We start from the raw sequence: 121,896 nt of genomic DNA, 5'->3' as shown, positions 1-121,896 counted from the left end.
AACTTCTCTGGCAACAGCTCTGGTGGGCAATCCCGCAGTCTGCATGCCAATTGCCCGCTCCCTAAAGACTTGAGACATCTGTGGCATTGTGTTGTGTGACAAAACTACACATTTTAGATTGGCTTTTTAACTGTCCCCAGCACAAGGAGCACCTGTGTAATGATCATCCTGTTTAATCAGCTTCTTGATTTGCTACACATGTCAGGTAGATGGATTATCTTGGCAAAGGAGAAATGCTTGCTAATACGGATGTAAAGAAACTTGTGCACAACATTTTTGAGAAATTAGCTAATGGAACATTTCTGGGATCTTTTACTTCAGCTGATAAAACATGGGATCAAAACTTTCCATGTTGCATTTATATTTTTGTTCAGCGTAAATATTTGCCTTTGATATAAACAATCCTTATGACCATTCCTTGATCTTAGTCAGATAAACACATAATACTTGATTGCACATGGTATAACTATTATCGCTGGCATATTGCTTTATCATCTTTATGGAGTCAGATAATTAATTTAATGGGCTAATTGCTTAATCCTATTACGAGTCGCATGTGAGGAGTATATAATATACAAACATATTAAATAATTAGCCAAATTACCTTGTTTGCCTAAAACGATTGTGTAGTTTCATGACAGGAAATGGATTATTATTACATCAAATAGATGAACCAACATTCAAGACATTTTACTGAAAGATTTAGAAATTAAACTTGCATAGTTTATAATGTATCTAATTCAGATCAAAGGCATTCAAAAGCCACAGACTCCTGTTTATACTACATGAGCAATAAAATGCGACAAAGACTGGGGTTTGGTACCATTCTTTTTTATTGTTCAATTATATTTTTTCATCCTGCTGTTTATTTGCAACGTTTTTCTATTGTATGATGCATGTGAATGTGTTTCAATAAAGGAGCAAACATTAGCAAACACAAAGACCATTTACCGTAAACATGGCATTAATCTCACCCTTCAGTTTTACCCTCCATGGTCAGGGTGAGATCGACAAAGGGCCCTACCTCCTTTATGAGACATCCAAACATACTGGTACATATTTAGGCAGGGCTCTTTTTGCCTGCATGCCATGGACCTGACCTAATTTCAATGAGCCCAACCCCTCCAACACAAGTAGTCCTAGTGCTGGTGTCATTTTTCCCCAATGGAAGACTTCTCAGAGGCAGTATGGAGTGATTGGATTTTTTATTCCTTAGTGGAGTAGTAGTATACCGATGAAATGCAAAAATCACCAATTTACACAAAGAAAATTCAGGGGGAACCCCGCCTTCAGATCGGGCCTCCTTCAGCACAGCAGCCAATCAGAGACAACCTCATAGACCTCATGACTCCTAAATAGTCTAATTTGAACGTATCTAAAAACTCACCTCCAGTGTTGGTGGACTGTGGTGAGTTATGATGAGTTGAACTGTTATGAGTAAAGTGATAAGACAATAGGATATAGGGCAGTGTGTGTAGATATTCCCAGCAGCGGATCCAGAGTCTACAATGAATCAGGGCAGTGTATAACAGATTCCCAGTAGTGCAACTTATCACACAGGATTGCTGAGGTTCATACAATGACACATTGTATGATTTGGATGGTTGAGAATGCAGTCTGTGCTTTTAGTAGAGCACTCTAAAATATAAATAGCTATAATAAGTGGAGGTCCCAATGAAATATGAAGGAATTCCTGGATGATGTCTGAAGGTATAACTGGGCGTGGAACTCAGGTTTTGATGGCAGCAGTAAGTATCATGACGTCTGACATCAGGGTTTGACCTTTGACCTCTCTCGTTAGCCCTAGCTGTCCCCTCACTCAGGATCCCTCAAGCGTGACCATCGCAACTCTCACATTCAAATATTTTTCTGGGTCTTTTGTTCAAATGCTCGTTAGTGTAGCAAACTATTCACACAAAAAAAGCAATAAGACTTCTTTTCAGAGTTTCATACTGTACAATGTTTCTTGGCGTAAAAAAAAATCTATGAATCCTTGACTGCTGTACAGTATCGGAACTCTACATATCTGTCTGTCTCACAGAAACCTCTGTACCAGCGTGACTGCTCTGTGAGTGCAGGAGAACAGCAGCTGCACTAACAGCTCAAGTGGATAACAATAATACTAAACTGTACCATGTGACCAGCCTACCTTTGGACAGGTAGCTAAACCCCCTACCCCAGTGATACCCCTGGCCCATCCCCTTCCCATTCCCAATGAGAGCATCATATCAAATCAGAGAGCAGGATTTGTGATACACGCCTCTTCCCCTATGAAAGCACTGTCTGTAGAAGAGACCCTCAAACCTCCCCGTGACAAACCCCTTCCTTTACCCCGCCATGACTCCCCTCCTCCAACCCAAAAGGAAAATTATAGTAATGATAGGAGGGGGGGAAAGAGTCTTAGGCCTAGAGTCAATCAGATCAAGCGTTAACCGGCGATAGCCGACACCCCCATAGCTGATGTTTTGGCAGTGTCGGAGGTGTAACTGTGTTGGAGCTGTCAAGTCTGTGAGCAGCTGCTCTTGATCATTGTCATGAAGCCACACCCGAGTTCAGAATGAGAAAGTGTAGGATGTAGAGAAAATATGACGCTCAAATTGAAAATCTTCAAACGAAATTATGAGGATTTCTATCAGCCTAATCTCACATTCCTGTGTTCGAACTTGTAAACAAGGCGGCATGGGATTTCTCTTCACGGCAATGTCTGCTTTAGGTATAATGCCAGGAGCCGCGTGTCGATTTGACAGCTCTCGCGCAGTTCCACCTCCGACACCGCCAAGACGACCGCTACGCGTATGCCGACAAAAGTCCATCTGACTGAATAGAGCCCAAAATCAATTACAATACAATTGTTATTCATGATTATAACAACACAAAGAAAGCGAATGAAAGTGCTGTTGCATTCATAAAATCAAGATGTGTGAACTACCATGGTTTAAAGCTTATTTTAAAGCTTGACTTTGAAACATTGACATTGTCATGATAAGGAGGATGAGCTTCCTGGTGCCACACTCGCATCAGGCTTTTGCATAAAATGTCAATTCAACGTCCTGATTTTAAAATATGTTTATTTTGTATTTTTTTTATATTTTGTTGTGTTCTCATTTATCGTCGTTGTTGTTGTCGTTGAACAAGGCGTAAGAAATCAACGGGGCAATGTGCAGGCTATGAGCCACCGTCCTGCTCTGTGGAGTCCTGGCCCGCCACTTTTTCTCCTCCGTTCAGGAGAGCGGGAGCCTCAGTCCCTGAGTCTTTCCGTGAGCGGCCCTTCTCCTCGATGTCATGCAGCGATGGCTCTTTATACATGCAAACTGCAGAAGGGGCGGTGGGAGTGGGGCAAGTGAGAGAAAAAGAGAGAGATGGAGAGGGAGGTAGAGAGCGAAGAGGAGTGAGAGAGAGAAGGGATATTTATACAGTATAGTAAAGAGATATAGGTGAGAGCGGGAGGGGAGAGGGAGAGCGAGAGCGAGAGGAGGGGAGATAAAGAAAAGAGAGAGACAAAAAACAGAGGAGATTAATTGAGAGATTCAGCATTAGTTTATAGTAATTTTAGTTAAATTAGTTTAAAAACAACATTCGAACCTACATTTGTTCCCCAGTGGGGTTGGGGTCAATTTGAATTGAAGTCAGTCAACTCAAGAAATAAACTGAAATTCTAATTCGATAATTGAAAAAAATGGCATACATTTTCTATGACTTCTCAATCAACTGAAAAGGAGAAGCTATTTATTTCAAAAGTTTCAACATTTTTGATTTTCAATTCAGAACACTTCCTGAATTGTGTGACTTTTAAATAAACCTTGACTTGACTAATGGCAGGTGTTGCATTTGAATCCAGCCCTGAGTGTGGCTGGCTGGCAGTCAGACTGTGTTTCGGTCTCACCTTCGATGGGTCTGGGCACAAAGTGTGAAGAGGGCTTGGTCTTCTTCACCCGGTTGCCCTTCATGACCACACCATCCTTGTTGAGGCCCATGTACCAGGCCCTGCCAGATTCGTGCTGCCGGTACAGTGTTGATGAGTAGATGACGTAGTAGTTCTCAAACACAGACTCCTTGAATTTCGCCTCTACTGTGAACAAGTCCTGAGAAACAAAGAGTGGAAGACTTGAGATCAGGTATTACAGTGCTCAAAGAGCTAGCCCACCAATTTAAAATACGCTGAACATCAATGGAATTTTTGGTTGAAAATGCAAAAAGTTGTCAATGTAACACAAATTTTAACTGCATTTCAACCACCAATCAATGACAAGATTTCAAGGTTTTATATATTTCAAGTAGAATAAACGTTTGTTGACAACTCAAATAATTATCCACCAAAAATGGACATTCATTTTAAGTTATGTCAGGTTTTTTGCCTGAAGGGGTGTTACCAGTGGAGGCTGTTGATGGAAGAAATTAGGACGATTTCTACCTACATCCCTGTCCACTGGGTATTACAGGTTGGATATGTATAAAGCCCAGTAAATTGGTGGAGTTTGAGCAGAATAATCCAAGTCGACCTCAAAAAGATCCTCCGTCTCACTACACCTACAGAGAGTAACATTAGGTCTAGATTTTTCCTTTTCGCCAGGCTTTGGAATTGGATGACCGTGCCATTGTGTCATAGTATCCTCGAGCTGTGAACAGGTGGACATTGTGGAGAATACGATTAATCACAGCACAAAACACATCAAGTACTGTGTACACACACCTGACACATACTGTAGACATGGAGGAAAAGACAGCCATTGCCCTGTTCCCAGAAATTCAATTTGACAACATTATCTCTACCATCACCCCTCCATTATTTCAGCCAATGGTAATGTTTCCTTGAGCTCTGAGGGATGCTTTTGTGAGGAAGACAGCATGGAGGACAGTGGGAGAAGAAAGGGGGGAGAGCAGTGGGAAATTGAGGGATAGAAAATAAAAAATAGAAAATATAGTAGGCTACGCGTGATGAAATAGACAGTGAACTTCAGTCAAAGGTCATGGCTTTTAATATCACCATCTGACCTCCCAACCCAAATCACTCTATTCAGATATAAGATCACATAATTTGAATAAAAACGTACATTGTCTACAGTGGCGGTCGGTGCCGTTTAAGATGAGGGAGGATTTATTTTTTTATGAGAATGGCCTTATTTCTATTACAGCATATTGGAGGTTTCTACAACCTAGCCTACAAATTAAAGTTTACAACGTACAGTGCATTCGGAAAGTATTCAGACCCTTTGACTTTTTCCACATTTTGTTACATTACAGCCTTATTCTAAAATGAATTAAATTGTTTTTCTCTCAATCTATCTTCTCTGCAGATCCTCTCGAGCACTGTCAGGTTGGATGGAACACCTCATAATGATTAAGCAAAAACAGGTTTAAAAAAAATAATATATATATACACTATATATATCACATTTACATAAGCACTCAGACCCTTTACTCAGTACTTTGTTGAAGCACCTTTGGCAGCGATTACAGCCTTGAGACTTCTTGGGTATGGCGCTACAAGCTTGGCACACCTGTATTTGGGGAATTTCTCACAATCTTCTCTGCAGATCCTCTCAAGCTCTGTCGGGTTGGATGGGACACGTCGCTGCACAGCTATTTTCAGGTCTCTCCAGAGATGTTCAATCGGGTTCAAGTCTGGGTTCAAGTCAAGGACATCCAGAGACTTGTCCCGAAGCCACTCCTGCGTTGTCTTGGCTGTGTGCTTAGGGACGTTGTCCTGTTGGAAGGTGAACAGTTGCCCCAGTCTGAGATCCTGAGTGCTGTGGAGCCGGTTGTCAGCAATATCTCTGTACTTTGCTCTGTTCATCTTTCCCTTGATCCTGACTAGTCTTCCAGTCCCTGCCGCTGAAAAATATCCCCACAGCATGATGCTGCCACCACCATGCTTCCCCGTAGGAATGATGCCAGGTTTCCTCCAGACGTGATGCTTGGCATTCAGGCCAAAGAGTTCAATCTTGGTTTCATCAGACCAGAGAATCTTGTTTCTCATGGTATGAGAGTCCTTTAGGGACCTTTTGGCAAACTCCAAGCGGGCTGTCATGTGCCTTTTACTGAGGAGTGGCTTCCGTCTGGCCACTCTACCATAAAGGCCTGATTGGTGGAGTAAGGTGGAAAATTACAAACTCTATTAAATACATACGCTGTATATATTAAGCCTTAAACTTGTACATTTCCACTGTCTGCTTTTGTCATGTAAGAAGAAGCTAGTGTTCTTCCAGTCTTGTCTTTGTGTAACTTAGTCATGCGGTCAAAGACGAGGGGCCGTCTGAGAGTGACCGCAAATGTTTTGGTCCATCCTGTTCTTTTTGTATCTTTCAAGGGCACAGCTGTGTGAAGATATGAAGAGAACAGTGGTTAGCTTGAGGAGTAAGAAAACTGGCGTTATCACTTGTTTGTACGCTATGTTCCCACCAGGCTCTCACACATCTGCTAAACTGCCACGTAGACAAAGGTTATACAAGATGAATACACCCCTGATCAACGCAAACACAGTTCATTTTCATAGCAGCCACGTCCAAAAAGCATGAACATTTGCTCGTTGTATAATTCCTTCTGGAATCTACGCGCTCTCCTCCTCTCACCTTTTCAGTGCACAATACAACAGCTGTCTGTGACCCAGTGAAAAAACCTTTCCAAGCCATACCTAACCACTACACACAGCCTACATCATTGTCATCATATTAGCTAACGTCATAGTCATCTACAACTAAGGTGTTCATAAACACGCTACAATCATGCAGTACAGTCATAGTCATCATCAGTCATCATGCAGTACAGTCATAGTCATCTACAACTAAGGTGTTCATAAACACGCTACAATCATGCAGTACAGTGTGTAGCAAGCAGTATAGCAGTTACCCCGGCGAGCCCCGATGGCAATAAATGAATAAAAACAAAAGCTTACCTTGACTTGGAAGTTCCAGTGTTGGATAGCCATAGTCAACTAGCTAACATAGCATCCCTCTCTGTTTGAGCCGGGTGTTTGAGTAGGCTAAACTAGCTAGATGCATTCTCTAGCTAGGTAAGTGAAAGTGAAAAAAAATACAACTAAAAATAGCTAGCCTTCTCTCTCTCTTGCTTGTCCTTCATTTTTTGAAGAAATTAAGTTGTTCAACTATTGTATTTTTCTCTCTTTGAGTCAACTACTCACCACATTTTATGCACTGCAGTGCTAGCTAGCTTTAGCTTATGCGATCAGTACTAGATTCATTCTATGATCCTTTGATTGGGTCGACAACATGTCAGTTCATACTGCAAGAGCTCTGATAGGTTGGAGGGAGTCCTCTGGAAGTTACACAGGATGTCATACTTACTACGGAAGGGGGTGAGAACCATGAACCTCCTAGGTTTTGTAAGGAAGTCAATTTACACAGAGGAGGACGGAAACTAGCTGTCCTCCGGCTACACCATGGTGCTACCCCAGAGAGTGCTGTTGAGGCTACTGTAGACCTTCATTGCAAAACAGTGTGTTTTAATCAATTATTTGGTGATGTGAATATATTGAGTATAGTTTTATCCAAAAGGATAACTTTTTTTATTGTGTCAATCAATCTGGGAAATGTCAAGAACTTTGAACGTTTCTTCAAGTGCAGTCGCAAAAACCATCAAGCACGATGATGAACCTGGCTCTCATGAGGACCGCCACAGGAAACAAAGACCCAGAGTTACCTCTGCTGCAGAGGATAAGTTCATTAGAGTTAACTGCACCTCAGATTGCAGTCCAAATAAATGCTTCACAGAGTTCAAGTAACAGACACATCTCAACATCAACTGTTCAAAGGAGACTGCGTGAATCAGGCCTTCATGGTCGAATTGCTGCAAAGAAACCACTATTTAAGGACACCAATAATAAGAAGAGACTTGCTTGGGCCAAGAAACATTAGCAATGGACATTAGACCGGTGGAAATCTGTCCTTTGGTCGGATGAGCCCAAATTTTAGATTTTTGGTGCAAACAGCTGTGTATTTGTGAGACGCAGAGTAGGTGAATGGATAATCTCCGCATGTGTGGTTCCCACTGTAAAGCATGGAGGAGCAGGTGTGATGGTGTGGGGGTGCTTTGCTGGTGACAATGTCAGTGATTTATTTAGAATTCAAGGCACACTTAACCAGCATGGCTACCACCGCACTCTGCAGTGATACGCAATCCCATCTGGTTTGCGCTTAGTGGGACTATCATTTGTTTTTCAACAGGACAATGACCCAAAACACACCTCCAGGCTGTCTAAGGGCTATTTGACCAAGAAGGAACGTGATGGAGTGCTGAATCAGATGACCTGGCCTCCACAATCACCCAACCGCAACCCAATTGAGATGGTTTGGGATGAGTTGTACCGCAGAGTGAAGGAAAAGCAGCCAACAAGTCCTCAGCATATGTCGAAACTGTCAGGTTTTGGCCAAGACTGTTCGGGTTTTGGTCACTAGATGTCCCCATTGCACCTTTTTTTGACAGAAACTCTTTCAAGACTGTTGGAAAAGCATTCCTCATGAAGCTGGTTGAGAGAATGCCAAGAGTGTGCAAAGCTGTCATCAAGGCAATGGGTGGCTACTTTGAAGAATCTAAAATATATTTTGATTTAACACTTTTTTGGTTACTACATGATTCCGTATGTGTTATTTCATAGTTTTGATGTCTTCACTATTATTCTACAATGTAAAAAAATACAAAAAAAAATACAATGTAGAAAAATAAAGAAAAACCCTTGAATGAGTAGCTGTGTGCAAACTTTTGACTGGTACTGTATATCCAATCCAAACATTTCTCTATCTCCTACAATGAAAGCAGTTCTTCCGCTTTAAGGTTTAATAACCCAGATTTCCCGCCTTAGGCTGCTTCCAATGGATGATAACATTTACTTAAAAACTGCGTAATGCATTATTATAATACATTTATAAGACTTCTGCTAATCATGTATGCCCCCCTTATAATGCCTGAGTAAATAACAGTTATTTTGAGTTGAAGCATTATACCTGCAGGTCGTGTTACTAAGCTCACTTTATACCTGAGAAGAACACTGACTAAGCAATAAGGCTTAGTTCCAGGCAGCGCAGAGCAAGCGGATGACAGCTATTGAAGCAGGAAGATAAAAGGCCAATATGCTGTAATAACCCAGTACACCTCAAAACTGGAGACCACTCACTTTATTGTGCTGTGATACCCATATCCTATCAAGATTATCCAGGACATATCTTCCTTCCATATATCTTCTTTATACCCATCATGGTCTCCATCAATCGATTTCTGAAATGGAGGAGGGAATCGCAGCCGGAGCCTCCTTATTACACTCCCATCACCACCAAGCATCACCAACTACAGCAACAAATGTCTTACCCTCCTGATAACACCACTGTCACACTTATGACATTACATAACGCACACGTAGCGGTAGGAGACTGTAGTTACAAAGGTTATTTATTTCCTCGGCCACAGATCTTGATCAAGTGAAATGACAAAAAAGGGAACACATGTCAGTTTAACAAGCACGACAGCAATCAACGCAATCACACCCCACGATAACACTTTTTCCTTTTGGTACCTGGGTCGTTCAACTGAAAGAGTGCCTTTTGCGTCCCTCTGACATTTTAAGTTTACGTTGTGCACCAATATTACAAGCATTTGTCATGTATCTTCATGCACCCTCTCTTGACCCCCAACTGTACCAAAGTTCTCAACATCATGGCAAAGCCTTAGTTCATTTTGTTGCTTTGACAAGAACTGAACTCTCGTTTTAAACTATTCATTTTTAAATATTTTTTTCAAAATAAACATTGAACATCCAATAGTCAAATCACAGTGTAAAAGCAGGTGGGCTGGTTCTACTCGTTTTGGCTTTTATCTGGTGTTTTTCATGGTGGAAAACTGAGCAGGTCGAGCATAACACGTAAAAACTGCTTCCCATAGATAAACACAGGTGTGCATTGATTGTCATGAATCTTGCCCTGGAGTCAGCTCTGCAGAGTGGTCCCTAGCTGCCACATCCATAAAGTCATAAAATCTGATTTTAAATCTAACCCTCACTCTAATGCCTAACCCTAAACTAAGACCAAAAAAAGCACATTTCTGTTTTCATATATTTTTACAATGTAGACAATGTTGACATTGCAGCTAGCCCATCTAGCGGAAATCACAAAGTTCTGCCTCCAGGGTAAGATTTATGACAATAAATGTCAACCTGCTCAATAGACAGGCTAGAAATGTTTAAACAATTTCCTTTTTTGTTGTTCTTGCTTGCATTCAAATGACACTCCTTGTTACAAACAACCACCTTCCAAAAAAGTTGAATTTAAATGTTTTTTATTGTTGGACATAAAAGACTGTAAAAACACCAGCAAATCAGCTCCAAGTGATTACAATTTTGGAAATGTGTTCCAGAGTATTCCCACTCATAATAAAGATGGAGTATATGTGAGCATATACAAATGTAAACAAGGTTTGAAATGATTATGTTTTAGTGTATTACATCTGCTTGGGCTTTTTGCGGCCAATCTTTTGTGGCCAAATTTATTTGTAATTATGCTTCGAACCCCTGACCATCCGATCAAGAAAAAATCGTCCACGGCTGAATCTGGCGTAGTGCACTACTGGGTGTAGGCCCATTTGTGAGGTGGGGAGATGAGGGGGGCTGTGGAAAGTTTTGACTGACATTTTAATCGATTGTTTGTGCTATTACTGCTATAAAAGAAATCCAAGATAGTCAAGTAAGTGTTGACATTGATTAATTTGAAAAATGTACTGTAGTATGTATTAAATTCACATCGTGGGCAATGCATAAAAACACGTTTGACTTTGATCTGAGAAAACACTGACGATGCAGTAGACCCATGACAGTGGTTTGTTTGTAAAACAATGGTTGCTTTTTGACACTGAAAGAAACCCCCCTTCTCTGCATATAGAAAATCAAGCATTGCATTTTTTTTAACTAAGGTTTTCGCCCTCGTCTCGCCTCACCGGGAGAGCACTGGAGTGGGCCAGCGCCGTGTGTGGAGGGGAAGATGCGGCGTTAGACCATTTTGAGGAGTTCACCCGCCGTTTCTGGGCAGTCTTCGACCACCCACCCGAGGGCAGAGCGGCGGGTGAGCGTCTCTATCATCTGAGGCAGGAAACTGTCACTTTTCCTGAATTTTCCCCTCATTCCCAGCATAAGGCGCTAGTAGATTCAGGCGTGGCTGGGAATTTAATTGATAAAGTGTTAGCTCATAGTTTAGGGATCCCTATTGTTCCCGTGGATGTGCCTTTCCCCATTCACGCCTTAGATAGTCGACCATTAGGGTCAGGGCTTATCAGGGAGGCCAACGCTCCTTTGAGTATGGTGACGCGGGGGGGTCACACAGAAAAGATGAGTATTTTCCTTATTGACTCTCCTGCGTATCCAGTGGTGCTAGGCCTACCCTGGTTAGCTTATCATAACCCCACTGTTTCTTGGCCACAGAGGGCTCTTACGGGGTGGTCGCAGGAGTGCTCAGGTAGGCGTGTAGGGGTTTCCGTTGGTGCCACTACGGTGGAAAGTCCAGACCAGGTCTCCACCGTGCGCATTCCCCCAGAATATGCCGATTTGGCTCTCTCTTTTTCTGTAAAAAGAAGGCGACTCAATTACCACCCCATCGACGGGGGGATTGTGCGATAGATCTCCTGGTAGACGCTATACTTCCCAGGAGTCACGTGTATCCCCTTTTGCAAGCGGAGACGGTGGCTATGGAGACATATGTCTCCGAATCCCTGCGTCAGGGGTACATTCGGTCCTCCACTCAACCGTCTCCTTGAGTTTCATTTATGTGAAGAAGAAGGATGGAGGTCTGCGCCCGTGCATTGATTATCGAGGTCTAAATCAAATCACGGTGAGGTACAGTTACCCGCTACCTCTTATCGCCACGGCGATTGGGTCAATGCACGGGGCGTGCTTCTTCACTAAACTGGATCTCAGGAGTGCGTACAACCTGGTGCGTATCCGAGAGGGAGACGAGTGGAAGACGGCATTTAGTACCACCTCAGAGCATGATGAGTACCTCATCATGCCGTACGGGTTGATGAATGCTCCATCAGTCTTCCAATCCTTTGTAGACAAGATTTTCAGGGACCTGCACGGGCAGGGTGTAGTGGTGTATATCGATGACATTCTGATATACTCCGTTACACGCGCCGAGCATGTGTCCCTGGTGCGCAAAGTGCTTGGTCGCCTGTTGAAGCATGACCTGTACATCAAGGCTGAGAAATGCTTGTTCTTTCAACAGTCCGTCTCCTTCCTAGGGCATCGCATTTCCACGTCAGAAGTGGAGATGGAGAGTGACCGCATTGCAGCCGTGCGTAATTGGCTGACTCCCACCACGGTGAAGGAGGTGCAGCGATTCTTAGAGTTTGCCAACTACTACCGGAGGTTTATCCGGGGTTTTGGTCAGGTAGCTGCTCCCATTACCTCACTGCTGAAGGGGGGCCCGGTGCGCTTGCAGTGGTCAGCTGAGGCAGACGGGGCTTTTAGGCACCTGAAGGCTCTGTTTACCTCGGCTCCTGTGTTGGCGCATCCGGATCCCTCTTTGGTGTTCATATTGGAGGTGGATATTGAGGGGGTCCCGGCGTACTCCGTTCGATTCATCCTGGATTCGAGACGTCGGGCCTTCAGTACCTCGTGGACTGGGAGGGGTACGGTCCGGAGGAGAGATGGGTTCAGTGGAGGACGTGTTAGATCCTTCCCTGCTACGAGAGTTCCACCGTCTCCATCCAGATCGCCCTGCTCCTCGTCCCCGGCTGGAGCCGCACGTCAGGCGGGGTACTGTCACGACTTCTGCCGAAGTCGATGCCTCTCCTTGTTCGGCGGTGCTCGGCGGTCGACATCACCGGTCTTCTAGTCATCATTGATCTATGTTTCATTTTCCATTGGTTTTGTCTGGTCTTCTTACACACCTGGTTCCCATTCATTATATGTTGTGTATTTAACCCTCTGTTTACCCTCATGTCCGTGTCAGAGATTGTTTATTGTTATGTTCATGTTTAATGGATTGGTATGCAACGGGTTCTTGTACCCACATTTATTTTATTATGGACTTTGGTTTTGGAGTTTGTGTTTAAGTTATTAAAATACTCCATTTATACCAAGTTTGATTCTCCTGCGCTTGACTTCCCTGCCACCTACATAAACGACGTGACACCTTGAGTGATATGTGAAGAAGTGTATTGTTGTGTTGTTTGTGTTGTTTGTTCTGTTCTGTTTGATACAAATCTCACCAGATTAGGTCTGCTGGACTGTTGGAATTTCTCCCGATGGGTTACAGGTCTAACTTCCTGATCCTTTGGCTCTGCGGTGAAGTTGACAGTGTGATGGGGAGCATAAGCCAATTTGAAAAAATAGTTTCAATAGAATGTGTTATTCTCTTTGACATGTGTTCAGACATTGGTATTACGAATCATTGGTAAAGGTAATAATTTATCATATAGTCAATGCTTGTCTGGATTTCCTGAATCAAAAATGAACTGAACTAAACTGTTGTTCTGATCTGTCCTCTCTTGAGGTTATCATGAAAGGTGACGTCAGTCGGTGTTTTAATGCATGGAAGAGATAATTGGACCGAACAGTGTGCGTACCTCAAAACCCCCTGTAACTGGCTGAATTAAAGTGACAAAGGCGTTCAATACGGCACTGTCCGCACCACTTCTACCGAGAGACCTGAGTCCGAGTCAACAACCAGTGTACAGTATCCAATCTAAGCTTTCAACTGTTTTATCTCTCATGTCTTCTCTCTCAGGAGTGTGACAGGAATCCATGTGGAGTGAGCATGGGGAGAGATCTTTTCCAAACTTCTCTTATGTTGCTGGTATACTGGTTGGCAAAAGGACAAGACATAATGGATGGTAAAGGTGGTGGCGGCCCAGGTGAGACATTGAAATTGGGACATTATCATGGCCATCCACTTTGAACTATGAAGTTATCTGAAGAAGAACCAATGAAGAATACGCGAGAAGATTGAGTGCCTGAAGTGAGGGGAGAGGAGGGGGGGGGGGTTGGTCAACGTTGCCCAAAATTGTTTTAGCCCAAAATGATTTTTTTTTAGAAGTCTATCAGGTTGATTGTAGAGATCTACACACTGCTAAAATTATAGTCATTTAGATTAAGAATGCATTAAGATACTGATCTGTATTATAATCGTGATAAGAAAGTTAATAGAATTATAGGATAACTATACTGTATGTTAATATAAATGTACATTCTGCCAATGTCGATGTGTGTTAAATTGAGGGTTTTGAGTGATTGGTCCTATCACTGAGCAATATCGTTGTCAATTTTCATTGGATAATTAAATTGGGTTTTGATTATGATTTGCAAACTGAATGATTTTGTCACGGTTCATGAATCCACTGCCTCACTCTCTCTTTCGCTCTCTCTCTCTCTCTCTCTCTCCCGTGTTTGTGTGGGCGTGGTTCCCAATCTTGGCCTGATTGTCTGCGCCAGCTGGAATTAATTATCTTCCCCTTTATATGTTCTGTAACCTGTGTTTCTTGTTGTCAGATCGTTGTTTCTTCCCTGAGGTTGTGTCGTGTGTCAGTGCTCATTCTCTCGCCGCCCTTGTGTGGATTATCTGCTGTGCTCCTTCCTACCCAGCCGGACACACTCCCTTGGATTTCTCAGCACGCTATCATCAGAGGATGCGCCCTAGGCCCTGGGTTGGATTCCGTCTGAGTATATTCTGTCTGTCCTGTTGATGCTGTAATCTGTTTCATTAAACCATCGTTGCTTGCATCTTGCATCCGCCTCTGTATTGTGACAGATTTTTAAAACTGAAGGATTGATTTGAGTTTAGAATGTTAATAACTTTATGAGTGAAGCAATTCATGTACTATGGATTGATTGTTTTGATTGCTGGACCTGTTGTGAACTAAAAGATGTTGACACTATTCTCAGCATGCCCTGGTGAATGGAGAAGGGAACTCTGATCCGGAGAGTGAAACTGATCCTAATCTATTTGATCTATAGGTGTTGCCTTATAAATAGTGGAATCATGATGCGTGTCTTGGGTCATGTTCATTAGGCACCAATGGAATACATTTTAATTAAACCAGGAGTCACTACCTAGATTTGTTCAACAACATATGCTTATTTTAGATTCTGGGATGGAAATAGTTATTTCTACCATGGTGATCTATTTGGGTGTGCTAGATAACTAAAGATTATTTTATTCAACTCCATTGTTGCTTGCACTGCATTATTTATTAAATATTTTATTTTCACTGTCTATGAAGATATGGCCTTGAATCATATGCATCTTTTGTTTTCTTCATGGGTTTGTGCAGGTGACTGTGTATCATGACCTCCCCAGACAAATTGGTAGAATGCTTAGAATATGTGTTGGAGGTTTAAATGGGAGACAGTGCTAAGTTTCTTGGGAGGAGGCTGAGCCAGTGCTATAGCAGCCGGTCATGTGGAGGTATCCATGCAATGAGTTATTGCTTTTATGCTTCTTGGTTGATGAAGAATGTACGCATTTTCTACATGTGAATTAATGTTTTTAAATCTTGTAATGTTCTTTTAAGTTGAGAGCACTCTCAAAGTGGGGGAATGTAAGAACAGAAATTACAAGACTGTTATAATATTGTTATTGCATCAAATTGTTGTTTTATGTAATAGAATATAGGGTTTTTATAACTCTATTGTGTCTGTGTGAACTGAAAGTGGGCCTCTGGGAGATTAAACACTGACAATGGATTTACGATGGATTGGTGATAAAGACCGCATTCCATAGCGTGATTAGTGTCTGTGTGCCTGACTGGAAGGTACCATGGAGAGATGCCTCGGGGCCAGACCCTGGTTTCTACACAATGCGAAGTCTTTACAGCAGATGCTGTTCGCTGTGAATTATTAGTATCTTTCATACAAATCTTAAACTTGCATCTGTGCATCCCAAATAGCACCCTATTCTCTATGTAATGCACAATTTTGAGCCCTATGGTCCCTGGTCAAAAGTACTGCACTATGTAGGGAATAGGGTGCCATTTGGAACACAGTCAAACAGTGTTCAAATGCAGACCTACAGCGAATCTACACTGATTTGGTCCACAGTACTAAATCAGTAATATCCAGTACAACAAAAGTACCTGTTAATAAAGTTTTTCTAAACTGTAGAACGAGTTTTAATATATCTAGAATATAATCAATCACACACACAAACAAAAAAACACACACACTCAGTCTGTCAGGTGTAGTAGAAGAGGCAGGACTTACTGAGGTGTAGAGGAAGCCCTCTCCATTCATGGCTGCGTAGAGGCCGGCCTTCACCCCCTGGATGGCCACCACCCGCAGCCCCACCGGGATGAGGTTAAACAGAGCTGAAGGGGGAGGGAGAGAGAGACATGGAGAGAGAGAGAGTGAGAGGGAGAGAGGAAAAGAGGAAGACGGGCGGAGATATAATGGGAGAGAGAAAGATAGACAGGGATCGGGAGGAAAAAACACTCACTTGAATGGAAGGTATAATAAAGGTCACAGTGTATTCCTAACCATCTACCCATTTAAATACCCGAGTGCTCATACGGTACAGCAACATCACAGCACTGTGTGACTTTTGAATTTCGGGAAGGGTGTTGACTGAATGGAAACCAGGTTCAGTGTTATCTGGGGGTCATTGTAGTGAATAAGGTAGGACATGGAAGAAAAGTGATCTAAGGTGGATCTTTGGATGAATAAGGGAAAAGATAATAAGCAAATCAGATAAGAGCCCCAGGTGTAGGAGGGAATGTGCCATTCAATTTCACTCAGTGAAAATCGACAGGCTCCTTGGTTGGCCCACAACCAAGGGTAGGTAACAACACATCTTCCACGCTGATCCTCAACACAGGGGCCCCTCAGGGGTGCGTGCTCAGCCCCCTCCTGTACTCCCTGTTCACTCATGACTGCACGGCCAGGCACGAATCCAACACCAATATTACATTTGCCAATGACACAACAGTGGTAGGCCTGATCACCGACAACAACGAGACAGCCTATAGGCAGGAGGTCAGAGACCTGGCTGTGTGGTGCCTCCCCCTCAATGTGATCAAGACAAAGGAGATTATTGTGGACCACAGGAAAAAGAGGACCGAGCACGCCCACATTCTCATCGACGGGGCTGCAGTGGAGCAGGTTGAGTGCTTCTAGTTCCTTGGTGTCCACATCACCAACAAACTAACATGGTCCAAGCACACCATGACAGTCGAGAGCGTGCACGACAAAACCTATTCCCCCTCTGGAGACTGAAAAGATTTGGCATGGGTCCTCAGATCCTCAAAAGGTTCAACAGCTGCACCATCGGGAGCATCCTGACTGGTTGCATCACTGCCTGATATGGTAACTGCTCGGCCTCCGACCGCAAGGCACTACAGAGTGTAGTGCGAACGGCCCAGTAAATCACTGGGGCCAAGCTTCCTGCCAACCAGGACCTCTATACCAGGCGGTGTCAGAGGAAGGCCCTAAAAATTGTCAAAGACTCCAGCCACCCAAGTTATAGACTGTTCTCTCCACTACCACATGGCAAGCGGTACCGTAGCGCCAAGTCTAGATCCAAGAGGCTTCTAAACAGCTTCTAACCCCAAGCCATAAGACTCCTGAACATCTAGTCAAATGGCTACCCAGACTATTTGCATTGCCCCCCTCCCCACCAATGCCACTCTCTGTTGTCATCTACGCATAGTCACTTTAATTAACTCTACCTACATGTACATACTACCTCAACTAACCGGTGCCCCAACACATTGACTCTGTATCGGCACCACCCTGTATATATTGTTATTTTTTACTGCTGCTTTAATAACGTGTTACTTTTATCTCTTACTCTTATCCGTATTATTTGAAACTGCACTGTTGGCTAGGGGCACGTAAGTAAGCATTTCACTGTAAGGTCTACTCCTGTTGTATTTGGCGCATGTGACTAAGACAATTTGATTTGATTTGAAATTCTCTTTGGAGGCAGAAAAAAAGTAATGCACAACAGAGGCCAGGAGAGAAGCGAAGCAAGAGCCCAAAAATGGTGTGTGTGTGTGTGTGCGTGCGTGCGTGTATGTCTGAGCACGATGGGGGTGGATCGTGGATCAAAACAAATGCATGAGGGAGTGGAATAAGTGTGAGAGTATGCGTGTGGGATAAAGAGACTGAGAAAACATGTCAGAAATGGCTGTGTAAGTATTTGTGTACTCTGTTCAGAGGCGTCATGCCCATAGGCCAGTGGAAGAGTTTTAGCTGCCAGTGATGGGCACGACTCGCAGGAGGTATGTTTGTAAAGGAATTTGATCAAGCTATGTAGCTTATTGATTCCTTCTTGATGAACAAATAAATGAGAACGTTTTATTGTTTCTCTGTAATACTAGCCACCTAGCGATGTTATGAAGATGGCTTTAGCTTGCCAGCTAGATCTCATAACTAGCTACCAAGCCATTTCAGGCTATCAATCAAGTTAAAGTAGCTTGTCTAACTACATTTAACTGCCAAAATAAAGGAAACACCAATATAAAGTGTCTTAATAGTAGGGCCACCACAAACCAGAACACCTTCAATGCACCTTGGCAAGGATTCTACAAGTGTTTGAAGACACCATTCTTCCACGAGAAATTCAATCATTTGGTGTTTTGTTGATGGTGGTTGAGATGTGTCTGTTACTTGAACTCTGAAGCATTTATTTGGGCTGCAATTTCTGAGGTTGGTAACTCTAGTGAACTTATCCTCTGCAGCAGAGGTAACTCTGGGTATTCCTTTCCTGTGGCGGTCCTCATGAAAGCCAGTTTCATCATAGGGCATGATGGTTTTTGCGACTACGCCTGAAGAAACTTTAAAAGTTCTTGAAATGTTCCGGATTGACTGACTTTCATGTCTTAATGTAATGATGGACTGTCGTGTCGCTTTGCTTATGTGAGCTGTTCTTGCCATAACATGGACTTGGTCTTTTACCAAATAGGTGTCAGGACCCGGTGCGAGAAACAGTCACTAAATCGTCAGAACCCAGAAGATGAGGCAGACACAGCAGTACTAGAGATGGTGGTTTAATAAAAAATAGATATCTTCCAAAATACAAAGAAAATCCACAAAGTGGTAAAAACAGCAAGGGAAAAACAAACCTCAAAAGACACAAAACCAGAAACCAGAGAACCTCTGGAAAATCCAACAAGAGAAAAATATATGTTCACAACAAGGCTTAGGCTGGGGCTGGGTGCTAACATACAAACACTGAGCAAGGAACTGAGGAACACACAGGGATTAAATACTAACAAGGGAACGACATACAGGTGCAAACAATAATTAGAGCAAGGGAAAAACAAAAGGTACAAAAAAGGTGCAATGGGGACATCTAGTGACAAAAAAACAGAACAGTCCTGGCCAAAACCTGACAGAATCCCCCTCCTAGGAACGGCTCCTGACGTTCCTACCAGCCTTCTCAGGGTGGAGGGCCCTGAACTGACGAATGAGGTCAGGGTCCAGTATGTCCTTGGCAGGAACCCAGGAGCGCTCCTCGGGACCGTAGCCTTCCCAGTCCACCAGATACTGCCAGGACCGCTGCACCCGGCGGGAGTCCAGTATCCGGTGGACGGTATAAGCCGACTGGCCTCCGATGACACGGGGCGGAGGGGGAGGTCTGCCTGCCGGAATAAGGGGAGAAAAAACAACAGGTTTTAATAAAGAAATGTGAAATGTGGGATTGATTTTAAGGGATCTGGGTAAGTGCAGGCGAAAAGTAACGGGATTGACTCTCCTGGCAATCTTAAAGAGTCCGATGAATCTCTGGGACAGCTTGCGAGACTCCACCCGTAGCGGTAAGTTTTTTGTTGAGAGCCATACTCTCTGGCCGGGGTACAGGGTAGGACCGGGACGGCGACGTCTGTTGGCTTGTCGTTGGTACTGCTGTGAGGAACGCAGAAGATTAAGACGGGCCTTCTTCCACGTAAGCCGACAGCGTCTGATGAACCTCGAGGCTGAAGGCACTCTGACTTCTGCCTCCTGGTCCGGGAACAATAGAGGAGCATAGCCAAACTGACACTCGTGCGGGGATATACCAGTGGAGGAGGAGCACAAGGTGTTGTGCGCGTACTCAGCCCAAACAATGAAGGATGACCATGTGGATGGGTTGTTGGAAACCATACATCTGAGGGTGGTTTCCAGCTCCTGATTCATCCTCTCAGTTTGGCCGTTGGACTCCGGATGGTACCCTGAAGATAAACTGGCCGTGGCCCCTATGAGTTGGCAGAAGGCCTTCCAAAACCTTGAGGCGAACTGGGGACCTCTGTCGGAAACCATATCTTGCGGGATGCCAAAGACTCGGAACACATGGTTAATCACCAACTCAGCTGTTTCCTTGGCAGAAGGTAATTTGGTCAAGGGAACAAACCTGGCCGCCTTAGAAAACCTGTCGATGATGACTAGGATCGTAGTATTACCATGGGACGGAGGAAGGCCAGTAATAAAGTCCAGCGAGATATGGGACCAGGGTCGGTGGGGAATAGATAAAGGGTGAAGGAGTCCTTGAGGGCGGAGGTGAGAAGATTTGCCCTGGCAGCACACGGAACAGGCCTTGACGAAAGTGGCAACGTCTTCTTTTATGGTGGGCCACCAGAACTTACGCTGGATGAACTCCAAGGTGCGACCTACGCCCGGGTGACAGGTGAGGCGAGAGGAGTGCCCCCACAGAAGGACTTGGGACCTTGCTGCCTTGGGAACAAACAACCGATTAGCAGGACCTCCTCCAGGGCCCGGTTCGATGGCTTGAGCTTGTTTCACGGTATCCTCCACTTGCCACGAGATCGGAGCCACGATCTTAGCGGCAGGAAGAACAGTCATGTCAGTATCTTCTCGAATGGCAGGAGAGTAGACTCGTGACAAGGCATCCGGTTTGAGATTCTTCGACCCGGGTCTATAGGTGAGAATAAACTGGAATCGGCTGAAGAAAAGAGACCATCGAGCTTGTCTGGAGTTCAACCGCTTCGCCTGCTGGATATACTCCAGATTTTTGTGGTCCGTAAGCACTTGAAACGGTTGAGAAGCCCCCTCGAGCCAGTGTCTCCATTCCTTCAATGCCATCTTAACCGCTAGGAGTTCACGATCCCCCACATCGTAATTCCTCTCGGCCGGGGTAAGCCGGTGAGAGAAGAAGGCGCAAGGATGAAGCTTCTTGTCTTCACCCCTCTGAGAGAGGACAGCTCCAACACCAACCTCTGATGCGTCTACCTCCACCACAAAAGGTTCATCCGCCGTCGGTAGTGTCAGGATGGGAGCAGAGAGAATGCGCTGCTTGAGTCCTTGGAAGGCCGTCTCAGCTTCTCTTCCCCACAGAAACCTTGTGTTGCCACCCTTGGTTAAAGCTGAGAGAGGGGCTGCCACCGAGCTGAAGTTCTTGATGAACTTGCGGTAGAAGTTAGTGAAGCCCAGGAAACGCTGAACTTCCTTAACGGACTTGGGGGTGGGCCAATCTGCTACCGCCCCTACCTTCTTGGGGTCCATCTGGACTCGACCGGGTTCCACTACAAATCCCAGGAACTGTACTCGAGAGGAATGGAATTCACACTTTTCCGGCTTAACGTACAAATGGCTGTCTAGGAGGCGTTTGAGCACTTGTCTGACATGCTTAGTGTGTTCTTGAAGGGAGCTCGAAAAGATGAGGATGTCATCCAAGTAAACAAACACGAAAATGTTAAGCATATCCCTAAGCACATCGTTTATGAGCGCTTGGAACACAGCCGGGGCGTTGGTCAGGCCGAAGGGCATCACCAAGTATTCGTAGTGACCAGTAGGCGTGTTGAAAGCGGTCTTCCACTCGTCACCGGGTTTGATCCGCACAAGATGGTATGCGTTCCGTAGGTCAAGCTTAGTGAAGACCACTGCTTCCTGGAGCAGCTCAAAGGCTGTGGCCATAAGGGGTAGCGGGTAGCGGTTACGGACGGTTATGGCATTAAGTCCCCGGTAGTCGATGCAAGGACGTAATCCACCGTCTTTTTTGTCCACAAAGAAAAACCCTGCTCCCGCCGGCGAGGTGGATGGACGCATGAGGCCTGCTGCCAGAGCGTCCTTGATGTAGGTATCCATAGCAGCTCGTTCGGGAGGAGATAGGGAAAAGATCCGACCCCTGGGGGGGCAGGTGCCCGGAAACAGGTCGATGGGGCAATCGTAAGGTCTATGGGGTGGTAGTTTGGTGGCCCTCTGTTTGCTAAATACCGGTTTGAGGTCATGGTAACACTCGGGAACTCGGGACAGGTCGATGGATTCTAGAGACTCGGGAGGGGAACTCGGGGAACTTGGGAAGATACAAGTGGCTTGGCACGTAGGACCCCACTGCTTGATAGTGCCCACAGACCAGTCGATGTGAGGGTTATGGCTGTGAAGCCAGGGGTATCCAAGGACGAGAGGGAACTCGGAACACGAGGTCAGATGAAAGTTCATCACTTCCTGGTGTTGGGAAACTGAAAGACGCAAGGGGGTAGTGACACGAGTGACAAGTCCAGATCCCAAAGGGCTTCCATCCAACGTAGTAACCCTTATGGGGTCACTTAGAGGTTCAGAGGGAACGCCATTCTCCTTCGCCCAGACACCATCCATGAAGTTACCTGCGGCTCCAGAGTCTACCAAGGCTTGAAGGGGAAGCTCGTGGTTGTCCCAGGAAAGGGTAACTGGAATGAGCAGGCGGGAGTTGGATGGATGAGAGGAGGTTATGTTTCCCGTTACCGTCCTCCCAGGCCTGCACGGGAGAGTGCGTTTTCCCTGGAGCCCGGGACACGTGGAGAGGAAATGGCCCGGTTTGCCGCAATATAGACAGCATCGCTCCCTCATCCGGCGGTCTCTCTCAGCCTGGGAGATGCGTCCAACCTGCATGGGTTCCGGTGGAGTCAGCGGGGATAAAGGTGGAGACTCGGAGCTGGGACCGATAGGAGCTAGGGTGAGAGATCTACGGTTGAGCTCTCTCTCTCTCAGACGCTGGTCTATGCGTGAAGCCAACTTGATCAGGGACTCGAGGTTGTCCGGTGGTTCCCGAGTGACCAGTTCATCTTGGATGGTGTCGGAAAGACCCTTCAAAAAGCACACTGTGAGCGCCTCGTCATTCCAGCCACTCGCTGCTGCCACCGTGCGGAACTGGATGGCATAGTCCGTCACGCTGCGCCGACCTTGGCGGAGAGTCAGGAGCTGTTTGGCTGAGTCAGGACCGCTGGTAGGACCTTGAAACACTCGCTTGAATTCTTCAGCAAAGGTAGAGTAGCTGGCACAGCAGGGACTTTGGGCATCCCACACAGCAGTAGCCCAGGCTAGGGCTTTTTCCGACAGCAGGGTGATGATATATGCTATCTTGGACCGGTCGGTGGGAAATGACGAGGGTTGCAGCTCGAAGGAGAGAGAACATTGGGTGAAAAACCCCTTACAACCACTCGGATCACCTGAGAACCGTTGGGGAGGCGGCAGACGAGGTTCAGCCAGGGGGTTAACTGCCACGGGCACTTGAATCTGATGAACTGGAGCAGAAGCGGTTGCAGGAGAAAGTTGATCAGAAATCTGCTTTATGGAAGTCATCATCTCCGACAGAAGTTGAGAATGTCCAGCCATTAAGGCCTCTTGCTGAACCAGAGCAGCTTCGTGACGTTGGACAGTCCCCTCGTGGTGGGACAGCATGGGAAAAAAGTCCTGGGTACTGGCTGCCTCTGGGTTCATTTTAATGGCTCAGTGTTTCTGTCAGGACCCGGTGCGAGAAACAGTCACTAAATCGTCAGAACCCAGAAGATGAGGCAGACACAGCAGTACTAGAGATGGTGGTTTAATAAAAAATAGATATCTTCCAAAATACAAAGAAAATCCACAAAGTGGTAAAAACAGCAAGGGAAAAACAAACCTCAAAAGACTAATCCAAAATACAAAAGAACAAAACCAGAGAACCTCTGGAAAATCCAACAAGAGAAAAATATATGTTCACAACAAGGCTTAGGCTGGGGCTGGGCGCTAACATACAAACACTGAGCAAGGAACTGAGGAACACACAGGGATTAAATACTAACAAGGGAACGACATACAGGTGCAAACAATAATTAGAGCAAGGGAAAAACAAAAGGTACAAAAAAGGTGCAATGGGGACATCTAGTGACAAAAAACCAGAACAGTCCTGGCCAAAACCTGACAATAGGGCTATCTTCTGTATACCACCCCTACCTTGTCACAGCACAACTGATTGGCTCAAACGCATTAAGAAGGAAACACATTCCACAAATTAACAAGGCACACCTGTTAATTGAAATGCATTCCAGGTGACTACCTTGTGAAGCTGGTTGAGAGAATGGCAAGAGTGTGCAAAGCTGTCATCAAGGCAAAGGGTGGCCATTTTGAAGAATCTCAAATATAAAATATATTTTGATTTGTTAAACACTTTTTTAGTTACTACAGTCGTGGCCAAAAGTTTTGAGAATGACACAAATATTAATATTCACAAAGTCTGCTGCCTCAGTTTGTATGATGGCAATTTGCATACACTCCAGAATGTTATGAAGAGTGATCACAAAACCCAACAGAAAACAGGCTACCTAAATATGGTTCCCAATCAGAGACAATGACAAACACCTGCCTCTGATTGAGAACCATATCAGGCCAAACACAGAAATAGAAAATCATAGAAAAACGAACATAGACAACCCACCCAACTCACGCCCTGACCATACTAAAACAAAAGACAAAACAAAGGAACTAAGGTCAGAACATGACACTTTTGGCCACGACTGTACATGATTCCATATGTGTTATTTCATAGTTTGATGTCTTCACTATTAGTCTACAATGTAGAAAAAAGTAAAAATAAAGAAAAACCCTGGAATGAGTAGGTGTGTCCAAACTTTTGACTGGTACTGTACTGTATTTAATACATTTCAGGTCTTGAAGATGCACTTTGTTATATTTTCCATATTCTTTCACTAAGTGTATTTTCTGTCGGTGTAATTAAGCATGATACTGAAGAAAAATCTGATATCACTTCATCATTAATTTTTTGACCCAGTAAATTGTTGAGTGCATTTTTGAAAAAAAAAAATATATACTGTACAGTGGGGAGAACAAGTATTTGATACACTGCCTATTTGCAGGTTTTCCTACTTACAAAGCATGTAGAGGTCTGTAATTTTTATCATAGGTACACTTCAACTGTGAGAGACGGAATCTAAAACAAAAATCCAGAAAATCACATTGTATGATTTTTAAGTAATTAATTTGCATTTTATTGCATGACATAAGTATTTGATACATCAGAAAAGCAGAACTTAATATTTGGTACAGAAGCCTTTAGTTGCAATTACAGAGATCATACGTTTCCTGTAGTTCTTGACCAGGTTTGCACATACTGCAGCAGGGATTTTGTATTACCTTGTAAATTAAATGAAAGTGGCTGGTGGGAGTCTACTTGGGGTATGTGGGTTCACCAAGAGCCTGAAGTGGGATGAATGGAAGCTCCACACATACTTCAGAGAAGTGTCTGATGCCCTCCCAGTCACCCCGTCCCAATCCCTCAGAGTTGGTACTTGATACATTTTTCCTCCCGTGACTGTCTGATCGGAATATATTGCTTGCGTTTTTTTCTCAGCCTAGCAGACAGGTCCTGGACGAATCGAATGGATTGGCAGTGGATTTTGATTTCCTCCCCCCCCCCCCCCGTGCCTTTAGAATGTTGACGTTGGTCTGATAGTTCCACAGCTTGAAGATTACCATGTAAGAGTATTTGGTGTTCTTCTGTTTCACACCGATCCAATGGCATCGTCCAGATCCTCTGGTGATATGTCCACGCCAAGCTCCTCTGATATAATTTTGACCACATAGCTAGAAAGATCTTCTTTTTCCTCATTTTCCTTTAAGGACAATATTCTTGTGTTGAACGCTGAGCTGTAGTCAATGAATAGCATTCTCACACAGGTGTACAGAGATTGCATCATCTGTGGATCTGTTGGGGCGGTATGTAAAGCTTGTGGAGTCATACCCAAGAAGACTCGAGCCTGTAATTTCAATAAAGTACTGAGTAAAGGGTCTGAATACTTATGTAAATATGATACTTCAGGTTTTTATTTTTAATACATTTTCAATAATGACTAAAAACCAGTTTTTGCTTTGTCATTATGGGGTATTGTGTAGAGATTGATCATGAAAAAAACGATTTAATCTATTTTAGAATTAGGCTGTAACGTAATAAAATGTGGGAAAATGAAGGTGTCTGAATACTTTCTGAATGAACTGTAAATGCTTCAAAAGACACAAAAAGTTATGTTAGCTGATTATCTTATAGAACAAGATGTATAAGAGAAGAAAAAAAAACATTTCCCCATAGGCTTTGGCCAACGAGCCATGGCAGAGTTTGCCTCTGTTAGTGCCTACAAAAAGAGGCCATTACTATTGCTCTCTATAGACGGGTTGGTTGTTTTAGCAACAAAACTGATGTGTGCGCAACTATGGGGCAAAACAGACATGGTTGTCTTAGATTGTTGACAACATGTAAACTATATTTAGTCTCCAAATGTTTATTGAAAACTTTTAATACATTTCAACAAAGAGCACTTCTTGTCTTTCAAATACATTGTTACAGTTGTTGGTTAGCTAGCTAGCAATGAAATGTAGCCATATTAGCATTGACAAGAAATCAAGTTAAAAAAAAAAAAACAAGACGTGGTATCAAAAACAAGATAAAACTTGCTGAAACAAGCCACCTACGATTCCTCATATGGCAGCTTCTTGTCATTGTTACAGTTATCTGACCGTTCAGAATCACAACAAAGCACCCGATCGATGCACATGCATACATTTTTGTGACGTCGTCAGCCAACCCATCTATACTATGGTATTTTTATTTATTTAACCTCTTTGGGGAAACACGTGCCCTTTATGACATAATGTTAACATTTTTGGACCAAGTTACACTTCTCAAAAGGCACAAAATTGATGTTGGTGGTATAGTTGCTGGCCGTGCTGCTGCTCCAGTTTCAACTGTTCTGCCTGCGGCTATGGAACCCTGACCTGTTCACCGGACGTGCTACCTGTCCCAGACCTGCTGTTTTCAACTCTCTAGAGACAGCAGGAACGGTAGAGATTCTCTGAATGATCGGCTATGAAAAGCCAACTGACATTTACTCCTGAGGTGCTGACCTGTTGCACCCTCGACAACCACTGTGATTATTAATATTTGACCCTGCTGGTCATCTATGAACATTTGAACAGCTTGGCCATGTTCTGTTATAATCTCCACCCGGCACAGCCAGAAGAGGACTGGCCACCCCTCATAGCCTGGTTCCTCTCTAGGTTTCTTCCTAGGTTCTGGCCTTTCTAGGGAGTTTTTCCTAGCCACCGTTCTTCTACACCTGCATTGCTTGCTGTTTGGAGTTTTAGGCTGGGTTTCTGTGCAGCACTTTGTGACATCAGCTGATGTAAGAAGGGCTTTATAAATGAATTGGATTTGATTTGTATTCAGAGACTGCGGAGATGAGACAGTGTTGCTGGGATTGCTATCGGGGTCGTGTTCAGAGACAATGTTTTGCAATGAGAGAGGACTACCCAAACTAATTTGGGTTTTTATAACATTTTCCGTCTTACTGATCACATCCCAGGGGACATATACAGTGGGGAGAACAAGTATTTGATACACTGCCGATTTTGCAGGTTTTCCTACTTACAAAGCATGTAGAGGTCTGTAATATTTATCATAGGTACACTTCAACTGTGAGACATGGAATCTAAAACAAAAATCCAGAAAATCACATTGTATGATTTTTAAGTAATTAATTTGCATTTTATTGCATGACATAAGTATTTGATACATCAGAAAAGCAGAACTTAATATTTGGTACAGAAACCTTTGTTTGCAATTACAGAGATCATACGTTTCCTGGAGTTCTTGACCAGGTTTGCACACACTGCAGCAGGGATTTTGTCCCACTCCTCCATACAGACCTTCTCCAGATCCTTCAGGTTTCGGGGCTGTCGCTGGGCAATACGGACTTTCAGCTCCCTCCAAAGATTTTCTATTGGGTTCAGGTCTGGAGACTGGCTAGGCCACTCCAGGACCTTGAGATGCTTCTTACGGAGCCACTCCTTAGTTTCCCTGGCTGTGTGTTTCGGGTCGTTGTCATGCTGGAAGACCCAGCCACGACCCATCTTCAATGCTCTTACTGAGGGAAGGAGGTCGTTGGCCAAGATCTCGCGATACATGGCCCCATCCATCCTCCCCTCAATACGGTGCAGTCGTCCTGTCCCCTTTGCAGAAAAGCATCCCCAAAGAATTATGTTTCCACCTCCACGCTTCACGGTTGGGATGGTGTTCTTGGGGTTGTACTCATCCTTCTTCTTCCTCCAAACACGTCGAGTGGAGTTTAGACCAAAAAGCTCAATTTTTGTCTCATCAGACCACATGACCTTCTCCCATTCTTCCTCTGGATCATCCAGATGGTCATTGGCAAACTTCAGACGGGCCTGGACATGCCCTGGCTTGAGCAGGGGGACCTTGCGTGCGCTGCAGTATTTTAATCCATGACGGCATAGTGTGTTACTAATGGTTTTCTTTGAGACTGTGGTCCCAGCTCTCTTCAGATCATTGACCAGGTCCTGCCGTGTAGTTCTGGGCTGATCCCTCACCTTCCTCATGATCATTGATGCCCCACGAGGTGAGATCTTGCATGGAGCCCCAGACCGAGGATGATTGACCGTCATCTTGAACTTCTTTCATTTTCTAATAATTGCGCCAACAGTTGTTGCCTTCTCACCAAGCTGCTTGCCTATTGTCCTGTAGCCCATCCCAGCCTTGTGCAGGTCTACAATTTTATCCCTGATGTCCTTACACAGCTCTCTGGTCTTGGCCATTGTGGAGAGGTTGGAGTCTGTTTGATTGAGTGTGTGGACAGGTGTCTTTTATACAGGTAACGAGTTCAAACAGGTGCAGTTAATACAGGTAATGAGTGGAGAACAGGAGGGCTTCTTAAAGAAAAACTAACAGGTCTGTGAGAGCCGGAATTCTTACTGGTTGGAAGGTGATCAAATACTTATGTCTTGCAATAAAATGCAAATTAATTACTTAAAAATCATACAATGTGATTTTCTGGATTTTTGTTTTAGATTCCGTCTCTCACAGTTGAAGTGTACCTATGATAAAAATTACAGACCTCTACATGCTTTGTAAGTAGGAAAACCTGCAAAATCGGCAGTGTATCAAATACTTGTTCTCCCCACTGTATGTCATTTAGCAATTATTTTAGCCAAGGCTATTTACAGTAGTGCATGCACTTTACTGCAATTTACAGTACTGCACTGTCTTACTATCCCAGTCTGTGCCCAAACAATTTGAGCAACTACTTTTAAAAATCCACCTTTCCAGAAACAAGTCTCTCACCGTTGCCGCTTGCTATAGACCACCTTCTGCCCCCAGCTGTGCCCTGGACACCATATGTGAATTGATTGCCCCCCATCTATCTTCAGAGCTCGTGCTGTTAGGTGACCTAAACTGGGACATGCTTAACACCCCGGCCATCCTACAATCTAAGCTTTATGCCCTTAATCTCACACAAATTATCAATGAACCTACCAGGTACAACCCCAAATCCAAATAGATTTGGATAGAAAACACTCCAAAGTTTCGAAAACTGTTCAAATAATGTCTGTGAGTATAACAGAACTGAAATGGCAGGCGAAAACATGAGGAAAATCCATCCAGGAAGTGCCATTATTTTGAAATGGCTGTTTTTCAATGAAAGCCTATCCACCATTTAAAGGGATAGGACCCAGATTCCGTTCCCTATGGCTTCCACTAGTTGTGAACAGTCTTTAGACATTGTTTCAGGCTTTTATTCAAAGAAATGAGGGAGAATGACCACATTGAGTGAGTGGAACCCGGGATGTCCCCAGAGCTGTTTCCCGCGCACGACCGAGAGCACGCCTTTCTTGTTTTTCTTTTATATTGACGACGCTATTGCCCGGTTGAAATATTATCGACTATTTAGGCTAAAAACACCCTGAGGATTCATTATAAACATTGTTTGACATGTTTCTACGAACTTTACGGATACTATTTGGAATTTTCGTCTGCCTGTTGTGACCGCATTTGAGCCATTGGATTACTGAACAAAACGCGCCAACAAAATTGAGGTTTTTGGATATAAAGAGGGACTTTATCGAACATAACGAACATTTATCGTGTAACTGGGAGTCTTGTGAGTGCAACCATAATAAAATCATCAAAGGTAAGTGATAAATGTTATTGCTATTTTTGACTTTCGTGACTAATCTACTTGGCTGGTAACTGTATGTAATGTTTTGTGTGCTGAGCGCTGTCCTCAGATAATCGCATGGTTTGCTTTCGCCGTAAAGCCTTTTTGAAATCTGACACGGCGGCTGGATTAACAACAAGTTAAGCTTTATTTTGATGTATTACACTGGTGATTTCATGAAAGTTAAATATTTATAGTAATTTAATTTGAATTTGGCGCTCTGCAATTTTACCGGATGTTGGCCAGGTGGGACGCTATCGTCCCACACCCCCTAGAGAGGTTAAATAAGCATGCCCCCATTAAAAAAAAATTGAAACAGGAACAGATATAGCCCTTGGTACACTCCAGACCTGACTGCCCTTGACCAGCACAAAAACATCCTGTGGTGTACTGCATTAGCATCGAATATCCCCCGCGATATGCAACTTTTCAGGGAAGTTAGGAACTAATATACACAGGCAGTTAGGAAAGGAAAGACTAGCTTTTTCAAACAGAAATGTGCATCCTGTAGCACAAACTCCAAAAAGTTCTGGGACACTAAAGTCTATGGAGAATAAGAGCACCTCCTCCCAGCTGCCAACTGCACTGAGGCTAGGAAACACTGTCACCACCGATAAATCCACGATAATTGAGAATATCAATAAGCATTTTTCTACGGCTGGCCATGCTTTCCACCTGGCTACCCCTACCCCGGTCAACAGCCCTGCAACCCCCACAGCAACTTGCCGAAGCCTCCCCTATTTCTCCTTCACCCAAAACCAGACAGCTGATGTTCTGAAAAAGCTGTAAAATCTGCACCCCTACAAATCAGCCGAGCTAGACAATCAGGACCCTCTCTTTCTAAAATTATCCGCTGAAATTGTTGCAACCCCTATTACTAGCCTGTTCAACCTCCCTTTTGTATCATCTGAGATCTCCAAAGATTGGAAAGCTGCCGCGGTCATCCCCCTCTTCAAAGGGGATACACTCTAGACCCAAACTGCTACAGACCTATATCTATCCTACCCTGCTTTTCTAAGGTCTTCGAAAGCCAAGTTAACAAACAGATCACCGACCATTTTGAATCCCACCGTACCTTGTCCGCTATGCAATCTGGGTTCTGAGCTGGTCATGGGTGCACCTCAGCCACGCTCAAGGTCCTAAACGATATGATAACCGCCATCGATAAGAGACAATACTGTGCAGCTCTATTCATCGACCTGGCCAGGGCTTTCGACTGTCAATCACCACATTCTTATCGGCAGACTCAACAGCCTTGGTTTCTCTAATGACTGCCTCGCCTGGTTCACCAACTACTTCTCAGACAGAGTTCAGTGTGTAAAATCGGAGGGCCTGTTGTCCGGACCTCTGCAAGTCTCTATGGGGGTGCCAGAGGGTTCAATTCTCAGTGAAAAAAACAGCTCATATCATGACCCCCCTGTCATGTATCATACTAAAATTCTCGGGCCGACTCTCTTCTCTGTATACATCAATGATGTCGCTCTTGCTGCTGGTGATTCTCTGATCCCCCTCTACGCAGACGACACCATTCTGTATACTGTGGTACTTCTTTGGACACTGTGTTAACTAACCTCCAGACGAGCTTCATTGCCATACAACTCTCCTTCCGTGGCCTCCAACTGCTCTTAAATGCAAGTAAAACTAAATGCATGCTCTTCAACCGATCGCTGCCCACACCTGCCCGCCCATCCAGCATCACTACTCTGGACGGTTCTGACTTAAAATATGTAGACAACTATAAATACCTAGATGTCTGGTTAGACTGTAAACTCTCCTTCCAGACTCACATTAAGCATCTCCAATCCAAAATTAAATCTAGAATCTGCTTCCTATTTCGCAACAAATCATCCTTCACTCATGCTGCCAAACATACCCTCGTAAAACTGACTATCCTACCGATCCTTGACTTCGGCGATGTCATTTACAAAATCGCCTCCAACACTCTATTCAGCAAATTGGATGCAGTCTATCACAGTGCCATCAATTTTGTCACCAAATCCCCATATACTACCCACCACTGCGACGTGTATGCTCTCGTTGGCTGGCCCTCGCTTAATATTCGTCGCCAAACCCACTGGCTCCACTGGCTCCAGGTCATCTATAAGTCTTTGCTAGGTAAAGCCCCGCCTTATCTCAGCTCACTGGTCACCAAAGCAGCACCCACTCGTAGCACGCGCTCCAGCAGGTATATTTCACTGGTCACCCCCAAAGCCAATTCATACTTTGGCCGCCTTTCCTTCCAGTTCTCTGCAGCCAATGACTGGAACGAACTGCCAAAATCACTGAAGCTGGAGACATATCTCCCTCACTAACTTCAAGCACCAGCTGTCAGAGCAGCTCACAGATCACTGCACCCGTACATAGCCCATCCAACTACCTCATCCCCATACTGTTATTTATTTTGCTCCTTTGCACACCAGTATCTCTACTTGCACATTCATCTTCTGCACATCTACCACTCCAGTGTTTAATTGCTATATTGTAATTATTTTATTTCTTTTATTTTATTTTATTATATTATTTCACCACTATGGCCTATTTATTGCCTTACCCCCCTTATCCTACCTCATTTGCACACACTATATATAGACTTTTTCTATTGTATTATTGACTATATGTTTGTTTATTCCATGTGTAAATCTGTGTGGTTGTTTGTGTCGCACTGCTTTGCTTTATCTTGGCCAGGTCGCAGTTGTAAATGAGAACTTGATCTCAACTAGCCTACCTGGTTAAAAAAAAGGTGAAATAAAATAAATAAAAATGCATACATTTTTGTATGGGTGACCCCAGCAGAAATCGAACACAGTATCCTGACATTGCAAGTACTATGCTCTACCAACTTAGCCACACAGGACAGTGATCCCTGCATTAACTGTTCTCCTTGCATCACCCTCAGCTCCTACCTCATTTATCCTAATATGCTCATAACTTGAAGGTGCAATCTGGGATTTGGAAAAATGTAAAAGGCAATGTTCTCGCTATCGTGGTGACTGCAGTCACGGGAAATGCTGTACATGTCAGTTCAATTGGAAATTACCTTTAAAAATATAAATTGTCAGCTGTCCACAGCGCTGCGCTATGGATCGAGTACATGCCCTAACAATGTTTTTAGGCTATACAGTGTTTGTTTACAATTACATTGTTTACAAAAAATGGATTTAAGAAAGCTTATATTTAAGGTGACAGTTGAACTACGCTCATGAAGCATTTATCAATTATATTTTTTAAGAATCAATGGCTATGTATCAAATAATTTATTATAGGTCCAAAAATGTATGTACCAATCCCATATTGTCCCTTTAACATCATATCCTTAAAACCCTCCTAAGACCTGGCAGCATTTCTCACCACTGCTTCCTGGATTCTGAGCCAAAGCCCAGAAAAAAAAGCACTTTAATTTCGGCAGCCCATAAACCTCATGTTAACGCCAACCTTATGGAGCTCCACAATGCCAATCCTCACAAAGCAGAGCTGGGACGATCGTTCATGGATCACGTAACAACGCTAAGCCTATCGGATGCGCTGATGTGGGCTAGGCAGATAAAAGTTGTTGTTTTTTAACGGAGAGGGATAGGTGATATAATCCGCGAGGACACAAATCCAACGGGGTAAGGAGGGGATGCAAAAATACTCCAGCATCGTGAGTGGGTGCAACTGAGCTCCTGTGTGAAGAAGGAGCCCTCCGGCTACACAGCTCACCAGGCATTAATCCTCTCTCTCTACACGAAAACACATATTGTACTGTACACCCACCATACATTCACTCTGAAAAAGCACAACTGGGCAGGCGGCTGCCTGTCATTTTGAGCCGGGAAACAAGAGTTTTTGGACCAGCTCCAACCTCTCCTTTCCTCTCTTCTCTTCTATCCTCCTCCTCTTATCAGCCCTTTTTACATCCTCTATTCTCGTTCCCCCCCATCTTTTCCTCTCTTCCCCTCCTCTTATCAGCTTTCCTCTCTTCTCTTTCCTCCTCCCCTTTCTTCCTCTCTCCATCTCATAGAGCTCATTGAGTTTACATCACATCCTTCTGACTTCTCTATTCCATCTATCTCTTCAAAATGAGTAGGAGATGTGAAAGAAATAAGCCCAACATCTTGCCAGCTGTTTCTTCTTCTATTCTCCTTCCCCTAAAGCTCTGGAGACTCATATGCTGTGATCTTTTCCTTCTGATACAATGAGAGGCCTTCTTCTTGTTCTCCCCCCCTGGTATAGCAGAGGAGAAAGGGGAGGAAGTTTGACTTTTCTTCGCCGAATAGTTTTTTGTTCAGCAGAGTTGCGAGTTGAGTTACTGTGGGAACTGTGGCTGCCGCCGCCCACTCTTCTCTACCGTTACACGACTGCCAGGTACAGTAGGTAATCTCGCCCCTGCAATACAGTGTGTGCTGCAGCACTAACACACACACTCTGACATAGATAGGGTAAAAAGTTGTTGTGTGTGAGTCAACCAAGCACACAGGTTAACTACTTACTTAATACTCTTCATATCTATTGAGACAGGTTGGATGTGTGGTCCTCTGTGGCTCAGTTGGTAGAGCCCGGCGCTTGCAATGCCAGGATTGTGGATTCGATAGCTTGGACCACACACCATACAAAAATGTATGCACGTACTGTATGACTGTAAATCGCTTTGGATAAAAGTAACTTACAGGGCCAACCCTTTGCTCTGGACATCAACTTTATCTGTCACTTTAGTGTGTGTGTGTGTGTGTGTGTGTGTGTGTGTGTGTGTGTGTGTGTGTGTGTGTGTGTGTGTGTGTGTGTGTGTGTGTGTGTGTGTGTGTGTGCGCGCACAACGTACACAAGTCACGGTGTACATGCACGTAACTTGTGTACCTCCAGGCTGATACTACATGTAAGTCAGGGAGGGGACAGATCACCTTCCTGCCAGACGGATGGAGGGGAATGCTCCTGGCCCAACAGTTAATAGATTGTTTGAGAAAACAGAGTGGAGAGCGATGACAATTATAGTTGGGGTGAAGCGGCCCGCCTAGCTGAGAAATACAGCGACAGAGTGCGGGCCATCCATCACTCCTCTCTACTCAACTCCACTCTTTTCAGTGTGTCTGCACAGATGTAGCTGGTCACACACACGGAGTTGTTTGTGTTTGTGAAGGTGACACAAACGTAACCCTGTTCGACAGGTGTGTGAAGGTAATGCAGATGGGTGTGCGTGGAGTGGTGAGGCTTGCACAGGTGATCTCTGTGGAATTCTAGATTGTGGTTTGTTAATATCCATGTACACTATCATGATGAAATGGCATTTGTTATCGTAACGGCTAGGCATTTCTTCGTACTCACGTGATCTCACCAGGACAAAGTGTATTGTACTTTAAGATTGTATGATAGGAGATGTGCATGTTGGGAATTGTAATGTGTGTCATATAAACTCACTGTAGTCGCTGTTCTCGTCCTTGGTCCCATTTATGGTGCCGTCCGGCTTCATCTGCAGGTAGAAGCCCTGCTCGCTGAACAGTCGCGTCACAATGCCCTTCAGCTGCGGCTCTGCAACACAACACAACGGGGATAAGGGTTAGCTAGCTGCTTGGGTCATGTTCATTAAGCACCAAACATTATAAAATGGACTGAAATAGGGAGGAACTACCTGAATGTGTCCAATAAGAATACAGTAATCCCTCGTTTATCGCGGGGGTTACGTTCCGAAAATGACCCGCGATAAGTGAAATCCGCGAAATAGAAAACTTTTTTTTTTTTTTACAATTAGCAACTATTACATGTATACAAATACAGTGACTCACGTGTAGGCCGTTTCACTGCTCTTCAGACTGGGCCGCTGCATCCTGACTGCGCTCTGCAGTGTTCTCTTCTTCTGAAGCCCGCGGTGCAGGTGTGTTTGTTCGGGAGAAGAACATAGTGATAGGCAGCTGTTGTCGCTCTTTTTTCTTCTTTGCAAAAAGATCCTTGTACACCGACATGCCACCATCGATTACGTTGGAGAACTGTAATGAACGGCTCATCAAAGGGTCCCATTCCTCAGCTACTCGCTTAAGTTCAGTGGCCATTCGCACCATGGTTGCTAAGCGACCAAGCGTTAGTCCTTCCTTCCTTCCTGGCCAACTTAATGTAAATTTGCCAAGCTGTTTTATGTACGTACACATAACTGCACGAGACGACAAAATGATAGCACAATTCGTAGCATGTTTTGATACAAGAAGCGGGAGTGAGTTTTTAGCGAATCAGAATGCAGAGCACAATGCACAAAAAAAAAAAAAAAAATGCATTATGAAAATCCGCGAAATAGCGAATCCGCGATAAGTGAACCGCGAAGTGGCGAGGGATCACTGTAGTCATTTTTGGTTTTCCATTGCAATGAACAAGGCCCAGGTCACTCAGACACCAAAACACTTGAATGCCATGCCCTCATACTCTTAATACCATTTTCAATGATTAGGGACAGACTAGCAAAAACTAGACTACAACTAAGGCCCAGAGCTCTTCCTGGTCTGGTTGCATGATCAGGAAAAACTCTTGGTCTTATAGTGTAAGCCTGAGTTAGTACCCATTATTGCAGTACCATGTGATAGGCTACATAATGAATGAAATGCCATGTGATACATGTGATGACACAGAAGCAAACAATGCCTCCCATCATGACAGAGAGGCAGACAGATTCTCTTGCGCCATCTCCTCAGACCATCACTCAATGGTAAAGAGAATAAAAGGAGGTAAAGAGAATAAAAGGAAGAGGTTAATCACGACAGTACTTTAGGGCCATTCAGAGCATGCAGATACCAACATGACACTAATCAGTGGAAAACCATCTCCCAGTCTTATAGATAAAAAAAAGGTTCAGTTGGTGGATCAAAACCGAACAGAAAAACAAAACGGTCTAAGAAACCACCTCCAAATCATGAACAGGGCACACAATGTGGGACAGATAAACTTGGCACTACAGCCGCTTGACGCCCAAATCATGCAGGAAGAGACAGAAGAAGACTAAAATACAGCACTATTTAGAGCAAGTCGGTGTGCCAGTTAAACGCTGATGATGAGGCAGACCCAGTGGATGATAGAGACACTGAAAAGGTGGAGGGATACGGATAAAGGATCTCTCATCTATCGGTGATAGATATGATACTCTTAAACCGCTGACTAACTTGCTTGTAGCCGAACTGTGAGAATTGGCCCATTGGTGGATCAATAAAGCATTCTTCACCAACAATAGTTCACCTTAACATGGACTGATAGCTCTGGTCTAGGTCGTTAGTGTGCCTTCCTTCACTTCATGTACTGGAGGAACCCGCACAACAACAATTTATTTGATTTTTTTGTCTTTTCGCACATGATGAGCTTAGAATAATAACAAGTTCACATTTGCAGTTTCACATGTAAGAAAACTTCACAATTGTAAGTTCACACGTGTGGGTGAAATAGTGTTATACTCCTCACATGTGAAAAGGTGGTGCCAACATGTGGAATGTGAAATTGCATATTCTGTAAAAAGGTTACTTTGCCTAGCTGATCGTACAAAATAATAATTTCTTACTTGTAAGCTCATCCACTCCATTATTATTGTAGTCCTCCACAGAGTTGCATTGATATACATGTATACTTAACACTACCACAAGGGAGAGGTATTCGGAGTGTTATTGCTGCAGACACCGCCTCTTTTTTTCGTACATTGGTCCGTGACTGTTGGATGAAGCCCAGTGAAAAGAACAGAGAAGCTAGCTCCCCGTGTCTCCTTATTTTTATCCTGTTTTTTTGTTTCTACCCATGGTTATGTTTAAAAAATCTAGAGATAACATGTTTAACTAAACAGTGTTGAGTTCTGGTAATTTTCATGTATAATTTAATTGTTTTGACCAAGTGAGATTTTCACATTTACATGAGTGTAGCCAAGCTATGTAGCTAGCTAGCTAGTTATGTTTGTATGCAAGTCAATGAGAACAAGATGGCGTTTCTGAAATATATTTTATTTCCATTATAAATGTTTCGGCTCTTAAATAGTTCAATTTATTTATTTATTTTTACAAATGAGACCTCATATTGAGTGTATTTAAATGTGTACATATGAACCACGGTAATTAGATGTATTTTAGAGGGTTACTTTCTATGAAATGTGTATCTAATCATTGCATGTTAATTGCTAACTGCTAGCTAGCTTAGTGAAAGGTGATCGCTATCCTTCCATTTCATCCTAGCTAGCATTTGTTATTGTTAGCTGTCCATTGGTTTTTGTTACATTTACTACACAGGCCTAAACTACATTTTTATGTATTTGAAAATGTGTGAATGTGTTTGCTTTTGGAATGAATGTAAACAGATACTTTTCTACAAAGAGATTTATTTTGAATTAGGTCTGTCTGAGTTAATCAGTTAACTTGAGTTAGCTTTTTGTAATTTTAGTGCACAATTATTTTTTTTATCGCGATTAATCTCATTGTCTGAAAGCGTCCAAAATACAATGAAAACATCCAAAATGCATTATCTATACAGCTAAAAACAACAATGCAATGTCAAAACAAGTTGACATCGAGGTTTCCATTTTTCTAATTAATACTTTGTATATAATCAACAAGTCAATATTATTGTAATGCTTTTTATATTAAAAAAAATCTTAGATTATAGTTTAATTTGATCTAATTCTTAATTTGCGATTAATCGTGACTAATCACAGCATACCCTGTGATTATCAACAACAAAAAAATTACTTTCAGTTTGCTTGAACGTTTGCTAAAATGCAGAACGATTTGTACTGAAAGACACCATTTCCCAAAACGTCCTTGTACTGTATGTTCTTGAACAGACTTTGAGATAATACGTTTGCTCCGCTCAGTGGGGGTGCGGGGTGTGGCTTGAAGCAATGGGTTAAGTATTTAAAGGGAAGCAGTGCATTTTTATACCACAACCCAACCCCTCCCCGTTTTTCCATGGTCGTTCAGTACAGTTTCCGTTAAATTGAACGTTCTATTACGTTTTTATGTACTGAACGCAGCGCTGCTCTGAGGTCACTGACCTGGTTTCCTGCGGACTGGTCTTTTCTTGCCGCTGCAAAACCGAACTTTGCTGAAGACAGTAAATATATGCCTCTCGCACAAGGAGCGGGGATCTTTGCTGGGACCGGTGCGCCGTTTGGAAGTGGCGACCTTTTCGCTGTTTCCCTCTCTTGCTTGACGTTTCTGTCGTATCAGGGAGCTGGCGAGCGCCGCCGCCATCTCCCCGGTAGATTAACCTGAGCGTAGACCACTTGAATCGTATCCAAATCTTCTATGAGGGAGATGTTGTCAATATATTGCTGAGGGTGCTGGTTATGGCTGGTCCAATGCACGAGGTTGCATAAGTGCCCCATTATGACAAATATGTAGGTAAGGTGAATAAAATGACAACTTGCTGAATGCTGAAATCAAACATATTTGTGATACAAATAATGTTAACGTCGATATTCATATAAAATATTGCACTGGCAGTCTTTACAAATAGGTAGGCTACTATATCTCTAAATACATTAATTCATAAATGTATATTGTGCAGATTTCTCCAAGGTATTGCTCTTTATCTCCAGTCCAGATTATTCCCAGGTATCCAGATAAAATGTCCCGTAAATAGTTTCATTATCCATCGTTTTCATTCCTCTTAAATTTCCAGTGCTCGACATTCCACAACTATCTGAGTTCAGTGGCAGCAGCGTACTGGATGTGCGCGGACACACTGCTCACTCACTAGCCCAGCAGCCCGCGGACGGCATTGTCTTTTGCTCAACTACCGCTCGACACGCGAGCCCCAGGCAAAAAATAATAATCCAAATTCGAAACCCCCAATGTTCTCTGGAAGACGGAGAGTCACAACAAATTGGAGGACCGTCGAAAATCTGTCGCCTTCATAATCACAGGTACTGAGCATCCTAAACTGACATAATTCAAACCCATTGGGCACACACTGGTTGAATCAATGTTATTTCCACGTAAATTCTTTAAAATTAATATGAACCAATGTGAATTGACGTCTGTGCCCTGTTGGAATGATCTAAACACAAATCTCACGGTAGCCTGTAATGAAAAGTACTATCAGAGCAACCGGTGGAGCCTGCTCTTCGTCGCCCGGTTTGCAAGCAGCCTTTCTTTTTCTAACTATGCAATCCTACGTGGTTGTGGTTCGGACAAGCAATTCTCGGAGGCTGAGAGAAAGAGAGCGAGAGGGAGAATAACTATTTTTGCGAGTGTGTGTGAGGGAGGGAGGGAGGGAGAGAGAGCAGGGGGGCGGTTAAGCGAGTTAGCGAGAGGGGTCCGGCATTGTAAACGAAAGCGATGGTGGGCTGCTTGGCAGGAGGTGCGCTAGCAGCTTACATGTGTTCGGTAACATAATTGTTACCAAAGTCGATGAGAAAGGCAGGTCTCCATCACGCAAAGCGATCCATACTTCCTGGGCGTGCAAACCGATCTCGTGCATCATTCATACTTCCTGCGCGCAATATAGCCTGGGGATGAGGTAAAGCAAACCTAGCCCCAGTGGTGTAAATTAAGTAAAAAATACTTGTACTACTTATGTCGTTTTTTGGTATATGTACTTTACTATTAATTTTTTGACAACTTTTACTTCACTACATCCCTAAAGAAAAGAATGTACTTCTTATTCCATACATTTCCCTGACTCCCAAAAGTACTCGTTACATTTTGAATGCTTAGCAGCACAGGAAAATGGTCCAATTCACACACTTATTAAGAAAACGGCCCTTGTCATCCCTACTGCCTCTGATCTGGCGGACTCACTAAACACATGCTTTATTTGTAAATGATGTCAGAGTGTTAGTGTGCCCCTGGCTATCCATAAATAAATAAATAAAACAAGAATTGTGCCGTCTGGTTGGCTTAATGTAAGGAATAAGAAATTATTCATACTTTTACTTGTAGGGCTACATTTTATACTTAAGTATATTTTAGCGATTACATTTACTTTTGATACTAAATAAATGTAAAACCAAATACTTTTACTCAAGTAGTATTTTACTGGGTGACTCACTTTTACTTGAGTCTTTCTCTATTAAGGTATCCTTACTTTTTACACCACTGTCTAGCACCTAGGCTAGGAGCCTGTATCTGTACCTGTAGCCTACCTACCACACACACGAACCAGCTGGATACCGGCTGTCCTGAGGCACTGCTTCTTTCTACCTTATACTGTAAACCTAATTGATAAAGAGAGTGTATAGCATATATCCAAGTGGAATTCAGAGGCAAAATATTTGTCTGTCAGCTAGGGTTGCACATTTTGGGGAATATTCAGAGGTGTAAACTTTTCATGGGAATTAACGGGAATATATGCAATTTAATAGTAATACCATTGAAATGTAGATCTTTTTGGCATTGGATATATTTACCATATCATATGGAGACAGAAACATAAACCCTTTACCTTATAAGTAGACAATTGCAAATGATAATCCTTCCAATAGAAATAAAGCAATTTAGTTTGAATTGAACTTGAATTAAATGAGTTGACTCTTCACATGGGATGATTTCACTGAACAACAAACGGGAAAATTGAATGATCCCAAGTGATCCATCGTATCTCCCAAAAACGTTTTCAACATACATCTGTAAAATTATAGTCTAGAACCTAAAGCTTTGTTTGTCTTCCTCTCAAGCTTCCATGTCATCTCCCTGGACCTCCTCAATGTCCACCTCTTGAACATCAGACTGAGGCCTCATCTTAACTGTCACTTTCCAACCTTGTTGAGGACAGCTCGTTGTCAGGCTCAAAAAGCATAAAATTTGCCTGGATGGCCACCAATTTTTCAACCCTTGTATTTGTCAGCCTGTTGTGTGTGTGTGTTCCCAAACAAGGACCAGTTGCGTTCTGAGGTGGCTGATGTTGGTGGGATTTGGAGGATGATGGAGGCAACGGGGAAAGAGCCGCAGATCCACAAAGTCTCTTCCACCAGGTGGCTGATGAGATATGCTGGCACGACTGCCATATTGCTTCTCCATCCCAAAGCCCTTGCTTGGAAGTGTACTTCGCCAGACTGCCAAGAACCTTGCCCTCATCCAGGCCAAGGTGGTGAGACACGGTAGTGATGACACCATAGGCCTTGTTGATCTCTGCACCAGACAGGATGCTCTTGCCAGCATACTTGGGGTCCAACATGTACGCTGTGGCGTGTATGGACTTCAGGCAGAAGTCTTCACGCTTTTTGATGTATTTCAGAACTGCAGTTTCCTCTGCTTGGAGCAACAGTAAAGTGGGCAGGGCAGTACGTATTTCTTCTTACATCTGCAAGCAGAGTCTGAACATCAGACAGGATGGCATTGTCTCCCTCAATCTGTGCAATGGCTACTCCTGTTTCAGGCTGCTTACCACTCTCCCAAAATACATCATCCAGGAGGATCCTCTTGGCAGACCATATCGGCAGACTGTGATATGGCCATTTCTTGGAGAGACTCCTTCCCCCCCAGGAGACTGTCAAACATGACAACACCAACCCAATGGGTGTTGCTGGGCAGCTTCAATGTGGTGCTCTTATTCTTCTCACTTTGCTTGGTGAAGTAGATTGCTGATATAACTTGACGACCCTTCACACACCTAACCATTTCCTTGGCACTCTTGTAGAGTGTGTCTATTGTTTTCAGTGCCATGAGGTCCTTGAGCAGCAGATTCAATGCATGACCAGCACAGCCAATGGGTGTGATGTGAGGGTAGAACTCCTCCACTTTAGACCAAGCAGCCTTCATGTTCGCAGCATGGTCTGTCACCAGTGCAAATACTTCTGTGGTCCAAGGTCATTGATGACTGCCTTCAGCTCATATGCAATGTAGAGACCGGTGTGTCTGTTGTCCCTTGTGTCTGTGCTTTTGTAGAATACTGGTTGAGGGGTATGTCATTATCACACACTATTTTGTTCAGTTCTTTGCACCCCATCACTGAGGTATTGTTTGTTTTGTGCCACACGTCTTTCAGAACTCTGTTTTTCCCGTGATTTACTGCTCCCGTGTATGATAGTTTTTGCCTGCCTCACTAACGACGCCTTTTGCCTATTCCCTGCCTGTACATTAGCTTATCGGATTTCCTGTTATCTACCTATTGCCTGATCTCCCGGACTACGATACTAGCCTTTTCCCTGCCTGTACTGTTGCCTTTTTGGACCCCCTGTGTATGACCTTCTGCCTGCCCCTGGACCCAGCTACCTGCCGCCTCCTGTGGTCCTTTGCAATAAACACCTGCTGCGCCCTGCACTTGAAACCAGCTCTCTTGTCTCCCCTCGTGTTCATTACAGTAGTAGTGTGGGCTCAATAGCATCTCATTAGTGTGCAAGATCTTGAGAATCAGCTGTACATGTGATGGAAGAATGTACTGTGCATGCAGAGGGTTGCAATTCCATTGAATTGGGGATAGTTTAACCAAAATATGCTACAAGACCTAGAATTGCCTTGTGTATTCCACAAAAAAAGGTTCACTGTTTTATAAGCTAACTTTTTTGATGAATTTAAGTAAAATTCCCCGAATTCTCAGGCTTAACTTCCCCTTGAAAATTTAGCGGAACGTTTCCAACCCTTTGCAACCCTACTGTCAGCTACCAATACTCTATAAACTTGGAATCCAATGGTGTATTGTATCAGATTCTACAACAGGTGGGTCTAATCCTGAATGCTGATTGGTTATAACTGCATTCCAGCCGTTGTCTAGTCCACAAGTAAGCACCGGCTAAATCTATTACGTTAAAATGCCTATTTACTATGTTCCATCTGACTGCCAATCCACTGTCTCATCAGCCCAGCCAGACATTTTATAAACTTGATCTCTAACTATAAAAATAATCTAGACATTATCTCACATTTCTTTTAAATTTACATTTCGTTTTCAACAGCGGAGATATGTATAAACCTTGCTGTCTATCTCCGACATTTGCAACATTGTTTCAATAATCGAATTTGATCTCCAGCTGTCACATATTAATGAACGTGTCGGGACAACAGACAGGGGGGCAGCGTTTCTCATCCAGTCTAAATCATAGATCAGCTGGCATCATTTTTATGGATATGTATACAAAGAAAAGTCAATTGAAAAAAGATCAAACGAAACTAAGTGCAGCTAGTTTGCAGTCTTTCCAGCTTCCGTTTGAAGTGATTATGTTAGCTGTGTTATTGGCTAGCTCCTCTGAACAACAGTGTCCTGACGAGTGAGCACATTTTCTATGCCAAGCGAAATCGCTCCTCATTAGCTCATTGTTATGGATGTATCCAAATAAATGTCACTAGAAAACAGCTTATGCAAATGCAGCTACTTTGCTGTTATTCTGGCTGCACTTTTTGGCTTGACTGTAAGTTAGCCGTAGTTGGTTAGCTAGCTGAGGCGCGGGAACCCGACGAGGCCGCTTGAGGCGTGCGAAGGCATGAGGCATGGGGAGCCTGACGAGCCAGCTGAGGCATCCCCAGTTGCTTCGGCAGCGACACTTGGACCCGACATAACCAGTAAAAAAAATGTAATAAATCCCTGTTGCTTCCCTTTGGTGAGGCGTTATTCTGTAACGTGTATGCTAGGAGTCGGGAAGCAAATACAGGGAGTGAATTTAATAAATAACGGAACATGAAACAAAACAATAAACACAAGTAGAGTACAGATAAAACACAGGAACAAAGAACCAAAGGGAGTGGCAGATATAGGGGAGGTAATCAGAAAAGTGATGGAGTCCAAGTGAGTCTCATGATGCGCAGGTGCGCGTAATGATGGTGGCAGGTGTGCGTAATGATGAGTAAACTGGCAACAACGAGCGCCAGAGAGGAGGAGCGGGAGTAGACGTGACAGCTGCCTATCTAAATGCAGCATAAATAGCCTATTTCTAACTGAAAGGTAAAGACACAGCTACGAACTATTTACTAGCAATAGTGTAGTATCAGAAGATTTTAGTTCTGGGTTACTAAGATTATATATACTTTATTAACCTTTAATTGTGAATGAACTGCAACTAAAATAGTCACTGATTCCCTGTATTTCTTGAACTGCATTGTTGGTTAAGGGCTTGTAAGTAAGCATTTCACGGTAAGGTCTATCTATACCTGTTGTATTATTTTTTTTCAATTATACTTTTTTTTTTACTAGGCAAGTCAGTTATTAAGAACAAATTCTTATTTTCAATGACGGCCTAGTGGGTTGATCAGGGTTCGGGGACAATTTCAATTAAAGTCAATCAATTAAGGAAGTAAACTGGAATTCCAATCCAATAATTGACTGCCTTGAAATTTAATTGACCCCAACCCTGGTATGGATTACTGTGATGTGATCACGCTGAAGTTGACAACGTAATGGGAAACGAGGGATGTGATTACAACTATTACCCCATGTTAATATCAGAAGCTCATGGCTGATGCTGATAATGAAATAAATCAAATCAACCATAATTGCAGAGCTATGAGGCTATTGTCATGACGTTTCCCTCTTTGGATACACCCATTCATTGGCCAATAAGGAGGTTCATCCGCCTGTTTCAAGCCACTAGTGAATCCTAACACAATATATACAGTAACTATTCCCTCCTTTGATGGACTAATACATGAGTTTTAAGGGATAATGTGACATTTTGTAAATTAGCCAACTTTTCCTACTCGTGAACTCATGGATACCATGTTTATGTCTCTGCCTGCAGTTTGAAGGAAGTTGAAGGTAGTATCTGGAGCCATTGCTAACTAGTGTTAGCGCAACGACTGGAAGTCTACAGGAACAGCTAACATTCTATGTTTCTGCATGCTAGCTGTTCCTGTAGACTTTGTCACTGTGCTAACGCTAGTTAGCAATGGCTCCTTTAAACTGCCTTTTAGCATACATAAATTAGAACTTCATATCCACTGCTGATTCAGCAGTTCGGAGAACACAGTGTGTGTGTGTGTGTGTTGCATGTAATCCCTTCACAATCACCACTTTCCCTATCAACTGGGAAAAGACAACACGGGGCTGCAGCTGGGTGTCAATGGGCAGGCGGGTCAATCCACTTGCTGCCTGCCGTGGGTGTGACCTGTTTCCTGTCCTCTAGGAGAGTTGGCATTAGGAAGTGTTCCAACTGTTCCAATCATACCCGCTTGTGTGCTCCAGGTGTGAAGTTTGAACAGAGCTGATCCTGTATGGCAAAGGACAGAGTTTGGATGTGTAACCCTACAATGAGTTGGGTTTATATCAGTGGTATTAGTGATGTTTTTAATTGCCCCTCAGGGAGTTTCTCATTTCCATTCTGTGATCAATAAAATTGTATTGAAGTTAAAGTTTCTATTCATTAATTATAAAATGAAAAAAAACTGAATGAATTATTTATAAATGAATGATATGTTTATTCATTTGAGTCGTAAACAATAAGCAAGTAAACAATAAGCAACTAAATTACATAATGTCTGACACAGGTAGGAATTATGTCCTTTTCTCAAGGGTTTTTACATGAAATGTTCTACTGTAAATTATCCACTGTCTCCTCTATTCCTGACCCTGATTTGGCTCGGCATCCTCCGTATTTATGCCTCTGCCAGATTAACTCTGAATTGTTTAAAAGGGGTGAGATTTAGATTTAACCCTTGGTTTTCTTCAGAGCTATCTGAGCTCATCAAGATGAGAAACCAGGCCTGGGCCAAAGCAAGGAAAACTGACTGTAATGGATTGGCAATCTTTCAGACAATTGAGAAACATATGTACTATCTCAATTAAGCTAGCTAAATCAAGCTACTTTTTAAGCGCCATCTCTGACTCTTCCAAATTTTGGAAAACAGTTAATGCACTGAAGCATATAAATTCCTCTTCTTCCATGCCAAAGCAAGTTCTGACTCTGGCATCATTACTGAGAAGAATGGGATTAGTATACTTCTAACCAGCATTTTATCTTGGCAGTTTTTTCTTATTTGAGAGAACCAGTGATGTATTTGACCCTGGTCAGTCAATTGACTGCTATTCCCTCTCCCAGCCTCTAGCTGACTCGGCGGTTAAGCCATCTTCTAGGGATCTTTGTTTTAATTTCAACATGTCATCAAGCATATATGCCACTGGGGCTTATATGCTTGATCCATTTTTGATTCAGCTCTCTGCCCCCCTAATGATTGTGGAATCATTAACCTACATTTTTAACCTGACGATTAGGTTTGGAAGGCGGCTCAGGTACTCCCCATTCACAAAGGTGGTGACCCTTGTGACCTAAATAACTTTCACCCTATTTCAAAAACTTTGTTGCCTGGCTAAAATATTAGAATCTCATCTAAGATCTTTCTTTATATATGAAATATATAAAAACATGTATACCGAACAAAAATAAACGCAACATGCAATTTTTTTTACTGAGTTACAGTTCATATAAGGAAATCAGTCAATTGAAATAAATTCATTAGACCCTAATCTATGGATTTCACATGATTGGGCAGGTGTTCAGCCATAGGTAGGCCTGAGAGGATATAGGCCCACCCACTTGGGAGCCAGGCCCACCCACTGGGAGCCAGACCCAGCCAAACAGAATGTTTTTCCCCACAAAAGGGCTTTATTACAGACAGAAATACTCCTCCGTTTCCTCAGCTGTCCGGGTGGCTGGTCTCAGACAATCCTGCAGGTGAAAAAGCCAGATGTGGAGTTCCTGGGCTGGCGTGGTTACACGTGGTCTGCGAATGTGAGGCCATTTGTATGTTCTGCCAAATTCTCTAAAACAACGTTGGTAAAGAAATTAACATTAAATTATCTGGCAACAGCTCTGGTGGACATTTCTGCAGTCAGCATGCCAATTGCACGCTCCCTCAAAACTTGAGACATCTGTGGCATTGTGTTGTGTGACAAAACTGCACATTTTAGAGTGTCTTTTCTATTGTCCCCAGCAACTGTGTAATGATTGTGACGTTTAATCAGCTTCTTGATAAGCCACACCTGTCATGTGGATGGATTATCTTGGAAAAGGAGAAATGCTCACCAACAGGGACGTAAACAAATTTGTGCACAAGATTTGAGAGAAATAAGTGTTTTGTGCATATGGAACATTTCTGTGATCTTTCTCATGAAGCATTAACATATTATTTTTTTCAGTGTAAATGTTGTTCTCTAGAGCACATAAACATAGCACTGATGATTTAAGTATATGTACTTTGGATGGTGCCCTGCTTCCAAATATCTGGGCAACTGGATAGAAAAAGCTGTCTTTAAAAAATATTGATTAGTTTGTTTAGAAGCTGAGAATAAAAATGGGCTTCAATAAAAAAAAATAGGCCTTGCCTCTCGCTAAATAGTAGAAAGCAGATTATTCAGTCGGCGTTCCTACCGGTCCTAGACTATGGCAAAATAGTCTACAGTACACTCAGTAAAGTATTCAGACCCCTTCCCTTTTCCACATTTTGTTACGTTACAGCCTTATTCTAAAATGGATTAAATAAAAAAATGTTCCTCATGAATCTACACACAATACCCCATAATGACGAAGCGAAAACAGGTTTAGAACATTTTGCAAATGTATTACAAATAAAAAAAACATACCTTATTTACATAAGTATTCAAACTCTTTGCTATGAGACTCAAAATTGAGTTCAGGTGCATCCTGTTTCCATTGATCATCCTTGAGATGTTTCTACAACTTGATTGGAGTCCACCTGTGGTAAGTTCAATTGATTGGACATGATTTGGAAAGGCACACACCTGTCTATATAAGGTCCCACAGTTCACAGTGCATGTCAGAGCAAAACCCAAGCCATGAGGTCGAAGGAATTGACCGTAGAGCTCCGAGACAGGATTGTGTCGAGGCACAGATCTGGGGAAGGATACCAAACAATCTTTGCAGCATTGAAGGTCCAAGAACACAGTAACCTCCATCATTCTGAAATTGAAGAAGTTTGGAACCACCAAGACTCTTCCTAGAGCTGGCTGTCTGGCCAAACTGAGCAATCAGAGAAGGGCCTTGGTCAGAGAGGTGACCAAGAACCCGATGGTCACTCTGACAGAGTTCCTCTGTGGGAGAACCTTCCAGAAGGACAACCTTCTCTGCAGCACACCACCAATCAGGTCTTTATGGTAGAGTGACCAGACGGAAGCCACTCCTCTAAAGCACCTAAAGGACTCTCAGACCATGAGAAACAAGATTCTCTGGTCTGATGAAACCAAGATTGAACTCTTTGGCTTGAATGTCAAGTGTCACATCTGGAGGAAACCTGGCACCATCCCTACAGTGAAGCATGGTGGTGGCAGCATTATGCTGTTGGAATGTTTTTCAGCAGCAGGAACTGGGAGACTAGTCAGGATCGAGGGAAAAATGAACTGAGAAAAGTACAGAGATCCTTGATGAAAACCTGCTCCAGAGCACTCAGGACCTCAGAATGGGGCAAAGGTTCACCTTCCAACAGGACAACAACCCTAAGCACACAGCAAAGACAACACAGGAGTGGCTTTGTTTACATCCCCATAGTCTCTGAATGTCCTTGAGTGGCCCAGCCAGAGCCAGGACTTGAATCCGATCGAACATCTCTGGAGAGACCTGAAAATAGCTGTGCAGCGACGCTCCCCAGCCAACCTGACAGAGCATGAGAGCATCTGCAGAGAAGAGTGGGAGAAACTCCACGAAAACAGGTGTGCCAAGCTTGTAGCGTCATACCCAAGAAGACTCGAGGCTGTAATCGCTGCCAAAAGGTGCTTCAACAAAGTACTGAGTAAATGGTCTGAATAATTATGTAAATGTGATTTAAGTTTATTTTTAATAAATGTTAAAACATTTCTAAAAAACTGTTTTTGCTTTGTCATTATGGGTTATTGTGTAGATTGAGGCGGGGAAAAAACTATTTCATCCATTTTAGAATAAGGCTATAACGTAACAAAATGTGGAAAAAGTCAAGCGGTCTGAATACTTTCTGAATGCACTGTATATGAAAGCAGCTGCCACTTGATTAAATCAGTTAGATGCAGTTCATCATAGCGCACTGCGCATTATTACAGGCGTCAGGTTGCATGCATCCAACTCGTTTGTGCCAGTGTGAGTAAATAGGACAATTTTCCTACAACTTCCTCTGTGTGCATCTGGCTGAGTCAACCTACAGCACACAGAGGCAGGGGGAGATTATGATGATGATGATGATGGCCTTATCTACCGTGGGATGAGGAGCGAGGCAATCAGTGCATTGTGTTACTAAGTACACAAAATCCCTCATGCGCACCGGCCTGCAAGCTATCAGTATTAAACATTCAAGTCGACGTGAATGTAAGCCAGTGTCAAGTTTTTCCTGTTCTTAGAGAACACTCTGGCCCAGAGTCAACACCTCCCAGTCCCCTTAAATCTATTATAGTGGAGTTCTCTTTGCTTGAAAAACATCTGCACAGCAAATAATATTTGAAATGATCTCAAATACTTTATCTGGGCTTGATTGAGCATTCCTGACACAATAGAACCAAGAAGTGCACATTCTGTCCATCTGGCACTCCAGGCAGGCTAAAGCAAACGCTAAAAGTATTTGAAATAGTATTTTAACCCAGGTCTGTTGAACAGGTGTGCATATTAAGTAGGGATGCAACAGTACACAGTATTTTATCGAACCATTCGGTACGCCCCCAATGGTTCAATACACACACGTGAACCGCGGAATTCCGGTATGCCTGTCATTTTCCTATAATTTCCAAAACGTGCTTATTACGATGCAGACTACGCGCGCGTTGTACATTCAGATCCACAGAACCAGACATGTAGCTTGTGGCCGTTAGGGGCTCCTGAGGGTTGACAAACTTTACTCCACACCAATGTCTCAAAATGTAGTGACCCCCTCCCCCTTAAACAACTAATGGACGATTTGCAATGACGTCTCAGTAGAAAACCTCCCTAAAAAGGGGCCCCATGAAGAGGGGAAACTAAAAACAAATATTCTCAGCCCCAACTGACAATGGCGAGTGCTAGCGAGCCCTAGAGAAGCACATTTGAATTGGCACCGATGTCTTTCAATTCCGCTGTGGGGGAACATTTTGGATTCAGCCTTAAAAAACAATGACATGGGTAAGAAGAACATAAACAAAGTACAGTCTGCAAGCATTGCTTTGCCACTGTCGGCTACTCGAGTGGAAACACTTCTAACATGATGTGTCATTTACGTCGCCATCACCCAGCCGTATCCATTGCAGGTGGAGCTGGCGCAAGGAGAGTCCACTCGTTAGCGAAAACACAACAATCTCTCGCTGCTGCCTTCCAACAACAATTTGTGACAAATTCAGTAAAACAAAGAAATAACGAAAGCAGTGTCAGTATTCATAGTCAAAGATTTGCAGTCCTATTTGGTGGTTACTGACTGAGGATTTCGTCACCTGATATTTTTTTTTAACCGTGTTACAATATCCCCTCCCGCACATATTTCAGCAGCAAAGTCATTCCCAAACTCTATGAAACATCACAGATAGAAATTGAAAACAAATTGACACAGACACCCTATCTAGCCCTCTACACTGATAGTTGGACTTCCAAAGCTACCTCACTGTAACGGTTCACTATGTACTGGATTGGGAGATGAAGAGCTACAGGTTGTCAAGGCCAAGGAGCACTTTTAATTTTAATGTTTTTCTCCCCTTGATTTCATACAGTAGAGACAAAAACCAGGCCATGCTGCCATTTTTCTGAATGGAAAGTTAAAGCAATTAAAAAATAAGAGTATATTGTTTAAACATCACCCTTTAAACAATGAACAATTTTTATATATATAAAGATACCGAAACTGTACTGTTACCGTGGCCCACGAACCGTGGGCCCACCGTACCATTGCATCCCTAATATTAGGTGTATGTGGATAAATAGCCTTAGCAAATAGTTGTGTAGACACTCAGACACACAAATGCACATAACAAGGCTACTATACTATGAATCCTTGCAGAATAGAAACAAAATACTGTGTATGTTGATGGGTGAGTTATTCATGAGACATTGCCATCTAGTGTGTGTTCATGAGAACTGTACTCCACCACAATGATCAGCAGCACTGTTTGATCATATCTGAAGGATGAATTACTTTGTCACCTTAAACCCACAGTATTTTATCCTGTAGCTTACAAATATACATCTCTGAAAGATAGCCTTGCTCTTTCAGCCGGGCACCCAAGCATATGCCACATGTTTCTGAGCTCCATTACACAACTAATGACTAATTTAGAGATTTGGCTTCTGTTTTTCAAGAGCGCACTGCACTCTCCCATCAGTATCCTAAATGTAAGTAAATCACTATATACTCTTACTGCTTTCTTTATGCTTAAATAATGACCATCTCTAATTTTACAATTCAGTCAAGAACAAAATGTTATTGTATCGGAAATTCCCAAACCCCCCCGAAAACCACACATACAAGAGACTGGAAGCAGCACAGGGTCAGCTGCTGAGCAGCACCCCTAGATCCGGTTAGGTGCCTTGCTCAAGGGCACAATGGCAGTAGCTGGTACATGAGATTCGCACCAGATTGCTCTCTGTCCGCCCTGGGATGTGAACCAGCAACCCTTTGGTTACTGGCCCCCTCTCTAACCGAGAGACTGCCACCACTGTTTTATGATTGAGAAATGTTACATAATGCATACCGCGTCACGCTCTTCTACCATGTCTGGGCTAGTCTCTCGTTTCAAGCCGTGTCTATAAGTCAGATAATGAGCTATATCTAGGCTCATCATCACGTCATGTGTTGAGGGTGAAGTTGCCCTTAACCACAAATCTAGGACCGGGTGATGGGCAACTTCTACCTACTTAATCTAGCCAGGTGGTGGTGCTCAATGTCAACCATTATGATGTCGTGACAAGGGATTTCAGTAGATTCAGAGGCTTGATTGCAACCAACAGGCAGAACTTAACGTGATCCTGCAGGTTACCGCTGGATTTCTTAAAATGCTACTAATGGGAGATTACATGCACCTGTGGGCTAAACTAAGCTTGATGGCATAAAACAGCAGGTGTATTCATTACAGAAACTGTTTAAGATCCAAACGGAAGCAAACAGAAGAAAACTGAACCTACTTGAATTTGTCCAATAGAAACAATTGTTTTCAGTTGAGTAACCGGTTTGTTGCAAAACATTTTGCAACAGAATTAACGGAATGATTACACCCCAGTTGATTGTTGTTACCGCATCAGGTGATTATGACACCTGGTCTAGGATCTATACTCCCGCCACAATGAAATATCGACCTATAGAAACATTAGAAACCAAGGATACTGAATGTAAAAAAATATATATGTTTTTGAGTATAATACCGCATTCATGTGCTAGTTGGAACTAGGAAACTCAAATGTCTGACTTGATAACTGGTTGTAGTTATAAATGTGCTGCGTTCAACCAGTTTGCAAGTCGGAAATGTCAGTTTCCTAGTTCCAACTAGAACATGAACGCGGCATAAGTGTATAGAAGTAGTAAGCCTATATTTCCTTCAAATTCTTCACCTTAAAATGGCAAAATATACAATATATGTCATTCAAGATAACTTTAGACTACATTTTCATTTGATAAAACAATATAGATTATATAACTCAATCACGATTTATTTGATTGAATTACACATTTCAAATATTTGCATTTTTTGTATTTATTAGGGATCCCCATTAGCAGCTACTCTTCCTGGGGACCAAACACATTAAGGCACTTACATTACATATAAAACAAAAGATAAAACAGTACATCACTACATATCTACAATACAACATGTATACAAAATATAATACCACCATACAAAAATATTACAATGTACATGTGTGTAGAGTGCGTGTGCTAGCGCAGGTGTGCGTGCGTATGTTCCATAAGCTGTGTTTTTTTAAATGTGATTCTACTACTTGCATCAGTTACCTGATGTGGAATAGAGTTCCACGTAGAATAGAGTAGAGCTCTATGTAGTACTGTGCGCCTCCCATAGTCTGTCCGGGACTTGGGGATTGTGAAGAGCCCTCTGGTGGCATGTCTTGTGGGGTATGCATGGGTGTTCGAGCTGTGTGCTAGTAGTTTAAACAGACAGCTCGGTACATTCAGCTTGTCAACACTAATGATGAAGTCAAGCTCTCTTCCACTTTGAGCCATGAGAGATTGACATGCATATCATTGTTAGCTCCCTGTGTACTTTTAAAGGCCAGCCGTGCTGCCATGTTCTGAGCCAATTGTAATTTTCCCAAGTCCCTCTTTATGGCACCTGACCACACTACTGAACAGTAGTCCAGGTGTGACAACTAGGGCCTGTAGGACTTGCCTTGTTGATAGTGTTGTTAAGGCAGATGAGGGCTTTATTATGAATAGACTTCTCCCCATCTTAGCTACTGTTGTATCAATATGTTTTAACCATGACAGTTTAAAAAAGTCGACTGATGAGGAATTGTATGGTTGTATGGTTGAGAAAAAAATCAAATGGCAAACTCACTGCAAATTGAGAAATCATGTGACTAAACTGAATGAAAATAAGAAACTACACTATGAAACAAAGATAAATGACAAAGAATGATAGTAAAGCTTTGGAGCACCTTAAATGCAATTTTGGGCAAAAAGTCAAATTCCGCTTCATCATTCATTGAATCAGATAGCTCATTCATCACAAAACCCACTGATATTGGCACCTACTGGGGCAGCAGGTAGCCTGGCGGGTAGGAGCATTGGGCCAGTAACCGAACATTTGCTTGATCGAATCCCTGAGCTGACAAGGTAAAAATCTGTAGTACTGCCCCTGAGCAAGGCAGTTACCCCACTGTTACCTGGATGTGGATGTCAAATAAGGGAGCCCCATCACACCACTCTGATTCAGAGGGGTTGGGTTAAATGCGGAAGACACATTTCAGTTGAATGCATTCAGTTATACAACTAGGTATCCCCCTTTCCCTACTTAAAATATTTTTTCATTGGCACGATTAGCAAACGTAGGCATGACATGCCAACAACAAACTCTGACACTAAACATCCAAGTATATCGAACCAAATTATGAAAGACAAGCATTGTAATTTTGAATTCCGTAAAGTGAGTGTGGAAGAGGTGAAAAAAAGTATTGTTGTCTATGAACAATGACAATCCACCGGGGTCTGACAACTTGGATGGAAAATTACTGGAGGATAATAGCGTACGATATTGACACTCCTTTTTGCCATATCTTCAATCTAAGCCTACTACAAAGTGTGTGCCGTCAGGCCTGGAGGGAAGCAGTCATTCTGCTACCCAAGAATAGTAAAGCCCCCTTTACTGACTCAAATAGCCAACCAATCAGCATGTTACCAACCCTTAAAAAAACTTTGAGTAAATAGTGTGACCAGATACAATGCTATATTATAGTAAACAAATCGACAGACTTTCAGCACGCTGTAGTGTTTTCAGTGCCGGGTTCTTTGTAAGGCGGGTTTTACACATACAGCCACACAACACCAGTCCAAGTAAAGGGTTAAACCTGTTTATTATTATCAGACTTTGGCAGCGTTCTTGTTATACAAACCCAAAACAAACAAAGTAAACACTTCACCTCCAGAGGAAGGTCCTCCAAGCTTTGTCTTTGGGGGTTCATTCCATGTTGAAATTATATTTTCTTCTTTAAAACCTCCTCCACCGTACACTATCTCTTCAATAACCTCCTACTCCTTTACCTGCCGGGGTCTAAAAAGACAAAGTAACCAACCCAGGGTGCAGTTAAATAGAAAAACTGATTGGTTTCACCTGTCTGCAGTTTGGCTCTGATTACAACTGGAGACAGGTGTGGCTGTTCTGCTGCAGTCTAGAAGTTTCCCCTGACCTGTCCGTGATCCTGCCACTGGGGAATAATTTGCATTGCTGTCCATGGTCCTGGCAGCCAAAAAACATAGAAACCTTGCAGGCACATAACGTCCATCCACATCACAACCCCTGAAACTGCTACGTGTCACATCTGCTCCTGCCACACCCCCTAGTGGTCATCCGGTGTCTGCTTGACCTGCAGCCATTCCCCCAGTACACTCTCTCTCTGTCCCCCCTCCCTTTCTGTTTGTGTGTGATTGTGTGGTTGGAGACAGGTGTTTTGGAGTCAGAGCAGATCCCTATCAGCTGCAACTCATTCCATTATCAAGACCTCTACAAATACTCACTTCTGCCACTTCCACTTTGCCAGATCGTAATCTCTGCCCAGTCAGTTTATCCTTCTAGCCATTATTATTAATCTAGATCCTGTTACCCTGCTGTACATGTTTCCCTGCTTGATGCTGTTTATCCTCTCACTGCAGTTTTGCAGCCCTGACTCTGGCTCCTGTTCCACATCTCACCACCCTGCTACCCTGTTCTGGACTCACCACACCACTACTCCCTTGGATTCCCCATCAGACCTGTTTACCCTGTCCTAACCCAGCACACTCCAACCTCAGCCACCACATCTGGTTTCCTATAACTCATCCAAGCTTTCCCAGATCTGCACTCCATATCTCCCTGTGGTACAATAAATATCTTGGTTCATTCATCTGTTTCCTCGTCTAAGTCAGCTCTTGGGTTCCCCTGTGCCGCTCCGCATAACAGTACGATCTGGCCAAGATATGAACCCAGAAGACTTGGATACTCTCCACCAAATGCTCATTAGTCAAGGCGCCCTGCTCAATCAACATGACCAAGCTCTTAAGAACAAACATTAATTTCACATTTCCACAAACTGTTTCCTTTCAAATGGTATCAAGAATATTCAGGTCCTGAGCTACAGGCAGTTCGATTTGGGTGTCATTTTTGGCGAAATTTGAAAAAAAAAGGTGTGGATCCTTAAGAGGTTTTAAGAACAAATTCATATTTACAATGATGGCCTACCAGAATGCAAAAGGCCTCCTGCGGGGACGGCCTTTTGGACAGAACATACATCACGACAAGAGAGACACCACTACATAAAGACAACAGCATTGCAGCAACACATGAAAAATCAGCATGGTAGTAACACAACATGACAACATGGAAGCAGCGCAAAACATGGTACAAACATTACTGGGCACAGACCACAGCAAAGGGCAAGAAGGTAGAGACAACAATACATCACGTGACGCAGCCACAACTGTCAGTAAGTGTCCATGATTGAGTCTTTGAATGAAGATGGAGATAAAACGGTCCAATTTGAGTGTTTTTTTGCAGCTCGTTCCAATTTACCAATGCTTTACCAATGTGACTAACAATGTGACTGGCAGAATGGGTGTTGTATGTTGTGAGAGCGAAATTACAAGATTGTTATAATACTGTTATTGCATCAAAATGGTTGTTTTATGGATAAGAATAGGGTTCTTACAACACTCATCTGTGTGTGTTCTTCTGAGTTGGGGCTTAATGCGGACAGTGGATTTACGATGCCTTTGGTGATAACCTAAAGACCGCATTCCATAGCATGAGTTAGTGTTTGTGTACTGGGAGGTACCAGGATGGAGATGGCTGGGGTATGGATAATGATGAGGGGAACCTTATTTTGGGAGCCAGACCCTGGTTTCCACATAATGAGAACAGTCTTAATTATTAATTTATTTAATACGAATTCTAACCTTGTGACCCAGTCTTTTGCTATAAAATATCTTTGTATCCTTTGTGTCGGGACTCAACGAATCATCTAAGGGTGGTTCGTCGACCAGCCATCGTTATTGCTGAGCACTCACATCATTCACTTGTGTGTATGGTGTGACATGCTTTCCTTATATGTTTTGAATAAAGTAATATCCTGATTTTTGATTGACCTTGTCTCTCATCATTATTGATTAATTATTGATCATTAAGAATTTCTAACGTTCTATATGGATTCTGTGAATATATGAAAATAATGAATTTTATGTGTGTAATCGATTACTAGAGATTTGATGAAATGATAATTGGACTAATATTCAAATACTAACTTGCACACCCAGACTTATACGTCAGGCGTGGGGAAATAGTTTGAGTTGGTCCCCTTTATTGATAATTTGATGAAGATGAGGTTTAAGCATTATTAAACTGTTTACAAAGTCAAGGCAATTGTTTTAGAAACTGATTGGAGTGTGTCCAGTTTTGGTTAACTTACCATAACGATGTAACTATAAAACGCTTATGGGACTTTCTCCGTCCGTCCGTCCATTGTTTTTTCATACAGTTACAGCAAATTAAGATGGAATCCCGACGTAACTTATAACGTCGTACAAAGCCTAACTTAGGGTTTCCATCAAACTAATTATAATTGCAAAGTTAATGTGATGTAGTAAAGTAATTTAAATATGTTGCATGAGAAAAGATTATCTGCTTTTATTACAAGGCGCAAGATCTGGTTTTACATCAATGGATGTCGATTTACAATTTTTTGACTGGTATGATTGTGAATAAATCCCTGTGGAGAAATACTTGGAGGAACTTTAAGGCTACTTTCTGCGAATTGTGTCGTTATGTGCCAGATGTTAAGACTACAAACCATTGTAATTGGGTTATTTGCGGGATTTCTTTGTCACTTCAATAGCATTGGGTCTATTGGTATGTTTATTGGTATGTTTATCCTAGACAAATACTGCAGCCAGTATTTGTTTAAGATATAAACTGAATGTTTTAGCTGCTTGCTTAGTTCGAATTAAAAGGCTAATGTATTCAACATGAATGGCTGGCGATTGAGGTAATACGCTTTTCTGTTGCCTAAATGGTCTACTGGAATAAACTACTGAGAATGGAGTCGTATTTAAATAACTAAATCAAATATTCATAATATGGATATGAACTGAATATATGCTTGTGAACAACAGCAAGTGTTTGTTTTATTACCCGTTGTCTACTCAGAAAGGACTTACCTATATGTAATGTATTCTACTAATAGCAGATAGGCAATTGCGATAGAGCTGTGACCATGATCATAATTGATAACATGGGTATTAATTATTGCATGATAAAACAAGGCTACAATCGAAGTTGTGGGTAGTAAGAGGCTGTAGTAATGTGTCTTTTCCTTAAATTGGCTGATTTATTTTATACATTTGGCACATTACAGGTTCATCTTAAAACCTCTTGACGCTAGGGGTCAGATTATTATTATTATAAAAAATAAATAAAAAATAATAACATTACCAAGGTAAACTGACTATTTCTCAGGTCCAGATCGTAGAATATGCATATAATTTACAGATTAGGATAGAAAACACTCCAAAGTTTCCAAAACTGTCCAAATATTGTCTGTGAGTTTAACAAAAATGATTCTGCAGGCAATTTTTTTTTTTTTTTTTTTTAAATAACATTACCAAGGTAAACAGACTATTTCTCAGGTCCAGATCGTAGAATATGCATATAATTTACAGATTAGGATAGAAAACACTCCAAAGTTTCCAAAACTGTCAAAATATTGTCTGTGAGTATAACAAAACTGATTCTGCAGGCAAAAACCTGAGAAAATCTAACCCGGAAGTGATTTTTTTATTTTTTTTTATCTGTGTTTCCTGGCCCGTCTTTCTTCCATTTAAAGGGGTATCAACCAGATTCCTTTTCCAATGGCTTCCTCAGGCTGTGACCAGGCTTTAGACATGGTTTCAGGCTTTTATTTTGAAAAATAAGCGAGATTTTTCAAAAGTAGTCAGGTGTCCTCTGAATAGTTTCTGCGCGCGAGTGGGTAGCTCTCCATTTTCTTTTCTCTCTGTTATTGAATAGGTTACGGTCCGGTTGAAATATTATCGATTATGTTTGTTAAAAACAACCTGAGGTTTGATTATAAAAAACATTTGACATGTTTCTACGACCATTACGGATACTTTTTGGAATTTTCGTCGAACGGAACGAGGCTTTCTGAACATAACGCGCAACCCAAATGGCGTTTTTTTGTTATAAAAGTCATATTTATCGAACAAAAAGAACATTTGTTGTGTAACTGGGAGTCTCGTGAGTGCAAACATCCGAAGACTATCAAAGGTAAGCGATTAATTTTATTGCTTTTCTGACTTTCGTGACCAAGCTAACCAAGCTAATATAAGGCTAACTGTTCTAGCATTGATTGATACACTCACAAAAGCTTAGATTGCTTTCGTTGCAAAGCATATTATCAAAATCTGACACGATAGGTGGATTAACAACAAGCTAAGCTGTGTTTTTGTATATTTCACTTGTGATTGCATGATTATAAATATTTTTTGTAATATTTTTGAATCTGATACGTTTGGGAATTTTCTTCTGCCTTTCAGCACCGGAACGAGGCTGTAGTTTTCTGAACATAACGCGCAACCCAAATGGCGTTTTTTTTTATAAAAGTAATATTATCGAACAAAAATAACATTTATTGTGTAACTGGGAGTCTCGTGAGTGCAAACATCCGAAGATTATCAAAGGTAAGCGATTCATTTTATTGCTTTTCTGACTTTCGTAACCATGCTAATTTGGGGCTAGCTGTTCTAGCATTGATTGATACACTCACAAAAGCTTGGATTTCTTTCTCTGTAAAGCATATTTTCAAAATCTGACACGATAGGTGGATTAACAACAAGCTAAACTGTGTTTTGGTATATTTCACTTGTGATTGCATGATTATAAATATTTTTAGTAATATTTTGCGCCCTGCAATTCAGCGGTTGTTTAGGAAAATGATCCCGTAAAAGGGATCCGTAGCGCAAAGAAGTTAAAGTAGTGTGAAGCAGAGGTTGGTATTAAAAATATAGAGTTATATTGTTTGGGTAGACTGAAATGAAAACAATGCCTTCTAATAATCTGAATGGAAATATGTTATTAGTGGTTTTTGGATGACTCTACTAATGCGATGTTTTAATCAACTGGTGAAAGCGAGTCGTGCTCGCTGGGCTATATCGGCTGTAAGGGACGCAGTGGGACATTTTCAGGTCTGAAATAGTTGAATCCGAAACGTTCTTTGACAGTTTCTGATTACTGTTGCTCGGTTTTATAGTTTAGGTAATACCAATGAATTTGAGCAGGTAGTTAATGTTTTCTAAATTGATCATCTGTTTCCATTACGCGGAACAGTGTCCAGTAATTAAAGTAGATTGAAATAAGTATTGAATATTAAGCTGATAAGACAGCACCAACTTTTTGAAGGTTCTAGATTTGTTAAACAAACAGGTTTATATTTTTACTAAAATAATGCAACAGGTTGCAATGATTAGATTACCGGAAAGGGGTTACGGGTTTGTTTATTTTAGAAGGTGTCGATTCCACTTAATGGAACACTGTATTATCTGATGTGTCTTGAGTAGGATTCTTTGTTCCAGGACTGATGGAAGTCCACTACAGTGTATATGTTAACGGAGACCACGTCTCAAAACAACTTTTTAATATATGGCTGGTTCAAATATAACTGATTCCTTACGCTGAGAAATTGACTACATTTGTGACAGAAAAAAGTATTACATTTAGAGGGGTAACAGGAACAACAAAGTCGAAACAGCTATTACCTATGTCGTTGGACATTGGTCTAGTAATGACACCAGGATAATTTTACATGGTTATGGAAAAGAGAGACCAGTCATATAATATGGGAGTGATATGTTAGACTCGGTGGTGAGATTACATGTTGCCGTGTCTAAGGGTAGTGAATGCTAAAGAAATTGACACTTTCTTTTCCAGGGATGGGGTAATCATTTTCTCTCTCTGAAATGTTTCCTGAGGCTATGGTCTTGGGAGAGCAGTGAGTGAAATTCTGCAGTGTTGTTAGTATAAAAGGTATCCGGATTAGGCCATAAGAGGAGCTACCAAATTAAGGCCTGGACATTTTTGTTTGTTTTTGCCATATGATTTGTAAATACACACCCACAACACATGTGTTATGAATATTTGTTAGTGGTGTTAATACACGTATGACCTTAAGTGGACTATTTCCTTTGGTTTAGTGTTTTTTTTTATGTATTAGTGCCAAAGTATCTTAAAAATTAGTCTAATATAGTAAGAAACCAGTCAGACCTCTGTCCTGACCTTCCTGCGTGGTTTGATCACCCTCACTGGAAAGCCATTTGGATAATGAATTTACAGTCATTTGTGATACTGATAATTATGGTGAAGTTTATAGTTCACAGCCATATTTGTGATTCGGACCAACGGGAAGAAGGAGAGGGTGTTGCCTTTGACTAAGGGTAGGCTGTCTTAAGTCTATTTTCCTCTGACCGTATGGGCACATTTTTTTTTCTTTATGGAGTTATTATGGGAAGTGATTTTAATAAAATGTTGTTATTTGAAATTCTTTTGTTTTATTTTTAACCAGTAGTAGTGTTTTTTGTTTTCTACACATTACTCACATTGGGAGTCGTGTCAAAAAATGTGGGACAAAAATTGTGTTTGTTCTGTCCTCTGAGGTTTTGGATTGAAGTTTACACACCTCAAGTGATATGTAGAAGTGTATCGAGTGATATATGAAGGAGTGTATTGTTGCGTTGTTTGTTCTGTTCCGGTACAAATCTCACCAGATTGGGTCTGCTGGATTGTTGGGATTTCTCCCAATGGGTCAGAGGTCTAACTTGTGTTTAGAGATTTGTATTAGGAATAATTGGTAAAAGTACCGTAATATTTTGTCATATAGTCAATGTTTGTCTAAATTTCCTGAATCAGAAATTAACTTAACCAAACTGTTGTTCTGATCAGTCCTCTCTTGAGGGCATCATGAAAGAGACTACAGATGGTGTCTTGATGCATGGCAGGGATAATTCGGCCGAGAACGATGTGAACCTCAAAAACTCCTTCTAACCGGCTGAAGAAGAGCGAGAAAGGCGTTCAATACGGCCCTGTCTGCACCACTTCTACTGAGAGACCTGAGTCCGAGTCAGTAACCGGTGTACAGCAGCCAATCGAAGCTATCAACTGTTTTTTCTCTCATGCTTTTTCTCTCAGGAGTGCGCATGGAGAGAGATCCGTTCCAAAACATATCTTATGTTGCTGGTATACTGGTTGACATATGGACAAGACATAATGGGTGAATAAGGTGGTGGCGGCCCAGGTGAGACATTGAAATTGGGACATTATCATGGGCCATCCACTGGTTGGTCAACTGTGCCCATAATTGATTTAGACTTCTGCTAAATTCTTTCTTTTGGGGTATCAGGTTGATTGAGGATGTCTACACTACTAAATGTATAGTACTTTAGATTAAGAATGCATTAAGATACTAATCTGTAATTATAATCATGATTGTATTTTTTTTAGTTTAACCTTTATTTAACTAGGCAATTCAGTTAAGAACAAATTCCACACATCTGTTGTTTGTCATGTAGACTTGCTATAAAATATCTTAGTATCCTTTGTGTCAGGGCTCTCAACAAATGATCTAAGGGTGGTTTTTTCAACCAGCCATCAATATTGCAGAACACTCACATCATTCACTTGTGTGTCTATGGTGTGACATGCTTTCCTTATTAATACATTTTGAAAAAAGTAATATCCTGATTGGTGATTGACCTTGTCTCTCCTCATTATTGATTAGAATTTCCACGACAATGTGGAAGATGAGGTCTGCAGTAGGGGGGAGTGAGGGCTAAGAGGGTATTATAAATAAGATAATGAAGGAAGGCTTGCTCATTAAAGTTTTTTAGAAAGCATCTATGACAAGTCAGGACAGGTAATTTCACTGAGCAGCCATTACAAACACAGGCTGTAAAACAGTGACCACTAAGGTCATGGAGTAATGCCAGTGTGTCTATGTATGCGGATGATTCAACACTATACACGTCAGCTACTACAACGACTGAAAAACTTAACTAAGAGCCACATCTTCAATCTAGGCCTACTAGAAAGTGTGTGCCCTCAGGCCTGGAGGGAACTAAAAGTAATTCCCCTTACCTAAGAATAGTAAAGCCCCTTTACTGGCTCAGATAGCCGACCAATCAGCCAGTTACCAACCTTTGGGGAAAAAATGTGTTTGACCAGATACAATGCTATTTACCAGTAAACAAATTGACGACAGACTTTCAGCACACTTATAGCGAAGGATATTCAACAAGCACAGCACTTACACAAATTACTGATTGGCTGAGAGAAATTGATGATAAAATGATTGTGGGGGCTGTTTTGTTAGACTTCAGTGCAGCTCTTGACATTATTGATCATAGTCTGCTGCTGGAAAAACGTATGTGTTATGGCTTTAGACCTCTGCTATATTGTGGATAAAGAGTTACCTGTCTAACAGAACACAGAGGGTGTTCATTAATGGAAGCCTATCCAACATAATCCAGGTATAATCAGGAATTCCCCAGGGCAGCTGTCTAGGCCCCTTACTTTCTTCAATCTTTACTAATGACATGCCACTGGCTTGAAGTAAGGCCAGTGTGTCTATGTATGTAGATGACTCAACACTATACACGTCAGCTACTACAGCAACTTAAATGACTGCAACACTTAACAAAGAGCTGCAGTTAGTTTCAGAATGGGTGGTAAGGAATAAGTTAATCCTAAATATTTCAAAAACTAAAAGCATTGTATTTGGGACAAATCATTCACTAAACTTCAACTAAATCTTGTAGTGAATAATGTGGAAATTGAGCAAGTTGAGGTGACTAAACTGCTTGGAGTAACCCTGGATTGTAAACTGTTATGGTCAAAACATATTGATACAACAGTAGCTAAAATGGGGAGAAGTCTGTCCAAAATAAAGCGCTGTTCTGCCTTAACAGCACTATCAACAAGGCAGGTCCTACAGGCCCTAGTTGTCGCACCTAGATTACTGTTCAGTTGTGTGGTCAGGTGCCACCAAGAGGGACTTAGGAAAAATTGGCTCAGAACAAGGCAGCACAGCTGGCCCTTAGATGCACACAGAGAGCTAACATGAATAATATGCATGTCAATCTCTCCTGGCTCAAAGTGGTGGAGAGATTGACTTCATCACTACTTGTATTTGTGAGAGGTATTGATGTTGAATGCACCAAGCTGTCTGTTTGAACTACTGGCACACAGCTCGGACACCCATGCATACCCCACAAGTCCAGAACAGACTATGGGAGGCGCGCAGTACTACATGGAACTCCATTCCACATCAAGTAACTCAGGCAAGTCAGTAAAATTAGATTAAAAAAAATAAAATAAAAAAAAGATAAAAATACACTTTATGGAACAGCGGGGACTGTGAAGAAACAAACAAAGCCACAGACACATGCATACAAACACACGATAACATGCGCACTATACACACAAGGATTTTGTGTTGTAGATGTGGTAGTAGAATAGGGGCCTGAGGGCACACAATGTATTGTGAATGTATTGTAATGTTTTAAAAATTGGATAACTGCCTTAATTTTGCTGGGTCCCCGGAAGAGTAGCTCCTGCCTTGGCAGCAGCTAACGGGGATCCATAATAAATACAAATGTGTACCCCTCTATATTCCTGTGTCGAATTTCACAACTTACAGTATACTCACACCCCCTCCTCTCTCTCCATCTCTCCCTCGCAACAATGTCACAGGGTGCTTTGGTAAACATTCTTTCATTCTTGCTCTTTAGAATATCTGTCGTTCATACGGTGTGATAAGAACAGCAGCTCAAGCCCACATAGAAATGGACAGTGCTTTTCTCACTCAAGAGCAGCAAGAGTAGCAGAAATCACTGTTGCATTGATACGAATTCCACTTCCTCAACCAACAATTGATCTATTTGTTTCTCAAATAGATCAAGACACAAAAAAATACACACTCAGCGTACATATGTATTCATTATTTCTGCAGGCCAGCATGGCACGTCTGTCTCTCTCAACCCCCTGCTCCTTTTTTCTCTCTTCCTCCCACACCTTCTCTCTCCCCTCTTTTCCCCCCACCTCTAAACATTTATGGGAAACCAAAACAAGGCGTGGCTTGAATGACATATCAGTCTATTAAGTCAATGTTCGAAAACATCAAAACCTCAGCTGCAGCAGTAAAAACATTTCAGTGAGACTGCAGACTACTGCAAGGATTACATAATGGAACATAAAGGCAGTAAAGGAGTGAGAGGCACAGTCAGTCACTCCGTCGGCCAGGTGTCATGTTCCTGATGGCAGAAAGATTGCTCTGTCAGGGGATGCTGTGACAGACAGTTGCCATGGTAAGAGAACTGGGTCTCTCTCCCTCTGTCCCTCCCTCAGTATGATGGTGATGAGACAGACGAGATGCAGATGGCCTTAAGATTAGTTCTGTTGCACCAGGTAAGCGTCATCAAGCACAGTGAAAAAGATTTCTAATACTATTTGAACCCAGGTCTGAACTGGATGTGATATGTGTGGTTGTCTCACCTAGCTATCTTAACACTTCTTGCAACTATAGGGGGTGCTGTTCCGCATTAGCATATTTGGGTCTCCAAATTAAACTGCCTCGTGCTAAATTCTTGATCGTACAATATGCATATTATTGTTATTATTGGATAGAAAACACCTTCTAGTTTCTATAGAAGTTGGAATTTTGTCTCTGAGTGGTACAGAACAATATCTACAGCACTTTTCATGACAGGGGTCAGATTTCAGAAATTTTTACCCCTGATCTGGAGTCTGTTTTTAAGGCGACAGTGAATGCTATGAAGAAACCGACACTGCCTACGTCTTCCTCTGGGTGTCTGTACGTCATCACGTTTTGAATGGAATCGATTGCACAATCACAGCCATTATAAAACCACAAAATGTATAGGGACCTCCCTTTCTCGTCGCGCGCCTGAAGCGTGAAGGACATCGGACTTGCCTCATTCCAAATCGTTGTCTAACCAGCAATATTTCTCCGGTCATGTTTTCAGTCGTTATAGTTGTTAAAAACATCATAATGTAGTTAATTTGAACCGTTTTATAGCAATTTATATCCGTTTAGTGCGATTTTGAGGAATTTCTTTGTTGTGCACTCTGAAACTTTGGACACGTTTTGTGGTCCCGTTCGATCGTTAGTGGATATTTCCAAGGACAGAGGACATCTATCGACCAAAAGAAGATTACAACATAGAAAGGATACATTGCCCAAGAATCTGATGGAAGAACAGCTCAAAGTAACCAATATTTAATATGATAAATCGTGGTTCTGTCGAAATATTTTAAACGCATATTTCGCCATTTTGTTTGTTATCGCGTCACTTGGCGAACCCTGTATTGAAAAGTAAGGATAATTTTAAAAATGTAAGTCAGCGGTTGCATTAAGAACTAATTTGTCTTTCGATTCCTGTCAACCCTGTATTTTTTAGTCAAGTATATGATTAGCTTTCAATTAAACTAGATCACTCTGATAGATGACGTCAGACATATTGAGGCTTGATTTCCTAGTATTTTTATTGTGTAACCACGGTTTTGTATGGCTAAATATGCACCTTTTCGAACAAACTGTATATGTATGTTGTAAAATGATGTTACAGGAGTGTCATCGGAAGAATTCTGAGAAGGTTAGTGAAAAAATTAATATATTTTGGCGGTGATTACGTTATAGCGCTCTTTGGCTGGAATCGATGCTCTGGTAACGTTTGCACATGTGGTATGCTAACTTATCGATTTATTGTGTTTTCGCTGAAAAACGCTTAGAAAATCTGAAATATGGTCTGAAATCACAAGAACTGGGTCTTTCCATTGCTATGCTTTGTCTATTTTTATGAAATGTTTTATGATGAGTAAATTGGTCATACACGTTGCTCTATCTAGTAATTCTAGTCGATTTGTGATGGTCGGTGCAATTGTAAACTGTGATTTCTACCTGAAATATGCACTTTTTTCTAACAACACCTATCCTATACCATAAATATGTTATCAGACTGTCATCTGAAGAGGTTTTTTATAGGTTATTGGCTATCAATATCTTAGTTTAGCCGAATTGGTGATAGCACCTGAAGGAGTAAGAAACTGATGGAGTTAGAAAAGTGGTGTATTTTGCTAACGTGTTTAGCTAATAGATTTACATATTGTGTCTTCCCTGTAAAACATTTTAAAAATCTGAAATGGTGGCTTTATTCACAAGATCTGTATCTTTCATCTGGTGTCTTGGACTTGTGATTTAATGATATTTAGATGCTACTATCTACTTGTGAAGCTATGCTAGCTATGCTAATCAGTGTGTGGGGGGGGTGGGGGGTGATCCCGGACCCGGGGTAGAGGCTCGTGAAAGGTTAAGGTGCTATTTTAAGTCGCTCTGGATAAGCACATCTGCTAAATCACTTAAATGTCAAATGTAAACGTTTGACATACAGATCTCATATTAACAGTATTGATTCATAAAAAAAATATATAGGTATACTGATGTCACAAATGTATCCTTTTTAGTTCTTTATTAAAAGTATTATTTGTTACATTTGACTGTGTAAAACCTATCAGTACTACTTATTTATCTGAGAGAGATGCAAATATATAGTGTTTTGGGGACCACAACAGGATTATTCGTTTTTTCTAAAACACGTTTGTCATTGAACAAGCCCATGCCATGATTAGATAATGAAAAAACACACCAAGCTCTTTCATAAGTTCTTTAAACAATAAAAGCTAATTTACCAATATTTCTGAAAATGTATAGCGTTTTGGAATCTCTTCATATCTCATTATCTGAGCAGAACTAACAAAGTCTCAATTAGGGCCATTTTATCATTTAAACCCAACCTGAAATAAAATGTCCTACTCTCCAAGGCATGTCTTCACTGTAGATGGAGTCCTAGAAATGTGGCCTTATTATGCCTACTTTGGTGTGTCCTCTCCAATTGAGTGAAACAAATCGAATTGTATTTGTCACATACGCAGAATACAACTGGTGTAGACTTTACTGTGAAAATGCTTGCTTACGAGCCCTTGCCAACAATGCAGAGGTTAAAATTTTTATTGTAACACAAGAGGAATAAAATAAAAATACACAAGAATGAAGCTATATACAGGGAGTATGAGGTAGATACACTACATGACCAAAGGTATGTGGACACCTGCTCATTGAACATCTCATTCCAAAATCATGGGCATTAATATGAAGTTGGTCCCCCCTTTGCTGCTATACCAGCCTCCACGCTTCTGGGATGGCTTTCCACTAGATGTTGGAACATTGCTGTGGGGACTTGCTTAAATTCAGCCCCAAGAGCATTAGTGAGGTTGGGCACTGATGTTGGGCGATTAGGCCTGGCTCGCAGTCGGCGTTCCAATTCATCCAAAAGGTGTTCGATAGGGTTGAGGTCAGGATTCTTTGCAGACCAGTCAAGTTCAACACCGATCTCAACAAACCGTTTCTGTATGGAACTCGCTTTGTGCACAGGGGCATTGCCATGCTGAAACAGTAAAGGGCTTTCCCCAAACTGTTGCCACAAAGTTGGAAGCGCAGAATAATCTAGAACGTCATAGCATGCTGTAGCGTTAAGATTTCCCTTCACTGGAACTATGGGGCCTAGCCCGAAATATGAAAAAACAGCCCCAAACCATTATTCCTCCTCCACCAAACTTTACAGTTGTTACCTATGCATTCGGGCAGGTAGCGTTCTCCTAGCATCCACTAAACCAAGATTTGTCCGTTGGACTGCCAGATGGTGAAGCGTGACTTCTTCGTGGTAGGGGGCAGCATTTTCACTTTTGGATAAATAAATAGCGTGCCCAATTTCAACTTCCTTCTACTCATCCCCAGAATATAATATATGCATATTATTAGTAGATTTGGATAGAAAACACTCTGAAGTTTCTAAAACTGTTTGAATCATGTCTGTGAGCATAACAGAACTTATGTAGCAGGCAAAACCCCGAGGACAAACCATTCAGAATCTTTATTTTTTTGAGGTCACTGTCTTTTCAATGAGTTTTCATTGGGACACCAGATTTCTAAGGGACTTGTTTGCAGTTCCTATGGCTTCCACTGGATGTCACCAGTCTTTGGAAATTGGTTGAGATTATTCCTTTGTGTACTGAAGAAGTACGGCCATCCTAAATGAGGGTCACTTGAAGTAAATTGTTTGAGAGAGGCACATTACCAAAAAGGTTGCGTCAGTTTGTTTTCTTTTTGTATTGAACACAGTTCATCCCGTCTTCAAATTGATCGATTATTAACGTTTTTAAAAAAACTAACGTTGTGTTACAAAAGTAGTTTGAAATGTTTTGGTAAAGTTTACATGTAACTTTTGATATATTTTGTAGTGACGTTGCGCAAGTTGGAAGCTGTGTTTTTCTGGATGAAACGCGCCAAATAAATTGACATTTTGGATATATATCGACGGAATTAATCGAACAAAAGGACCATTTGTGATGTTTATGGGACATATTGGAGTGCCAACAAAATCATTTCATCAAAGGTAAGGCATGAATTATATTATTGCGCTTTGTGTCGTGCCTGCAGTGTTGAAATATGCTACTCTTTGTTTACTGTTGTGCTATCATCAGATAATAGCATCTTATGCTTTCGCCGAAAAGCCTTTTTGAAATCTGACACGTTGGCTGGATTCACAACGAGTGTAGCTTTAATTTGGTATCTTACATGTGTGATTTAATGAATATAATTTTTGATTTTTATATAATTTTATTTGAATATGGCGCTCTGTATTTTCCCTGGCTATTGGCCAGGTGGGACGATTGCGTCCCACCTACCCCAGAGAGGTTAATCACTCCAGAGAAGGCGTTTCCACTGCTCTAGAGTCCAATGGCAGCAAGCTTTAAACTACTCCAGCTGACTCTTGACATTGCGCATAGTGATCTTAGGCTTGTGTGTGTCTGCTCGATCATGGAAACCCATTTCATGAAGCTCCCAACGTATAGTTATTGTTCTGACGTTGCTTCGAGAGGCAGTTTGCAATTCAATAGTGAGTGTTACAACCGTGGACAGACAATTTTTACTCGCTTCAGCATTCGACGGTCCCATTCTGTGAGCTTGTGTGGTCTCCCACTTCACAGCTGAGCCATTGTTGCTCTTAGACGTTTCCACTTCACAATAACAGCACTTACAGTTTACCGGGGCAGCTCTATCAGGGCAGAAATTTGACGAACGGACGTGTTGGAAAGTTGCCATCCTATGACAGTGCCACGTTTAAAAAGTACCTGCCAATATTTAAACCATTCTACTGCCAATGTTTGTCTATGGAGATTGCAAGTCTGTCAGCAATGGGTGTGGCTGAAATGGGCAGAATCCACTAATTTGAAGGGGTGTCCACATACTTTTACATATATAGTGTACGTACACAGGCAGGGTAAAGTGACAAGACTTGATGATACATAATAATAGCAGCAGCAGTAGCAGCAGCAAATGATGTGTAAAGGTGTGTGTGTGTGTGTGTGTATTTTTTATATATTGAATATTTAAAACATACAATATACTTGCAGTGAAGCCGCTCAACAACTATCACATTATTCATCTAACAGACTCACATCCAGAGCGACACAGAGAAGCAACCAGGGTAAACGCCCTGCTCAAGGGAACGTCGACGTTCTCCCACACGGTCAAAAATGCGGACCCGAACCAGCAATCCATCAGCCACCGGCCCAAGCTCCCAACCGCCAGCTCTCCAAACACCCCCCACAGTTCCCCAACAGCTGCCCCTCAACCATCCAAGTTTACATACACCTTAGCCAAATACATTTAAACTCAGTTTTTCACAATTCCTGACATTTAATCCTTGTAAAAATTCCCTGTCTTAGGTCAGTTAGGATCACCACTTTATTTGAAGAATGTGAAATGTCAGAATAATAGTAGAGAGAATGATTTCTTTCAGCTTGGATTTCTTTCATCACATTCCCAGGGGGCAGAAGTTTACATACACTCAATTAGTATTTGGTAGCATTGCCTTTAAATTGTTTAACTTGGGTCAAACGTTTCAGGTAGCCTTCCACAAGCTTCCCACAATAAGTTGGGTGAATTTTGGCCCATTCCTCCTGACAGAGCTGGTGTAACTGACTCAGGATTGTAGGCCTCCATCTTCACTGACATTTTCAACCTGTCCCTGACTGAGTCTGTAATACCAACATGTTTCAAGCAGACCACCATAGTCCCTGTGCCCAAGAACACTAAGGTAACCTGCCTAAATGACTACCGACCCGTAGCACTCACGTCTGTAGCCATGAAGTGCTTTGAAAGGCTGGATCCTGGACTTCCTGACGGGCCGCCCCCAGGTGGTAAGGATAGGGAACAACACATCCACAACACAGGAGCTCCTCAGGGGTGCGTGCTCAGTCCCCTCCTGTACTCCCTGTTCACTCATGACTGCACGGCCAGGCACAACTCCAACACCATCTTAAAGTTTCCCGATGACACAATAGTGGTAGGCCTGATCATCAACAAGGATGAGACAGCCTATAGGGAGGAGGTCAGAGACCTGGCCGTGTGGTGCCAGGATAACAACCTATCCCTCAACGTGATCAAGACAAAGGAGATGATCGTGGGCTACAGGAAAAGGAGGACCGAGCACGTCCCCATTCTCATCGACGGGGCTGTAGTGGAGCAGGTTGAGAGCTTCAAGTTCCTTGGTGTCCACATCACCAACAAAATATCATGTTCCAAACACACTAAGACAGTTGTGAAGAGGGAGCGACAACGCCTATTCCCCCTCAGGAGATTGAAAAGATTTGATATGGGTCCTCAGATCCTCAAAAGGTTCTATAGTTGCACCATCAAGGGCATCCTGACTGGTTGCATCACTGCCTGGTATGGCAACTGCTTGGCCTCCGAATGCAAGGCACCACAGACGATAGTGCCTACGGCGCAGTACATTTTATTTTTTTACTTATCACTTTTTTTCAATTTTTTTACTTCTTAAAGCATTGTTGGTTAAGGACTTGTAAGTAAGCATTTCACTAAGGTCTATACCTATTCTATTCGGCGCAGGTGACAAATACAATTTTATTTGAAATCGTGGTCCCCCCCCCCCAGAGTTCCCACCATAAATCCAGAGAATGACAGATTTTGATGACAAAATTTTCCCACAAAGGACCGCTGCGCAACCTTCACAAGGTGAGTCCAAAAATGTTTTGTATGCTGCTGCATAAATTATATAGTATGCAAGGGAGCATATATAGTATGCATACTGTAGCTAAGAAAGTAATACTAAGTGTATGTTGTGTAGTAAGCTGTTAGTAGCCCACGTGCCTCACCCTAATAACTTGGGTCTATTTTCACCAACTGTTCTAACTTGGTGGTGCACATGTAACCTGTTTTAGAAAAATCATTGAATATTGTAAGAGCTTTCATTGTCTGTTTATATGCCCCCTTTATTTATCCTACGGTTCTGACTTGTTGTACAGGGAGTACACGAAGAACGGCCCATGTTCTGAATTCTGTCGCTGTACTTTTTAAAAGTGCTGAACAAATAGTTATATTGACTATGTCCATCGTTGCTCGCTCATTAATGTCTTCATCGAAATTACGGCTTGCCTCTTATACGCTTGTCGTCCCCTTATGCCATAGTTTGTACATCTCAATTGTCAGTAGAACCCACATTTGTTTAAGCAAGTCAGCCATATCAGCTATGTTCTTTTTAAAGGCAGTAAATGAGGCTGAATGAACTGTTTCGCTGCCAGACAAAGCTCCACTGAAAGCCAGGTGTAGCAGTGGTAAGGTGTTGGGACTGTGCTGTTGCGACAGCTTTATGTAGGCACTGTTTGAGTGCAATTCATGTATTGTTTAGGTGTTGTGTAGTCGCTTTGCTGGCATGCATCCCACATTTTTTGGTTTTACCCCACCAAGATTCACATGCTAAAATCACCACTGCTCCTCTCCTCACCAGAGACCAGGGTTCAATTCCAGGGCCAGTGCCCCTGTGACAACCTTGTGGTCCCCCTAAATGTGGAGTATGAAATAATTTTTACACAACTAATTTTTGCTATCATTCTTTTTAGACAGTGGCAACGATGATGATTGTGAACATGGTCTTTTGCCTGCAATGCAGTGAAGAAAACGATATGACAACAATAACGTCTAATGTAACTGGCCCCTCTAACAGTACAACTGGCCCCAGCTTGGCCCCCCCCAGTTGAAATGGTCTAGAACCGCCACTGACTCCAACCTCTCAATCTTTTTCTCCCACTTGCCTGTATCACCTTTGATTTCTTCCCTGTCAAAATACCCTAAGAATATATGTACATTTTGTTTTATTGAGGTCTTAGTATTAGAAGAAGTAGAAAAAAACAGTTTGATGTAGTTATTTGAATGTCAGCTGCATGCATCTCTCTCTCATTATATATATGTGGGGACACATGGCCAAAAGGTACAAGTAGCACACTGCACAGCCAGCTCCTGTGTCAGTCAATCCATTACTACATGGAAGTCTGCACCTATTTGGCGACTTGACATTTTCGCTGGGTGGAATACCAGCGCCCCAGAATACAATTCCTGAATGCAGTTGCTTTCTTCCACTGTTTGAAGCAATCTATCCTACACACAATACACTATTGACTTGTGAAACTTTGCACTTGAAATTCTAGGCTTACATACACCCATTAACGTATCCACACACTGACATACTCCAACGCACAAACATGTCTTCTGATAAAATCACATTGACTTACACATCAAAGAGAAGATTATGAAATATTATAATATCAGTGGCATGGCTAATGTATATAGATGCTCACTCTGTATGAAATTACTGCCTCTCAGTAGCCCATTTATGCGACTCCACTGATTTGAATATAAGATGTCAAGCTGGTCGCACTGATTGAGTAAAACTGCTGATAAAGGAGGCATTTTGTTTCAATGGTAATGAGTCGACCATAATGCCTAATTGGTTTTTTTTTCTTCAAATTTACGTCTCTCACTGTTCCTCCCATTGAGAAAATTAGACTGCTAAAAGCACACCGCTGCAGAGGCAAATCCCCCCCACGCCACTACTGAGAACAGACTCCCTCGCACTGAAAGAAAGAAGCACGCAAGATGTCTCACCGCTCGTGGTTGTAGTCGACTTCGATCGCTTTCCACAGAGACACTGCAGCATATGCGCACCTTTCTTCAGGAAAAGCCTCAGAATCTTCATTGATTTGGGTTATTGTGTTCCTTCGTCAATTCACGCAATCTGACACGCTCTATTACGATGGAGGTTATTGAAGCATAGCCACCTCAGGTCGACCACCGTGCTATCCAGATCTCTGGCTTCCCTCAGCAGATCGAAAACGGCAGAAAAGCCTCGACAAAGGGACGCGATGGATTAGACTGACACATCTTGAGATATTTTTCATTGATAAGAATTCCAACAAAAACACCCATGGCTCCATGAATTGCAAATTATGCTACAAGGACGTCAGAATAATCTCCCATAGCCGGTGCCTCCGTTCGGTTTTACTCGCAGACAAAACGATGTCTCTTCTGGTGCAAGCGCGCACGCCAAAGTTAAACCGCAGGGTAGAGAGACAGGATCGCCGTGGATGAGGTAATGCGCCTTGTTCATCCTTGGTGGTTGGCTATAGTGGCGCGAAAAGCCTGGGGCGCGAGAGATTCCAGGACATGTCAGAGTGAGAGAGAAGCTATTGATTATCGAAGTGGCTGCTGTTCCGGATTTGCTGGAAACCTGATTTGCCGTGGCTAAATATACGGATAGTTCTGCGCATGTGCAACTTTTCTTTTTTTTAGGTAGCCGCCGGTTGCTCCTCAATGCTCCACTGCCGCTTCCCCAATGAACGCCTTGGTCTGGTGTAGCCTACAAACTTCATGTTGTACATAGAGGAGGTCATGGTCGACATGTTTGAACTACTGCGTTCCATGCCTCAGTAGGCTATTAAGAATAAGCTCTATTTCATGTTATTTTTTCAGGTAGGTAGTTAGGCTACATGCAGCTATTGACATGTGCACAAAATAAATTATCAACATGTTTGTACAAACTCGCAAACGCAAAACTAAAGTGGGGAGTTACATCAAGCAGCACATCAAACACAAGCGAGACATGGACACACAGTCTAATTAGCGATTTAATGTTATGTTTTAATCGTCATTGCAAACATTGGCTAAGCAGGAGGCTCCATTGCAATTTGTAGGGACTATGCTTGTGCAACTGCAATATATGTTACAAAAGACAGAATGTTGTATCCTTCATAATGGCCTTGAACGTTTGTTCATTCAAATCGCTGCAGGTTTTTATTTCGGCTGTTCAGAAGTATGAGGCAGAGACATAGGCTACATCGTCATGGTTCAGAAGAAAGTGAGTAAAAGAGAGAAATGTGTGTGAGTAGAATAACACATTCGCAGAACATGATACGATCAGTAGCTGTTTATTATATGTGTGGCCAAGCGGAAAGAGGAGAGTGTGCAAGTAATGCATTTGACTATGAAATCACGTTTAGCTTTTTCTATACTATAGGCAACATTAAGTATGCCGAGTGATAACATTAGATAAATTGTTTCTAGGAATGTTGGGCTTTTTACATTGAAACGTAGCCTGCAGGTAGCCTGCACTGGGGCCATAGGGCTATCGTCATGTGAATCGTTGGAACAGCTCAACAAGATGATCATATCAAGAGAAGATCATAAGATCATGATATCTGGTTATTTTAGAAGAGTGAAGCCAATACATGGATAGTAGAATCGAACATAGAGGGACCTCCTTTTATCAAATCTGATTATAAATCTAACCCTAACTCTAACCTTAACCACTCTACTAAACCTAATGCCTAACTCTAACCTTAAATTAAGACCAAAAAGCTCATTTTTGTTTTCATGAATTTTTACGATATAGACCATTTTTACTTTGCTGCTGGCACATCTAGCGGAAATCGCACATCTCTGCCTCCAGGATAAGACTCATTCCAGTAAATGTAAACCTGCCCGATATAGGCCTATTACAGGCTACTAATGTCTATTCAGGTGAATGTGCTCACAGCTCCATGCAAGGTAATCATTTAGCCAGGAGGGGGCGGTATCATGCTGAGGACAGAGGCAAATGCAGCTGTCACAGGGGAACCCTGGTTCCCCATCACATCCATCTACATCACAGGAAACTAATTCGGGTGAAAGTGATTTGAAATTTTGGAAAGCACAATGGGGAGATATGGCCTATTTCAGTCATGGATCAAATCATTCTGCTGGTGTTTTGACACTTATTCACAAGTTTAAAGGTGACATTCTAGAATCCACATCTTCACAAGACGGCAGATGGGTCATAGTAACTGTTAAACTTGACAATGCTATTTTCATCATCTGTGATGTATACGGACATAACTCACATGCTCCTAATAAGACCGTTTTTACCCAATTTACCAGGAAAGTACAGGATTTAAGCAACAAATACTCAGAGGCTTTTTCTAATTATTTCATGGGATTTTAATGAAACACCTGATGCATCTGCTGATCGTTTTCCTCCTAGAACGAGTCAAAACCCTCAAAATAGTAACATTATCATTACATTATGCAAGTATCTCTGTGTTGAGGATGCCTGGCGTTATTTCAATCCGGATGCTAAGGGTTATACCTGGACCAACAAAACTATATCACATAAATCTAGAATAGATTTATTCCTAATTTCCCCTTTTTTTGTTACAATTTGTTATAGATGTAGATCATCAGTTGGCTCCCTTTTCTGAAATCACTTGATTTCCCTGAATTTACAAGCTACTAAAAAATCAAAAGGTACTCGAGGATATTGGAAATGAAACAATACACTTCTTAAAGATACTGCTCTCATTGAAAACATCAAATCATTAGCTAAAGATATTTTTGCAAGAAAAGACTTGGGTCATGGAAGTAGTTGGAAATTTTTCAAATATAAAGTCAGAGTGGTAGCCATTAAACGCGCCAAAGAGCTGATGCAATTAAAGAACAATAGAGAAAAGGAGATGATGAGCAAGCTTGACAGTTTTCTAAAGAAAGATAATCTATCTGAAGAAGAGGAGTCTGTGTTCAGGTCTTTACAACTAGAATTAGAACAAACTTACACGGATCTGACCTTTTTAAGGTCAAGAGCAAAATGGATTGAAGAGGGGGAAAGAAACACTAGTTACTTTTTTGCACTTGAAAAGAGAAACTACAAAAGAAAATCTATAACTGCACTCAAAATTAACGATGTTTTATGCAAAGATCCCATTACAATATCATAATTTGTCAATTCCTTTTATGAAAACCTTTACAGCTCTCAATTTCAGGAAGATGGTTGTGAAAGCTACATTTGCCACATTCAGAATTATGTCCCTGTAATTGAGGATGATTTCCACTCAGTTTGCGATTAACCTGTGTCAATTGGAGAATTTAGAGAGGCTCTGAATTCAATGAAAAAAGGGAAATCACCTGGTTCTGATGGCCTGTCAGTTGAATTCTATAGACAGTTTTGGGAGTTGCTAGAAGACCCGATTTTCAATATGTTTCAAGATTGCATTAAAAATGGGGAAATGGTCTCCACTATGAAACAGGGCCTTATTTCATTGATTCCGAAGCCTGATAAAGACCCTTCTCTCATTGACAATTGGAGACCAATTACTTTATTAAATGTTGATTACAAATTGATTGCTCTGGTTTATGCCAAAAGATTAAAGAAAGGAATAGATACCATTATAAATGAGACTCAAACAGGATTTATGAAGGGCTGTCACATAAGCTCTAACATTCGTTTAGTCTTGGACCTTATAGATTATTCAGATGCAATTGACTCAGATGCGGCTGTCCTATTTCTAGACTTCTGTAAAGCCTTTGACACAATTGAACATGAATTTCTCTTTAGGTCTCTTAAACTTTTAGGATTTGATGAAAATGTTATTAAAGTAATTCGCATGTTTTACAAAGATATAAATAGTTCTGTGCTACTAAACCTTAATACTTCCAAAAGATTTAGTATCAACAGAAGTGTACGACAGGGATGCCCAATTTCGCCATTTTTATTCATTTTGGTTGTGGAACTTCTATCTCTAGATATTCTGAATGATGCAAATGTGTATGGCTTAACCATTTTTAACAAAGAAATCAACATTTCCCAACTGGCTGATGATACTACTCTTTTGTTAAGAGACAAAGACCAGGTCGCACATGCCCTTAATGCTATAACTGCATTTTCTATTGCATCAGGATTAATGCTGAATGTTTCTAAATGTGAAATCTTATGTTTATTTGACTCTGATGATAAAGAAATTGAAAATATTCCTGTAAAGGACTGTGTTAAATATTTAGGAATACATCTGTCAAAAAACCACTTAGTCAGACAACATTTGAATTTCTCTCCTAAAATTAAGAGAACTAAAAATATATTTAATAATTGGCTACAAAGAGATCTTTCTATACTTGGGAGAGTACTTCTGTCCAAGGCAGTTGGACTGTCTCGTTTTGTGTACCCCTCATTATCGTTATGTGTAAATCCAGCTACTTGTAAAGAGATCAATAAGACCTTTCTTGACTTCATCTGGAAAAATAAGTCTCACAAACTAAAAAAATCTGTCCTTTCTAACAAAAGAGCTGAAGGCGGTCTAGAAGTGTTGGATTTTGTTGACATAAATAACACTTTCAAGATAAACTGGTTGAAAAAATGTTTGATCGATACTGATTCAATATGGTATTTCATTCCAAATAATGTGTTTAATAAAATGGGAGATCTTAAATTTTTACTGAAATGTAATTATATTCTTGAAAGATTACCTGCTAAATTGGCTAGGTTTCACCAACAAGCTTTAATGGCCTGGAAAATATGTTTCCTGCACAATTTTTCCCCTCATAAAGCTCATAAATAATTCAGACATAACTGTAAGGAATAAGTCATTGTTCTACCCCAGCTGGCATGAGAGGAATATTGACTTTGTTCTTGATATTTTCAACAACAAGGGTAATATTCTCACATATGAACAATTTATAACATTGAAAGAGTTTCCAATACCTTTCAGAGAGTTTATTTCTGTGATCAAAGCTGTTCCCAGTGGTCTAACTACACTTATGAAAAGTCATCTTAATTTTGGGAATGATCAAAGTTTATCCAGAACTCAGATTGGAAGGCGTGGGCTTACTTGAGAGATCTTGTTGTAATAAATATATAAGACAAATTCTTCATTCACAAAGGAAAGTTTTTCTGGAACATGCTTATTCCTGACATTGTCTTAGAAAAATGCATGGTTAAAGGCCTTACAAATACTGTATACCAAACAAAGTTAAGGAAGTGCACTTCAAAATTTTACATAAGATATATCCATGTAATTCTATGATTTCCACATTTGTGGCTATTGATGATATCTGCGTTTTCTGTGAAAACGAAGGTGAGAATCTGTCTCACTGTCACGTTCTGACCTTAGTTCCTTTGTTATGTCTTTATTTTAGTTTGGTCAGGGCGTGAGTTGGGGTGGGCATTCTATGTTGTTTTTTCTATGTTTTGTTCTATTTCTATGTGTTTGGCCTAGTATGGTTCTCAATCAGAGGCAGGTGTCAGCCGTTTCTGATTGGGAGCCATATTTAGGTAGCCTGTTTTCTATTGTGTTTTGTGGGTGGTTGTTTCCTGTGTTAGTGTTTGCACCATACGGGACTGTTTCGGTTGTTTGTTTGTACTTTTGTTATTTTGTTCAGTGTTCTGTTGAGTTATTAAATATCTCATTATGGACAATTACCACGCTGCACATTGGTCCGATCCTTGCTACTCCTCCTCAGACGAGGACGAAAGTCGTTACACTCACTTGTTCTTTGAATGTAAATTTGTGTCAGAATTTTGGGAAAACCTTGCAAAGTACTTATTTACCATTATGAACACTGCCTATATTTTTAACATAAAATATATAATATGTTACTATTGCAATGATAACAAAACCACTGAAATGATTGTAAAAAAAAATATTCTTGTTGCCAAATACTTTATACACAAACAAAGATTCCAAAATTCTATACCAAAATTACCAATTTTTCTGATTGAATTTAATTATCTTATTAAAACATTAACCCTAGTGAATAACAACAAGAATAACATATTCATGAATCATTATAATAAGATATTTTCAGAGTGAATATAATTGCACTTAAATTGTTTATTTTTAGTATTTTATTTTTATTGATATTTTTTGTATGTTTGAGTATTGTTAATACCTGTGTTTGGTTTGCTAGACATGTTTGATGTAGCAATGTAAGTTGATTTTTGTATTATGAATTTTTTTTTAAATTAAAAAACATAATCCCTTCATAAAGTCTGGTTTGATTGGCAGTTGAGAAATGAGTTGAGAAATGTCTATTTTCCTCGAAAGTACGTAATGTCACAATTCCAAAGCTATACAATAAAACACATCCCAGGTTAATTATTTCACATCTTGGGGAAATGTGTGGGGGGGGGGAAACATCCATCTACATCAAAGGATGGGAGGTCGACGCTCTCTTACGTACTTGCGTGCACGTACAGTCAACGCAACTAAACACCAAACAACACACAGCTCTCTTCATAGGGTACTACATTACCTTCATTCCTACTGCAGAGTAATTTTATGATTTCATAATATTGAAAAGTATGAAATCCATGCTTGTTTGCTAAATATGATACAGAACAAATCGTGTTAATTACGTTTTGCTTACAGTTTCATTGTGGTCCTATTGTAAACATTGTGCAACCTCTCTCTGTGCCACACAGAGTACCCTCCTCACTTTTTTCATGACTGCATGATGACAACCTGAACATGTATATTGTTTCATCATAGCACTAGAAAATAGCCATCAATATTTCCATAGTTTTGTCTCTTTATCTATGCCCATAGATTCCTCCATTCACAACCACATCATACAGGCACACACTAGATTTACAGGGTGATGAAATCTCTGACTTGAGTGTTGAAATGAGATAGAAAAAGGACATATACTGCCGCTACTGCTACTGCTACTGCCTGCTATAAATACATCACAGTCTTCGTGGTCAAGGTCCGTTGATGCACACACACACACACACACACAGGGAGAATAGGCAACGAACAATCGGCTCTCTCACAGACACACACCCACTAACACACAAAGAGCAGCAAACACAGTCTCACACATACACATTAGGCAGACAAAGCAGAAGTGAATGACAAATTGTCATCGCACCCGACGCTTTTCACACCACTGTAGCACCCTCCGATTCTTTATCTCTGCCTCTCACATGTGCCTAATAATCTTGTATGCCTCATTAATGTGGATTTCATATATGGCTCATCGTTTCTGCCCCCCGTTATGGACCCAACACATAGGCCTACCAGTGAACAGATGTGCATACTATTGCCACTCACCGAATATTCTCATGAAAAGTATGAGAAATACAAATGTTGTGTGTATGTGCATGCGTGTGTATTAGGGGCACGTATGTTTGTCCTATTGGTGGTGTTAACAAACAGATATTTCTGAGGTGAGACATTGTGGGCAGAGAGTTGTGAGATATGAGAGGTGATCGGAGCTCCTAATAATTCATGTATTTTTATACAGTGCTGAGTACTTGTGTACTTTCTATTGCTGGGATTGAGAGGGGGATGAAGAGGTTTGATTGGCAGATGGCAGGTGTGGACAAGTTGGAACTGGGTCAGTGTCACAGATACTTTAGAGAGCATCATCATCATCATATTACTGCTTACCCTTATCATACCACTTACTCTTATCAGCCTACTGACTTACTTTCCCTGATATTTGTAAATTAAAACAGAAACAGTTTCATCCCCCACTTAGACAAACACAAATTCCTTGCCAACCACACTCCTACCCCTGCAATCTAAGCCAGGAGCAATGGATAGTAAAGAGTGAGCCATCCCACTAAGACCAAGCTACTACTGTACTCTTCATCATCACTACCATCATCACAATTACCATTATAGTCATTCACATCATCCCTCTTCTCCTCTTCCACATAATCATCCTCATCATCATCATCATCATGATTCACCATCATCTATCACGAAAACTAACCAGGCAATTTTATAGACTTTTTTTATTTTATATTTACACTAACCAGGCCTTCTATTCAAAACCCTAAAACGTTAAATGACTTTTTCCCATGGAAACCTCAACTTGTACTGGTGAGTGACAACGATATTATGGCCTCTTAATGTTACAGCTGTTACCATGTGCATAGGCATTATTACTGACTGGGTTTGAACTCGGGTCTGTGCGGCACAAGACTGTGTCATCCTGTTGAGCTAAAGCCTAGGCATTTGCTCTAGGTTGGAGCTAACGCAAGTTTTCAGGACTCAGACAAAGTTACTTGAATTTTTATTTAACCTTTATTTAACCAGGAAGGGCTCATTGAGATTTGAAATCTCTTTTTCAAGAGTGTTCTGGCCAAGATAAGCAGCACCAAGTCATTACACAATTACAGACAGACAACATGAAAAACTACAGGTAATCTAGTAAAAAAAAAACATAGAAGTCACAAGAGTATAACAACATCGTAACACAGCAAATTAAAAACATTGACAGGTCAGGGAATCAGCACCAAAATCCTTCATCAACGATTTAAAAACACCAATCGGGACAAGTTCTTCCAGTTTAAAAGTATTTTGTAAGGAGTTCCAAGCCAATGGCGCTGAGTACATAAAAGCCCTTTTACCAAATTCAGTTCGGACATTTGGAACAGTTAGCAGGATAAAGTCCTGCGAACGAAGAGAGTACCCACCACATGTCTGAACAATAAAAAGGCCCAAATAAAATGGTAGTAAACCCAAAATGGCTTTGTAAATAAAAGTACACCAGTGACTGAGCCTACGATTGACTAGAAGGCCAGCCAACCCTTGTATATAAAGTGCAGTGGTGCGTAAGGGTTTTGCAGTTTAAAATAAATCTCAATGAACAGATATGTAAGTGGTTCAGCTATGAAATCAGCTGCCACTTTTAAAAGGCAGGGATCAAGAAGATCAGGAGCTGCAGGCTTTCTGTGATCTAAGAATTTCAGTGCTTTATGTACCTCCTGCACTGAGAATGGCAAAAAGCTTAACATTTGACCTGCCCTCACTGGTTCATCCACACAGGGTTGTACAGAGACAGAGGACACTGGTTCATCCACACAGGGTTGTACAGAGACAGAGGACACTGAATCAAACAGCCTCAAACAGCCTACCAGATAATACAAAGCGCTTATTGAAACAATTCAGCATTTCAGTTTTGTCATATACAGCAACAGAGTCCTTCAATACACATGACGGTAATTCATTAACAATACTCTTACCATACAGACTTAATAGCCTTCCAAAACTTTCTAGGGTCATTCAGGTTATCAGTGGTAACAGACATAAAATATTCAGACTGAGAAGAAAATAACACTTGTTTTGTAGCTGCCTAAAAAGAAGCCAATCAGCATCAGAACATGATTTCCTTGCTTTAGCCCAGGCTCGATTACGTTTGTGAATAATATAAGACAGCTCAGAAGAAAACCATGGATTATCCCTCCCTTTAACTCTGAACCTGCGGAATGGGGCATGTTTGTTTACTATTTGGGGAAAAAACATCATGAAAGAATTTCCAGGCAGTTTCCACATCAGGAATAAGCTCAATCTTGCACCAATCAAAATAAAAACAAATCATAAAAGAAAGCTTGCTCATTAAAACTCGCAAAATGTATCTTACGAATAAAGCGTGGGTTTGTCTTAGGAACCTTAGTATTTCCAACAGCAACAACAGCACAATGGTCACTTAATTCATTACAAAAAACACCAACCGCAGAATATTTATGTGATGTCAATATCAAATCAATCAGGGTAGATTTCTCTGGACATTTGAGATTTGGGCGGGTGGGTGAGTAAATCAACTGGGTAAGATTCATAGAATTACAAAACATTTTCAAATCATCAGACACCGGCTTTAACCGACACCAATCAAGATCATTTCACTGTAAAGAAGTTTAGACATAAGGTGCATCAGAGAAGAAAATGCATCACTGAGAGCAGAGGGGGGGTCTATAACAGCCAATCACAGTTATAGAGAGACCCTTTGAAACCTCAAGATTCAAACCTCAAGATTCAAAGCAAGAAATTCCAACTGTTTACAAATAGAGTCAGACTTTGCCACACTTACAAGGAATTTAGTCTTTTACATATATAGCCCCCCCCCCTCCCCCTTTCTTAACTGATCAGTGCAATGCACATTGTAACTATTTATACAAATATCCTTATCAAGAACAGACTTGCTGAGCCAGGTTTCAGAAAAAACAATTACATCAGCATCAGTTGATTTAGCCCAAAAGTCCTAACCCCATCAATTTGACAACAGGCTGCATACATTTAAATGAAATATTACTAAATCCAGATCTAGATTTAAAATCAGAGGGAGTTTGGAGACATTGCATATCAGGGCCAGGGTTAGGTTGCACGTTACCTGATATCAACAAAAGAAGAATAACTAGGCACCTCTGTTTAATAACCTTGCACGGCTTCTCTTTTCTAAGAGACCTACTGCAAGGGAATTCTACAAGTGAGTTTCCAGACAATACAAAATAAAAACAGGCCTTATTACTAAAATAAAATCCCAACTTCAGCTTCAATTTTTTTGTAAGTTGTTGAATATGCAATTTAAAAGAGAGGCCGTCATCAATTCAAATTCCAAGGTATTTATATGAGGTTACAGTCTCAATCTCATTTCCCTGACAGGTAGTAATAGGTGAAAGGTTCAGAGGTCTATTTCTTGCTTTAGAAAACACCATTAGTTTAGTTTTGTCAGTATTGATGATAAGATCAATAAAAAGTGAGACACAGTGCTGTTTTTTGTCAACGGCTTCAGTGATATCATTTAAAACCTTCATGGCTGCTTTAATTGTGCTATGCTTCTTCCTGAAGCCCGATTGGTACATTGATAAAATAGAGTTAGTATATTTTAAAATCATCAGACACCGGCTTTAACCAACAGTCATTTAAAAACTATTAAACTTTGGTAGTGACACAAGTTTGTACTGTTCACATCATGCCACAAATGCATCGGCACTTGGACGATTGAATCGAGTGAAAAAGAGCGAGTTCCCGCAAACAAAATGTCTAATGGACGGGAGAGCACATTGTCAGATGTACTCACCCAGCGGCAATGTTTGTTTTCTCCTGAGTTCAGTAAAGTCAGTGCACAAAGCAATACCACGAAAATTGTCATTTTCTCTGAGATGTAAGAAATAGAGGCCAAGGAAAAGTAAGGGGAGAGAGGGACTGTGTGTATCTATGAGTCTGTATGTGAGTGTGTGCATGTGTAAATAGATTGGGTGTGGGAGGTCGATTGAGAGAGCGGGTTGCGGATTGTTTAGCTGCCTCTGACAGCCAGGCTGAGAGCGAAGAGGAGCAGCTTGGACGAGACACTCCTCAGAGGGAAAGCTGAGGATAGAACCCAGGCCAGCCATAGAGAGGGTTACTTGGGTTAACTTCAAGTAAAGAAGTGCAAATAGCAAAAAAGATTTTTATCCGAGTTGAGGGAGACGCGCGATCTTTACACCAGCAAAACTAAACAGTTTGCACTACACAACAAGGAAATTGTAGATTTGCTGCACCATAAATGAATATGTTATTTGTCGGTTAAAATCTACTAGTGACAGACAAATGACTTGACATGCTGCCATCTTGGATTGCCATCTTGGATATCGACCATCGCACTGCAATGTTACTCCTCATGTGATTGTGCACTGAACCACCTCCACTGAACCAATTCCACAAGACTGCCTCAGCCTGTTGATTTAAATCTAGGTAGGAGCTAATGCAAGTTTTCAGGTCTCAGGCAAAGTTACTCCTCACATAAGCGTGCACTGAATTAACTTCGTTACTACAGCTAGCTTACTGAACACTATCGCCAACTACTCAGTCTGAGCCTATGCGGATGGCTTGGCGCACGTGTCAAGCTCATTCCACCAAGGGCCGAGTGTCTGAGGGTTTTCGCTCCACCCTTGTACTTGATTAATGAATTAAGATCATTCATTAGTAAGGAACTTCCCTCACCTGGTTGTCTAGGTCTTAATTGAAAGGGAAAAACCAAAACCTGCCGACACTCGGCCCTTCATGGAATGAGTTTGAAACCCCTGGCTTGGAGTAGAAAGAACTCACCCTGCTCATCGCTGTCCGGTTTTGCTGTTCCTTCCTCCTCATCTTCCTCCTCTCCCTTACTGTCTTTGGACAGCAACCGTCGGAACAGGCTACCAGATGAACGAGTCATTTCTGGCTTCTCAACTCTCTCTGAGACGTCCATAAAAACACAGTTCGTACCCCTTAATCTGCTATCGCCCGCCTTTGCCCCTGCTTACACAACCCCTCTGCACCTGTATAAGTCAGTTGTCCATGTCACTTGTAAAGAGTTAGGTTAGCTGACCAGTCCTAGTGTGTCTGTCTGGCCATATTTAGCCCTGGCTGCCGCGACACTAAAACTCTAACTCCCTAAACCCCCACCACCACTCTCTCCAGTCTCCTGTAGCACAAACACGCTTGCGTCCATACACGCCTTGGCTTTACGAGAAGGTTATCTAACACTGCAATGAGACACTGGAGTCAACCGCGACAGCTGCACACCTCCCTGCCCAGTGTGTGCAACGCCATGCGTCAAACACAATTAGGAGTTATTCAAACGGGTTAACTATGTGTATATGTGATCCCTTGACCCCGGGAAGCCATGCTATTGAAATGGATAGGGTCTATTCTGAGAGTGTAAATGGGCGTCACTGCATGGTGGGAACTATGTATATCTGTGTTTACGTGGAGAAAGTGCTGGTAGAGGAAATTCCCAGTGAGCAATGACAGAGGCAAGACATCAGAGACACTGGGGACATATTAAAGAGAGTATGTCTTCGTTAGGTAACCAGGGTGTGGGTGGGTAATATGGAAGTCAGTGTATTTTTGAACACTGTTTTTTTCTATGAGTGATCTTCAAGTACGTTTGTGTGGGTGGATGTGGTGGTGGGTGGGGGGGAATTCAGTTACAAAACCATCATGCATCTGCAGAATGAGAAAATTCTAAAGACTAAGATGGCAAATTTTGGGCAAAGTGTTTTATTTTATTTCAATTTTACATTTTCGCCTGAATATTCTCATTACATAACTGCGTCCGGATTAAATTCTGGGAATTTTAGGAAATGTTACTTTAGAAAAAAACGAAGTATTTAACACAACATATGTTGGTGTAGTTTGTCCATAAATCATCAAATTGGTACACTAGTTGAAGTTTACATTAAACTATAACATTTATTATGTACAAACACAGTGTCTGTGGACATGTGTCTCATTAACGTAACACTTTTTTCAAGTTCCTGTAAAAACTCCAATCAGTTTTTAAATAAAGTTTTATTCACCGATGGTGCATCATATAGAGGAGTAGTCCTTAGATGAGCACATGCTAAGTAAATGTATTTGCTTATATGCCTTCACCAGGAGGTTCTTATTCTCAGACACCCCCTATATCCCACTTGGCCTTCTTGTTACCGAAACAGCTAAAAAGTCTCAAATTGGTGGAGAGAAAACCATTACCTTACCAACATGGAAGCATGAATGGGCTTCAGTGATGTTGTCAATTGTTTGATGACTCATAATAATCTGTATCCTATTGTTTACAGATTGAGCTAAGGGCCCTCTCATTACCGAAACACACATTTCTCATTATCACATCATTTTTAAGTGTGTTTCGGCTAATGAGAACCTTAATTTCGATAATGATAATAAGCTAATTCTAATGTATAGTCAATGGGTGTGCTGTGCTGGTAACTTTATTTATTTACTAGCACCACTCCTTAACCCTACTGTATATATTCTTGGAGAAACAAGTAGGGTTTGTCAAGAAATATGGGTTGTGTGAACCCCATTTAATGTTCTTTAAGCCAAAATTGGAAGTTTTGTCTTTCAGCAAAGAGCAACCCCACCATTTAAAAAATGATATCCCCCATTTTGACATGTGTACCTGGGTTCACACTTACCTATGCTGTTGTTTGATATCCCAAGACCGTTGTTGGTTCCTTATCGCACATATTTAAGGGGTGGCAGGTATCCTAGTGGTTAGAGCGTTGGACTTGTAACCGAAAGGTTGTGAGATCGAATCCCCGAGCTGACAAGGTAAAAATATGTTGTTCTGCCCCTGAACAAGGCAGTTAACCCACTGTTCTTAGGCCATCATTGAAAATAAGAATTAGTTCTTATCTGACTTGCCTAGTTAAATAAAGTTAAAATAAATAATATCCTGAATACAAAGTGTTATATTTGGGGCTCCCGAGTGGCGCAGCTGTCTAAGGCACTGCATCTCAGTGCAGTGCCTGGCTGTACCACATCCAGCTGTGATTGGGAGTCCCATAGGGCGGCGCACAACTGGCCCAGCGTCGTCCGGGTTTGGCCGGGGTAGGCCGTCATTGTAAATAAGAATTTGTTCTTAACTGACTTGCCTAGTTAAATAAAGGTCACATTGTCATCGGCAAGGACTAGGGAGTTTTGTAGGATAAAAGGAAACAGAATAGCGCAAAGCACAGGCAAAATCCTAGACAAAAACCTGGTCCAGTCTGCTTTCCAACAGACACTGGGAGACAAATTCCCCTTTCAGCAGAACAATAACCTAAAACACAAGGCCAAATATACACTGGAGTTGCTTACCAAGACGACATTGCAGTTTTGACTTCAATCAGCATTGAAAATCTATGGCAAGACTTGAAAATGGATGTCAAGCAATGATCAACAACCAACTTGACAGAGCTTGAAGAATTGAAGAATAATAATAATAATAATAAAAGAATAATGTGCAAATATTGTACAATCCAGGTGTGCAAAGCTTGTAGAGAGTTACCCAGAAAGACTCACAGCTGTAATCGCTGCCAAAGGTGATTCTAACATGTATTGACTCAGGGCCAGATGGCTCGATCATCACAAAAACCACTGATATTGCCAACTACTTTAATTATTTTTTCATTGGCAAGATTAGCATACTTAGGCTTGACATCAACAAACGCTGACACTACACATTCAAGTATATCTGACCAAATTTTGAAAGACAAGAATTGTCATTTTTCATTCCGTAAAGTGAGTGTGGAAAAAGTGAAAAATTATTGTTGTCTATCAACAACGACAAGCTCTGACAACTTGGATGGAAAATTACTGAGGATAATAGCGGACGAAATTGATACTCATATTTACCATACCTTCAATTTAAGCCTATTAAAAGTGTGTGCCCTCAGGCCTGGAGGGAAGCTAAAGTCATTCCGCTATCCAGAATAGTAAAGCCCCCTTTACTGGTGCAAATAGTTGACCAATCAGCCTGTTACCGTTTAGTAAACTTTTGAAAAAAAATGTGTTTGACTAGATACAATGCTATTTTACAGTAAACAAATTGACAGACTTTCAGCATGCTTATAGGTAAAGACCTATAAGCAAGCACAGCACTTACACAAATTACTGTTGATTGGCTGAGATAAATTGATGATCAAAAGATTGTAGGAGCTGTTTTGTTAGACTTCAGTGCAGCTTTTGACATTATCGATCATAGTCTGCTGATGGAAAAATGTGTTATGGCTTTACACCCCCTGCAATATTGTGGGTAAAGAGTTACACTGTTGAGTGTGAAAAACCCAACAGCATTCCAGTTCTTGACATAAACACCTGGCACCTACTACCATACCTATTCAAAAGCACTTCACTTTTCAAATTTTGTCTTGCCCATTCACCCTCTGAATGGCACACATACACAATCCATGTCTCAACTGTCTCAAGGCTTAAAAGTCACTATTTAACCTGTCTCCTCCCCTTCATCTACACTGATTGAAGTGGATTTAACAAGTGACATCAATAAGGGATTCTAACTTTCACCTGGATTCACCTGGTCAGTCTATTTCATGGAAAGAGGGGTCCTTAATGTTTTGTATACTCAGTGTATGGAAAGAAACTCTTCATAAACGCAGCAAAAAAAAGAAACGGCCCTTTTTCAGCACCATGTCTTTCAAAGATAATTCGTAAAAATCCAGATAACTTCACAGATCTTAATTGTAGAGGGTTTAAACACTGTTTCCCATGCTTGTTCAATGAACCATAAAAAAGTAATGAACATGCACCTGTGGAATGGTCGTTAAGACACTAACAGCTTACAAACGGTAGGCAATTAAGGTCACAGTTATGAAAACTTAGGACACTAGAGAGGCCTTTCTACTGACTCTGAAATACACCAAAAGAAAGATTCCCAGGGTCCCTGCTCATCTGCGTGAGCGTGCCTTAGGCATGCTGCAAGGAGGCATGAGGACTGCAGATGTGGCCAGGGCAATAAATTGCGATGTCCGTACTGTGAGACGCCTAAGACAGCGCTACAGGGAGACAGGACGGACAGCTGATCATCCTCACAGTGGCAGATCACGTGTAACAACACCTGCACAGTGTCATGACGTGGCCCTCTTTGGGTATAGCGAGTGGCTTCCCCCTCCCTCCCTCCTACACCCAGGTTCTGTTATCTCAGGTCGTAAGTTCCTGGAGGAGAGAGTTTCACAGTAGAACAAAGGAACTTCTTCTACATCACAGAACTTGAGAACTGAACAATATCCGTGTTTTGGAGAATGTGTAAACTGTCGGTGGAGAAGCCAGCTACGACCCGGTCCGTTTTGTTTCATGTTTGTGACCTCATGAAAGACAATACAGCCATATTACCATAACTCTGTTTATACAGGTGCCTCCGTTATGAGGTTTGCGTCTAATTATTGTATAAAATGAATGATTAAAGATTAAACTATTTGTGAAATGATGTAAGATGATGTTAACCCTTATAATGAAAGATAATTGTATTCCCTTTAAAGTTTAACCAAGTCATTGACCCGCCCCCGTGAGCACAGACATGATCTGGCGTCATGGGACAGCCCTTTTCTACTTTTATGAATAAAACCCCACCTGAAGAAATCCTCTTTACACCACGCGTACCTCGGTCAGCTGAGGGGGCGAAGGTTTGAGTAGAGACAACAAAAACCTCAGTATAAGCTAAGGTTGTAATGGTTGTTGAATTCCTAACCATACCACGTGGAGCATTGGCTACATGGGTGGAAATGGTTTAACTCTGAGACTATCGATACCGACAGAATAAGAGCAAATCTTCAATACTAATTACTAGTCTGCAGCTAGAAATTATGTCAACCTGACATGCGAAGACCGACAACTGCCGAAACACCTATTCTATAAGAACATCTCTGAATGGTACTCTGAAGTATCCATTCCAACCACGAAATACTCCAGGGAAGCAGAGAGACGCTTGGATGTAACGATATTCGTCGTCTGAAGAAGAGGAATCATCGGACCAAAGCGCAGCGTGGTAAATGTTCATGCTTGTTTTATTAAAACTGAACACTATAACAAAAATAACAAGAGAATAACCGAAACAGTCCTGTAAGGTGAAAACACTAAACAGAAATTAACTACCCACAAAAACCATATGGTAAAAAGCTACCTAAGTATGGTTCCCAATCAGAGACAACGATAGACAGCTGTCCCTGATTGAGAACCGTACCCGGCCAAAACAAAGAAATACAAAACATAGAAAAAAGAACATAGAATGTCCACCCAAATCACACCCTGACCAAACCAAAATAGAGACATAAAAAGCTCTCTACGGTCAGGGCGTGACATTGGATGAACTTTCCCACAGAAAGACAGACGATTCCAACAGAGATCACGATGACACATTGAGCGTAAATATATATTGATTGCAATTATTCTCGAATGAGTGAGCGTTCATGCGCAAAGGATTAGCATTTCAATGAATATAATTATCAACTGTGTAGTGACTCTTTTGTCTTTTGCGCCCTTCTCAGTCCACACCCACTTCCCTTTGTCCACCAAGCCGTCATATCGGCTTAGCCCACTAGTGAACCTCCCCTATCATTTCCTTGGAACCATATCTACTGTTTGTTTGTTTATGCATTTCTGTGATTATTTAGTTAGTTAGTAAATAAATGATTAAGACAATTGGTGTATGGATGATTCATAGTAAAGGCTGAGTTCGTGCAGATAACCAACAAATTACGACGTTTGGAATGAGACTAACGTGAGGTAAATAATAATTAATTAATTAGAAGACTAATTGATCAGATATTAAAATATCTGAAGAGTTATATTAGGAAAATTATAACTTTGTAATCTGAAGATTTCCCTTGGTGCCCCAACTTCCTAGTTAATTACATTTACATGATTAGTTTAATCACGTAATAATAATTACAGAGAAATGATTTGATAAAATAACAGTCTTCACTTTAAAACTTCTTATGGCTTGGGGGCAGTATTTTGACGTCTGGATGAGAAGCATGCCCAAAGTAAACTGCCTGTTACTCAGGCCCAGAAGCTAGGATATGCCTAGATTTGGATAGAAAACACTCTAAAGTTTCCAAAACTGTTAAAATAATGTCTGTGAGTATAACAGAACTGAAATGGCAGGTGAAAACCTGAGGAAAATCCATCCAGGAAGTGGGATTTTTTGATGTGGGTAGGTTTCAATTGAATGCCTATAGAGTATCTAATGGGTTAGGACCCAGATTGCAGTTCCTATGGCTTCCACTAGATGTCAACAGTCTTTAGACATTGTTTCAGGCTTGTTTTCTGAAAAATTAAGAAGAATGAGACCTTTCTGTCAGTGGACTGTAGAATCATGCAGTGCTGGTTTGCACGTGTGACCGAATGCGCGCCCTTCGTTGTTTTTCCTTTCTATTGAATACGCTATTGTCCAGTTGAAATATTATCGATTATTTAGACAATTGACAACCTGAGGATGAATTATAAACATCGTTTGACATGTTTCGACGAACTTTACCGGTACTATTAGGATGTATTCGTCTGCATGTTTTGACCTCCTTTGAGCCAGTGGATATAAAGGGGGGCTTTATTGAAGAAGAAAAAAACATTTATTGTGTAGCTGGGACTCTTGTGACTGCAATCAGATGAAGATCTTCAAAGGTAAGTGATTTGTTTTATTGCTATTTCTGACTTTCATGACTCCTCTACTTGGTTGGAAAATGTTTGTATGCTTTTGTAAGCGGGGCGCTGTCCTCAGATAATCGCATGGTATGCTTTCGCCGTAAAGCCTTTTTGAAATCTGACAAAGCGGCTGGATTAACAAGAAGTTCATCTATAAGCCGATGTATAACACTTATATTTTTATGAATGTTTATTATGACTATTTCTGTATTTTGAATTTGGCGCTCTGCAATTCCACCAGATGTTGTCGAGGTGGGTCGCTAGCGCAACGCCTGCGCCAGAAAGGTTAAAGACACGACAACAGGATCGGTACATCTGAACACCACACCTGCGGGACAGGTACAGGATGGCAACTGCCCGAGTTACACCAGGAACGCACAATCCCTCCATCAGTGCTCAGACTGTCCGCAATAGGCTGAGAGAGGCTGGACTGAGGGCTTGTAGGCCTGTTGTAAGGCAGGTCCTCACCAGACATCACCGGCAACAACGTCGTCTATGGACACAAACCCACCTTCGCTGGACCAGACAGAACTGGCAAAAAGTGCTCTTCACTGACGAGTGGCAGTTTTGTGTCACAGCGTCATCGGACTGTGCTTGTTGTCATTACAGGCAATCTCAACGCTGTGCGTTACAGGGAAGACATCCTCCTGCCTCATGTGGTACCCTTCCTGCAAGCTCATCCTGAAATGACCCTCCAGCATGACAATGCCACCACCCATACTGCTCATTCTGTGCGTGATTTCTGACAAGACAGGAATGTCAGTGTTCTGCCATGGCCAGCGAAGAGCCCGGATCTCAATCCCATTGAGCACGTCTGGGACCTGTTGGATCGGAGGGTGAGGGCTAGGGCCATTCCCCCCAGAAATGTCTGGGAACTTGCAGGTGCCTTGGTGGAAGTGTGGGGTAACATCTCACAGCAAGAACTAGCAAATCTGGTGCAGTCCATGAGGAGGAGATGCACTGCAGTACTTAATGCAGCTGGTGGCCACACCAGATATGGACTGTTACTTTTGATTTTGAACCCCCCTTTGTTCAGGGAGACATTATTCCATTTCTGTTAGTCACAGGTCTGTGGAACTTGTTCAGTTTATGTCTCAGTTGTTGAATCTTGTTGTGTTCATACAAATATTTACACATGTTAATTCAGTTTGCTGAAAATAAACACAGTTGACAGTGAGAGGACGTTTCTTTTTTGCTGAGTTTATATGTCATTATCTGAGTAGAACTATCAAGGACTCAATTAGGGGGGTTGTGGAGGGGGTATAGAGAGAAGCAGGGGAGAGTGTTTGTGTGCTTTACGAGAGTGAGAGAGAGTGTTTGTGTAATGGTCTATGGAAGAATTCAACATTCACCCTCTGTTCTGCGGCCCAGGACTGAAAGCATGACCCAGTTTGAGGTGTCACAGAAGCAAGCATGACAAGATGGGCCTTGCCCATCATCCACTCCAATCTGCTTACCTCTTTGTGGGCCTATTGTGAAGATATGGATGACACTAATACGCTAGTCATATTCTACCGATGTTTTCCTAAATGTGCATGCAGATTTTTTTATTGTGAAGAAAGTATGAATAACAGACCTGGGGCTCTATTTTAGAACCTGAAATCTAAGCGCAGGCGGTAGCCCTATAGGTTCAGGGATGTGTCAGAAATATTTTAGCTATTTTCACAATCACAATTATTGGCGCACTTGCTGGCATTGGTGCGAAACGGCCGGGTTTTGATGAATAAACAAGTTGTGGGTGTGTCGAGGCTTGGCCCCTCACTGGCCAATCAGAACATGCGCAGTGGCGAAATATGTGGTTGCTTAAGGTTATGTATTTAAAGTCTTTTATGTATCTCCTTTGGAATCAACTCCAATGTTAGTCCGTTATACAGTGACTTCGGAAGGTATTCAGACCCCTTGATTCATTCAACATTTTGTAACATGACAGACCTTATTCTAAAATGTACTAAATAAAAAAAAAACTCAGCAATCTACACACAATACCCCATAATGACAAAGCAAAAACAGGTTTAGAAATTTTTGCTAATTTATTTAAAAAAAAACAGAAATACCTTATTTACCTAAGAATTCAGAACCTTTGCTATGAGACTCGATATTGAGCTCAGGTGCATCCTGTTTCCATTGATAATCCTTGAGATGTTTCTACAACTTGATTGGAGTCCACCTGTGGTAAATTCAATTGATATGACATGATTTGGAAAGGCATACACCTGTCTATATAAGGACTCACAGTTGACAGTGCATGTCAAAGGAAAAAACAAGCCATGAGGTCGAAGGAATTTTCCGTAGAGCTCCTGTGAGAAAGACCCGATCACATGACTGAGAGCCATGTGAGTGAGAGGCGCTTCGAAGTGCCCAGCCAGGAGAAGGGAATTATAATTATTATATTCAGCCCAAGGGTACAACTGCCACTGGCCGCAAAAGGCATGGATTTTTTGAGGGGGCATTATGGCCACACAAAGGGAATGCCGCCAGGAAATTTGAGGCATTATCAAGTGCTTGTCAAATTGTGAATGAGACTGATGAAGTGTGTACAGCCTGCGCAAAAAAACCCAAATCAGAGCTTTTCAAATCATCATTAGAGTCACATCATGCAGCCTTAGAATGTATTAAAAATCAAAACATATAGCCCAACACTTGTATCACAATTAAAGTTCCATAAATAACTCTAAATTAAGCATATAGGGGTACCTGTTTCTTTGTTAACCGCTCAACACAGAATAGCTTAATGTGCACACTCCTTCAAATCATTTGGAGAAAATATCCTTTCTATTTTATTCAGCCATGTTCAATTGTATTCTTCATACTGTACAATAATATGAAATAATGCCACGGAATTCTAAGCAAATTTTGTCTGCTAATTGAAGTAATGGAACACAGCCATACGGCATGGGCCAAACTCAGAGTATGCTATTCTGTTCTTCTGAAACAGACTTACATTTTCTTCATATCATGTTTCTTTAGACGTGTATAAAATAAATAATGGATTTTTATTGTGATGGATTTATTATACTTTTTAAAATGTAGATGTTCCAAAGGTCTGCATCAGTGGCTTGTAGGTTATGCGTGGAAGCCAGGAGATACTAAATGTGTTTCTGTTAATTAACGGTCAATTACCGTGAGACCAGCAGTTATTTGTTTGACAATCACGGTTGACAAAATGTTATGACCTCCACAGCCATAACCAACTGCGTTACCTCGAAAACCAGCTTTTGGTTGGTCTTAAATATCCCTTTCAGTGCTGCCTGAAATTAGCACTCTGGATCATATTAAGGACACACCTCAAATATTTCCACCCCGCCCATCTGTGCACAAGTGAGCTGATATAAGACGGGTACATTTCAGAACATGGCGTTACGGCTGGAAAACGCCATTGCGCCAGTTTTTACAATACAAAATTGCACACTAACGTGCGTTTGACACTAGCACCTCCTTAACGCCAGCCAAAAATAGAGCCCCTGGTTTCCAACGGTATCTTTAAAATACTTAAGCTTTGCATGATTGAGCTTTTACTCATACTACGTAAACCCAGGCCTGATGAATAATAAAGGTTCCCTCCCAAGACAGGGTGGTAGAGGTGGTGAGGGAAAGGGGAAAAAACATAACATCAGTCTAACATTCAGCTGACAAAGCAGCCACAACACTACTCTGCTTTGGGGGCCTGGGGACTTCCCACCTTTGGCAACCAAGGTTGTTTGGATTTTCTCTCCACTACATCTGGGCAATGTAACAGACAGACATTGATTGTGTAACCCAGCACCTTGTTTGACTGTGTGTGTCTGGGTTTTCCTGGCCTCTTAGCTAGCCGGCCAGCTGGTGGAGAGAGAGAGGGCGAGAGGGAACCCCTTTTGGCCCATCATCAGGGCCTCAAGTTACACTCCCAGCAGCAGAGGAGAACCTAAACACCCTCTCACAGACAGGGCTTGCCCCTATGTAAAACTGTAGGTGAGGGAGGGAGAGGTACTGTTGTGTGGTGGGACTGGGTACTGTGACAACAAAACTAACCATTTCTGTTGTCTGTGTAATGGATCAATAAAGATTTTATTTTTGTATGGAATTGTATTGATACTGCCTCAATGAAAATTATGTATGTGTCTGGAAGTTCTGAATTCTGAATTTATGTTTGTGATGCTGAGCTGAAACAAATTAATTGAGTGAGTAGACTTTATAGGCCGTTTTCCCAGACACATATTAAGCCTAATCCTGGACCAAGAAGCACTTTCAATAGATTCTCCGTTGAGCTTTGGCTTAGTTTCTTAACACACCTAGTAACTGACTGACTAGACATACCAACCTAGTCTCAGAGCATTTTGTATTAATCTGTACGTTAATCCAAGAGGCTCCATTTAGTATGATATGTTACGTTTCGTATGGTATCTATTAATTTGTGAATGTCCATCACCCATTTCGTATGATATGTTATGAATTACAATATGCATAATATGTTTCAAAATTGCAAAACATACAATATGTTTCGTGGCTAAGTGGCTAACAGTTAACTAACTGTCTAACGTTATCTATGCTAGGGGTTAGGGGTTAAGGTAAAGTTTAGGAGTTAGGTCAAAGGGTTAAGGTTTGGGTTAGGGGAAGGGTTAAGCAAATAGTCCAGGTAGCCAATGTGCGGGGGCACCGGGTTAGTCGGGCTAATTGAGGTAATATGTACATGAATGTATAGTTAAAGTGACTATGCGCAGATGATAAACAGAGGGGTAAAAGCTGTTGAGAAGCCTTTTGGTCCTAGACTTGGCTCTCCGGTACCGCTTGCCATGCGGTAGTAGAGAGAACAGTCTATGACTGGGGTGGCTGGGGTCTTTGACAATTTTTATGGCCTTGGATGTGCTCTCTTCACGACTGTCTTGGTGTGTTTGGACCATTCTAGTTTGTTGGTGATGTGGACACCAAGGAACTTGAAGCTCTCAACCTGCTCCACTACAGCGCTGTCGATGAAAATGGGGGTGTGCTCGGTCCTCCTTTTCCTGTGGTCCACAAATCATCTCCTTTGTCTTGATTACGTTGAGGGATAGGTTGTTATTCTGGCACCAACCGGCCAGGTTTTAATCTTTACTAACGACATGCCACTAGCTTTGAGTAAAGCCAGTGTGTCTATCTGTGCGGATGACAAACACTATAGACGTCAACCAGTACAGCAACTGAAATGACAGCAACACTTAACAAAGAGCTGCAGTTAGTTTAAGAATGGGTAGCAAGGAATAAGTTAGTCCTAAATATTTCCAAAACTAATAGCATATTTGGGACAAATCATTCACTAAACCCTAAACCTCGACTAAATATTGTAATGAATAATGTGGAAATTGAGCAAGTTGAGGTGACTAAACTGCCTGGAGTAACTCTGGATTTTAAACTGTCACGGTTAAAACATATTGATACAATAGTAGCTACAATGGGGAGAAGTAGGTTCATAATAAAGCGTTGCTCTGCCTTCTTAATTAACAACACTATCAACAAGGCAAGTCCTACAGGCCCTAGTTTTGTCACTTCTAGACTACTGTTCAGTAATGTGGTCCGGTGCCACAAAGAGGGACTTAGGAAAATTGTAGTTGGCTCACGGCTGGCCCTTAAAAGTACACAGAGAGCTAACCTTAATGACATGCATGTCAATCTCTCATGGCTCAAAGTGGAAGAGAGATTGACTTCCTCCCTACTTGTTTTTGTAAGAGGTGTTGACAAGCTGAATGTACCGGGCTGTCTGTTTAAAATACTTACACACAAACACACACACACACACTCACACACCTGAAATTTCCCTTTCCTTGTCTATATTCAAGTTATTTTTGCAAAGCTGTGTATGGAAGCATTTAGCATTTAGCATATAATGCAATCAAGTACTGACAAAGTCATAGCCAAGATTTTCCAATTGAATCACAATATGAATTGCAATTAAAAAAGAGAATGGAGCAGTTGCTTGCCTGAAATGGCAGGTAGCCTAGTGTTTAAGACTGTTGGGCAAGTAACCAAAAGGTCGCTGGTTCAAATCCCTGTGCTGACTAGGTGAAAAATCTGTCGATATGCCCTTGAGCAGGGCACTTAACTCGAATTGCTCCTGTAAGTTACTCTGGATAAGAGCGTCTGCTAAATTATTAAAACATTTCTGAAATGAAACAGCATGTTAGAAAGGGCTTAGTTCACCATGTGTCCATGTATGCTTCCAAAATAGCACTCTATTAGTTATAAACTGCACTACCAATGGGTCTAACGTTAGGCTCCGTGTTTTTAGTTTGCTAATTAGCTATATAAATAGATAAGCTAGCCCAACATTTCCCAAACTCAGTTACATTCGTCTGTTTTTGTCCAAATTATTGAGTCATTGAATCTGAAACAGTGCATCCCGAATGGGTGGAGGCAGCAAACAATGTACCAGGCCAGCTGTGATTTACAACCTGATAGCTATATGTTTTGGACTACCAAGAAATGTATTGGTGAATTATATTAATCATGCATTGAACTGCATCCATCTATTCTATTCTGCCAACAATGCCTTGCTGTACGTCATGGAATTTTGATTCAAATAGAACGCATTTTTAAAACCTTATGAAGTTGGTTTTGTAGCATAAACTGGAAATTGTATATGTTTGACTGATATTGTGATTGTCTGTTTGTTTCATATCTGCAAAGTAGTTAAAAGGCAGTCAGTTCCACTTTAACAATATACTTTTACTGCAGTGGGCTAAATCAGGATCACACAGTGTTTGGTAGTCGTAGGCCGTCATTGTAAATAAGAATTTCATCTTAACTGACTTGCCTAGATAATTAAAGGTTAAATAAAAAATAAAAAATATTTATTTATTTAAACAAATCTACTTTGAAACAAAAGTATACACCTCACAAACATGGTTATGGGCTTAAAAGAATAAGACACCTGTACCATGTCAGATATAGAGTTGAAATGCTTTCAATTTTCAGTTTGCATCCCAATATTACAATTTATATACATCACAGAAGCCTGAAATATAACAAAACCGTTTGACATAGAAACACCGGATTTTCAGCGGGTTTAAAAAAAGAAATGTATTAAAATATTTATAACATTCCACCCATGAGCCTCTAGGTCATTTGACTGCAGGAAAGGGCTACTTATTAGTTAAAACTGTAATTACCTAATAATTGCATAGTCATTTATTTTATTTTAATTTTTTTACTTATCTATTTTTTACTTAACACTTGTTTTTCTTAAAACTGCATTGTTGGTTAAGGGCTTGTAAGTAAGCATTTCACTGTAAGGTCTACACCTGTTGGGCTCGCTCCCGAGTGGCGCAGCGGTCTAAGACATTGCATCTCAGTGCTAGAGGCATCACTACAGACCCTGGTTCGATTCCAGGCTGTATCCCAACTGGACGTGATTGGGAGTCCCATAGGGCGGCGTACAATTGGCCCAGCGTCGTCCGGGCTAGGGTTTGGCCGGGGTAGACTGTCATCGTAAATACGAATTTGTTCTTAACTGACTTGCCTAGTTAAATAAAGGTTAAAAAAATAATAATAATAATAATAATTTAGGTGATAGTGTCAAACCCAGAAGCACACACACACACATACACATATTCACACACACACAACTGTTGCTACCAGACTCATAATACTTTTGCTAAATACTGAGCTCCCGGGTGGCGCAGAAGTCTAAGGAACTGCATCTCAGTGCTAGAGGCATCACTTCAGACACCCTGGTTTGATTCCAGGCTGTATCACAACTGGCCGTGATTGAGAGTCCCATTTGGAGGTGCACAATTGTCCCAGTGTCGTCTGGGATTGGCCGGTATAGGCCGTCATTATAAATAAGAATTTGTTCTTAACTGACTTGCCTAGTTAAGTAAAGATTAAAAAAGATCCTACTTATGCTAAAATGTTTATTCTCTTCTACTCCGTTTTCTTATCTTTTATCGTATTATTATACTTTATTATTTATTATTTTTGTTGCATTGTCGAGAAGGAACCTGCAAGTAAGAATTTTGTTGTGCAGTGTATACCATGTGTATCCTGTACATAAAACTTGTAAAATTGTATTAATAACTATGAAACAATATGGTAGCAATGGACAATAATCTACCTGGTACTGACTGCTATATACAGTGGGGAGAACAAGTATTTGATACACTGACAATTTTGCAGGTTTTCCTACTTGCAAAGCATGTAGAGGTCTGTCATTTTTATCATAGGTACACTTCAACTGTAAGAGACGGAATCTAAAACAAAAATCCTGAAAATCACATTCTATGATTTTTAAGTAATTAATTTGCATTTTATTGTGTGACATAAGTATTTGATCACCTACCAACCAGTAAGAATTCCGGCTCTCACAGACCTGTTAGTTTTTCTTTAAGAAGCCCTCCTGTTCTCCACTCATTACCTGTATTAACTGCACCTGTTTCAACTCGTTAACTGTATAAAAGACACCTGTCCACACACTCAATCAAACAGACTCCAACCTCTCCACAATGGCCAAGACCAGAAAGCTGTGTAAGGACATCTGGGATAAAATTGTAGACCTGCACAAGGCTGGGATGGGCTACAGGACAATAGGCAAGCAGCTTGGTGAGAAGGCAACAACTGTTGGCGCAATTATTAGAAAATGGAAGAAGTTCAAGATGACGGTCAATCACCCTCGGTCTGGGGCTCCATGCAAGATCTCACCTCGTGGGGCATCAATGATCATGAGGAAGGTGAGGGATCAACCCAGAACTACACGACAGGACCTGGTCAATGACCTGAAGAGAGCTGGGACCACAGTCTCAAAGAAAACCATTAGTAACACATTACGCCGTCATGGATTAAAATACTGCAGCGCACGCAAGGTCCCCCTGCTCAAGCCAGCGCATGTCCAGGCCCGTCTGAAGTTTGCCAATGACCATCTGGATGATCCAGAGGAGGAATGGGAGAAGGTCATGTGGTCTGATGAGACAAAAATAGAGCTTTTTGGTCTAAACTCCACTTGCCGTGTTTGGAGGAAGAAGAAGGATGAGTACAGCCCCAAGAACATCATCCCAATCGTGAAGCATGGAGGTGGAAACATCATTCTTTGGGGATGCTTTTCTGCAAAGGGGACAGGACGACTGCACCGTATTGAGGGGAGGATGGATGGGGCCATGTATCGCGAGATCTTGGCCAACAACCTCCTTCCCTCAGTAAGAGCATTGAAGATAGGTCGTGGCTGGGTCTTCCAGCATGACAACGACCCGCAACACACAGCCAGGGCAACTAAGGAGTGGCTCCGTAAGAAGCATCTCAAGGTCCCGGAGTGGCCTAGCCAGTCTCCAGACCTGAACCCAATAGAAAATCTTTGGAGGGAGCTGAAAGTCCGTATTGCCCAGCGACAGCCCCAAAACCTGAAGGATCTGGAGAAGGTCTGTATGGAGGAGTGGGCCAAAATCCCTGCTGCAGTGTGTGCAAACCTGGTCAAGAACTACAGGAAACGTATGATCTCTGTAATTGCAAACAAAGGTTTCTGTACCAAATATTAAGTTCTGCTTTTCTGATGTATCAAATACTTATGTCATGCAATAAAATGCAAATTAATTACTTAAAAATCATACAATGTGATTTTCTGGATTTTTGTTTTAGATTCCGTCTCTCACAGTTGAAGTGTACCTATGATAAAAATTACAGACCTCTACATGCTTTGTAAGTAGGAAAACCTGCAAAATCGGCAGTGTATCAAATACTTGTTCTCCCCACTGTATATTGATGCTTGTGGAATTTAATTTCAAAGAAACCAAAGCGTAATTATCAAATTAAATCCAATTTTATTCGTCACATGCGCCAAATACAATTAATTTTTTATTTAACCTTTATTTAACTAAGCAAGTCAGTCAATAACAAATTCTTATTTAAAATTATGGCCTACCCCGGCCAAACCCTAACTCGGACGATGCTGGGCCAATTGTGCGCCACCCTACGGAATGTTCCTGTAGAAAAGTTACTGTCTTAGCCATAAATTGCTCCACCATCTGTAAAAAAATATATTTTTTATATAAGATTAGGGCAGCTCTGTAAGGGAATTCCCATCCTATAACCAGTGCAAGATGTACGTCATGCTGATTTTAATACATGGAGAGGACACTATATCTATAGCTGTCCCATTATAATTTTCAGGTAATCTTTTATGTGTATGGGGCATCGGTCATATAAGTTGGCAGGTGTAGGCATTCTTTGACTGAACCTAATTTTAATCTGATTATAAAAGACAGGTAAACTCAAAACACCCGTTTTATCAACCAATCAACCGATTTTCATCTACCTATTAAATACATGTGTTTCACGGGCCTTGGCACATGTTACCTGTCAATAGCCAATTCATGATGTTGTCTATTTGTGTGTGTGTGTGTGTGTGTGTGTGTGTGTGTGTGTGTGTGTGTGTGTGTGTGTGTGTGTGTGTGTGTGTGTGTGTGTGTGTGTGTGTGTGTGTGTGTGTGTGTGTGTGTGACCGATGCCCCATACACATAGAAGGTTACCTGAAAATTCGAATGGGACACCTATGGATATTATATTATATATATATTGATACTATTATATATTAATAGATATTATATATATATATTGGTGTCAAAGTAGGCTAGAACACAGGCTGCTACATGTGGAAAGATAATGCGTGTGGGCCTTCAGCCTTGCCCATAGTCAGAGAATTGAGAGAACCCACCCTTCCCCTCTTCCAGAAACCCTACGCAGCTGTACATTTGGCAGGTTGACGATTATTGTCATGAATCTTGACCTGCAGGCAGAACTAAGTGATTTCCGCTAGATGGGAAAATCAAAATTGGCTACATTAAATACACGAAAATCAAAATAGCTTTTTGGTCTTAATTGAATACTAGGGTTAGGCATTAAAGTTAGCATTGTGGTTAAGGTTAGCGTTAGGTTTAAAATCCGATGTTATGACTTTGTGTTTGTGCCAGCTGCCTCCAGAACACGATTCATTACAAAAAACGCTAACCTGCGTAAATTTGCTGCATCAGGGTTCTGTCAGCCATTCACTGAAAACAAAAGCAACGACGTAGCCTACAAGGGCAAGTCGTAGTAGGCTACGGATGCTCTACGCCCGAGGCAGCAGGAGACAGACACAGATGTTCGTAGCCAAATAAACCACACCTTGTAAATCCGCCACTGCAATTCGCATGTAGGCTAAGCGGCAAGGCGCCTGTCAAGTGTAGACGAGCACCAAGTACCGCAGTCTACAGATACAGAGGCGTGGGCCGGGCACCCCCGCTGACACGCCACCAGACCCACTGATTCAATACACAGAACACACACACACACGCTGCGATTATTTCACACCCACACAGTCTGTTATTAAATAAGTAAAGAAGTTGCTTACCGGGTGCTTTGTCTGCTTTATCTACTTTAATGATCTCCATCTCCCGTTGTGATTAGGTTGATCAGGGAGGGAAGTTAGAGACGCTTCGATTCTGGGAGATGTCAGAGCTGTTCTGGTCGGGATGTGGTTCTTCTTCCCCGCTGGTTTGTCTGCCTCTGTAATCAACAAGCGTGACCGGTGAGAACAGCTGTTTTACCAATGGCCGGACTGTCCGTGAGTCAACTGATATTGTGTAGGGAAAAATGGCTAACTCGGAGATTTTGGGGTGATTTCCGACCAAGCAAATTATACGCTGTGTCTGTCCACGCGTGTGCATTAAGCCTACCAGTGTCCGCGCGCTGCTTATCGGGAGCTGTCCTCTCGCCTTGGTGCTGAAGTCTATGCTGCAGCTCGGGCTCCTATGAAATACAGAAGTGACGTCACGACAGACTCCTCTGCTGGAGTTTTAAGGTCACATGTTACACTTCCACTATCGAATTTGTGCATCCGACAACAAACACCTGTTATTGTGCACTACCTGCTATATATTTTTCTCGTCATCAAATAAAGCTTTTTTGCTCTTTTACATGGTCAAAAGTTTTAGAACACCTACTCATTCAAGGGTTCTTATGTATTTTTTACTATTTCCTACATTGTAGAATAATAGTGAAGACATCAAAACTTTAAAATAACACACATAGAATCATGTAGTAACCAAAAAAGTGTTAAATAAATCAAAATATATTTTATATTTGAGATTCTTCAAATAGCCACCCCAAATAGCCATGATGACATCTTTGCACACTCTTGGCAGCGTTGACTATCACAAGATAGGGTGCATCCGATTCAGCCGAATAACATTTTCCTTGTCTTAGCCTACTCTTTTGCGATTTTTACATTGACTCATTTATGTTCAAAACACTCAGACGTTTGGTTCTCACATAATTTAGCTGAGCTCAGAAGTCCCTTTGATCCCATTTATATAGGCCTAAGATTTCTGCTGTCGTATGAGGCTGAAGATGTCTGGATACACACTAAACTACAAGTCCTGTTCTTTTCCAGATATAGTCTCAAGTGATGACTCAAATGGGTGCAGGTGTAGGCTGGAGGAATTTAAACATGTTTGCAGGATTTTTATCAAACGGGTTTAGTGTGTGAGTTTCCATGGTAACACAGGTTGGTACCCAAGTACAGTGATGTTACTTTTGTGTGACCTGTAGGCAGTAGGGGCTGAAGGGCTGCCTGGCTGTAAGTTGCTATGGAGACTGTAAGTGATGACATATTACATTTTAGTGGCTCCAAAAAAGATTGAAATTGAAAATATTATGGTCTTTGTGCCTAGTAGGGCTAGATGTAATGTATTGCAGATAATATAGGCCTATATGGTACTGGTTTATGGTTCTCAATATTTCTAAGGGTGTGTCCTAAATGGCACTCTATTCCCTATGTAGTGCAGTACTTTTTACCAAGACCCATATGGCCCTAGACAAAAGTAGTGCACTATACAGTCTTAGAATTAGGGGTGACTCAAGGAACCCTGGCGATTCTCAAAGAACCCTGGAGTTCCTCAAGGAACCGTTGCAGTCAGTGGGTTCATATTTACACAATTGGTTAGTTGAGGGGTTCTTGGAGGAACTTTTAATGTTTCAATGTTGCAAAGGCTTCTGGAGGAACCTTTTTGCTGGGGCTTGCAGAGCATATTGAATTTATTTCACAGTTGGATTTGTTGCGCTGCCGGACTCAAAAGCAGAGCTGACATTATGGGCAGGCCTTAGGGGGCCTGGCCCGCCGTACTTCCTTGCCTGTCCAAATAACAAATAACAAATATTGATAATTTATTTGACCGAGACGTGTGCCGACAGAAAGACGCATCAATCTCAGCTAAAGCATCCGAACGAGCAAAACAGAGTCCCTCTGTCTAAATATGTGTAGCCAATTTATCTGATGCTGTCTGGCCAAGAAGAGCATAAGACAGATGCTGTTTTGCTTGCTCGGATGCTTTCTCCAGTGAGATAGTTTCAGCCACTTGCAAATTTGAAGGAAAGTTGGTGGGTGCACAGTGAACTGTTCGATTGCTGGAATTATTTTGGACGAATGTGCGAAGTTAATTAACCTACTTTTTGAAGTGATTTGTTTGACAATCAGATGAAAAAATCATGACTGGTTGTGTTCTTGCCATATTAAAAGGTAATAATTTTTTCCAGTTAAATTACATGTCATTACTATAAAACCAAAATAAATGAATTCACACATACATAGGAGGTCCCGTAAATCAAATGCCCGTCCAACTGATTCGTTCTGGTGCCGGCCCTGCTCAGAAGAAGATTAAAACGTGCTGTTTTTGGCGATAGCTTTATGGGATATCTAGCGACTTATAAACAATTATCCATTCCTATATAAGTACTATTTAAATAGCAATGTTGAATAATACAACATTGGATGTCAAGCCAATTATATTATAACTGTAGCCTTCCTGTTTTAATTCCAAAAGGTTTCTTGTGATGATAATGACATTTGTTTACGATGATAACCTTGCTTAAACTTTGATAAATCATGTGACTAAACTGAATAAAAAGAAGAAGAAACTACTCTATGAAACAAATATAAACGACATAACAATGGTGGTAAAAAGCTTTGGAGCACCGTAAATGAGATTTTGGGCAAAAAGGCAAACTCCACTCCATCATGCATTGAAAAAGATGGCTCATTCATCACAAAACCAACTGATATTGCCAAGTACTTTTATGATTTTTTTAATTGCCAAGATTAGCAAACTTAGGCAGGACATGCCAGTAACAAATGCTGACACTACACATCCAAGTATATCTGACAAAGTTATGAAAGATAAGCATTGTACTTTTGAAGTCAGTAAAGTGAGTGTCTATCAACAATGACAAGCCACTGGAGTCTGACAACTTGGATTGAAATTTATTGAGGATAATAGCGGACGATATTGCCAATCCTATTTGCCACATCTTCAATCTAAGCCTACTAGAAAGTATGTGCCCTCAGGCCTGGAGGGAATTAAAACTAATTTCCCCTACCTAAGAATAGTAAAGCACCCTTTATTGGCTCAAATAGCTGACCAATCAGCCTGTTACCAACCCTTAATAAAATTTTGGAAAAAATGATGTTGACCAGATAGAATGCTATTTAACAGTAAACAATTGATAGACTTTCAGCACGCTTATAGCGAAGGACATTCAACAGGCACAGCACTTATACAAATGACTGATGATTGGCTGAGGGAAATTGATGATAAAATGATTGTGGGGGCATATTTTGTTAGACTTCAGTGAGGCTTTTGACATTATCGATCAAAGTTGGCTGCTGGAAAAACGTATGTGTTATGGCTTTAGACCCCCTGCTATATTGTGGATGAAGAGTTGCCAGTCTAACAGAACACAGCGGGTGTTCATTAATGGAAGCCTATCCAACATAATCGACATAGAATCATGAATTCCCCAGGGTAGCTGTCTAGGCCCCTTACATTTTCAATCTTGATTAACGACATGCCACTGGCTTTGAGTAAGGTCAGTGTGTCTATGTATGCGGATGACTCAACACTATACACGTCAGCTACTACAGCGACTGAAATGACTGCAACACTTAACAAAGAGCTGCAGTTAGTTTCAAAATGGGTGGCAAGGAATAATTTACTCATAAATAGTTCAAAAACTAAAAGCATTGTATTTGGGACAAATCATTCAGTTAACCCTAAACCTCAACTAAATATTGTAATGTCTAATGTGGAAATTGAGCAGGTGAGGTCATGGTGAAAACTGTCATGGTGAAAACATGTTGATACAACAGTAGCTAAGATGGGGAGAAGTTTGTCCATAATAAAGCGCTGCTCTGCCTTAACAGCACTATCAACAAGGCAGGTCCCAAAGACCCTAGTTTTGTCGCACCTGGACTACTGTTCAGTTGTGTGGTCTGGTGCCAAAAAGAGGGATTTAGGAAAATTTCAGTTGGCTCAGAACAGAGCAGCACAGCTGGCCTTTAGATGTAGTACACATAGGGCTAACATTAATAATATGCATGTCAATCTCTCCTGGCTCAAAGTGGAGGAGAGATTGACTTCATCACTATTTGTGAGAGGTATTGACATGTTGAATATACCGAGCTGTCTGTTTGAACTACTGGCACACAGCTCAGACACCCATATATACCACACAAGACATGCCACAAGAGGTTTCTTCACTGTCCCCAAGTCCAGAACAAACTATGGGAGACGCACAGTACTACATAGAGCTATGTACATCAAGTAACTCATGCAAGCAGTAAAATTAGATGTAAAAAACTGATAAAAATACACCATATGGAACAGCGGGACTGTGAAGCAATACAAACGTAGGCACAGACACATGCATACAAACACACGATAACATATGCACTATACACACACGTACACATGGATTTTGTGTTGTAGATATGTAGTAACAGAGTAGGAGCCTGAGGGCACACACTTAATGTGTTGTGAAATCTGTTGTGAATGTATTGTAATGTTTTTAAAATTGTATAACTGCCTTCATTTTGCTGGACCACCGGAAGAGTATTTTAGGGGATCCATAATAAATACAAATACACTCTTAAAAATGCTTCTAACTGCTGGGTTGCAGGCATTGGGTCACTTAGTTGGAATGTTTTCTTTAAAAAGGGCCAGGTTGGGTTGTTGACGCTGGGTTATTGATGCTGGGTAATTAAAATATAACCCAGCGGGTCAGATGAGAAGACTCGGGGCGTGGCTTAGTAAAGGTGTCGCTTTCAGATAGTTATTCTTGGCCACCCGTGAGAGTGAACATAATTCCTGTTTTTCGGTTCTGTTGTATTGTCATCACATGTTAAGGTTAAACACTGACAGTTTTGTAGCTTTAATAGGCTTATACATGTGTATGAGTTGCTCAAGTGCCTACACAAATCCCAATGTTGGAATAGTTACCAATTTATTACTATATAAAGTGGTCATTGCATTCGGATGACTGTCATGGTTCTATATGTAATCAGCAATGTTAATATTATATTATAATGTTGCTACAATATATTATTAAAAAGGTTTAACATTTAACCCCTCCCATCACAAACAGGTTCCTGTTTGAACTTTTACACAGGCAGCCCAGTATCAGCATATAAACGTCAATCTGTGACAATTTTTCACAAATCTAGCATCATGTGACAGGGGATCCTCAAAGAACATTTTCAGAGGGGTTCCTCGATGTACCTTTGTGACCTGGAACGGTTCCCTGTGTGGCAATTTTTAGAACCCCAAAAGGTTATTCCAGGCTCCTTTACTTCTTGTAATTATTTGTAGGGAATAAGGGGCTATTTGGGACGAACCCTAAAACCACTGAGGGAGAGAAATTAACATAGTGAGATATGGAAAACTGATTTTTTTATGGTCTTTCCATCTTGCTGTGGGCTGTACATCACTATGTATTAATGTCTGTTAATGTCTACAAGGCTACTTTCTAAGGTTAGGATTGGGAGGTGGGGGAGCTCATCCTAGATCTGTACCAAGGGGAAACTTCACCCTTGAGCGTGTGCTTGCAGAGGTTGGGGCTGGAAAGAGAGGGGTGCGGCAGCACGGTTGAAGTCTAGGCCGCAGGTGTCCTGGCAGGTGCTGAGACAACAGGAAGCAAAAATAACCTGGCAGAGGTAGAGAGGTAGAGAGGTAGAGAGGTAGAGAGGTAGAGAGGTAGGGAGGAGAGGAGGCTGGTGGGGGTGTTCACAAAATAGAAATAGATTATCCCAACACATTTGAATGTTTTAGGCCAGAGCTGCCAGACTGTGAGGACAAATTCAGAGAACACAAATATAATCAGTATGAATTCAGATTATATATCATATGTGCCCCTAAATAACTGTAAATTTCATCAACCCCACCTTTCATAAGTGCTTTTTATTATTCTACAAAAGAAATGGAGGACCTATAAAGTAGGCTACAATACAAAAAAACAGAGACTCATTTTCAGTCACAGTAAGCAATACATGAAGCCCTTAGTCAGTATGAAGGTGGAGTCGAAATTGATTTCCAAAGTCTCTTCAGAAGGGTGCAACGTTACCAAACGTTCAGATAGAAATGCTTTTTGTAGAACAGATCAGATTTTATGGCATGCATAATTGAGCATCATGTATTATATTCATTCCATTTCTATCTGCAATGTTTCACCTCACTAAATACACCCCATTCCTACATGTCAGTCTGCGACCTGACTCATCCAACCATATTCACCATGCATGCCCTCCCTGTTGTTACATCACATCTGGGGCCTGTTGGAATACCTCATTTCCACCTTCCTTGAGGTAATTAGTGATCTGACAAGGTTGGGTTGGTGAAAGCAACAGGGTGGTAAAACTGGCTTTCCCTTTTCCAATGACTTACAGATCAGGGTTTACCTACCAAAAGGGAGGTAGGACGCATGTATAAGTGTGTGCGAACAGTGCTGTTGTCTGTCTCTACCTTAACTACCAACATTAGCCGTAAGAGCAGTCTGGGAGCAGAAGGTTGTCAATATTTGTGATCGTATCTCCTCTCCTCAAGAGGAAGAATCCCAGGCAAGGGACCTCTATTTCGTGCTTTGGCCAAGACACTGTGACGGGCTGAATCTCAAATCTTTCCCTGTGTACTCACTCCTTGCCTCTTTCTCTCCTTGCCTCCAAGTGTGTGCTGTAAAATGTATTGGAGGAATAGTTCTATATCTACTCAGCCAAGTGGCTATATGGAGAGGCAGGGCGTCTGAGATGGCGAGATGCTGAGGCTTCGGTTCTCTCCTTGTCTGACTGACTGAATCCCCTGGCTGCTACCGTGATGTTTCCTTCCCTATGAGACCAACGATGCTCCCTCCACTCCAGTCATCACGAACTGCTTCAATCAACCCTTCAGCCATCACTCTACATTTTACCCGATCTAAATCAACTTTTGTATTTCTTTTTTCTCTTTGTTTCCCTTTTTTTCCAGTATATGGGATTCAGCTTTTAGCTGTGAACGTGTACAATATCAAAAAACCTTACTATATGGATTGGAGGATATGATCCAAGGTTCTGGATTATCTCTGACTTTCTCTCCTTCAATGCACTTTGAGAAGGATGTGAGGAGAGAGGACGAGTGGAATCGAGGAAAGACAATTGCGAAAGAGCCAAGTACTCAAAGGACAGCAGCTACCACGGCTTAAGACGGGTGAACACTACACTAACATCGCTGAGCCTCTCACAATCAACTCCTGATGTTTATTTTGTCTGGCCAACCTAGTGGTGCACACACTTAATGATATGGCACAGACCGTTGTCACGCGCTACAAGATTCTTCACTTGGTCGTGAGGATTCTCGATACCACGCTGTCTCACGAAAATTATGTGATTAGATTTAACTTAGCTACAATGAGCTGTGGCTCAAAGCAGCCTCAAACGTTTTCCGTCAGACATTCCCGCTTGCCATATAGAGTTGAAATATCTAGCCAAAATTTTGAATTTTGCTTGTGAACTTTAGAGCTGTAACGATTTGACACTTTGGCTTTAGTTATAGGCAAATACATACTAGTACTAGTCTACACATTTTGGGTGATGCAACGTCATCATCTCACTGGCTTCTTCTCTGGCAACCTCTCATTGGCTATTGCTGACCAGCGTTCTCAAAACGTGTTTTTGCAAATCTCACACTAAAAGAGCATTGCAGATTTTGTGCAGATAAAATCAAACATGTTTGTAAATATCGGGACGTCTGGGACTGCTCAAAGAGAAGATCGGTAGCCCTCAGACTGCGTCTCTGAACCGCTCACGTTAAACGGGCGTCGGTGACGGCTGTGTGCCCCAAGTAGCCAACGACATGGGGATTTTGACAGCTAAATTGTAGCCAAAATCGAGTAGTGTACACCCGGCCTTACATATCTGTGTCTACATGCACCTTATTCGGTCACATAAAGAAGCCAAAACCTATGTAATTACATTGCAGTTGAATACATAGCTACAACTTGTTCTACAACTGTAATACCTGTTTGTGTCATGTACAATTGCAAGGATTTGTACAATAACTCACAACGGAGACAATTTGCATTCTTCATGCTGAGTGCCAAGCAGAAAGGCATCAGATCCCATTTTTTTGAGTCTTTGGTAATGACTCGATCTGGGATCGAACCCCCAACCTTCCCGTTTAGGACAGACACCAAGGCAACCGAGTTGGTGTTTAAAAATGTCAATGAGTGCACAAACTACAAATAGTTATACTGTAATGGCAGAACCTAGAACCATGCAAAGTGGGACCCATTTTTCATATCACAGTGAGATCGTGTAATGCACATGTCAAAGTCATTCCACGGAGGACAGAGTCTCTGCGGGTTTTCGCTCCTCCCTTGTACTTGATTGATGAAGTAAGGCCACTAGTTAGTAAGGAACTCCCCTCACCTGGTTGTCTAGGTCTTAATTGAAAGGAAACAATCAAAGTCCAGCTGACACTAGACCCTCCATGGAATAATTTTGTCACCCCTGATGTAACTGATATAATTCGGATACAAAGAGCCAGACAACAGTGTAGGATCCTGTACATCTTTATTCATCACACAAATTGATATTGTTTGCAACATACTGTATCATTAATGTGCATCAGACAAGCAACTGTTAAATGTTATACAACATCGTTTTGTCAACTATTTCCGAGCAGTTTCTCTTTAGAGTCGTTGTTAAATATGTTTAATTACATTTTAGCTTGATTATAGTGTTACCATCTACACACAATTTGATTTGATCATTGGGGGGACTTGCTCTCCCTCTCATACAGTATGGTCACGTTTCAGGCTAACTACATTGCCGATATTGCATTGCATCAACCCATGGTCAATCGATTTGTACAGACAGGCATCAGATTGCGATGTCATATGATGTGATATGACATCTCATATGACGTGATATGACAGCTATCCAGGCGTTGTGAGATTTCGCAGGCGTCTGCAACGTAGTCAGCCCGGAATGCGGCCAGTATGCCTTTGGTAAGGCATAGAACACATTCTTCAGGCCACTCCAGTGATTAGTCTGAATTGATGGTAAGGCAGTGTGTTTTTTTTATTTTATTATTTAACTAGGCAAGTCAGTTAAGAACAAATTCTTATTTACAATGACGGCCTACCCCGGCCAAACCCAGACGACGCTTGGCCAATTGTGCGCCGCCCTATGGGACTCCCAATCACGGCCGGATGTGATGCAGCCTGGATTCGAACCAGGGAGTGATGCTTCTTACAATGAGATGCAGTGCCTTAGACCGCTGCGCCACTCGTGAGCAAATGATCCCTGCCGATGGTGAGGTTGCTCATTTTGGTCCATGACAGGTTTGACTCAACAGGATTTGAAGAACCTCAGGCCACGCGATTCGTTGGTGCTGACAATGCCGCTGACCGATTGGTCCATACAAATGATACAGCCAGGTTCCCACTGCTGTTTTACAATATTATGTACACAGTAGCTACGCCCATGTCCAATTAAAATACATCATTGTGTGTTTGTTCACTTAATTTGCATAACCAGTCAATCATAAAACATCTTCATAAGGTCAGCAGCAATATGGAAAATAAGAATCACAGCCAAATGTTTCCGAGTTCCATATAACACAAACAAACAAAAGGACAAGGTCCCAGAGTTCTGGAATATCACAAATACGTAACAAATACACCACTTCACTGATCAGGAGTGTGTATGATGAGTGTTAGCACTTATATGTGTGGTGTGGTGTGTGTGTGTGTTTTTGTTTACTAATTGCACTTGAGGATGAAGATATGTGTATCACATTGCCAGTCAGATATCTGCAGGTTTTTGGCATATTCTGGATACATCTGGAACTGTTCACTGTACACATAGGACATGGACATGAATGCACAGAGAATGTAAAGTTAGAAACATTTTGTCATTGCGATACAGCTTATTGGAATAACAGCTCTAAACCAATAGAGAAAAAAAAGACAGTTGAAATTGCCTTCCTAAAAGATATGCAACATTTCAGACTTCACATCACAACTTCCACCATAACTGTGTGCCTGTACATTCTGTCCAAAATAATACCAATGTCCACACACACACACACATCCACTCAACTCTCTTTATGCACAGTTATGGCGTTAGTACCATCAGTTCCCCAACAGGGACTAAGCCATTCCTTAACTTTCCGAGGAAAGACGCAGTACCTCTTCTTCCACCTGTTTCATGTAGTCCTGTAAAGGCCTTCTCAAGGTGACACGGGCACTGTAGGGTTGGTGGGGTGTGGGGACAGGTAAACAAAATGGGAAGACACCATTGCTCAAAAGCACCTCACAATGCTCTGTGGCGACCGTTACTTGGGAAACCGACTAATTTGACGACTCGACCGATCGATCTAGTCAAAGGGAGAATGGGTGATGTGGGGGGAGGAGAAGAATAGCTTTTTTCTATTTTGAAGTCTCAGAAGAACTTGTCGTCGATGCGGAAGTGTGGCCGCGTCACGTCATCGGGGTTGATGAACACCGAGATGGACTTTCCGGGGTTCTCCGTCACCAGCTGCTGCAGCTTCTTAGCCAAGCGGTCATCCGGCTGGTGCTCGCCGTCCGCGTCCGACTGTGGCGACGGCAGGTTTGAGGCACTGCCGCGCCAATGCAGTTCCAGGGTCAGTCGGTTGGCCGCCTTGGCGTGCTCAATGGTGGTGCGCAGGTGCTCGGCCGGGTCGGAGCGCACCGAGCTGAGCTTGCGGGCATGGAGCATGGCCATCTCGTCCGACAGGTGCTCCAGCATGTTGCACTGTGGGATGAAGTAGTTGGGGCACATCTTGTTGACCAGGCAGTTCTGTAGGTCGTCGATGAGGCCCAGCAGGAAGTGGGCTGAGAAGTCTTCCTGGGACAGGTAGGTGGCGGGGAGCCGATCGCAGGCCCACAGCATCATGCTGCGCAGGTGGTAGGGGCTGATGGCCTTGGGCCTTGACAGCAGCTTGATAATGATGGCCTTGCACGCCTGGTAGGCCTGCATCAGGCTGGCCGAGATGCACTTCTTGAGCTGCACTTCACTGCGGGCAAAAGACAGGCGCCACTCATTCTCCTTACGGCCCTTGTGGGAGCAGGCAGGCACCAGGTAGAAGCCGCTGATCACCTCCTCCTCTGTGATCTTGCCATCCCAGAAGTGGTTCTCCATCAGCCAGCTCTGGGCCACCGCTGGCCATCCCTTGAAGGAGACCACAGGCACGATGTCATAGAGCATACGGCTGCTGCCCACGCCCAGGATGACGGAGATGATTGTGCCGTTCCGCTCCACCTTCTCCACGCGGGGCATGCCGCGCTGGGGCTTCTTCTGGATCTCCACCAGGACCACGCTGATGGACTCGTAGAACCAGTCAGCCACCAGTGTGGGTGAGAAGAAGTAGTTGGTGGCGCCATTGATGTGGTCTACCACTGTGCAGCAGTCCTTCCACTTGTTGATGGTGCCCTCGTCGAAGAGGCGCAGGCTCAGCCACGAGTGGCACAGGGCTGAGTGGCGCATGTCCAGAGTGACCGGCTGGTTGCGGTCGTGCAGCTTGAGCGCAGGCACGAGGAGGGTAAAGTCCATGTCATAGTCGGTGCCGCGGGCGTAAACACTCAGCTCGTCTAGGTCCATGTCGACCACGCCCTCCCGCACACCACCTGACAGCAGCAGGTACTCGTTGGCCACAGGGAGCTTCTGGTCCAGTTTCTGCACCATACCTGATGGGAGAAGAATAAAGGGGGATTAATAGTGGCCTGTGTGGTCCAGCGGTTAGAGTTGGCATGGGTTCGAATCCGGCCCACTGCCCTTTGACTCAACCTCCTACCTTTCCTGTCTTTCCTTGCCTGTCCTATCTGTTCAATAAAAAGGACAAAAATACAAAAGGAGTGAGACTGTCCCACTCCTTAAAAAATATGGGGATGAATAGACAGCATATAGCTAGCCTATGATTAGGTTTTCACAGTACAAATTCTCTGTAATAAGGTAGCCTATGCCATTCCAAAGGAATGAGCATTACACAGAGGCCTGTACTCTGGAGCGGGATCGATTTGGAGGTGGAGGGTCCGTCATGGTCTGGGGCGGTGTGTCACAGCATCATCGGACTGAGCTTGTACAGGCAATCTCAACGCTGTGCGTTACAGGGAAGACATCCTCCTCCCTCATGTGGTACCCTTCCTGCAGGCTCATCCTGACATGACCTTCCAGCATGACAATGCCACCAGCCATACTGCTTGTTCTGTGTGTGATTTCCTGCAAGACAGGAATGTCAGTGTTCTGCCATGGTCAGTGAAGAGCCCTTATCTCAATCCCATTGAGCACGTCTGGGACCGATACTGACTGTTACTTTTGATTTTGACCCCCCCTTTGTTCAGGGACACATTATTCCATTTCTATTAGTCACTCAATTAGAGCAGATTGAGCAGCTTGTTGTGGAACGGGTAAGACAGCTGGTTACATTTTTGATTCATCAACTAAGTGCAGTCGCGAGATGTGACTGATATTTCACAGGTGGGGAGAGAGCGGTGGACATGGAGGGGGCTTGGCTTGAGTCATGACATTAACATCATTAACCAGTTCTCAAGATTTGAAAAAAAAAGGTCCTGTCCCGGGAACACTAGAGATCACTTTTGTGTCCGGGTTTTGGTTTCGTTCTTCAAAATGTTTTGTTATTTTTCTGTTCTGTTCCCTGAACCGGTTCCAACCCGATACATTTACATGAAATAATATTAACACAGGCTAAATAAATCTCCCCTGTCATAGTCATCCTACCATCCCATAACATTTCAGATGTGAAAAAATGACTTGCCATTATCTTATGCATCGTTGGCTTCTGGGTTCTGTGTGCACTGCACTGGACTGAGCTAGCCTAGCATGCTCCGTTAGCATTGGCTGAGTTTATTTAAGTGGACTGCAGTGCTCTGTCTCTTTTCTCTCTCTTCCTCTTCAATGATTCCAGGCAGTGTCTGTTCCCTCTCAGCAGCCATAACCCCCAACATAAGAGACGGGCCCGAGTGGCTCAGCGCTGTGGTCTACTGTCACTGTTTGTTTGAGAAACTGTGACTTTGAGACACTAAGCGCAAGAAGCTTAAGTGTGTAGGCCTACAGTGCAAGTGTGTGTGTGTGTGTGTGTGGGCTTGTATTACTGTCCTTGAGGGTACCGGAAATCCCTAAAAGTCCCCACAAGGATAGTAAAACCAGGAAAATTCTCCCTCGTGGGGGCCATTTCCCAGGTCTCCACGAGGACGAAGACTATTTTAAGTTTAGGGGTTAGCTTTAGGTTTAAAGTTACAATTAGAGTGAGGGTTAAGAGTTTTGTATCTTTTGCACACGTCATCTGAGTGAGTTTTCATGGTGTCCAGTTTTCTGCACTGCTGCTGAACCAGTACACCACCACAACAGTTCGCCTAATATGCCAGTCAAATCAAAGTTATTCAAGTTAGTGCAGTGATATTCAAACTCTTTCAGCGGGGACCCTATTTCTTCCTGCAAAAATTTTGATTTTTATATCAACAAAAAAACTTAAATTCATTACATTTTACTGAAACCAATAAATACATTCTCAAAAAATATATATTTTTCATCTTTCTCTTTCATCTTTCATCTTTCCATACAATGATCTGTCATCTTAAAAAAACGGTGACACCCCTGTAGTTCCCCCGCGACCCCACTAGGGGTCATGACCAGACTTTGAATGCCACCGAGTTAGTGGGCACGTTTGAGTGATAATGCTAAAGCAACCGACGAAACGAATGCCGAGGAGTGAAGTCAGGGGAGGTTCAACCGTGATAGCCGAACACTAACGTGGTTTTCCAACAGCAAGGCTCAGATCAACATGGCAGTGTTGACATTGTTTATAAAAGTTTTTCTTGTCGAAATAAATATGTCACCAACCACCATATCACACACTCACAAATGGAAATATGTGTGTGTTCATTGTACAATGAATTATTGAGAGAGAATCAAATATCACATTCATTTGTATATCCACTGCTATATATGAAACGCGGCAAAGTTAGTTCCTGTTTCAGCCATGTCATAGGGTGGCGCACAATTGGCCCAGCTGTCGTCATGGTTAAGGGAGGGTTTGGCCGGGGGGGCTTTACTTGGCTCATCACGCTCTAGCACCTCCTTGTGGCGGGTCGGGCGACTGCAGGCTGACCCTGGTTGACAGTCGAAAGGTGTTTCCTCCGACACATTGGTGCGGCTGGCTTCGGGGTTAAGCGGGCAGGTTTTAAGAAGCGCGGTTTGGCAGGTCATGTTTTGGAGGACACATGACTCGACCTTCGAGCCCATTGGGAAGTTCCAGCGCTGAGACAAGATCGAAATTGGGGAGAAAAGGGGGGTTAAAAAATATGACATCTTACTCTGGTACCTCTATCTGACCACCTCGTCATAATTCTGACCACTAAATTGAATTATAAACGCAGCAAAAAAATAAAACGGCCCTTTTTCAGGACCCTGTCTTTCAAAGATAATTCGTAAAAATCAAAATAACTTCACAGATCTTCATTGTAAAGGGTTTAAACACTGTTTCCCATGCTTGTTCAATGAACCATAAACAATTAATGAACATGCACCTGTGGAACGGTCATTAAGACACTAACAGCTTACAGACGGTAGGCAATTATGGTCACAGTTATGAAAACCTAGGACACGACAGAGGCCTATCTACTGACTCTGAAAAACATAAAAAGAAAGATGCCCAGTGTCCCTGCTCATCTGCGTGAACGTGCCTTAGGCATGCTGCAAGGAGGCATGAGGACTGCAGATGTGGCCAGAGCAATAAATTGCAATGTCTGTACTGTGAGACGCCTAAAACAGCGCAACAGGGAGACAGAACGGACAACTGATCGTCCTCGCAGTGGCAGACCACGTGTAACAACACCTGCACAGGATCGGTACATCCGAACATCACACCTGCGGGACAGGTACAGGTTGGCAACAACAACTGCCCGAGTTACAACAGGAAAGCAAATCCCTCCATCAGCGCTCAGACTGTCCGCAATAGGCTGAGAGAGGATGGACTGAGGGCTTGTAGGCCTGTTGTAAGGCAGGTCCTCACCAGACATCACCGGCAACAATGTCACCTATGTCACAAACCCACCGTCGCTGGACCAGACAGGACTGGCAAAAAGTGCTCTTCACTGACGAGTCGCGGTTTTGTCTCACCAGGGGTGATGGTCGGATTCGCGTTTATCGTCGAATGAATGAGCATTACACAGAGGCCTGTACTCTGGAGCGGGATCAATTTGGAGGTGGAGGGTACGTCATTGTCTGGGGCGGTGTTTCACAGCATCATCGGACTGAGCTTGTTGTCATTGCAGGCAATCTCAACGCTGTGCGTTACAGGGAAGACATCCTCCTCCCTCATGGGGTTCTCTTCCTGCAGGCTCATCCTGACATTACTCTCCAGCATGACAATGCCACCAGCCACACTGCTTGTTCTGTGTGTGATTTACTGCAAGACAAGAATGTCAGTGTTCTGTCATGGTCAGTGAAGAGCCCTTATCTCAATCCTATTGAGCACATCTGGGACCTATTGGATTGGAGGGTGAGGGCTAGGGCCATTCCCCCCAGAAATGTCCGGGAACTTGCAGGTGCCTTGGTGGAAGTGTGGGGTAACATCTCACAGCAAGAACTAGCAAATCTGGTGCAGTCCAAGAGGAGGAGATGCACTGCAGTACTTAATGCAGCTGGTGGCCACAACAGATACTGACTGTTACTTTTGATTTTGACCCCCCTTTGTTCAGGGACACATTATTAAATTTTTGTTAGTCACATGTCTGTGGAACTTGTTCAGTTCATGTCTCAGTTGTTGAATCTTGTTATGTTCATACAAATATTTACACATGTTAAGTTTGCTGAAAATAAAAGCAGTTGACAGTGAGAGGACGTTTATTTTTTTGCTGAGTTTATTATGTAGGCTACAGGTCATAGTTAAGACCTCATCACAACCTGATAATAACCACCTGACTACAGCTTATTACCTACTGTAAAAAGGATTGCAAAGGATAAAGTTGGATATTGAAAACCTTGTTCATTACATTTCTATTTGTTTCCATAGGCACCATTTAAAGTTTCAATCTGCATATTCTTACATTTAAAATTGATCAAGCAATGGAAAAAAACTATCTACATCACAATTCTTTGCACATCTGCACAGTAATTGTTTCATAATTAACCCACAGACATTACATGCATAGAAAGACTGGGACAGAGTATATAAATGCACATTGGGATTTTTATTCATGCCTAATAAGAGTGGTGTAATCGGGTAGATCTTCATCGAGGACTGCAGAGCAGAGAAGGCGATTTGGAGCATAGTGGCGTGATGGGTCAGATCTGCAGTGAAGAGAATCAGCGCATTACAACTTTATCAATTTGAGATTTTAAAAGAAAACTAGAAAAAGGATTTTCCTGAAAAAACTTTGTGGACTCAGCTGGCTAAAAGTATTTACGTGGTACTAGTTGAAGAAGTCTGTTACAGTTATAGCTTAGAGAGGTCTTCAAAAAAGAGCAACTTGCTCATATACATACTTTGCATCCTCCTCCACCACAGCGGTCTGGGACATATTTTAGGTCCAGGCTTTTCATGACACTTACTGTAAGCATTTTGCACACGTTTTCTAAAGTTATTGTGATCATCATCACTCTGTCCGTCTCTCCCACACACATACACAGACAGACAGACAGACAGCAACACACACACATACACAGACAGAGAGAGACAGACAGCAACACCATCATTAGCTAAACAGATTTCAAAATGTAAAAATGTTAGCTAGCTGCAGGAGGTAAAAATGTTAACTTACCATGTCCATAGAAGATTAGCTAGAGAGCTAATGTTAGCTAGCTAAAATTAGCCAGCTAGCAAAACTTTCCTTGAAGTTCTTCTCCCCAACAAACCGCCGCCTTACTTACAAAAGTAAAACAAGAATGCAGGAGAATGTTATCGAAGTTTTTGTGCACATTTCGAAGCCGTCATTGTTTTCCAGCTGTGTTGTTGGGTAACCTACAGGGCG

The 121,896-nt window shown here is 41.9% G+C and overlaps 2 protein-coding genes across 6 annotated transcripts in view; both read right to left on the bottom strand.

Moving 5' to 3' along the window:
* Positions 1–815: 815 nt before the first annotated feature.
* LOC139549266 (fibroblast growth factor 12-like) lies at positions 816–105,354 on the bottom strand. Of its 5 annotated transcripts, XM_071359531.1 has the most exons (6): positions 105,258–105,354; positions 104,933–105,087; positions 35,569–35,679; positions 16,193–16,296; positions 3,884–4,082; positions 816–3,311 (listed from the first exon to the last, which is right to left on the bottom strand). In XM_071359531.1, the coding sequence occupies exons 2-6, from the start codon at positions 104,970–104,972 to the stop codon at positions 3,166–3,168; spliced, it is 600 nt and encodes a 199-aa protein (XP_071215632.1). In that variant the 5' UTR covers positions 104,973–105,087; positions 105,258–105,354; the 3' UTR covers positions 816–3,165. The 5 variants fall into 5 exon arrangements, with proteins under 5 accessions (XP_071215632.1, XP_071215631.1, XP_071215629.1 ...); XM_071359530.1 differs by lacking the exon at positions 105,258–105,354 and having other exon boundaries at positions 3,052–3,311; positions 104,933–105,253; XM_071359528.1 differs by lacking the exons at positions 104,933–105,087; positions 105,258–105,354 and adding an exon at positions 86,755–87,358 and having other exon boundaries at positions 3,052–3,311.
* Positions 105,355–113,435: 8,081 nt separating this feature from the next.
* The window catches only part of LOC139549264 (nucleotidyltransferase MB21D2-like), a 10,632-nt gene continuing 2,171 nt past the window's right edge, over positions 113,436–121,896 (bottom strand). The window contains exon 2 of the mRNA XM_071359526.1: positions 113,436–116,592. Coding sequence (XP_071215627.1) covers positions 115,328–116,592 — 1,265 coding nt within the window. The 3' untranslated portion in view covers positions 113,436–115,327. The remainder of the gene's footprint in view (positions 116,593–121,896) is intronic.

This window comes from Salvelinus alpinus, chromosome 22, assembly GCF_045679555.1.
Source record: "Salvelinus alpinus chromosome 22, SLU_Salpinus.1, whole genome shotgun sequence".
Lineage (NCBI taxonomy): Eukaryota > Metazoa > Chordata > Actinopteri > Salmoniformes > Salmonidae > Salvelinus > Salvelinus alpinus.
This window is presented reverse-complemented; position numbering and strand designations above follow the sequence as displayed.

What these genes read in the sequence shown, in the direction of transcription:
- LOC139549266 (XM_071359527.1), bottom strand. Translation starts at nt 39,353, where the DNA reads ATGGCGGCGGCGCTCGCCAGCTCCCTGATACGACAGAAACGTCAAGCA. An exon ending in GGACGAGAACAGCGACTACA is followed by an intron (nt 16,297 to 35,568) that starts GTGAGTTTATAT and finishes CTCCCCCTTCAG; the next exon opens with CTCTGTTTAACCTCATCCCG. An exon ending in AGGGCTTCCTCTACACCTCA is followed by an intron (nt 4,083 to 16,192) that starts GTAAGTCCTGCC and finishes TTTGTTTCTCAG; the next exon opens with GACTTGTTCACAGTAGAGGC.